This window comes from Ictalurus punctatus, chromosome 24, assembly GCF_001660625.3.
Source record: "Ictalurus punctatus breed USDA103 chromosome 24, Coco_2.0, whole genome shotgun sequence".
In the NCBI taxonomy this organism is placed as follows: domain Eukaryota; kingdom Metazoa; phylum Chordata; class Actinopteri; order Siluriformes; family Ictaluridae; genus Ictalurus; species Ictalurus punctatus.
In genome coordinates this window covers 2,216,149-2,360,327 of record NC_030439.2, presented here as the reverse complement: position 1 = coordinate 2,360,327, position 144,179 = coordinate 2,216,149, and the positions used below count along the sequence as shown (strand labels likewise).

The 144,179-nt window shown below is 40.7% G+C and overlaps 6 protein-coding genes, 4 long non-coding RNA genes, 1 other non-coding gene and 1 pseudogene across 32 annotated transcripts; 5 read left to right on the top strand and 7 right to left on the bottom strand.

Moving 5' to 3' along the window:
- Positions 1–5,061: 5,061 nt before the first annotated feature.
- LOC108256809 (uncharacterized) lies at positions 5,062–8,137 on the top strand (annotated as a pseudogene).
- Positions 8,138–9,195: 1,058 nt separating this feature from the next.
- Positions 9,196–18,697, bottom strand: LOC108257459 (putative C-type lectin domain family 20 member A). The gene is made up of 7 exons (XM_017455258.3): positions 18,588–18,697; positions 11,877–11,938; positions 11,035–11,400; positions 10,439–10,771; positions 10,255–10,335; positions 10,052–10,143; positions 9,196–9,840 (listed from the first exon to the last, which is right to left on the bottom strand). The coding sequence occupies exons 1-7, from the start codon at positions 18,653–18,655 to the stop codon at positions 9,730–9,732; spliced, it is 1,113 nt and encodes a 370-aa protein (XP_017310747.2). The 5' UTR covers positions 18,656–18,697; the 3' UTR covers positions 9,196–9,729.
- A 9,127-nt stretch (positions 18,698–27,824) lies between these two features.
- Positions 27,825–37,348, top strand: LOC128629049 (uncharacterized). Its single transcript, XR_008393368.1, has 4 exons — positions 27,825–27,986; positions 34,685–34,772; positions 35,117–35,278; positions 35,418–37,348. It is a non-coding gene; the product is annotated as an uncharacterized LOC128629049 (long non-coding RNA).
- Positions 34,771–37,481, bottom strand: LOC128629053 (uncharacterized). The gene is made up of 4 exons (XR_008393372.1): positions 37,360–37,481; positions 35,439–35,554; positions 35,123–35,264; positions 34,771–34,844 (listed from the first exon to the last, which is right to left on the bottom strand). It is a non-coding gene; the product is annotated as an uncharacterized LOC128629053 (long non-coding RNA).
- A 1,341-nt stretch (positions 37,482–38,822) lies between these two features.
- Positions 38,823–51,329, top strand: LOC108256810 (histone-lysine N-methyltransferase PRDM9). Its single transcript, XM_053675465.1, has 8 exons — positions 38,823–39,032; positions 39,616–39,694; positions 39,939–40,104; positions 40,938–41,209; positions 42,270–42,337; positions 42,455–42,537; positions 43,995–46,361; positions 46,472–51,329. Exons 2-7 carry the CDS (start codon positions 39,626–39,628, stop codon positions 44,711–44,713), a joined length of 1,377 nt encoding a protein of 458 aa, XP_053531440.1. The 5' UTR covers positions 38,823–39,032; positions 39,616–39,625; the 3' UTR covers positions 44,714–46,361; positions 46,472–51,329.
- Positions 51,330–61,200: 9,871 nt separating this feature from the next.
- Positions 61,201–68,499, bottom strand: LOC108257448 (histone-lysine N-methyltransferase PRDM9). Its single transcript, XM_053675096.1, has 7 exons — positions 68,479–68,499; positions 67,679–67,757; positions 67,268–67,433; positions 66,159–66,430; positions 65,032–65,099; positions 64,724–64,914; positions 61,201–63,270 (listed from the first exon to the last, which is right to left on the bottom strand). The coding sequence occupies exons 2-7, from the start codon at positions 67,745–67,747 to the stop codon at positions 62,459–62,461; spliced, it is 1,578 nt and encodes a 525-aa protein (XP_053531071.1). The 5' UTR covers positions 67,748–67,757; positions 68,479–68,499; the 3' UTR covers positions 61,201–62,458.
- Positions 68,500–84,316: 15,817 nt separating this feature from the next.
- LOC108257473 (zinc finger protein 431) lies at positions 84,317–101,043 on the top strand. 9 transcript variants are annotated; one of them, XR_008393357.1, is made up of 5 exons: positions 84,321–84,527; positions 86,608–86,702; positions 87,315–87,410; positions 87,723–88,136; positions 88,432–88,719. XR_008393357.1 is itself a non-coding variant. In XM_053675098.1 (3 exons), the coding sequence occupies exons 2-3, from the start codon at positions 86,634–86,636 to the stop codon at positions 100,364–100,366; spliced, it is 1,422 nt and encodes a 473-aa protein (XP_053531073.1). In that variant the 5' UTR covers positions 84,317–84,523; positions 86,608–86,633; the 3' UTR covers positions 100,367–101,043. The 9 variants fall into 9 exon arrangements, 2 of the variants coding, with proteins under 2 accessions (XP_053531073.1, XP_053531072.1); XR_008393354.1 differs by having other exon boundaries at positions 87,723–88,199; XR_008393356.1 differs by lacking the exon at positions 88,432–88,719 and having other exon boundaries at positions 84,320–84,527; positions 87,262–87,410; positions 87,723–88,137.
- On the bottom strand, positions 87,920–93,803 carry LOC128629055 (uncharacterized). Its single transcript, XR_008393375.1, has 2 exons — positions 93,607–93,803; positions 87,920–90,440 (listed from the first exon to the last, which is right to left on the bottom strand). It is a non-coding gene; the product is annotated as an uncharacterized LOC128629055 (long non-coding RNA).
- A 54-nt stretch (positions 101,044–101,097) lies between the features above and the next one.
- Positions 101,098–105,567, bottom strand: LOC108257482 (uncharacterized). The gene is made up of 3 exons (XR_001810472.3): positions 104,385–105,567; positions 104,143–104,260; positions 101,098–102,548 (listed from the first exon to the last, which is right to left on the bottom strand). It is a non-coding gene; the product is annotated as an uncharacterized LOC108257482 (long non-coding RNA).
- A 433-nt stretch (positions 105,568–106,000) lies between these two features.
- Positions 106,001–113,601, bottom strand: LOC108256811 (zinc finger protein 501). 14 transcript variants are annotated; one of them, XM_053675117.1, is made up of 5 exons: positions 112,980–113,599; positions 112,094–112,363; positions 111,110–111,139; positions 110,404–110,446; positions 106,001–107,966 (listed from the first exon to the last, which is right to left on the bottom strand). In XM_053675117.1, the coding sequence occupies exons 4-5, from the start codon at positions 110,407–110,409 to the stop codon at positions 107,028–107,030; spliced, it is 945 nt and encodes a 314-aa protein (XP_053531092.1). In that variant the 5' UTR covers positions 110,410–110,446; positions 111,110–111,139; positions 112,094–112,363; positions 112,980–113,599; the 3' UTR covers positions 106,001–107,027. The 14 variants fall into 14 exon arrangements, with proteins under 14 accessions (XP_053531092.1, XP_053531094.1, XP_053531096.1 ...); XM_053675119.1 differs by having other exon boundaries at positions 113,105–113,599; XM_053675121.1 differs by having other exon boundaries at positions 113,126–113,599.
- Positions 113,602–117,327: 3,726 nt separating this feature from the next.
- On the top strand, positions 117,328–117,441 carry trnal-caa (transfer RNA leucine (anticodon CAA)). The gene is made up of 2 exons: positions 117,328–117,365; positions 117,396–117,441. It is a non-coding gene; the product is annotated as a tRNA-Leu (tRNA).
- A 698-nt stretch (positions 117,442–118,139) lies between these two features.
- On the bottom strand, positions 118,140–122,087 carry LOC128629031 (E3 ubiquitin-protein ligase TRIM35). The gene is made up of 6 exons (XM_053675104.1): positions 120,803–122,087; positions 120,318–120,413; positions 119,995–120,225; positions 119,844–119,866; positions 119,639–119,757; positions 118,140–119,147 (listed from the first exon to the last, which is right to left on the bottom strand). Exons 1-6 carry the CDS (start codon positions 121,199–121,201, stop codon positions 118,603–118,605), a joined length of 1,413 nt encoding a protein of 470 aa, XP_053531079.1. The 5' UTR covers positions 121,202–122,087; the 3' UTR covers positions 118,140–118,602.
- Between the last annotated feature and the right edge of the window lie 22,092 nt (positions 122,088–144,179).

Sequence of the window (144,179 nt, the reverse complement as noted above, 5' to 3'; positions counted from 1 at the left end):
CTGCTCGGCTGAGGACGTCGCTCTGCCTTCCTGCTCGGCTGAGGTCGTCGCTCTACCAGTATACTGATTAACATTTGGTTATACTCTTTAAGCATAAGTTATTATAACTTGTTGATACCCTTTCACACCTTATACTTTGGTTATACTGTACATGAGTGAATTACACTTTGATTGTTTTAAAATATTCTATAATAGATGTGGGTGAAAATGGGGTCTTCTTAGGGTTTTATTCAGAAGACTTTGTTTGTTTGGGTGGAACAGAAGATTTATGCACATGTTCAAAACTGATGTTTATAGGTTTGTAGCAATTCACAAAAATATACATTGTCGTTCAAAAGTTTGGCATCACTGTTGTTTCAGATAAATTTATTAAACGAGTGTAATATGATTCTAGTATTATAGACTTAGGTTTCTGAATAATAATCCATGACAGTGTGGGGTGATAGGACAACATTTTCACTGTGTTGAGCAGAAGTTTCTCTGAAAGCTCCAGAGCCAGAGTGCTGTAAAGTTTCTTCCACTTTTGGGTAATAACCATAATTTTAGGTCTTTTCCCTTCATAAAGATGAGCCAGAAAAGAGTGCTGCTTAATGGGTGCCATTTATTCCAGTCCATTTTACCTCTACAGACAAAAACAAAATAATAATTTGTGAGCCAGCAGATTAAAAAAAGGAGAAAGTGGGAGGAAAGCAAAAAGTTTTTTTTATCAAAGCCTGTGAAGTGTTTTAAATTAACAGTTTTTGGCATGAAGGCAAGCTGCAGTTCTGCATGCACTGACGGCTCTAGCATTAGAACAGCGACAAAGAACTGTGAGGCTGGGACAGGCAGCAGGGTTCATTCTCTCTCTCTCTCTCTCTCTCTCTTTCTCTCTCTCTCTCTCTCTCTCTCTCTAATACACATAGACATGCGCTTTCAAATATACATTTTCCACATATATACACATACACACATACTCACATATGTACACACCCCTCTTCTTCTCCTCCTTATTCCCTCTTAAAGCTCTGCTGACCTGCTTCCAAATGAAACCCTGAGCTCTGCAGACATGAAAATAGGTGAGTTTAATGTCACATGATAGTGTGCTATGCAGATGTGGATTCCTGTTAGTGCTACTTCAAATAAAAATGTTTAAATATTACCACAATTGAGAAAAAAGAATATTTTAATAAGCTGTTATCTAGCTTGTTATAGCTGGTCCTACTGTACCATACAGCTACTTATTCTTTGCTCTTGGTTAGTGGTCATAGTGAAATAGACTTATTTATTAATATAGGCCTAATATTAATTTCATAATATTAATATTAGAAAATAAAATGCATTTTATTATTATTATTAGTAGTAGTAGTAGCACTAGTTAGTAGTAGTCGTACTAGTGGTCTATTTATGAGAGTTCACTGTATGTGTTCACTGTGTGTGATGGCCAATAAAATGTGATTAAAGCGAACCTATTATGGATTTGAAACGTGCCTAATTTTCTTTTAGAGGTCTCATACAAAAGATTTACGTGGTCAAAAAACACTTTGTTATAAAAGTGTATAATGTGCTCATAATTTAAATTGCAGCATTACCTTTTTTTCCCAGGGTCACAAACGACTCGTTCAATGATCCATTCTAAAGGATTCATTCTAAAGTCCTCCTTTCAGAGAGCATACTCTGCTCTGATTGGTCAGATGTCCAAGTCTGTTGTGATTGGTCTACTGCTGTCAGCATGTTTCAAAAAGGAAACGCCCATTACCGTAACGAGTTTCAGCTCCGTCTGTCAGCGAGCAGCCGATGAAGACCAGAGGCGGGACTTTTTGTTACGAACCTATGTAGGTGAGTAAAGGAAATAAGTCTGGAATCACTAACGAGTCATTTCAGCTGTTCAGAATCGGTTCCTTCTTTTGGGAGTCGATAACCCCGCTTGTCGTGCGCTTTGATTTTTGAAACTTTGCAGACGTTTTACGTTCACAAACAGCTCTATGACACACTACATGAAAGGGAATATTTGAAAAAACGTTATAGGTGCACTTTAAATAAAAGGGATGTGTTTATTTGATGTGGAGTTATAGTACAGGTTTATTAATATGTTATTCATCAATGTGCAGTAAAAAGATTGATAATAAATGTAAAACCTCTGCTTCAGTCTCACTATTAGTGGATGTGTCTTACCGAGGAGCAGGTCATGTGACTCTCAGAGAGACGATCTTACCTCAGTGTCTCCCCTTTACAGTGAGGATTCTCCAGTACAGCAGAAAAACATTTCACTCCTGAGTCTCCGAGATTATTCCCAGTGAGATCCAGTGTATTCACAGTCAGATTCAGTTCTCTCAGTCTGGATGCCAGAGCAGTCCAACTTCTCCCTTTAATTGAACCATATCTGATACTGAAGGAAATAAAATAATACATAACACTAATGCAAATTATCAAACAGCTCCTCAAAGCTTTCACTCACTGTACCTTCTTATTTTTATAAAATGCCAAAAAAAAGAGAGGAAATAACACAGGATAAAATTTGTGAAAAGGTTAACACAACTAAAAAATTATAATAATATAATTAATATTGAAAATTTAATTATCATATAATTAGATATAATGGATATTTTATTATATTGTAAATAATGAACTGAGTTTGTGCCACCACTGGAACTAAACATTTTACCAATTCATAAGTATTTTGTATTTTTAATACACCATGTGTCTGCTTAACTGCACTTTAAGTGTAACAGAAATGTAGTGTGTAGTGATGCAAAGAAAAGCAACTGCTCAAAATCCAAAGGGAAAATAAAGGATTGTACATACAGTTGTGGTCAGAAGTTTACATACACTCATCATGAACATGAATGTAATGGCAATATTGGGCTTTCAGTAATTTTTTCTGGGGCAGAAAAAATTCTGGGCAAGAATTTGGTTCACAAGTTTTAATGTATTTGGGGTTTTCTGTAGTCAACACGAGGTCAAAAATATACATACAGCACATCTAATTATTCAGTTTTATTTCAAGTCGTTTTTCAGTGTTGTTTTTTGTCCCTATTGTACAATCTCTCTCTCGCTTGCTGTGAGTGAAGTGAGTGAAGTGACTGAAGTGAGGCATGTGTGCGTGCGTCAAGCATGCGCTTTTGATCCTTAGGGGACATATTCCAGCCAAATGGAGTAGGATAATGAACACAAAGCAAGGTAAAGAGTCATTTGAGGAATAATTTTTGGGTATAGCTGAGCCCACTAAAGATGATCAAATCCTCTTAGAATATCTTAAAAATAATGCAGGCACTTTGTGTCGGTGCTAACCCACCTGAACACACATTTAACTCTATAGTGAGCTGGGCATCTGAAATAGAAAGGTGGATCAGGAAAGATAAAAAGCAAATTGTGCCAGTTAAATGGATAGCTGCAGGGAAGCCAGAAACTACTGGCTTCAGACCTGAGAAAAGGTGTAAGTACTGTGGTTAAACCAGGCCTGCCGTGATCAGGTGACATGGCAATTAAGCATGTTGCATGATAAAAATGGCACCTATGAACAGCGCCGTCAGCCTCTATTATCTGAAGCGAAGACATAATTCACTCAATGTTGCGTGAGCTCCACTCTGTGGTGGCGTGAGCTCCACTCTGAAGGTATGGCCTGCACAAAAAGATCCGAGCGAGACCACACACCTCATAAGCAATAAAGATTATGAATTAAAATCATAAACAATAAGAGTAATTTTAGGTGAATATATATATATATATATATATATATATATATATATATATATATATATATATATATATATATATATAAAATATAATGTATGTATGTAGTTTGGTCTCATCAGACCATAACACATTATTCAACATGGTTTTTGGAGATTGGACGTATTTATTTTTTTTTTTAGTCTTGCCACCCTACCTCATAGCCCAGAGATATGAAGAATGTTAAAAAGATTCATGCATGCACTCTCCATTTATTTACATTTTTGCATTGTTTCAGGAATATTTGCAATCGTGTCTTTAGGATGTTCCATAATTCACCAAGTATTTTTTAGAACTTTTTTTTAGAATTCTTTTTATTTCATCTTTTATCTCTAAAATGACATCTTTGTTTTTAAGGCATTGTCTATTTAGTTTCCAAAACCCTCTTATCTCATTTATTCCCAAGTTTAGTTTAATATTTACAAGATCTGAGTCTACTAAATATTCAGTATTGTAAGCTATTGTTTTAAAGCCTTTAGATACATATATTCTGTGGATACATATATTCTGTCAATTCTAGTGAAACCACATTTGTTAGGATATCATTCTCTAAAAGTAGCTTTCAGTTCACTCATTTCACATATTCTCTTTATATTATCTTATCCACAAATTATGATTTCAAAACCAACATTTAGCAATTCTTGTAATTTATAAAAACATTTTCATTTTCGGACTCACGGTGGCTTAGTTCGCTTCACACCTCCAGGGTCGGGGGTTCGATTCCCACCGTGGCCCTGTGTGTGCGGAGTCTGCATGTTCTCCCCGTGCTGCGGGGGTTTCCTCCGGGTACTCCGGTTTCCTCCCCCAGTCCAAAGACATGCACGGTAAGCTGATTGACGCGTCCAAAGTGTCCATAGTGTATCAATGGGTCTGTGAATGTGTATGTGATTGTGCCCTGTGATGGACTGGCACCCTGTCCAGGGTGTACCCCGCCTTGTGCCCCATGGTCCCTGGGATAGACTCCAGGTTCCCCGTGACCCTGACAAGGATTAAGCTGTATAGAACATGGATGGATGGATGGATGGATGGATTTTCATTTCTCCAGCTCTTTCATGGGGTGTGTATATATATGAATAATTTGTACTTTGTGTCTTCTAAAGAAAATATCAACCATTAATATTCTAACAGCATGATTTATCTTGTTTTCATTATTTCAACATGTTCTTTAAAAATATACCCATTCCATCTGCTCTGTCTTCTCCTATGGACAGTGTGTAATTCTTCTGACAGTGATGTGCACACTCTGCTGTAAGTTGTAGGAATTAAGGCCATTTGACCCTGTTTCTCCCTTGATGACGGTTCTGGAGCAAAGCCGAAAGGTCGTCCAGCGCCCGATGCAAAACGGGATACTCGATGCCAACACGAATTGGAACCTGGAACGTGCGAACATTGTACCAGTGTGGGAGACTGGAGCAGCTTCTGCACGAATTCGACAATTACCGGCTTGACATTCTTGGTGTCAGCGAAATGAGGTGGACGGGTAATGGAAAAATGACAAGCGACGGGAAGATCGTCCTGTATTCGGGAGCCAAAGAACATCACGTGCACGGCGTCGGGATGGTCCTGAGCAAAACCGCGGCACAGGCACTCGTTGGATGGAAACCGATCAGTGATCGCATCCTTACCGCCCGATTTCAGTCTCGCCATGCTAAAATTACTGTTATTCAAGTGTACGCGCCGACAAATGAGGCAGATGATGAATAGAAGGACGCCTTCTACGAGCAGCTGCAAGACACAATCGCGGTTGTCCCCAACCATGACAAAGATCCTCCTTGGCGACATGAATGCGCAACTCAGCAGCGACCATCAGGGCTGGGAAAACGTGATCGGACCTCATGGATCGGCAGCAGTAACGAGTGATAATGGATAGCGTCTCCTATCCCTATGCAATCTTAACAACCTTTGCATCGGGAATACATATTTCATTCACAAACGGATTCACAAAAAGACGTGGCGGTCACCAGATGGGGCCACTCACAATGAAATCGACTATGTATGCATCCATCGACGGTGGTGCTCGGCTTCACGTGACGTACGGGTTTTTCGCGGCGCCGACGTAGGGTCTGATCGCCACTTGCTTGTGACCTCAATCTGACTAAAATTGAAAAGAGTGGCCGGACACAACACCGTTCGGTCATTTGCCTCCGAGAAATTGAAGGACCGCGTGAACGCCGAGCACTTCCACATTGAACTCGCTAACCGATTCCAGATTCTTGACAACTCGGCCAGCATCGAAGAACAATGGGCACAGATCAAGGATGCTGCCATCGAGACGGCAGAGAGAACGATTGGTCGATGGCGTGGAACGCAGCGAGAACGGTGGATTCAGGACCGGACATGGTCGTTGATCGATGAAAGACGGGTCAAGAAACGTCAGCGCGATCAAGCAAAGACCGAAGAGGAGCGAAATGAAGCATCGCAGGCGTACCGAGAACTTGAAGGGTCAAGAGGAGTTGCCGAGCAGACAAGAAGGACTGGCTGGACCGGAAGGGCACTGAAGCACAAGTGGCTGCGGACCAGGGTGACAGCAGGACTCTGTTTCGTGTGGTCAGAGACCTCACTCGGGCCCGAAGCGGCTCCACTGGGCCGATAACGGATACAACCGGCAGGATGCTAGTTAGCAAAGAAGAGCAGGACGCGCGTTGGGTGGAACATTTCAAAAACACCCTAAACCAGCCGGCTCCCGTAGCCACGCACGCATTTACAGTCTTTCCTCCCCCCTATGAGCTGGAAGTGGACATGAGCGACATCATGGATGCTGAGGTCGCTGCAGCGATTCGTCATCTGAAAAACAACAAAGTACCTGGTCTTGACCAAATCTCGGCAGAAATGCTGAAAGCGGGTGGTGATGAAGTTGTACGGGTGCTCACTACGCTGCTCAATGACTGCTGGCACATGGAACGTGTCCCAAATGACTGGAGACAGGGTGTCATCGTCAAATTACCTAAGAAAGGTAATCTCGCAGACTGTAACAATTGGAGAGGCATCACCCTTCTGTCTGTCCCAGGCAAGGTATTTTGTCTCGTCCTCCTCAAACGGATACTGCGAGCAGTCGATCAGGCTCTACGGGACGAACAGGCCGGGTTTAGAAGCGGTCGGTCGTGCACTGAACAAATCTTTGCTCTTCGAAACATCATTGAACAAAGCTCCGAATATCAGAAACCGCTCTTGGTCAACTTTATAGACTTTAAGAAGGCGTTTGACAGCGTCCACCGGAAATCGCTTTGGAACATCGCACGGCTATATGGCATTCCACAGCGGTTTATCGCCATTTTCCAGAACTTATATCAGGATTCTAGCTGTTGCATCCGGACAGACACAGGTCATACTGCCTTTTTCACCATCGAGACCGGAGTCAGACAGGGCTGCATTCTTTCACCATTCTTTTTCCTCATGATGATGGACTTCGTCATGCGACGAGCACTAACACAGCCAGCGTCTGGAATTCCGTGGACAGGCCAGGTACGCCTGACCGACCTGGAATTCGCCGACGATATTGTGCTATTGGCGAAGAGTGGGAAAGTCTTACAGGAGATGACCACTAGCCTGGAGCACGAAGCAGCCAAAGTTGGGTTACGGATCAGCACTGACAAGACCAACGTCATGGCGGTCGGCCGGATGACGCCGGTGCGGATCACGGAGAGCAACCAGCTGATCGAAGAAGTCAAACAGTTCACCTACCTTGGCAGCATTGTGGCTGCTGATGGTGGGACTAACGCGGATGTCAATCGCAGAATCGGCAGAGCATTTACAGTCTTCCAACAGCTACAGCCGATTTGGGCTAGGCGAACTAGTCACATCCACAGCAAACTTCGCCTGTTTAATAGCATCATCATCCCAACCGCCATCTATGCATCTGAAACTTGGAAGAGCTCGAGGGCAGTCATCCACAAGCTGAATGTGTTTCAGCAACGATGCCTGAGAAGAATACTCGGTGTATCATACCGTGATCGTATTTCAAATGAAGAAATTCTAAGAAGAACAAACTCCCGCAGCCTGGCAGAAATGGTCGTAGAGCGAAGAATGCGCTTTGCAGGACACATTCTACGGATGTCTGACCACCGCCATGCAAAGATCGCGCTGCGCTGGACGCCGCCACGGGGGAAGAGAAGAGTAGGGCGGCCGCATAATACATGGCGACGAACATTCATGGAAGATCTAGGAGCGCTTGATGTCAAGTGGGAAGATGTGGAAATCGACGCTGCCGACCGAGCCCGCTGGCGAATGCTTGTTGCCCGATGCGCCTCGCTGCGCGGACGGAACTAGCTAACTAACTAACTTCTCTGAGTCACATAAAGAGCAGTATTATAAAATGGATTATATGCAGTTTAAAATAGGTAATAAGAAAAATTTAACATATATTTACTTATTACTTTCCACACCACTAGTTGAGAAGACAAGCTGCTTCATGACATATTTCACAGATTAAGGATTCTTCCAGCATATTAAAGCTCCAGGACCAGGTGGCTTCCTGGTTAAATTTTATAAAGAAATTTCCAAATAAACTGTCTCCATTACTTTTGGGTGTCTATAATGAGTCATTACAATGTGGGTCTCCTCCAGAGACATTCAGCAAGTCCTCTGTTATGTTGCTGTTAAAGAAGGACATGGTTCTAATGCTTTGTAGTTATTATAGACCCCTATCACTACAAAATGTGGATGCAAAGATACTGGCCAAAGCACTAGCCTGTCGAATTGTAATAATACTAACAAACATTACATCTATGGAGCAAACAGGCTGTTTCCAATATTCACACACTTTTAAATATAATATACATTTGACAGTCTATTATAACCCCTGAAGTGGCGGTTGCACTTGATGCACTTGAGGGGTTTCACTTGAGGGATTTGATCAGGTAGGGTGGGGCTATCTTTCCAATATCACTTTGGGAATGGGTTTATTTCTTGGATCCAGCTTTTATATGTATCCTCCCAGGCCAGTATCCATAGTAATAATATTCAACCAAATTATTTTAACTTGCAGTGTGGTACTTGCCAAGGGTGCCCTCTCTCTCCTCTATTATTTGCTCTTGCAACTGAACCGCTATTAATCGCATTAAGATCCTTCCCTCTTTGGCAGTGAGTTTCATGTGCCGATTCTATTTTCAAAGTGCCACTCTACGCAGACTCTTATACATATCAGATTGGTTCTGGTTCAGATTCTGGTATCCATGTGATTATCTTAATGTTGGAACAGTAGTTTGTGTATGTAGTTAATATTCTTAAAAGCAAGTGTTATCCTGTAAATAAACTTGCATTATGGCTTAAATAACAGAATATTTCACTTATACTCAGTAAATCTGGATTTAAATATCTAAAATGCAGTCTATTATTGAGCAGTGTGATGTTAGTCAACATGTGATTGCGTGGACAGAGTGTGTCATGATTAATGCAGAAGCTGTGAAAAGAATTGTATTTTTATAGAACTTTTTACAGTAGAGATTTTTTCAGCGCAACTTTACAATCATCACCAGATGAGAGTTAGAGAGCTGAGAGTGAAACAAGGAACACAGTGGAACTCCTGCAGATGGAGCTCAGGAAGAAGCAGAATATACTCTGAACATATCCTGAACATTATTCACTTATTCTCACATCACATAGTATATGGATTCTACTTCATCAGGAATAGAATAGTTAGTTCATGCTTATGATAAGAAAAGCAATAAGAGCGTCTATATATTGTATGACTCATACACTATTATGAATCTTAGAAAATATATAAATGTATATTTACACAGAATATATTGCATAAGATCGCATTTCGTTACAATACCTAATGTTGTACATCGTACACCCAATAACATCAGCTGATTGACTACATTTGGTATAAAGAGACACCATAGACACTAAAATCAAAATTATGTTAGACATGAACTGAAAGAGAAATTGTATAAATTAGTCCCTTCACCCTCCCTTTAATTGTGAACTACATCTCATTATGTTTCCCAGACTTAACACATTACTCATTCTATAAATGGCAATAGCACTACAGAATTACATAATTTTTATACAGCTAAAGATTTAGAATTCTTCTTTCTCTTTCTCCTTGTGAAACACCTTTCCATCTGGTTGTTCTCTCCATTTCACAGTGATGGTCTCTGCCATCCCATGACTCTCCAGTTTCTGTGTAATCTGAAGAACAGAAAAATACTTTTATTACTAGATAAGGCAGGATAGAGACACTGATTGCCTGTGAGCACTGTACAATTTCTACATAAACTATAAGACTGTTATTACAACAACAATTTATGTGTCAGAGCTTGATGAAGACTCAGGTTATGGCTGCAGTAATGAGGAGGGGAATGTACATTGTAAGTGGAGTCTTGTGGAGGATAAGACCCACCTCCTCCAAGATGGCCGCCTTTACTGCAGGATCGTTCACATCCTGATTGGACTGGACCTTCACCCTCATGATTTGTTGTTTTTTGTTGTTTACTAAATGTAGACATGTAAAGACACTTACCAATACAAGCACACAATGAAAAGGACATTCTTAAAGCAGTTTAAATTCATCTAAATATGTGACTGAATGAAACATTAACTCACCTGCCATTACTGTCGGATCGGTCACAGCCTGAGTGGACGGGACAGTCACCGCAGTGGTTTGTTGTGTTGGGATTACTAAATCTAGATATGTAAAGACACTTATCAATACAAGCACACAATGAAAAGGACATTCTCAAAGCAGTTTAAATTGATCTACATATGTGACTGAATGAAACTAACTTACCTGAGTAACAGAAGAAAGGCAATATGTCTGAGCACTGTGCGTCAGCAGCCTCACCATTATCTATATAACCACAATTTTCATCCCCCAGGTAATTATCAGGTTCTCCATACACCCAGCTGATGGTAGAGAAGTTGGTTTGGTCTGTCCACTTCCAGGAGTCTCTGAACAGACCAAACCAAGTGTAGTCGAAGGTCAGTCCTTGTATAATTGAGTTTTCTGTTGCATCTCTTGCACTGGCCAGATCTGTATAAGTTGCTCTGCAGTAACTCTGAGCATCAGACCATGTCATTTCAGTAGAGATGTAAATGTACCTGTCAGCGCCAGTTTTAGTCTCTTTGAGAATAAAATAAACACGATTGAAGAGAAAGTTAAGCAGCTAAGAAGAAAGTTAAAAATTAAGAGTGCACTTAATGTCAGAGTTCATAAAGTTCAGGTGTTTTTGTCTGTTGTCCCTTTTTAAGATTCAGTTTTTAGCATTTTTCTTCTTTAGAGCACAGTTAAGGTTAATGGAAACACTGAGAGCACACAGTCTACATTATTTTAAGGAGAGAACAATTTTCTTTACTGACTAAGTGTTAATCAGTGCTGTTCCTTACCATCAAAGCACACAAAGGGCCATTGTTCTGTACAGTCTCTATCATTCCAACTGTACATATCTATTATAGCACACTCCTGAACTCCGCCATTGTTGTTAGGATCATCTGAAGCCCACTGTGTCATACTTCCCAGTATCTCATCTCCAAACGACCAGCGCCAGCTGTTGATGTTAAGGTACAGTCCAATCCAAGCACTGGAACTGAATAGTTGTGCCTGTGCTTCATTCTGAAACTGAGTCATATCCTCAGTACTTCTAATGATAGCCAGGTCAGTGTATGTGGTTCGGCAGTAAGCCTGAGCATCGCTCCATGTTTTCCCCTCCTGGATCAGATAGTATGTACGAGACAGGACAAGATGCAGGACTCCTGTGGAGGAGAGGTTTAAAAGTTTTATGCATTGTTAGGACTGTGTCAGAAATTTTTATTTTTATTTGAAATTGATAACTTTTAACTATGAAAGATATTTTTCTCATTTTGTTGGATGCACACTTGAAATGCTGAATTTTATTTTGTGTGATAATTGATTAAGTTAGCAATTCTGTGCTAATGTAGCAGTCAATTAACTCATGTCCCAGCATATTTTGTCATTTTATCGTCAATCTACTCATTATAGTTCCTGCTGTGTCATTTATATTTGAAATTCAAATTCGTATATATATTTTTCTTTGTAGTTTCACACTTTGCGTGATAAACTTCATAAACTGCATCTTTGTCTCTGTGGTATTTATTGTGGAAGTGTTTAGCGGCTAGATATCGGAATCAGTGCAAAACACACACACACACACACACACACACACACACACACACACACACACACACACACACACACACACTTCTCTCACCTGTGAAAAACAGGAATAGGAACAGATGCTGCTCCATCACTGATGAGGTGTTGGTAAACTCACTAAGAAATAAGAAATGTGATTAAAGTTCACTAAAAGTGACTCCAGTAAAACTGATAAATGAAACATGAAAACAAATCAGCAGAATGAACACACAAATAAAAACAGGGAAAATAACAGTATGCCACAGTTCCCGCATCAAACCACAACTCATGTTACGTCTCAAGACATAACACTGTCATTGCTGGTAGTAACTGTAAAAGGACATTCATTTTTGTAAGTGGAAATTGTGGAATAAGGGCCCGAGAAGAAAGAACAAGTCACATTTGGATGTTTGTTGTTTATAAATCTAGCTAGCTGGACTTCCTTATTGAGCTAGGAGCTTAGCTGCATTCCGGTATAAAATGGGCGACACTGCTAATTTTGACGTGATATCAGAAAAGTATTTTGATGCTCATACTTCTGAAGAGAAACTGAAAATTAAACAAAAGGGCAGACCAATGCGAAATATTTTCATTCCAAAGGCAGGGAGCAAATAGTCAAAAGGCCATTTAGCCTGTATTGTTAAAAACTCTATTAGCTGTGTTTATTATTTGTCTTAGGTTATGTGGAGCATTCCCTGCACAAGATCCTGAATATTGCTGTAGAAATAATAACGTGTTAGGACGAGTGCATTAATAGAACCCTCTTGTTCATGTTAAATGTGTGATAGGTAATGTATGTACAGTGTGTCTGTAGTGTGTGAATGGGTGTGTGTGTGTGTGTGCGCGCGATTGTGTACCCGTCTAGGGTGTCCCCCGCTTTGTGCCCTGAGTCCCCTGGGATAGGCTCCAAGCTCCACACATCCCTGTGTGGGATAAACGGTACAGAAAATGGATGGATGGATGGATGGATGGATGGATAAAATACTACTATTGACTAATAAAGCATTGAATGGTCTCATGCCACAGTACCTGAGTAAACGTTTGGTCTTTTATGACCTGCCACACCTACTTTGATCAAAAAATGCAGTCTGTTTGTTGGTACCCCAAATAGTGAAGGCTACAGCAGGGGGTAGACCGTTCTCTTATAAAGCCCCACAGCTTTGGAACTGCCCCCCCCCCCCCCACACACACTTAAAAACCATGAAAATGGCTTAGGACTACAATCGCTATGATAGCTTTAGGACTGCAATTACCATGAACAGTTTTGCACTCCATCAAGTCTCCATCAGTGAACTTCTGCATATGAGGCTAATGGCTGGCCATTAGTAAAGCCTGAAGATGTTAAGGCTCTTCAAGGTTATGCACTCTTTCTACATTAATGTTGTAATACAATGTGTGATTTGTAATACTTGATATGCCAGGAAACATGAGAACAATGATCCTGAAGCTTCCATTGTGGGAAGACAAAGGTGAAAGGTACAACTCTGTGGTGTTGCTTTTAATGAACTCCATGTTAAAATACTGTGTGACCCAGTCTTTGGTAATATTCAAAATTCACAACCTGGATCAGTCAGTAAAACTGAACAAATGGAGACAGTTTTACCACCACTGTTGCTACCATGTATGGACTCTGCTTTGGAAAATCCAGGAAAACATAAGTTCAACAAAACTTGCCTAGGAACAGCTTGCTTGTTTCGTTCCCAAGATCACACACTGGTGCAATGTGCACAACTAGAAAGGAAATGTGACTTGCAAAGTGAGACCAAAGACACGTTCTTCATATAAATTTCAAAGGCAAAGAAGAACAGGCTGTCAATACGTGCATGTTCCAAGTATGTACTGCACTTGTTTTAACACAAACACCAGGAATAATAATTTTATCCATTCTCCCAGTACAAGCAATATCACAAAAAGGAAACCAATTTAAGTGAAATTTGAATGGAAGAAACAGAAAGATTAGTTTACTAACTATGAGCCAGAGGTATCAGTCTACAGCTATATTGCGAATGGTTTTGTGATTTCACATCTAAATGGCAAACAGTTTTATGAGCTTCCAGAGGTCTATTCTAGAAGATGATGACTGTGAGCATAGCCATCACTGTCCAAGAAGAGGCTTTGGCTAAAAGGCCTTACTTGGATGGTATTCACATTTCTTAAATTCAAGCTGATGTAGAGTTACTGAGTGGTACCAGTGCCTCTAAATTGCTTGAAGTATGAGAAATAGTTAACAGCTATGGAGAGGAATCATATGCCATAAGAACCTGAATAGGAATGGTTTTTAATGCATCACTTGGGAATTGCTATAAAAGGCAGCACAAGTTTGGTTATAAAGCTGGTATTGTGAACAGGATCTCTATAGAACCATTGGAACAATTGCTGAGAAATAAATATGAACATGAAAAGTCCTAGGTAGACAAAGAAGAAATGATATAAAATTAGCCAAAATCATGAAAGGTGCAGAATATACAGTTCTGTGTAAAAGTATTTGCCCCATCCTGATATATATTTTTTTCTGATTTCTGGTTGTGTGTATATCTCATACTAAATAGTTGTAGATCTTCAAACACAAAACAACATAAAGCAACAGTAAGCTGAGTAAACACATAATATAATTTAAAAAAATTATTGAAGCAAAAAAAAAAAAAGTTATCCAACACCTATGACCCATGTGAAAAACTAACTGCCCCCTTAAAATCTAGTTGTGCCACCTTTAGCAGCAATAACTGCAATGTAATGTGTCAATCATAATTACCACAGACATAAAAGAAACATTACAAAACAGGACATGGCTCAGCAATTTACTGCAGAACAAGTTTCTAATCAAATATTAGCCTAATTTGATGGTGGATCTGATGTTGAAGCTGTCAGCGAACAAAATAATGATTTTGATGATTATGAATATGATAGTAGCCTATTGAGTGTAACGTATCGAATGATCCGGATCCCGAATGTGAGCCAGGTGCTGAATTTACCGGCCGAAGCGCAGAAGGTACCACATTTATTATATAAAAATATTATGATATATAATAGCATAATATTACTTGATAATATTGTTTTTAGCCATGAAAATTATACATGATAAAATGACTTTAATTACACAAATATTTTAAAAATTGTAATGATTCTAATTTTGTTGTGGTGACTGAAATGACTCAATAAAAATGCTACAATACTTTCACTATTTCAGCATGTGAATTATTAGTGTGTAATTTTAATGATGTATATATCATTTTTTTGCATCTGTTTGATAAATAAAATTTCAAAATATTCCGAAATATGCTGTATTTTATTATTTTGCAATTGTTAATAAAATATTAGTACAGTTTTATACAATTGGGGCAGTTTAGAGTTCCATCCATGTTAGATATATTCCAGCTTAATATGGTCAGCTTAATATATGTCCCTTTGGGTTATTTACAGTCATGGGAAAAATAGAGTACACCCTTTTTCAATTCTGTGTTTTTCTTTTATTAGGGCCTAAATGTCAATTGTGTGGTCCTCACTAACTTCTATAAACAAACAGACAATCTCAGGTGATAAAAAAACTGACAGATTTCAATATGTAGTATTTGTTTCCCAAAAGGTAAACCAATATTCAGAAAGCAGGTGGGAAAAGATAATTATACGCTATAAATTCAGTACCATGTAGAACCACCTCAGTCTCTCACAACATTTTGGAAAAAATGATGAGCTTGTTCCTCTGCAGCTAAATCCTTTTCTGCATGTTGTAAAACTGTAAAATCATTATAAATAAATGAACAAACTAGTGCAGCAGTGTTTTCATTGTTCTATTCCTCAGCATGTAGTGATTTAATGGGAGTTTTATTTCATAATCTTTTACCTCACTACAAAGTGATACCTCGTAAGCATGCAAGGTATCACTTTGTATTAGTCCTGGTGGATTATGCAATATCTGGAAACACAACATCTCAGCATGCAGTGTTGCACAACATCTCAGCATGCAGTGTTGAGGAGACATTCTTCTGTGTTATCTCCTGAGTCAGGATTCCCCAAAAGAGAGCCTAACTGACCAGGGCACTACATTCATCTCACAGACACAGGCAAGGACCTTTTGAGGTCACACACCGAGTTGGAGAAGTCGACTATGCGGTCAGGTAAATGGATAGATGCACTTCACTTCAAATATACCACCTCAATCTCCTGAAACTGTGGAGAGAGGCGGTTCCTGCGCCCATGACTAATGGGTCAGGCTGTTTTTGTGTGGACTTTAGAAAAGTGAATGCCGTGTTTCATTTGACACATATACATGACTCGCATTGATGAACTGCTCAATCAGGTAGGTGTGGCTGTTTGGGTTACACCAATTTGTTACCCTTCAGTTTTGGTTGTTTGGAACCCCAGCGATGTTTCAACATCTCAACTTAAAATTTTTTATTTGTTACACACAACCATACACAGTACAACTGCAGGTCAGGTAGCTCAGTGCAGATGGTACGCTCAGCTGATCGCACCAACGTCTGGAGTCCTGCACCACATCTCATGGACAGAATGCTCCACCCCCACAATGCATATGCTGCTGCTTTTTTAGACGACATACTTATTTCTAGTAATAATTGGCAGCGGGTTCGGGTTCAGGTTCAGGTTAGAATTCCCTAGAGTAAACGGAACTCTTTGCTTTGGCAAGTTAAACTTTTACCGATTTTAATTAATTGTTATAAGACAAACACGTTGTGCACAATATTATGTGCCATTTCTGGGAAATACTACAGCGCTCTTAAAACCAAAACAAAAACATGTGATCAGCTGTAATCTTAAATGCATGGTTTAAATATGTCAGTATTGGTTTCATATGGAAACAGGAAGTTTCCATATGAAAAATAGTTACAATTGACTATTGCACAATAAAAACATATTGCCTTAAAGCAATCACACTGTGCTGAATTACACTATATGTCCAAATGTATGTGAACATCTCACCATCTTTCACCCATATGTGTCTGCTGAACATGCCATTCCAGACCCCCCCCCCCCCCCCCCCTTTTTTGTTGAAATAAGCTGCAGTCTTCTGGGAAGGCTTTCAAATATATTTTGGAGCGTGGCTGTGGGGATGTGTGTTCATTCAGCTACAAGAGCACTAGTGAGGAGGTCTGGAGTGCAGTCGGTGTTGCAGTTCATCCCAAAGGTGTTCAGTGGGGTTGAGGTCAGAGTTCTGTGCAGGACACTCGAGTTCCTTCACCTTCTACCAAACTTAACACACCATGTCTTCATAGAGCTCGCTTTGTGCACAGGGGCATTGTCATGCTGGAACAGGTTTGGGCCTCTTAGTTCCAGTGAAGGGAAACTGTAATGCTACAGCATACAGAGACATTCTACACAATTGAGTGCTTCTAACCTTTTGATGACATTTTGGACAAGAACCTCATATGGGTGAGATGGTCAAAGGTCTGTGTACTTTTGTGTCATATACAGTAGTGTATTTTTTTTTTAATGAAAATGTAATTAGAGTTCAATTATATCTACATTTGCCAACCAAACAGGTAATGAATAAAGGTGATATCTTGATGACAAGATATAATAGCAACCACTGTCTAATCTCTCTAATCGCTAATTCTCTTAGTGTCAATTATTAATAATTGTTATTATGTAAAAGTAAAATAAAATAAAAGAATTATAATTCATAATTCCCATGCAGTAAGATGTCCCACTTTTCACACCTTTCTATTTTACCGACGGTCCCTACACGCATGAGATCAGAACTCAGTATATTTGAAGAAAATGTTCCAGTTGTTCCGAATCAGAACGTTCTCGCCTAGATTAAATTGTATTTGGCTCTCCTGTTTTTAGTGTTTACATTTGAATTTAAATTTGTATTTGTCAAATCATCACTGAGGTTCAGGATTGGATACAAATTTTCCTAATAGTCACATAAATAGGAGAACAACATAAACCTGTTTTTAACATGAGGTGTACAACAGATAATCTTAAATGCTACACTAATATTGAACTACTTATTAAACAAATCACTGGAGGTGAAGGCAAGACCGAGATGAAATCAACACCACACATGGACGAGTCCATGTCAAGACTGAGACTAGATGCTCAGATGTGTTACTTTGCTGATTGTAATATAAAATTTCTACTGAATTAACTGAAATAACCCATGTTTTTTTTTTTTTTTTGTATTATCGTTCTGTAGAAATAAATACAGAGGACATACATAGGACATGTTAAGCATAGCCCATTGTTCTGCAGCAAGTGCTATATTATCATCAGTATAATCAGTATAATTATATTTTATATCAGTGCTATGGGTGTGGATGTGAGGGGCGGGGTAGGGGGGTGTGTGTGAATGGGTGTTAGGGAGCATATGTGAGCTAAATGAAATCACAGTTGCTAATTATAATTATTAAAATGCTAGTTATACAAAATATTCTTTTTTTAAGAAATGCAACAGGAAGCAGCACAGCACATGTAAAGATTGTCGAATTAAAGCACATTTCCCTTGATTTAAGCACACAGTAGGTAAATAAAATACATTAAATACTAGACACGTACAACTTAAATTATTTTGAACATAAGATGATTAAGTATTTTGAAATACTCGTGTACCACAATACTAGTTCGCAGCAGATAACGTATTATTATTAAGATTATTTAAAACTCACAACTCAGTCGGTGGAAAATATATTACATACATTGTCCATTGTTTCAAGCTCTATAAAATGTTACCACTTATTAAGTGTTAAGAAGTAATTGAAGCATTTCAGTTCTACTAGTAATAGTATTTCAGTAAAGTACTGAAATGTGAGAATACTGAAAACCATACCTGAAATGTGAAGGAGGTAAAGTATCAGTGTTGTAGCTTTCACAGATCACAGTGTCTTTCAGAGGCATTCTGTAGTATCTGAATAAGTTACTATTTATCTTCTTTTTGACCTTATGACTTAATGCAAACCACCACCTCCTTCTTTTTCTACTTTACAAAACAGATTGGATGGAAATTTGATATGGGAGGGGCACAACTGAAAAAACAGTCACTGGAGATATTTATCAAGGTATCTCAAGAGTGTAATTTGATAAATAAAGATTATTAGACTTAAACAGCACAAAGACAAGCTCATCATACTGAACTGTAACCATGTCATGCAGCCTAATCAGGACAGGTTTGAGAATGTACACTTTTGATAGTTTTATTTACCAGGGTCAGGACTGACACAAATCTAATACAGTGTAGGGTTAAAGGCTTCATGACATGAATCTACAATAATTATCCCATTATATTTAAGTAGGGAGAAAAATCAATATAGTTTGAAAAATTATTTACAAACAAAAAAGCATCAAAATTTGTGATTGCATTAGTATTCACCTCACTGGTGAGAAACCTCTAAATTAGTTCAGAAGAGGTGAACCAGAGAAGACATTGAACACCAGGAACTAAAATGATTTTTATGCTATTTTGACATGAATATGAAGTTCTCCTTATTAAGTGTGAGGTAATAACTGAATAACTGAAATGTGAGACTACTGAAAAACATACTGTACCTGAAATGTGAAGCATGTAAACTATTAGTGTTGTACCTTTTACCGATCTCAGAATTTCAGAGACGTTCTGCAGTATCTGAATGCACATGTCAAAAATTGTGGTGGATCAGCTACAACAGCAGAACTCTGTCACATTGCTCATGTGGTCTGTCACATTCCTCACATTCTGACACACACTGTCACATTCAGATTCCTGTCAACCAAGAACAGGAATCTGAGGCTATAATTCCCATGACCCCCAGTGACAATTCCATCGTTGGCCACGAGAGGGCACCCTGATTGCCGTTGCAGACCTTCTGTTGTCTTCCTCTTTTTAGTGTTTTAACCATTCCCATGTGTATCATTTTCCTGATTGATTAGTGATCCTATTTAAGTTTCCTGGTTTTTCTCCGGCATTGATGGAGCATTGCATCAATTCAGGCTATGTTTGGGGTTTGGAGTGCTCATTTTTGTTATTGTTCAGTTTATGCATGATTTGTTTTTATTTAGTGTTTTCTTAAGGTTTCTTTCCTAGTTTTACTAAGTTTCTGATAGTCCGATACCTTGTGTGTTTATTCCTCATGTTTGTTTTCCTGAGCCTGTTTCCCAAATCTGTTCCTTGCGTTCTGTCTTCAATACAAAGTTCTGCCTTTGTATCCGCCTCCTGAACTCCCTCATGACAATGGGCACAGGCTCATCGAAACTGAACAGTTTAAGACTGGAAAAAGAATATTTATTTTTATTTCCTCCTGCACCCCCAGCCTCCCCCTCCCCAAAATTTGACTGGTCCAGTTTAGGTGAGTCTGTGCCCTTAATATTCTTGTTATTAACTGACGGGAGTAAGGAAGTACAGGGTCCAATTACAGAGGGGATGCTGATGCCAAGGTTGGTAAGCTTGGAGATCAGCTTGGAAGGGTTAAAGGATAGTGTTAAAGATTGAGCTTAAGTTGATAAATAACATCCTACTGTAGGAGTTGCTGTTGTCCAGGTGGGTCAGAGCAGAGTGCAGTGCCTTGGTGATTGCATCCTCTGTTGGAGTGGTTTGCAAACTGATACGGGTGCACTGTTGAGGGAAGGCAGGTAGTGTTAAACTGTCTGAGGTCAGTGAGTGTTTGGATGTCATGCTGCATGTGTAGAGGTTCAGAGTTGTTGAGGTTCAAGTCGTTCTCCATCTGCAGTTTGTGTGTTTGCTCTGGATGAGCTGTAGGCTTCTGTGGCTTCAGACCAGAAAGCAGCATCTTGTGCCTGATTGGCATCTCTAAATTGTCCGTGGTGCGTGAGTGTGTGATTGTGCCCTGCAGTGGGTTGGAACCCTGTCCAGGGTGTCCCCAGCTCATGCCCCGAGTCCGCTGGGATAGGCTCCCATGACCCTGTGTAGGATAAACAATACAGAAAATGGATGGATGGATACTTTGACAGGAGAAAATGTCCTTCAGATGTTTTTGTCCTGTATCAGACACGTTGAGCCGCTGATTATAAACAGAAATGGTTCACCTGGCTTTACTGTGGGTCATTTCATTAAATGAAATAGAGGTGTTATGGTTTGAAGTGTTCCCATTATTATAATCTAGTTCATGGTTAGTATAAAAGTTCATGGTTATCACAGTATCATGATATTGACTATTTCTGTAATGTACAAAAAAATTAAACCAAGATTAATATGGTAAAATTTAAAATCTTTTCCCACCCTGAATGCGACATAGCAACCAACAAAATTTAACTGAAAAGCTAAAACACTTTAGACATTGTTTACACCAACATTCATGGTGCTTACAAGACTGCACCCCGCCCCCACCTTGGCTGCTGGGACCATATCTCTGTTTTGCTAATCCCAGCACACAGACCAGTTCTGAAACGCCAAACTGGTTCTGAAACAGGTGAGAACCTGGTCTGAGGGAGCTATCTCAGCACTTCAGGATTGTTTTGAGCAAATAATTGGAATATGTTCAGAGAGCCTGCTACATATCACAACAACACAGAATTGGAGGAATACAGAGCATCAGTGACTGGGTACATAAGCAAGTGCATGGATGATGTGACTTACTTTAAGATCATCACCACAAGCACAAACCAGAAACAGTGGATGACTGCTGAAGTGTGCTCACTGCTGAAAACCCAAGAAACGGTTTTCAGGTCTGATGACAAGACAGCTCTCACAAGGGCCAATCTGTCCCGGGCTATCAGAGAGGCAAAGCACAATTACATAATAAGGATCCACAGTCACTTCCTAACCACTAAGGACACAAGGCATATGTGGCAAGGCATTCAGGCCATCACAGACTACAAAGCTACACCACTTGTCTGTGAAGGTGAATGCTGTACTGAGCAACAGTTCATACAGTAGCTAACTCACAGACAGAGAAGTCCTGAAGATAAGTTAGTAAGGTAGGTCCAAGTGGTCTGACAAGATTAAGTGAGTAAAAGGAGAAGAGAGACATGATGAGAAGGTATTTATAACAAATACTGCATCACTTTAACTTTGGTGACTTTGACATTAACAACCCTAATGTGAAATATTATAAATCTTTTATCGTCTAAACTGCAGCTTTTACAGGAAAATTTCTCCTTAGTGAGTGTTAATAGCTCGAGTATTGGAGTAGTGTATTAGAAAAGAGCTTAAATCTGGAGGTAAACCATCAATGTTAGGTTTTTATTTTGTCTCTGTGACCTTCAGAGACCTTTTTTCCATTTGGTGATGAACTCAGCAGCTTATTTGTCGTCTTTCAGGCAAAAAGGCTTATGCAAACCACTGTCCCTTTTGTCCTACTTTACATAAACTTTGAATAAACTAAATCACAGTGACCAACAGACAGACTGGTGTAAATGCAAAAATTTGCACACCCTTTGGGCCTAACATTTAGTGTGTTTTGATTATGTAGGTGTTTCTTCATTATACTGTCATCTCCGTTAGAATTCAGCAGATGACTAGTGAACTAAATTAGATGAAAGTTGAACTATAAAACAGAACTAAATTTTCCTTTTTCACTCAGAGCACAGGGAGATGCAGACAGACACATGGACTGTGTGAAAGTTCTATGTGAAACTTTCTGTTGCATCATCTGCAAATAACAAGTTCATCAAAAATAATCAATTAAATCCAGAAATAAATATAAAACAGAGTTCCAATGGCTCCAAAAATATAAGAGTTCACCAATCACATCATCAAGTTTGCTGGTAACATTATTGCTGTGGGCCTCATCAGCAACAATGATGAGTCAGCATACAGGGATGAACCAAGCTCGCAAAAAGGTCTCTGAAAGTCACAGAGACAAAATAAAAACCTAACATTGATGGTTTACCTCCAGATTTAAGCTCTTTTCTAATACACTACTCCAATACTCGAGCTATTAACACTCACTAAGGAGAAATTTTCCTGTAAAAGCTGCAGTTTAGACGATAAAAGATTTATAATATTTCACATTAGGGTTGTTAATGTCAAAGTCACCAAAGTTAAAGTGATGCAGTATTTGTTATAAATACCTTCTCATCATGTCTCTCTGCTCCTTTTACGCACTTCATCTTGTCAGACCACTTGGACCTACCTTACTAACTTATCTTCACTACTTCTCTGTCTGTGAGTTAGCTACTGTATGAACTGTTGCTCAGTACAGCGTTCACCTTCACAGACAAGTGGTGTAGCTTTGTAGTCTGTGATGGCCTGAATGCCTTGCCACATATGCCTTGTGTCCTTAGTGGTCAGGAAGTGACTGTGGATCCTTATTGTGTAGTTGTGCTTTGCCTCTCCAGGACAGATTGGCCCTTGTGGAGGGCTGACTTGTCATCAGACCTGAAAGCAGTTTCTTGGGTTTTCAGCAGTCATCCACAGTTTCTGGTTTGTGCTTGTGGTGATGGTCTTGAAGTAAGTCACATCATCCATGCACTTGCTTATGTACCCAGTCACTGATGCTCTTTACAAGGTGAACCAGCTTGCAAAATGGTGTAGAGACAATAATCTCTTAATGTTGATAAGACTAAAGAGATGATTGTCAACTTCAGGAGGATCCAAGTAGACTATTCACCACTGCACATCAATGGAACAACTGTGGAGAGAGTCACAAGCTCCAAGACTCTTGGTGTGTCTCCCCTAGACACTCAACACCACCTGCTAGGGCTGCACAATTAATTGAATATCGATCGCGATTACGATTTTGACTGCCCACGATTAAATGAACATGATCAACTTCGATATTAACGTTTAAAGTTTGTCCTCCGCTCATAGAAAACTCCACTGCAGATCAAATCAAGCGCTTCCTACACTACAGCCAATTACTATAGAGCGGCGCAGGGATGACGTCATTTTGTAGTGCCAAACGGAGTTAGGATTTTAGCCCTCTAGCGGCCAGCTTCGCGTCGAGCTCCAGCGCTTTGCGCGAGGAGAAATCATGACGTTAACATGATGCTAAATGGCACTACAGAGGCTGTCGGGGACATTAAACGTCATCACGCCGAACGGGGGAAAAAACTTTGCAGATAAACTCAGGGCTCTACAGTGCGACCATTTCACTCACATTTGTGACTGAAAAGTATTTTGTGCGACTGTGAATAAATATTTATTCGCACCGGTGCGAGTGACCTGTTCGGAGTTGTATAATACAATCAGAATAAAAACTACAGGAAGTCCAAAATGCATCTACAGTTACTTTCACACTGCTTTTCATCACCTCAGTCACCCGAACAAGTGTTTAAATACTGCAGAGAAGCCTTTATGACGACGAGTAACTCTGTACATCTCTGCTTCAACTTCCCGATCTCACAACCGCCATCTTTTATTGATCTCACAAAATGACCTGAACCTGCTCCTGTGAGCTGCTCGTGTAGAAACAGCGGCTTCGCGCGGAGTAAATAAATAATAATGCTAATGCTACAAGGTGGGTTTAATTCAAACTTCTTTATTCAATAATTCCTCACCAATCATAATCAAGAGTAGCAACTGTTCGGTCTGTAAACATACAGTACACCGCCGCGCTCCTTCACTAACTCTAATTCACTTCATTTAAACTCACGGTTGCCAGATATCATTAGAAAAGTCAACCTCAGTTGCCATGTGTTGAAATATCCCTTCCCCAAAACACACCATTATCAGCAGACATGGAACACTGTACTGGGGAAACCCATCTAAAACTGATAAACAAAAAAAATAGAACTACTAAAATGTAAAGACAGAAATTGTGCTTGGTTATAAATAAATCACTTAATATAAAAAAAAGATATAATTTCATAAAATATAAATAAAATGAGAAATGAAATAATGTTTAATTACTATGGGTTGCATTTAATATCAATTTGACATTAAGCTTAGTTCGCCATTTCCTTATAAAGCTATTGGCCTTTTTCCTAATATGGATCATTTTTGTATTAGTCTGCTCTTAATTAGGATTCTTTATTGTTTTTAAGATATTTAAAATAAATATTTTATGCTTGTTTATTTATCAATTGACCAACAGTATCTCATTGCTATTATTTTAACTCAATTAACAGTGACCAAGAGCAGAGAGCTTACATTTAACTGTTTATGACCTCCTGATTAATGTTTAAACAGAAAAAGATTGGTATCTGGATCGGTATCGTCTGTAAAAATCCTGATCGGAGCATCAGTAATGAACACCATTAAACTAAAGCACTTTGCATCTGATGGGTAACTGAACTCACCCAATCACATCCTATATGAGATTATTCAGATATATACACAATATACACAGAGCGGTTCGAGAACTGACTCCAGCCCAGAACCACGACAGTGGAAATGTCTAATAGTGTAGCTTTAAATATATTTAAGAGGGGCAGACTTCAAACACTGAACATTGATGTTTATTGTATTTGTTTACAAGGTGGAACAGGTTAATGGTTGTTTTTTGCATACAGTCTGTAAAATGAGCTGAAAATATTAAATTTAGTTTATCAGAAGGTAAGTTAATGTGTCATGGCTCACACTATGTTCCTAAATTCTGTCATAATTCACCATAATGTCACCAGCTCAAGTTTTCTCATGCCTACTTGTGTGTTATATTGTGGCATGAGAAAATTTAATAAATGTGAAAGTGCAATAAAAATATGTTGCCACTAAAATCAAGTAATAATCGTGATAAATAATCGAGATCTCAATATTGATCAAAATAATCGGGTTTATCATTTTGGCCATAATCGTGCAGCCCTACCACCTGCCTAGATAAGACCCAGCAGCACCTCCACTTCCTGTGGAGGCTGAAGAGAGCCAACCTTTAAAACCTTGCTGACATTTCTAAAAGTGGTCTGGATAGGGGGTGTGAGATGCTCTTTCTTTGTGGATTGATCAACAGTTATCAGAAATGTTTAGTTGCAAATATTGCTGCACAAGGGGTTCACATCAAGTACAATATTTTTGGCTCATATGTTTAATTGAGTTCTCTATATCTACTTTTAGGACTTGTGTGAAAATCTGATGATGTTTAGGTTATGGTGGGGGTACGGTGAGGAGAAACAATAGACCATGATAACTGCACATGTTGATAAGTCTGTAGGTCACCAGATGGTGGGAGAACCCCCTCGTTAACATACTGAGGGGTGAGCGCTGTACTGAGCAACAGTTCATACAGTAGCTAACTCACAGACAGAGAAGTAGTGAAGATAAGTTAGTAAGGTAGGTCCAAGTGGTCTGACAAGATGAAGTGAGTAAAAGGAGCAGAGAGACATGATGAGAAGGTATTTATAACAAATACTGCATCACTTTAACTTTGGTGACTTTGACATTAACAACCCTAATGTGAAATATTATAAATCTTTTATCGTCTAAACTGCAGCTTTTACAGGAAAATTTCTCCTTCATGAGTGTTAATAGCTCGAGTATTGGAGTAGTGTATTAGAAAAGAGCTTAAATCTGGAGGTAAACCATCAATGTTAGGTTTTTATTTTGTCTCTGTGACCTTCAGAGACCTTTTTTCCATTTGGTGATGAACTCAGCAGCTTATTTGTCGTCTTTCAGGCAAAAAGGCTTATGCAAACCATACTGTCCCTTTTGTCCTACTTTACATAAACTTTGAATAAACTAAATCACAGTGACCAACAGACAGACTGGTCTAAATGCAAAAATTTGCACACCCTTTGGGCCTAACATTTAGTGTGTTTTGATTATGTAGGTGTTTCTTCATTATACTGTCATCTCCGTTAGAATTCAGCAGATGACTAGTGAACTAAATTAGATGAAATTTGAACTATAAAACAGAACTAAATTTTCCTTTTTCACTCAGAGCACAGGGAGATGCAGACAGACACATGGACTGTGTGAAAGTTCTATGTGAAACTTTCTGTTGCATCATCTGCAAATAACAAGTCCATCAAAAATAATCAATTAAATCCAGAAATAAATATAAAACAGAGTTCCAATGGCTCCAAAAGTATAACTCACTGCAGCCATGAAAAGATGATAGGAGTCGGTCACCAGCTTTAGAAGACAGGTCACATAGGTGAGTCAAGTAAAAGGGTCAGAGAGTCATGATGAGAAGGTATTAATAACAAATTCTGTGTCACGGTCACTGTGACATTCTTGATGGTCTCAGGATGCTTCTCTCTCACATACACACACACGTTAATGAATGCTACTACCACTACTACTACTACTACTACTACTAATAATAATAACAACTTTATTTATATAGCACCTTTCATACATAAAATGCAGCTCAAAGTGCTTCAAATTAGAAAAGATTTAATAAAATTATACAATAAATCTAAAACAATAATAATGCAACACAACATTAAAGATACAAATACAATATTTAAAATGTAAAAGTAATTAAGAAATAAATATAAAAGTATTCAAATAGAAAATGACAATAATTAGATCATTAAGCCTCAAGAGGACTAATTGAAAGCCAAGGAAAATAAATGTGTTGAAGCTGCTTTTTTAAATATATTTAGTGAATGTTAGGAGTTCAGCTCATGCAAAACGGGAGAGCATGAATCGTGCTCTGAAGCCCGAAGTGCGACGGCACACTTTCCGGTTTGCATTTGACATTGACAATGGCAGTGTGACCTTCAACGTAAACATAAACACAAAAATCTTAAACAAATCCTGTTTAACCAAAGTTTAATACTTACAAAGAGCAGACACTGTCTTCTGCGATTTTTTTTCTGAGCTCGTCAGAACCAGTCCCGTTGCATTATGGGATTGTTTGACTTCCGTAGCATACTGCAAAATCTCGCCGGAAGCGGTACGCCAACCAGGTATTTCTCGCCTACTGTTTCTCGCCTACATAGAATTGGGACATATTACCCCTCTGGCGTACTGCTTTTCACCTACTACATAGTAGGTAAGTATGTGGGTTCAGACGTAACCTTTGTTTACCTGACACACGTGTATTTGTTATGGTTTATGTCTTGTCTCCACCCCTGTGTTATTATTGGATGTCTCCCGCATGTGTTATCATTGTCCTCAGCTGTTCTGAGTTTTCCCCTTTATTATGTTTGGTATTTAAACCCCTCGTGTGTCACTGTCCAGAGACGGAGTATTGAGTGTTTTCACCATAGCAAGGTTTTGCCCTTGTTTCTTTTTATCCTTGTCCTTGCCTGCTTTATGCCCCTTTGACTGCCTGACCTTTGCCTGTCTTTGTTTATATTTTTTGCCTTGCCCTCTGGATTACACAGTCTTAATAAAACTCTAAACTGCACTTGTGTCTGCCTCAAGACTTGATTCGTTACAGTGAAGGTACCTGATGGATCTACGCTGGGAGTGAGTTCCACATCCTGGAAGCAGGGGCACTATAAGCAGTTTCACCAAGCTTCTTATTAAAATTAATCTACAGGAATCCAGCATTTGTTAATGTTATAAAAGATTTGGAGTGTAAACCACCAGGCATTCTGCTAAATACACAGGCACAATGCACAAAGTTTTAAAAACAAATAAGGGCACTTTAAAAGCAATTCTGAATGTTATAGGAATAATATGGTTTCTTTGTGTTAGAAGCCAAGTAGCTGCATTTTCTATTAAGTGTACTGGATATTTTTTGGGGAAGCCCATTAAAGAGATCATTACAACAAACTAATCTACTTGGAATAACTGCATGGATGAGTTTTTCTTCTTTGGATAAAAATCAGTGAACTTCTGCAAAGTTCCTTAAATGATAAAATGTGACCTTAGAGATATTATTGATGTGAGGAACAAAGCTGAGATCAGAGTCGACTATTACACCAAGATTTCTAACCTGTAACCTTGCTCATTTTTTAAATAACTTTTTTATTGTTTATCTCCTACAAATAATCTCAATTTTATCTTGGTTTAACTATAGAAATTTCTGTAACATCCAGTCAGATATTTCATTCAAGCATGCAATCAGTTTGTTAATTGGCTCTTGATTACCCAGTGACACTGATATATAAAAGCTGTGTGTCATCTGCATAACTATGAAAAACATAAGGGTTACTCATGTAACCCTGTTCCCTGAGAAGGGAATTTCATGCTGTGGGAAGCACACTCGTTCGCAACAAGTATCTGAAGTCTGTGCAAAATCACGCCTATTTATAGGTCTGCTGTGGACAGGTGATGTGGCATTTCACACATCACGTGACTATAAAACGGCACCAGTAAAGCACGTCATCAGCTTCTCTTTGTCTGAAGCGCAGATGCAATTCACAGGCCTACCCCAGTATGACAAATATGTGCAATCCAGATGTTCCCTTTCAAAGGGAACTCAACATTGTGTGAGCTCCACACTGTGGGAATGAGTATACTCACCCAGTCATACTGAGGGTATGGTTCGTCCCAGAGGCTCCATCAATCGGGGTATGGCTGACTGAAATGGTGGCCATGTAGATCCTAATTGTGGAAGGAGCCAACCTGAGAAATGTTCCTGTAAGTACTCCAGGACTGTAGCCTTTGCATAGTTTACTGGGTCTCAGTGACATTCCTAGCATTTAACATGGTCTCTACAACCTTGGTTGAGAGACTGGAATCTATGAGCTGGTGCCGCTCAGGAGCAAGACTCAGTTTCCAAAGTTCCAACCAAGGGTGATAAATCAGCCCTCTGGCTTCAGACAATAGATCCGTGAACCTGACAAGGAACGTGAACCTCACAAGGAGTGCCATCTATCAGAAATACTATCTCCGAGAACCATTGGAGCTGGTCAATCCACACCGACTAGTAGCAGATGTAGCACAATCTTGGGGTACCCTCACTAGAGCCTGTGGGAGCAGAGCGACTACTTTTGCCTATGTAACAAGTGGCTCGTTTGTAACAATTACGCCACCCCGAGGGAACGTGGAAAACAACCCAAACAAAGGCACACAACTACAATCCACTTAGAACAGGCAAGAGGCATGGGTTTCCATACAAAAATTTTATTTGAAGTTAAAAAGACTTTCCAAGAATTATTAAAAAAAAAAAAAAAACCTATGCAATTGGTCAAATAAAACACAAGAAGAAATTAACAATAATCATAAGAGGACTGAGGCTTCCTGTATGAAGGGCAGGCTAGTACGATAGCACCAGCTGTACAAAAGGGAAAAGAATCCCACCAATCAGAATCCCCCCAGCCTCAGGAAGCACTCAGCTCCTACAAGGAGAAAACAAAAACAAAAAGATACATTATGAAAGAACACGATCAAAGAAGCACCAAAGCTCCTAGACAAAGAAAAACTTAAATTAAAGTGGAAAAAAAAAACCCTCCACACATTCCAGATCAATTTACTAAACCAAAAAAAAAAAAAAAAAAAAATTACAATATGCTCAAAACAGGCAAAAAATAAAAAACAAAACAAGACAAACGTACTGTCACAAAAACAGAAAACCCCGAGCTCAAACTGATTACAGGTAGCAAGTTTACCAAGAACTGACCAAAACCACTGCTACCGGATAGCGGTATCAGCACAACTGATAAAGACTGTTACATCATAGTTGAGTTCAAGAAAACTGATTTTAATGACAGTAACCAATACAAATAAAGCAAAACAACAACAACAACAACAACAACAACAACAACAAAGAATGGACTTTCCCACCCACTTGGGTATTAGACGGAGACCTGACTGGACACCAAAAACGAAAGCGAAGCAGAGTAATGCAAAACCAGACAGAGCAAAGCAAACCAAAGCAGCAACGTGGCTCCGCGAGTGAGGGGAGAGCGGTACTGAAACGACCGCACTCACTCAGCCTACCTTAACGCATGCTAAATCAAGGACACTGAGAACAACAAACAGGTGTTGCAACCTCAATTTGGAAAGCATGTAAGATCATTTAGCTCGAATTATAGAACTAAACAATTTAGCTACCGTGATCAAATGACATAATACTCACGATGGTACATAAGAGAATCATGTGATAGCTTCTTTAATAGTTGTGACCGCAACAGCTGGTGCTCCGACCGGGGCTACGTTAAACTACCATGTTAAATAGATGGGGGTCCTGAGAGTGGACACCGCACTGAGAGTGAGCAGCACACCGCACATGCACACAGTCTCGGGAGCCAAACGTCACACTAAACAAGTAAGTCGCATGATAAGTGGACAATGCTTGCATCAAACAGCTAAGCGACCAAGCTAAAACCGCACACCTCTGTAGTCCATAGCAACGAAATGAAGGGGCGTGTTTTCACCACGACGCATTCCCTGAGGCATAAACAACAGCTTATATACTGTGGTAGGAAGATAGCTCATTGGCCACATCTTTAATAAGGGTGACGTTTTAATCACAGCACACACCTCACTATACCTATTTTCATGAGACTGTTCTTACTAGATTCCTTGGTTCATGCCGATAACTGTCCTAATTGTCATAACTGTCCTAATTTGGCTATGATCGAGCAAACTTCCTGTCTGCCATTTTGACATATTTTGAAAATCTACTTTTTCAAAAAGTTGTGGAATGCAAGTTGATGAGTCAAACTGTTCTCAAATAACGTGGAAACAAATTTGATCAAGAGCACGCCAAAATGGACACGAGGCTATATCTTTGCAAGGCTTTAATGGATTTAGACCAAACTTAGTATGTCATAGCCATCATGACTTGAGTGTAATTACACAGTTTCAGAACAGCGCCACCTAGAGTTCACTAGATATAAAAAAGCAAATTTTTGCTTATAACTTCTGATTGCTTTGTCATACAGTCTTGATTCTGGTCTCATTAGATTCTCTGCGGCATACTGAGTCGAATGTTTAGACATTTTTTTAGGTCAGCCATTTTGTGTTGGCAATTTTGAATTAGATGTAAAATGCTGTATTCTACAAACACCTTGGTGTATTGTTACGAAAATGGGTGACACCATATCCTGAAGGTAGTCATAAAGTTTCAGGACAACCCCACCTTGTGGTCAAAGATTATAACGCAAAATCAATAAATGCTAATAGCTTTTGATTACTTTTGCCTATTGTCATGCTACTGGTCTTTATAGAATCCTTGGGTAATGCCAAGAACAATGTTACCAATAATGCTATGGTCAGCCAAAATTACTGCCCACCGTTTTGAAATATCTAAAAAAAAAAAAAAAAAAAAAAAAAAAAAATTCTTTCTCAAACTCCTTCTAGATAATTTTCAGATTTTCACCAACATCGAATGAGATCATCGCCAGTCCATCCCAACCAAAACCTATGGAAATTAAGTTGATTAAACCGTTCTTGAATAATGCAGAAGCGAATTAGGTGGCAAGCATGCCAAAATGGACAGGAGGCTATATCTGTGCAATGCTTGGGAGTATTAAGACAAAACATGGTACTTATCATCAAAATCATGACCTGAGGGTACTTGCACATTTACAGGTACTAGGCATCACCTACTGGTCAAGAAATACATTTTTTGGCTTACAACTTCTGACTAGCTTTGCCAAAAATCATGAGACTGGTCTTATTTGATTCAGTACTGTATACCGGGTCGACTGATACCCAGTATTACCATGTCGGCTATTTTTGGCTATAAAATACTGTATTTTTCGACTGCATTGGCATAACATTATGAAACTTGGTATGTGTCATTAGCACCATATTCTGAGGGAACCCTAAAAGTTCGGGGCCAGTGCCACCTAATGTTCAAAAGATAACAAAACGTTCAAATATGCTTAAAGTTTTTGGCAACTTTTCCGGTGGCCATGAATCTTACCTCTACAAAAGTAGAGTCCTACAGAATCCAGTGATTTACACTTTTCCACAGTCAGCGATTTATTCTGTTCACCATTTTTAATCATGTTAAAAACCTACTTTTTCAAACAGTTGCTAGAACATTCCTCTGATTTTCACTACATTTGGCTTAGTTCATCATTACACCATGCTGGCAAAAATGTATGGAATTCATGATGATGAACCAATTCTCATTTAACACTTCAAGAAATTTGACTGCGAGAACACAATAGTAGACTAGAGGCTATATATTTGCAATGCTTTGGCATACTGAGACCATACTTGACACTTGTCATAGCCATCATGCTATGAGCCTCACAGCCGGGAACAACAGTTGCAGTAAAGTGCAATCTAAAAAAAGGTGGAAGACCGTTTCTTGTATACCAGAGAAGGGGCATCCCTCCCTCACCTGTGGATCAAAACGTACTCTGTGTCTGTTGATGGCTATTATTCCATGCACTAACCTCCACTGAAGATCCCCAGTTCTTTTTCTAATGGGAAGTTTGTACAAGGTCCTCCAGTTTTCTTTGGGGGAAGCGCCAAGTTAAACACCTCCTGCCATTTGGACTGCTTCACATCTTTGAGAGCATGGACACGCAACACACAGGGAATACAGTGGGTTTCTCTCTGTATTACTGAGACCTTTCAGTTGAAGAGTTGAGAGATAATAATCCACCCTCGGTTTCTTCCCAACTTCCAGTCCTAGCTCCAATTTCCAGTTCTGGAAAAACAGGTATATCCCCCTCACCATTATGAGTTTCTAAGGAAAGCCTGTAGCTCTGTGGTAAGTACTCAGCAATCTGGGTCAAGATTTCCTTCTCTACCCGAATTGAGCTCATGTTCAGATTTCTGGCAAGCGTTTCAGCTGGTATCCATTTGCCATGAGGTATTAAGTGTGCTGTGTTGAAAAGCCATGGTTCTTCTCTCTGCCACATGCTTTGAGCATTGTCTGACTTCTGAGAGAGCGTTAAAAGTGTCCATGCTTTCATTAACCATCTATAAAATGGCGTTAGTCCTGTAAGATCCATCTTGTTTACGTCCATCAAGAGCAAGTGGCAATCTAGACCCATATTACCAGATTTCCTCAGTAAGGTGCACGCTATCCCAGCCCAGCTCACATCCTGCCTGTAGAGAAGTCTCTGAGCCACTTGGAGTTTGAATGTCTTCACTCTGGACCCAACATCTACTAGGCCTTGTCCTCCTTCTTGTCTGGGTAGATACAGCACTGGTGCCTTTAGCCAATCTCTGTATTTGCCTCACGAGATCTGGAGGCTCCAGGATCTTTGCTCTGTGCCAAAGGGAAGAGGCTATGAGGCCCCCGACTGCGATTCAAAGATGTCCGCAAGAAGGACATGAGATTATGCGGCATCTCCCCTAGTTCGTGGGAATCCTGTGCTGAAGACAGTACAGCCTGGCGTTTTGCCATTAGACTTAGAGAACTGTTTCCACATTCTCCGCTTCCTTTTCCAAATGTTGTAGTTCGAGTTTCATGTAAATCAGGGCGGGCTTTAGCGTCACCATTGGTCCACTACAGCTCCTCCTCTAGCCAATCAATCGAAGACGGGAGTTGACGTCACGCCACTGTGACTCATGGCTGTTGTGTTCATAGACGCAGCATTGGCCGCTGGATTGTAGGTCAACATCACCGCCATATTGATCTGGGCAACAGTAATAGGTCTCAGCTTATATTATAAACTAAATTGCCAGTAATCGAGATTTTCATCTATACTGCCGTTCTTCTGCAAACCGACTTTTATGACAAGCTCCTCGTTTTGGCTGAGCGACTGATATATTGTGAATCTTACTGTAGTTAGTTTTCTAGTTAACTTTACACATTAAAAAGTTTCTGTGTAAATGCTCCTACACACACTTGAATAAATATCATTCGTATCCAGTGTGATAAATGAGACCCAGTGTTTTATATGAGTAAAACATTAAAGTGTGTATTTTATATGGTGTGTATTAACATTGTTTCTTATGTTGAGCTTTGTTTTTCTGTGTGTCTGTGAATGAAACATGAACTCCAACAGTTTTAGCGTCTCTGTGAAACTCAGCTTTGTGTTAATGCTGAAATATCTACATCACTCCTCACATCAGAACAAAGTACATGTATTTCTACAGCGTGTAGATTAGTGTACATTACACACACATTTACTTTAATAACATGACAATCCTAGTTTACTGTTTATACACAGGCTGTTCATCTTATATTTTTATCCTGACATTAGAACCTTGTGTTCAGGTAAACACTTTATTTCCCACCGGATGGAAACTCCTCATTTCACAATCAGATAAATAAATCTAACACTTCATCATTTCTCTTCCAGGCTGTGTTGGAGTAATCTGACAGAGGAAAGCTGTAGAGTTCTGTCCTCGGTTCTCAGATCAAACTCCTCCAGACTGAGAGAACTGGATGTGAGTAATAATAATCTGCAGGATTCAGGAGTGAAGCTGCTCTCTGTTGGGCTGGAGAATCCACACTGTCCACTGGAGATATTGAGGCACACACACACACACACACACACACACACACACACACACACACACACACACACACACACACACACACACAGACAGAGCAGAGTTTTAATAGCTACATCCAGTTTCCATCTGTGGTGATTGTAATTGTAGTGATGTGATATTGTCATTGTTGTGTGTGAGATGAGAGTAAATGTTGTGTATATAAAGATTTTGTGCAGTTGATGTTTTCAGAGCTAAAACTGAGTGTGTTTTGTGTGAGAAGGTTTTCTTTCTTGCAGTATTACAGATGAAGGCTGTGCTGCTCTGGCTTCTGCTCTGAGGTCAAACTCCTCATCACACCTGAGAGAACTGAATCTGAAGGGTAAAAATCCAGGAGAATCAGGAGTGAAGCTGCTCTCTGATCTACTGAAGGATCCACACTGTGAACTGGAGACATTATAGTGAGTTACTGACTTACTGTCTCTTTACTGTACTGTATCGTACTGAATAATTGTGTGTGTGTGTGTGTGTGTGTGTGTGTGTGTGTGTGTGTGTGTGTGTCTGTGTGTGTTTACACTGATGCTCTTCTCTGTCTTACAGCATTAACTGTAATAAACTCACCAGGACTGATGTCTGACAGGAGTCTCACCTCACACCTCGTCTCCAGGATAAAGCAGTTTTGGTGAAGCAAAGAACCCGTCCCACATTTCCAGCAGTTTGAGAGCTGAATCATTAAACTTAGAGGCAGAGCAGAAACAAAATCAAGAACAGGCAGAAGGTCATACACAGGAGAAATCAACACACGTAACCAAATATCTGCTGTACAAAGCAACAGCAACAATCTGCCCCGGGGATGGAGACTGGTCGTAGTGGTGATGCAGTAAATCTACACTTTACTGGAGAAGCACAAACACAGTCCTGTGGTTTTAAATGACTCTTGCGCGTTGTTATGAAGTACTCCCGCGCATGTCTATACACTGAACACGTAATACGCGTGCGCATGACGTCATCGTTTTCACAGATTCTCGTTTTTGTCCATTTACATGGAGACGATAACGGCATCGATTTCAAAAACTTGCACTTTGAAACCCGTTTTCCAAAGTTTGCGTTTTCAGGCCCCGAAACGCCGTCGTGTAAACGGTTCTAGTAACTACAGCAAAATGCTGTTTTTATTGCTAAAGTTTTTCTGTAAACAAATAGAAATGAAACTCAATTTTTATGATTCACACTATATTACACTCCATTCTTCTTCTCACAGAGGACTCTATTTTGAAAATAATCAAGGTTTTTTTTTTTTTTTTTTTTTTTTTTAAATAATTACATTTCATGATACAGCTTATTATTGCTTTCAAGTTCAGCAAATAGAATTTGAAATCTCAGTTTTTAATAATTTATTACTGGGAACTACAGAGTTTTAAAAACTGTTAAATTTTTGTATTTTTTTTAAAGAAAAACAATCAACGTTCAATAACATTTTGACTGTATGAGTTATACATGTAAAACCAAATGCACTATGATACAGTCTATCATTGCTACCAACTACAGCAAATAGATTTTTAACAACTCAGCTTTTATATTTATTATTTTTTTAAGAAAAATAATTAAAATTCAATAAGCTTTTGACTGTATGAGGTAACAATAAATGAGCAAAAACATAGTACTAATTTCATAAAATGTCATGAGCAGCTTGATGCTAATTATAGGAATGCAGAGTAATTCTGAGTCTTGAACAGTAAACTCTCAAGTGTCAGTGTCATGTCACAGCAAACCAGCGACCCCGTTTCCCAGAATGCACCTCAGACTACAAACATGGCCGACACAAATTACAACTCTAAACCGACGCACAGACATGTTCACCTTCTCCAGAATACTAATCAGACACACCTGGTACATTTATTCATTTAGTGGACGCTTTCATCCAAAGCGACTTACAAGTGAGAAAATACAAGCAAAGCGATATCAAGCAGAGAACAATACACGTAGTGCTACTGTACAAGATCCATTAATTGAGTTCCAGAAGAAGCAAAGTGTGCAGAGTAAATATTATTTATTTATTTGTTTTTTTGAGCGGTTGGTTAGGTGTTCATGGAAGAGGTGGGTCTTTAGCTGTTTGTTGAAGATGGTGACAGGTTCTGCGGTCCAGATTGAGATTCCTATCTCTCTCACACACACACTTAAATTGGAGCAGTGAACCATAAGATCTTTGATTACGTCATGTACAGGTCAGAGGTCTAGAAATCTCTCTCTCTCTCTCTCTCTCTCCTTTTCCTATTTAATAATTGTTGTTTTACTGGAATAATGTACACATTACATATCTCTGTAATCTTCCCTATTTGTGGTTGTTCTCGAGTGAAATAATCAAGGCCTCCTACAGAACATATTAAGTTACACAGGAGCAGTGATGACAATAAACATGACTTTTGGTGCTCATGATTAAATATGGCAGATTTATTATGAACCCACTACATTAGAGAAAGAAATATTAAAGGTGAAGTGTAGTAGTGCTAGTGCGTGTGAATAGACTATCAGTTTAGATACTGACCCTGAACACAATTAACATGTAGTGCTTTCTTGGGGTGGTGATGAAGTTGGAGTTGAACCGGTAAGAAAGATATTAGAGACTCCCGAGGATGTTCAATTAGAACCTGCACCAAACTCACCTGATTCAAGTCATCAGCTAATTAAGCGGCCTGCACGAGCTGAGGTGGGCGCTGTAGAGCAGATAAAACAACCAAATGTGTTAGATAAGACTTCAGAGCCTGTGTTCTAGACACATGATTTAGAGTAGAGGCCTAGGCCTGAGCTTTTGGAGATATTCTGATTATAGGTTTCAGTCAGGAAGTTACTGAAATTAAGGAGAGGAACTGAAAATAAAGTTATCGTCTTGCTGAGTAAACAGAGAAAAAGGCTATATTAGTGTTAGGGATAAAATAGAAATAAGCTCATAGCAGTGCTGCTGAAATACATATACATGTTAAAAACTGCTAGGGAATAAACCAACAACTCAGAACATTTGCTTATCCTAATACTTTTTCTTTCATCTGCACATAATTATTGTTTTATCAAGTGCTTTTGCAAAAAAAAAAAAAAAAAAAAGACTTAAAATCGAGGGTCCTTATAAGTATCTATGGAGAGAGAGAGGAGCAGTGAACCATTGACATCATGTACAGAGTTAGCATGAAGGTGTGATTAACAGTTTTCAGAAATCATTTCCTAATCCTATGGTAATATGAATACTACTGAACTACTAGTACTACTACTACTATTAATAATTAGAAGAAAGAATAAAGGGTGATATATAAAATGTGTTTTAGGCAGCGCTGTGGGTTGTTCTGGATGGATCTTGACTCCCATCGTGTGGTCAGGTTTAGGAAGTGCACCTTCCACCACCATTGTTGTTTAAAGCCGCAGATTATAAATCTATATTTGATATGTATAATAATAATAATAATAATAATAATAAACAATAAACAATTATGATTGACATGCTGTAATATCACACAACAAATATAGCACTGAGAAACATTTCTTAAATCCCCCTTCTTTTTTGTAGCTATTTACTCCATATATAGATATAGAATCTGCAGCTTTAAACAAATTTAGCAAAGCGCTTTACAGTAAATTAAAATATAATATTAAACTAATGAAATGATGTTAATGTTTTTTTTACATTAAATGTTCATAAAATAAATAAATAAATCCTCCCAAAATCACCAGAATTGAATGCTTTGGTGCTGTTTTTGCGCACACAAAAAATCTTTTAACTATTAAAGATTCAGATTGAGGTTGTGGTGACTCAGTAGTTCACTCGGTATATCTGGGTAAGACATGGTGAACGACTCACTGCTGACATTCATGAAGAAGTCATGAACTCCACTGGAATAATAAATAGGATCTAATAAAACCATGAGTGGAAATTATTGGTGCAAATTTGTTAGCATAGGCTTCCTCCAACCTGGAACTATATCCTCCAGTCCACGCGGTGGCGGTAACGCGCCAAACAGCTGCGTCTCCGACCAGTAGAAATCACAGAGGAAGAAAAAGCTGCTTTGGGTATCTCCTGAGCAGTTGAGTTATTACACCGAACTAATCACCTCCAGATTAAATTATTCCTGACAAAGTTTTACAGTTAGATTTGATCGAGTTTAAAAATAAAAGCTGGTTATTTTGTCTGTGTTTTAGGAATTAAAACTCCGTTCTGTTTTTAAACCCGAGGTAAGTTAAACGGAAGCTGTGTGGCCGAATCCCAAATTGATGTGTAATTTCCGGTTTAAGTGCACTACATTAGGGATGAAATAATGACGGGTTACACCCTATGTAGTGCACTATTTAACTTATGAGGAGAGATTTGTCATTCTGTTTTAGCGGCACTATTTAATTATAACCTTACTTTATCCTAAAATCCATTGTTTGCTCCCTGCTTATAGCAACTAAAATAAAATAAAATAAAATAAAAAAAAAACAAGGAGTGTAAACGTAGCTAAGTAATTTAGCAGCTAAAATATCTTTATATTTCTGAAAGGTTTTCACTATATGAACTGCAAAACCCGAGGTAAAGTTGGGTTTATATTGGACATTCTTGGCACTTGGTTCTCTGTCCACTCCAGAGTAGGAAAATGCACATTTTGTCCTGTTTGTGTGTTTATTTCTTGAGAAATAGAAGAGAGAAGCTCGAATGTGCAGCGATTGTCCAATATGAACCCAACTTTACCTCTGTGACAGCAAAGTAAACCCGTGTTGAGTTTAGAAGGTGTGAAAAGAGCTTGAACATTTCTCTTCTTTTCTTTTGTTTTTATAGAAATGTTGTCATGAGTTCAGCAGGAGACAGACAGCACTCTTTCAGAAAGTCTCGGGCTCCCGATCCAGCTCACTCACAGGTGAAGATTACTGATCCTTTCTGTCAATACATGATGTTAAAGTTTCACCAGTCTTTAATATTTTACTGCCTTGTTTCCCTGTGAGTCTACAAGCTGTTCTTCTAATCACTCAGAACCTCATCATTATGAGGAGGAGAAGTAAAAGAAGCTATCTTTCAGATCAGACAACAGAGCCTACACCATTAGAATCAGACTTACAGTGTTGATGTGGTTTTTATTTCTGAATAAATGTTCTGATCTTTAGCTGTCTGAGGATGTGAAAAGAGAGTGTTTAGATGAAGGGACAGAAGTGTGTGTGAAGAAGGAGGAGATGCTGCAGCTGAACATCTACAACCATGGACACGCCTTCAACACCATGCCTGAAGTTCTCCCCATTAAAGAGGAAGAATCTGACACCGAAGACTTCCTCTGTAAGTCCCCAAACCTCTCTGGAGCTCAGTACCACTCCCACTCATTATCACTACACGCTATCTACTGCACTAAGTGTCGTTTGGGACGCAGCCCCTGCATCTGTATTTTTCATCATCACTTCAGTTATTGCTCAGAGTCAGAGAAACTCAGTAATACTCCATTTTATTTTATTTTTTATTATTATAACTCTAGATTAGCGCTGCCCAATCAGTTTACAGCAGATTGCCCATTTACTGCTTTTGTTGTAAAACAAACAACTTTTTTTTCTTCATCCAAAGACGTGTAGTTCGGTAAAACAGCTGCTGGATCGATGTGATGTGTGTCACCATTTAATCAGTTTCTTCTGGTATGTAGGTGAATTTGATCAAAGAAATTCCCTATATTATTGTGTGTTTCTGTTTGTGTGGACGTTGAGCAGATTGTAGACCCGACTACACCCTCATGTTTATTTTGTAGTAATTCTATAGAGATCTAGCTAGTTGTTTAAATCTGAACATTTCAGCTGAGTTAAATGTCAGTTTAAACAACACACACTTTATCATTCATGCTGTTCAGACAAAGCTGTCCCATCCACCAACATACACTAAAATAGTGTTTTTCTCTCTGCCTGATGGGATTTTGCACCTCTGTTTCTGTTCTCACATGACACTCCTGAAACATCTGGATCATGTTGGGAAAACACCCAAAACACATGTGATTGCAGACTAAAGCTTAAAGTAGATCTGCAGGCATCCGGTATTTCATTCGCAACTCCTGTTGTATTTTAATAGTATTTCAGTGCAAATTAATTTTAGTCATCATTTCTTCTTCTTGTTGTGTTCTCTCCATCCAGACTGTGAGGTCTGCAAATCGTTCTTCTTCAACAAGTGTGAGGTTCACGGTCCTGCACTCTTCATCCCTGATAGCCCTGTTCCCATGGGGGGCGTTGACCGAGCCAGACAGACTCTTCCTCCTGGACTAGAGGTTCGGAAGTCCGGTATTCCTGATGCGGGTCTGGGAGTGTTTAATATGGGGGAGACTGTTCCAATTGGTGCACACTTTGGACCGTACCAGGGAGAGCTGGTAGACCGAGAGGATGCCATGAACAGCAGCTACTCTTGGGTGGTGAGTTATTATAAATGTATTATAACTATTAAATGTCCTCTGTGTTCGATATAATGCAGTATGCTACTGAAGACTTGGTGGGGGTTGAGATTATTTTCTCTCTCCAGTTTAGTTTCAGTAAAGTCACAGTAAGCGTTTTTTACGCAGCAGAACGCCACCAGTAGAGAAATGTTATTGAAATTATCAGTTTCTTCATGCCAATATTGTGAGGAGACATGTTGTTGTTGTTGTTGTTGTTGTTGTTGTCGTTGTTGTCACTTTCAGCTGCTGTAATTCCTACGTTCTGTTTGGATGTAAATAACCTGTAGGTTAAAGCTGAAAGTCTGCACGTTGAGGTCATATTCATTATTTAATTTGAACTTTAATATACTGTAGTAGACTGCAAAATAACAATGCTGTAAAACAACGTTTATCATTTTCATAACAATAGCTGTATATCCAGATTTCTATGAAACTGCCTTGTGACAATGTCCGTTATTAAAAGCACTATGTAAACTGAGTTTAACAGAAAACTTGTGTGGATAATGTTCTCATATCACCCTGAAACTCTGAAACTGGGATCCAGATGGAGTCGGGAATGTCGTTTTTATTTAGATTACTCACTTAGATTACAACGAGACATGAGTGTTTAGACTAAACACAGAAACAGTGCTGGTAAAAAAAAAAAAAAAAAAATTAATTTAAAAAAAGGCAGTTTATTTAAAGGAAAGGATCCTGATTGGTCAAAAAAGAAAAATTTCCCCACACTTTCACCATTTTTAAACTTTAATCCTAACTGCAAAAGCATAGAGAATGCCATAGATGGGGAAAACCCCCATTTTATTTCAAACCAACACTTCTGCCCCTTCTGTTCTCCTGCAACACGCATGCTTTTGGTCATGTACTGTACTGTGTTTTATAAATGTTGTAGCTGTCGAGCTAAATATTAGATTTGCCTCTATAATGTTCAGTAGAATAATATTTGGGTGGGATATTCTTCTTCCTGTATGGGTTGTGTAATTTGATGAATAATATATACATTTCTAAATAGATAAAATACATGTAAAAAATGTTTATGCAGATATACAGGAGCAGGCAGCGTGAAGAATACATAGATGCTAAGAGAGAGACGTATGCTAACTGGATGAGGTGAGGATTAATTTTATATTTATACACACACAATATTTTACAGTTCCTTATTTGTTGGAGAACTTTTTTTCTTTCTTTTTCTATTTAACACTTTCTGCCACTTTGCCTCGTTCTTAGGTATGTGAATTGTGCTCATAATGACGAAGAGCAGAATCTTGTGGCGTTTCAGTATCGAGGGGAAATTGGTAAAGTCCAAACTAGTGATTTTATAATAAATTATTTGGTTTTAAAATGTAATAATTTTAAAATGTAGAATTATTGGGTCAAAATCACTGAGATGGGAGGAGATCAAAAGAGGTTTCTCTCAGCAGGAACATAGAAATACTGAGGTAGAACTTGGTTCCTTTTAAATTCCTACTAACTGCCAGAGCTGCTGCAGTGTGATGCACACCCGATACGTCTCTAAACCTTACACTGACCTGATGGAATGACTCACTATAAAATAATACAAATACCCTCCTAACAGAGGATGGGCCTGCTGATGTTTTTTAATTATTTTTTTGTGTGTTAGTGACACTGCTTAGCAATCTTTTACTCATCTTCAACCTGGTGACATTGTCTGACCTTTCAGACCTTTTCCTGTCTTCTATAGAGCTTTACACTGAGGTTATGGGAGTTAAACTTAAATTCAGTTCAGTTTTATTTGTATAGCGCTTTTAACAGTGGACATTGTCCCAAAGCAGCTTTACAGAAACATATACATTCAGGATATAGATATTACATGTATTAATGTATCCCTAGAGGCAACGGTGGTGAGGAAAAACCTCGAGACGATATGAGGAAGATACCTTGAGAGGAACCAGACTCAAAAGAGAACCCGTCCTCATCTGGGTGACACCGGATAGTGCGATTATAAATAAATACACCCCTTCTATAAATGTGCTAATACTACATTCTCAAATAGTGCAGTTGTGTAACCAGGAAAAGTCTGTTTTGTTGAACTTCTCCACTGTTCCCTGAAGGAGACTTGAGTGCAGATCTGTTTGTGCTAGTTGTAGTCCTAAAGCAATTATAGCAATTGTAGTCCTGGCCATCACAGCATAACTGTTCATATGAATTGAGATCCAAAGCCATCTTTATGGTTTTTAAGTGGTACCATCCTCAACAATCTCAATGATCTTTAGGCTGCACCATGTGACTTCCAACTGATGAGAACTCCAACCAGAAGTAGGACATCAGGATGGATCAGGCAGGTCAGGATCACTGGTATCTCAGGAGTAATGTGTGTAGCTTGACAGAAAGAGAGAGGGGAAGGGAGGGAGAGATTATTAGGTATGTATATTGCCCCGTAATGGTTAAGGACAGTGTACTTTGCGTGCGTACAAGCAGGGACTCCAGCAAGACTAGCTATGACAGCATAACTAAAAGAGAGAGCCAGAAGCTAACACAGACCTAAAAATTAAGTTAATAAGCATCCAGTGTAAAGGACCTTGAGTGCAGGCTCTATATTAGTAACTAGAATGTGTCCCATTCTCATTTCACCAGCAGTGTTGCCAAAATAGGCTCCGGATCCACCGCCAAGATAAAGCAGTTAATGTAAAATAATTTTAAATCAAACTTAAAATAACCTTTGTGCTCTTTATATTGGGATATTTCCTAACGATAGTTTTATTTAGCTGCATTTTATATTAATTTTTTTTTTCTTTCACTGTTCCAGAAGTGGATAACTCTCCGGTACAAGTTGTCTCCTGCTCCTTGTGTCCACGTTCCTATACTTCTCAACTTTACTTCGACAAACACATGCGGAGACGCCACCACGAGGAGTATGTGAGACTTCAGAAATCAGGAGAGATTCAGATGTCCACAAAAGGCACCAGTAATCAGCAAGCATCATCTGCTACTCTGAGTCCTAACACATTTCCGAAAGATATTCACCACTGCTCAGAGTGTGGAAAGAGTTTTACTCATCCGAGTTCTCTACAACGACACCAGCGTATTCACACAGGAGAGAAGCCTTATCACTGCTCAGAGTGTGGAAAGAGTTTTACTGAACACAGTGCACTACAGCTACACAAGCGCATTCACACAGGAGAGAAGCCATATCACTGCTCAGAGTGTGGAAAGAGTTTTATTCACCCGAGTAATCTCCGAAAACATCAGCGTATTCACACAGGAGAGAAACCGTATTATTGTTTACAGTGTGGGAAGAGTTTTACACAACAGAGTAATCTTCAACAACACCAGCATATTCACACAGGAAAGAAGCCGTATCCCTGCTTACGTTGTGAGAGGAGTTTTAATCGCCTGGATATTCTCAGAACACATCAGAGTATTCACACAGGAGAGAAGCCCTATCGATGCTCACAATGTGGGAAGGGTTTTGATCGCCAGAGTCGTCTCAAACTCCACCAGAGCATTCACACTGAAAAGAAGTAATATCACTAGCCATCTGCATTATAAGATGTTGGTTGTGTACTGCCTACACTGGTGCACTGTGACTAAAATTATGTGGACACCTGACCATGAAACTCAAAACTGTTGCCACAATGATGGAAAATTTCCATCGCAGGAATGGAGGGGCCCAAAAGAAGGAGTCAGGATCACTGTTATTACTGTGATGTGGTCATATCTTCTGGTTCTAGGAAGGAGTCTTGTAGCTGCATTCTGGACTAACTGGAGCACCTACTGGAACATCCAGACAGTAAGGGATTACAATAATCCAACCTAGAGGTGACAAAAGCATGAACTAATTTTTCTACGTCATGTATTGACATTAAATATCTTGGCAATATTTCTGAGGTGAAAGAAGGCTATCCTAGTAATATTATCTATATGAGCTTCAAATGAAAGACTGGAATCAATAATCACACCAAGGTCTTTTACTGCTGCACAACAGAAAGGCCATCCAGAGTTGCACAATTGTATCTTTCAGTAAAGCTTTCTGATTACATCATTGAAAAAGACCAGGTGATTTTTCCTCTAATATTCAACTGTCCAGTGTAGGTGAGTCTGCCCATGATCGCCTCAAACCCCTGTTCTTGGCTGACGGGAATGGAACCTCTGCTGTTGTAGCCCATCCACTTCAAGGTTTGATGTTTTGTGTATGCTGAGATGCTTCTCTGCTCCCCACGGTTGTAGAGTGGTTTGGGCTGCTATATCCTTCCTGGTAGGAAGGATATTTTGTGTTTTAGATTTGTGCTAGATACTGTTGTATGTAATGATAGGTAAAAAAAGATAATCACCAATGCACTGTCATCTAATTATTACAGCCTAATACTGTAGTGGGACTGATGCCTGATGTTGTCCCTACAATAGGTATCCTTTATGTTTAAAAGTAGGGTCAGTTACGCAGAAGTCTCTAAGATCGCGGCTGTGTATCAGAGCGCTGTGTAATTTTGGCGAATCGTCGATTCTCGTTTTAACCCACCGCTAAAGCTTTATATTTTATTTTGGAGAATACTTCAAAGAGGAGATGGCTGTCTGTCATAACAGTAAGTGTTTTGTTTTATTTTTATTATTATTATTATTATTATTATTATTACACATAGTTAAGAATTTTTTATTTATAAACGAATTTATGGGTTTATTGTGGTGAATAAAACAAGTATCTAACGCTACAGGTGATGCTGACATTGTGTCTATCCCGGACATCGTAGACGAAATCAAGTTTCTGAACAAGGCAAGCGGTACGTACGTTGTTATTCTTTATAAGTGTTCGATCCTATGTATGATGTGTATGTGTTTAATGATTTTACACAAAGGGTCGAACACAGAAGTCCCGCGAGTCAGGTTGGGAAAACCCCGTGTTGGGTAAGATCTGTAATAATGAGATATTTAGCTGGTATGTTTAAAAGCGGTTTAAGATGTTCTCTTGTGTATTGTGTTCGTTTGTTTACTGTTCAAGGCTTGTCAAATCTTGTAAACAAGATCACTGCACCCAAGTTCAAAAATAGTGCTGCGGTTTCTACTGAACGCGGTATACCAACGAGCTCTGGAAAGGCCAAGCGCAAAACAGTCGCTCAGGTCCACAGCGCGGGTGTCGCTACATCTAAACGATCAAGATCTCCCCCATGATCGACAGATGGTGTGTAGCATGTATTTTTATTTATTTATTTATTTATTTTAAGAGTGTTTCATCATCCTAAGTAGTGCCGGTATCCTAAGCAATGTTTTGTGTGTTTTTTTTCCCAACAGAGTCAGCTGTGAATGAATGAACCGCGCGCTATAGACTCTTGTTTGAACTGGAATCAGGAGCTGTTTGATTCGTGGGACGCATGTGTGTTTACCCCGGTTCCTGGAGACGATCCGCTTTCAAACCAAGAAGCATTTGGTCGCGAGGCTACTGTTATAGACAATAACAGAGACTCGGTGGAGGTGATACGAACCGGGTTCAAGGCCATCGAGGATCGTATTGCTGGATTTGAAAAGACTTTTGCTAGCGTCACCGAGCGTCTGGACATTATAGAGAAGAATCAGCGTCTTTATAATCAAAGTGTTGTGGAAACATTACAAAACCATACCATCACACATAAACAAATCATAGCAACCCAGAATCTTCTTGTTGGGGAGATTCGTCGCGTTGATCACAATCAACACCTGACGACGGAATTGTTAAAACAGCTTGTACATCTGGTTAAAAACTCGGGTGAGTTGTACAATAAGTATTTTATACCCCTTTCTCTCTGTGTGTGCGTGTGCGTGTGCGTGTGTGTGTGTGTGTGTGTGTGTGTGTGTTTATTTGCTGGTTCGTATCGGGTTTACTGTGATATTTTTTATTTTAAAAAATTTTTTTTTTTTAACTAGTTTCTGTTTCCATTCAAAAAAAAAAAATCTGTAAAAATGTCAAAACGGTGTAGTGAAAACTCGTGTAATCTGGGAACTGCAATTAAATTTAGAAGATGCGACGATGATGGTCTGTATACTTTTGAACAGCGTGGTAACACAGACGTTACAGGGTTTAATTCGGACAATGGAGGATCTGAATAGACAGCAGTCTACCACTGATACTTTTGTTGGACTTATTAAACAGTGTTAGATCAATGGCTGAGGTTCAAACAGAACCAATGCTTAATTCGTTGTTGGACATCGGTTCAAATTCGTTGTTAGACAGCGATTCAAATTCACAGCAGGTGGGGTCAGACAGTCAATCGTTTAATCCTTCGGAGCCAAATTTTGGGTTATCCGAAGCCGCTATTGAGTCTATCGTAAGACAGGGTGGGTCTGTTGGTGGTTATACAGTGGTACCGAGACACAGATTTAATGGTTTGGAGATACGGCGTCGTATAAACATGCGTGTGATAACCGCTCCAGACCTGGCAGCATACGCTATATTTCTGCATGATATCATGTCTGAAATAGTGTCGTTTTCCAGACTGCTGGCCGGCGATGGGGGCTTAATCAACATTACCTTGAGAGGCCCTAGTCTACCCTCTGACGTTAACGCTGTCATGTCACCTGATAACGATTGCGATTTGCACATATTCACACAACAACTAGAGAACATTATGCAAAGTAATTCTGACATACGGGCTGATGAATGTCTAGATCTGAACATGTCTATAGCTCGCGGTAAACACGGTGGTGCTTATCGAAAGATACGTGATTTAGCTCATAACGAGGTGATTGCCAGAAACAGAATGAATCTGTTCTGTCCCAACAACATATCTAACAATCTGTGTTTTGCGATCTGTCTGTCCCATTTTCTACAACCGCATACACCATGTAGTGAACTTGAGTCGTTAGCCGCGTCTCTACAGAAAACTGCAGGGTATTCGGTACAACAAAAGATGGGGTTTAATGACATCAAACGGTTTGAACAGTGGTTACATGTTAAAATAGTGATGTTCCATAGGACATGTTCTGGTCTGTTGGAACACTTTATGAACAATGACGAGCCTCATAATAAGACCGTGTTCTTGTATCTACGCGACGAATATTATTTCTTGATTAAGAACCTTAAAGCATTCGTTGGTACACCATACGTGTGCGAATACTGCTATCATGATTTTACTAGCCGTAGAGACCACAGGTGTAAATACGTTTGCGATGTATGTAATGCACCTGATTGTCATAAATACGTTGGCAAAACGAGGCAATGTCACGATTGTTTGCGGTACTGCAGATCAACCTACTGTTACAACGCGCATAAACAAACACAAACAGGACAACAGTACGCTCAGTGTAATGTCACTAAATACTGTCAGAAATGTAATAGGCGATATCACGTCAACGGAGCCGCACTGAAAAAACATGTGTGCCCTGTAGAACACTGTATCCATTGTAAAGCTGAATTGGTTAATGACGGAGTACACCAATGCTTCATACAACCGATAAAAATGGAACCACCTAGCGACAAATACATTTATTATGATTTTGAGACACAGCACACGGACGATAAACACGTAGCAAATTTCGTATGCGCCATTACATTTAAAGGGGAAGAGTTCACAGCCGCTGGTACAGACTGTATAGATCAACTTGTTAAAAAGTTTAGACAGCCTCATTATCAGAATTACACATGGGTTGCACACAACGCTTCAGGGTTTGACAATTTTATACTATTGGAATATTTTGCAAAAGCAGGGCTAACACGCCAATTTACAATGCAAGCTGTCGGATCATTTTAATGTATGATAAGACATTCAAGCAACGTTTCATCGATTAGCTACTCTTTCATCCCTATGCGTCTGTCCATGACATCCGTCGCGTTAAATCTAACCTGTGCTGAGAAAGGTCATTTTCAACATCTGTTCAATAGAACAGAAAATGAAGACTACGTAGGCCCATACCCTGATAAGCATTTCTACGGCTATGAGACAATGTCTGACAAAGAGAGGGCTCTTTTTGATGAGAGGTATGTTACGGTGTCGGTAAGGTTTTTGATTTAAAAAAAAGAGCTCGCCATGTACGGCAAGAACGATGTCGTTTTGCTTCGTGAGGCATACATGAAGTACCGTGACGAGTTCATACAATGTACCAAACTCGACCCATTCAGATACACCACTTTAGCAGCGTGCTGCATGGCCGTGTACAAAACCCACTACCTACCAAAAGACACCCTAGCTCTGACCCATAAGAATGCATACACAAATCAGAACAAGACATACTCAGCCATTTCCATTGAATGGCTTGAATATGTCAAAACAACACGTGGGTAAATATTCAGCATGCTTTAAATCATGGAGAGATGGTGGTTGGAAAATATCATCTCGACGGTTATTATGAAAAGGATGGTTTCAAATTCAACAGATGCATGTTTCACGGGCATGAATGTCGTTATAACCCAAACCATTTACATCTGTTATCAAAAGTGCCCTACGGTTTGCTCGGAAGACAGTTTGATGATAAGGTCGAAATTTTGGAAAATGCGTATGGTCTCGATGTTGAGGTGATGTGGGAATGTGATTGGAATAACGCTAAACAGAATGATGTCGCTGTAATGGCATTTATGTCCACTTACACACATCCTGAACGATTGAAACTGCGCAATGCACTATTTGGTGGTCGTACTAACGCGTACAAATTGTATCACAAAGCCGACAATAGTGAAAAAATACAATATGTCAACTTTACAAATTTGTACCCCTTTTGCCAGGCCAAAAAATGTTACCCCATAGGACATCCACAAATAATTTTCAAGGATTTTGAACCTCTTGAAAATTATTATGGGTTTCTCAAGGCTACAGTACTGCCACCACGAAAACTGCTTCACCCCGTCCTTCCCTATAGGACCGGTGGTAAGCTTATGTTTCCACTTTGTCGTACATGCGCCGAACATCAGAATCAGACAGACCCGTGTGGTCATCCTGATGAGGAAAGAGCTATTTCAGGGTGTTGGGTCAGCATAGAGCTGTTGAAAGGTGTGGAAAAGGGTTATATTGTAACGGACGTGGACGAGGTGTGGCATTTTCCACAACGGTCAGAAACTTTGTTTTGTTATTGTTAAAACATTTTTACAATATAAACAAGAGGCCAGCGGTTTCCCCGCACATGTTATGACAGACGCAGACAAGGAATCCTACATCTCAGACTACTTTGAGAAAGAGGGGATTAAGATGGACGTCGGTAAAATAAGTTGCAACCCAGCACGGCGTTCTATTAACAAACTTCTGCTGAACTCACTTTGGGGTCGTTTCTCCATGCATGAAATCTTGCCATGTACAGGGTTAATTTTGGACCCGGAACAATTTACACAGCACATATTCGGCGACGGGTATGATGTTAAACACTTTTCCTTCGTTTCAGACAGCGTGGCTCTAATTCAGTGGTGTTATGCGGATGGGAAAGGGGGGCAGACTCGCGACATCGACATCTTTCTTGGGGCTTTCACAACAACTCATGCCCGTCTAGAACTTTACGAATTAATGGACAAATTGGGTGACAGGCTGTTGTACAGTGACACAGACAGTGTAATCTTTACATCTAGAGAGAACCTCCGTCGGGGCCCTATCTCGGTAATTTAACTGACGAGGTTGGAGCTGGTGATCATATTGTAGAATTTTGTTCAGGCGGCCCGAAAACATACGGCTACCGCACTGCGAAGGGTAAGGTATGCATGAAAGCCAAAGGTGTCATGCTCAACGCAGTAAATTCAAAAGCCATTAGATTAGACACCCTGATTGGACTTGTCGATCACTACGTCGTGGGGGAGGATAATAGTCGTCATATACTGGCATACACAGATACCATTGTACGTAATAAAAAACAATTCACACTACACAACAGGTCAGTTGTTAAAAAGTTTAAGGTTGTGTACAACAAACGCGTACTGCTCCCAGATTTCACAACGATCCCATATGGCTTCTGACAATCTTTTTGGACATAGGGGTGTGCGAGACACAGAGGGGTTTGATTTCTGATTACATCACCCTTTTTCATGTGTGATAAGCGGACCTTCAAACTCGGAAGTCATATTTTGTAAAAAATGTTGTTGCAAAATGCTGTACATTTGATTTCTAAAAAAAATGAAAATATTGTGTATATTTATGATTGTTGGCAACCGTTGTATGATAAATTGTTGAAAATGTACAAAATAAAATTTGTTGAAGGATTACCACAGACTCTGAATGATGATGCTCTGTTTCCGGCCAACACGGTTAATTTGTTAATCCTCGATGATCTGATGAAAGAGGCAAGCGGGAGCAACGAAGTGGAGAAGGTCTTTACCCAATATGTACATCATAGAAATCTTAGCGCTATTTATATTGTACAGAATTTATTTTGCCAAGGGAAAGCCAGTAGGACCATTTTTTGTTAAAAAACCCCCGAGATGCTAATCAAGTCAGTGTTCTAGGAAGGCAAATGTATCCCGGCAACACAATTTTTTTTATGGAATTTTATCAAGACGCAACCAGCAAGCCTTTCGGGTATCTACTGATTGATTATAAAACAAAAACACCTGAACACTATCGGCTAAGATGATAGCGAAATGTCTGCCAGACTTTGTAGAAACCTGCCGCTTTTAAAAATATTATTAAAAGCGTCACCCAAACAAAGACGGATTATTTTACAGACTGCCAAAGACGAGCTCATTGCGACATTGTGTGAAGTAGCTCTTAATGTTCTCTACAGCAATATACCCCTCACATCTCAACAATACCAGAAGCTCAGAAAAAGGAAAAGCGTGATCAAATTTGTAGTGGATAAGACTGCTGGTGTTAAAAGAGAGACGTGTAATAAATCAACAGGGGGGCTTTCTTCTACCGCTCTTAAGCATGGCTATTCCTTTCAGCTCCAGCCTGATTGCTTCTAGATAACAGAGGGAATGGAGTACGCAGAGAAAATGTTTTTAGTCCCGCAGCACCAGTTGGACAAACTAAAGACCGGGACAGCACGCGAATCTATTCAACAAATCGTGGAGAATGATTTGGACATGGCTATAAGAAATATCTTGCACCGCTCTGACTTGTACAGTTCTGAAAAAGTGAAGCTGTACACAAACGATTTACAGCGCTTTTTAACAGTCGCTAGACAAGGGGACCGTGAAAACAGCACATGAACACTGACACCTATGCAGACTGAGCATCCTGAAAAAGAAAAGCCGTCTGCGCCGCCCGGCGTAAACAACCACGACGGTTTAGATAACGTAGCGGCGGATATTTTGAAGAATATTCCGCAGAGGAGTGTAAAAAACGCTCGCTACATTTTAGATAAAATGTCTAAAATGAAAGATGTCACATCTTGGGACGATTCAGGAGAGTTTGTGTTTAACGGTAGAACTATTCCCGGCTCACATATGCTCGATTTAGTTAAAGGCATCACGGTTCCGCAAAAGATTTCTGATGCCTGAAGACCTGTCGGCTGGCTCGAATTTCTGGAGGCTTTTGCTACTTTAAACATACCATACTCAACGGTGCCAAACCATTCTACAAGACACGCAATTAACACTTTCAAAACCAAATCGACTTCGCCTATAACCAACTCATCTAAGAGGCGTAAAAAACAGAAAATACTTCCGAGCACACCATCAGCACAATCAAATTATTCAGATGGCCCTGTATTCAAATCACCCAGTCTTGACACGAGTCAGTGGCTACGTTTTTAATCCACGAGTTTTCTATTGTTTATGATCTTGTTATTATCTGTATTGCTGTATGTGGTGTATGTATAATAATAATAATAATAATAATAATAATAATAATGTTAATAATAATAAAGAGTCAAAAAAAGAAGAAATCTCTTTTCTTTGTTTTTCTTGAAAAAATCTAGTGTTAGACTTAAACATTTCACCTGTCTGAACACAACGAATACATCTGAAAACATTTTCATTACAAAGACCTTTTTTTAGTTTTAGTTTTTTCATAAATGCTGACACCATCTTGTCATTTTTAATAAAATCGCCGGTATACATCTTCAACACTCGGTCATAATCATGTCCCTTCACCATATGATAGAGAAAAAACACACAATGCTGCCCGCAGGTCTCTGATGAAAAATCTTGAACTTGTACTGCTGAATGTTGAATCACTCTAGAATTGGGTTTAGAAAGTTTTTGATATTCTGTGGAAAACGATTGTCATCTGGTTTATTACCAAAGCTGTCAAAAAAACAACCCACGCCGACCGCGTTTATGTAGCTGGCTAACCAATGTTCACCCGGGAGTCCTGAAGGATGCGTGTTGATTATCACCATGGATGGTCATTTTCTTAAGGGGGCTTTTGGTAGGTGGTCACACGGGAGTACGCCGAGAAAATGGGTGTTACACGAGATCTTATCCATTATAGCCATAAGCTGGATGGTGTCCATTTTACCTATTAATAGTAATCAACCAGGATCTGTCTGCGATTTGACACTTCGATGATGCTGTCAAATATGGCATAAACAATTAAGTTGATCGTTCGGGGTAGAGGTTGTCTAAAACGTGCTTCTAGCCTAATGTTCCCAGACTTGATTAGCGACACGTGTTGACTGCAGTCTTCGTCCGGCGTAAGATTAAACGCATAAAGGGTATACCCATGCAGAAAATCCTCCCTATCAATAGCTAGAGGTTGATTTTTAAGATGCTTTCCAGAAGCCAGCGCTAACTGGTAAAATTCGCGTACCGCAGAGCCACTTCCATATTCAGGCTGCAGAGGTTTAGCGGGGTGCTGCTGGCCGTCCAGATAAACTGCCAAAAATTCTAGGTCATAGTTTTTAAAGGCGAACGGATTTTTATTATTCGAGCCAGTAAACACGTCATTATCTACCATAGCCAGAACAACTGATTTTGGTAGAGTTCCTAAGAACAAGTTTTCTTGATTACAAACACGCGAGCCTACAGGGATTGAGAAGTTTTTCACACACACCCTGTCGATGGGGTATTTGGCCGGCGTCCAGAGCAATGCTTGCGCGTGCCCCAATCTCACACCTGGTGACACTTTTTTCACAAACAGTGAAGCTGACACGATGTTTAGTTTATAGGCCACAGCGCCGCTCCTCATCAAACAGAATTCATCTTTCGCCCTCGTCATGCGAATTTTAACGTCCACGCCGTTAAGCATTAGTTTTTCTTGAAAGAATATGTCACTGTGAATGGGGGCCAGTAGTTCAACAACGTTGTTGGCGTCGGTAAATGCAGCTCGTTTGGTCAAAACTCTATTACCACCTGCGGGGTCCGTTACATCCATGTGACCGGCAGTGTCTTTGTAAAAGAGCCCCGCTGAGAACAGCGTTTCAAGAGCGTCTTTACCATAATTGGTGAGACACTCTATTATGCATCGATAAGGATATGTGTTGGAACTTTGTGATATGAGACGGTCTCCAAGTGACACGTCCACTTGTGAAAATATCGTAGATCCGCCATAGTTAATAAGTCCCACTGGGGCTCCTCTGCTATGTCTGTGCTGTCTGCGTTAGTGATTTTGAGACGCAAAAAAAGGGTGTTGTTTAGGTGCACATAATCCTCTCCAGTCCCCGCTATAAAAACTCCAGAGGCGATGTTTCTGATATTGCTGACAACGGTGGTACTTCTATATATGTATTTTTTTCAATAACGGTCTGTGTTAATGGTACTGTGAATAGGTCCAGCTCGGTTTTTAAACATTCCTCTGACATATTGTGTAGTAAAGACATGGTCTAAAATATTGTTTTAACGCAGGTCTTTGGTCTTTTTGCTGTAGAGCTGGTTGGTGTCTTCTTGTGCTTGCGTTTTACAACTGACGATTTCTTGGTGTTATGTTTTCTTTTCTTCGTCGTTTGGCCACTCCTCCGAGTCCCTGGCGGTTTAGATGCTCTTCTGCGAGCCATCACCATTAGTCCGGATCCATCTTGAGTGTTATTATTGTTGTTATTATTATTATTAAACGTATGCGATAATGAATTGCTAACAACATCGCTTAGTATGTTTTTTGCTGCTGATTTAAGATGTGGTTTGGCTATGCTAAAACCGCGTTTTAGCAAAGGAATGGCCATTCTAAAGAGACCTCTAAACACACCCCCTAACCCGGATCCATACATAACTCCGCCCCCTGCATAACCGGGGAGCCCATTCCCCGCTTGATTCTGGTAATATTGGACGTAACGCAGAGGGTCTGTGTGGTGATTGTTGAAATATGACATTATTATTATTATTATTATTATTATTATTATTATTTTAAACAAATTGTTTCACAGGTCTAAAGTGCAGCTTGGCACACACCTTCCCGTAACTGAAGCGCACGTCTCGATTTTGATCGTCTTTCACCTGTATGGTTATCTCACTGACAGACGATTTATTAACCGATACGTAGTGTGGGGTGTCGTATCTAACACTAACTTTCTTGTGGTTCTCCCCCTCTATATGTACACATCTCAGTAGCGGCACGTAGAAATCCCCCACGGTCTGGTATTCTATGATATCGGTATAAATATACATACTGTAAAACCGATATATATATATATATATATATATATATATATATATATATATATATATATATATATATATATATATATATATATATATACACACACACACACACACACACACACACACACACACACACATACATACACACCCTCCTGTACTGATACCCACTATACAGTTGGCACCCATGGAATACATGTATACGGGAGGGCCCCAAGCTCCCCAGAATTACTGATTTCATTGACAGGGGCCGGGGCAGAGGTTTCTTACGTGGAGGCCCAGTGCAAGGACCCACCAGACAAAGCATGTTTGCTGAGGGATGTTGGACATGTGGAAACCCAAGTCACCTCAGGAAAAATTGTCCACAGGCAATGGCCAGGTACACTTGGGGAGACCATGTGGATATGTGGATAGGGCTGAGAGGAGAGGCCAGGCCCCAGGGTCATTGGGCATGGGACAGCGACAAGGACACCAATGGATGGAGCAACAATGGCAGCCCCAGTGCCTCCTGGAGGGCCAATGTTTGGCCCTAATGGGGTGTCGAAACCCACACCAGAGTTGAAGAGGCCCAAAGAAGTCAGAGGGGGGAGCTGATGCAGTACATCACCACACTGAACCTGGAACAAGAACCAACAGTCCCAGTGTCAGTCGGGAATGGAATTACAGGTACCCTTCATGATTGATACTGGGATACTTACTCAAGTATCAGCAAAGAAGGTTCACAGCTTCTCCTCACCCGTAAAGTTATTCAAACTATGGGCTTCTCGGGGAAAAATAGACTTTATGCTTTACAGATCCTCAGGAAATTATGCTTGATGGTGTTACTATACAGACACCCCTGTTATATTCTCCAGGGGCACCAGTGAACTTTCTAGGCTGAGATGCCCTGTGTAACCTAGGGGCAAAGATACAATGTGACCCGACTGGGCGGTGGATTACCTTTCCAAAAACCTATAGCTACACAATACTTGCTCCTCCAAGAACAAGATGTGACTCCTCCATTAATCGGCGAAGTGTATTGGTTGGAAGTGGTGGACATGGAGAAATCGGAATTATGGGAGAAGTTTGAAGAATGGAACTGTGGTTGAAGTTCAACTCTGGTTGAAGTATATGCGTCCGGACTGCCATGAAACACAAACTCCGTTACACTTTACAGTCAAGTATGACAAAGAGGACAGGACGAGGAGTTTGCCCAGTTGTGGAAAGAAGTAGAAGAAGGCTGTAAAGTGGCAGTGAAAACTTTGGATCTAATAATTGGCCCCTAAGGGATAGCAGCCATGTCACAACTGCCAGAAAGACTGAAGAATTGGAACCCGGTGGATGATGCAGTCCCCCATGTCTCTCTTACGGTTTAATGGTTAAGCAAGCGAGGGAAGTGAGCGAGTGGACACCAACTGAGAAACAATACTTACACAGGATAACTGATGGGCAGTTCATATGTATCTCTGTAACAGCAGTAGACCCAATGGTAGCAACGTGCATTTTGATTCATGATAGGACAAAGGTAACCAGAGGGGAAAGATCCAGATGAGGAAGCATGAACAGACGTAGGGTTTTTTGAATCGGCAGGGCTAGCAAAAATAAAGGTCAAAGAAAGAGAACATTCGCTTGCTGCATCAAACACAATACCCCCTGTCCCCACAAGCCAGGGAAGGTATAAGACCAACCATACAAGGGCTAATCGAAGCAGGTGTATTGATCCCCACCAGGAGCCCTTGCAACCCTCAAATCTTTCCTGTCAAGAGGCCCGATTCAGATAAATGGAGTATGGTACATGATTTGAAAGCTATAAATCAAATAGTGGTACCCGAACCACTAATTGTTCCAGACCCGTATATGTTGTTATCAGACATACCTGAGGGGAACAAAGTGGTATAAGGTAATTGATCTGTGCTCTGCATTTTTTTTACAGTACATCTCAGATGTACAGCATCTATTTGTATTCACTTATGCTGGACAACAATACACATACACGTGAGTTCCTCAGGGATATTGTGAAAGCCCCTCTATATTAATCAGGTTCTAGCTTATGACTTTGCTACTCTGAATTATCGTAGCACCCTGTTGAAGTATGTAGATGACCGGGTTTGTTGCCCAACTAAAGAACAATGTCAGGAAGACTTAGTAAAGGTGTTAACTATGCTAACTGAAAACAGCCACAATGTGAGTAGAGAAAAACTTCAGTTTTGTAAGCCTAAAGTAGAGTACTTGGGACGTGTGCTAGAAGGGGCAAGCCACACAATTTCGCCTAAACATGTGGAAGCCATTAAGAAAGCGCCCCAACTGCAAACCGTACGACAAATGTTGGCGTTCTTAGGAATGGCAGGTTTTAGCAGACCATGGGTGACCTTGCGCTAATAGTTCAACCTAATAGTTCAACCTAACCTAATAGTTTAATCAAAAGCGCAGACCAAACGCAACTAAATGCTCCTCTTACCTGCACCCCTGGGCGTTAGCTGCATTTGAATCACTGAAAGCCACATTGACATCAGCACATGCATTGGAAAACCCTGATTATGGTAAACCCTTTCATTTGTATGTTTCAGAAAAACGGGGCTTTGCTTTTGATGTATCGACACAACAACAATAAGGTGTAGGTAAACAACCTATAGAGTACTGCCACCGTGTTATCGGGCCTTGGCAGCTGCTGCATTCACATACCAAAAGGCATCCTCAATTACGATGGGACATCCAGTCACGCTATACACAACACACTCATTGCATGCATTATTTAGCAGTCAGTCTCTCATTATTACCAACTCATGACGCACGGGGTACGGTGTCATTCTTTTAGCCCCAGAGTTAACCATAGAAAGGTGTAACACAGTCAACCCCACTGACAAAATAGTTACTCCACAAGACGGGTTGCCCCTATGAATGCATGTCTGAATCAGAGAAGTTCCTTAGACTTAGAGAATCAGCCTTGTCAAACGGACAATTGTTCTTGGTAGATGGGTCGTATTTTCGAGCAGATACAGGGAATAAAGCTGGATTTGCTGTCAAAGAGGCTAGGTTGGATCCGCTTTCATTTAAATGCAGTAATGGAGTTCTCTTTACCCCAACCCTGCTCAGCACAATTGGCAGAAATCAGGGCTCTGACTGCTGTGTGTGAACTAGGGTGAGTGGTAAAAGCTGTACAATTTATTTATTATTATTATTAATTAATTTACTCAGCATACACATATGGAGTGTGTCATGTTTTTGGGCCTATATGGGCACAGAAGATTTCAGAGGGCAGATGTCCACTATTACTCATGGAGCAGCTATATCAGACTTCTTGTATGCTATGACTTTACCAGCCAAACTAGCGATTGTGAAATGTCACGCTCACAAGACTGATGGTACTTTTGTTACTAGGGGTAACACGACAGCAGACAAAGCAGCAAAAGAAAGCTGCTTTAGGAACAACATTAATGATGGCCTTGATAAACCCGGGAGAGTAAAGGGTCCGGCACCCACAAGATAATGTGGAATGAATTGCGGAAATACAAAATGAGGCCAGTGAGGCAGAAATTGTTAAATGGATAGCTAGAGGGGCAAAGAAAGAACGGGGCACCGGGTAGTGACAGAGTATAAATGGCTTGTGTGTGGCCCTACTGAGTCTCCTACCACTGATCATAAAAGATGCACATGTAGACCATGCTAATAGAGGCGAAACCTTGAAAAATATCAGGGACGTTTGGCATCAGGCACTAAACCAATGTGAGACATACATATGATACAATGTCCGCAAGAGCTTTACAGCCCCTTAGGACACATTCCAGAACCGAGGTGCTCATTCAGACACATAATAATGGACTTTGTGGATATGGGCAGCGACCATTAGAAGGAGGGTAAGAGATACACATTGATGGTAGAAGATCACTTCAGTCGTTGGGTAGAGGCTGTTGCAGCGGCCAATCAGGAGGCATTAGCAATAGCTAAGTTTCTGTGTAGGGAAGTTATTCCATGGTTTGGAGTCCCGGATTTCATCAGCTCAGACAACACTCTACATTTTGTCAATCAGGTTATAGATGCTGTAGCTAAAGCCTTGTGCATGGAGCATAAACTGGGGTGTGTGTACCATCCACAATCACAGAGAATGGTAGAAAGGGCAAACAGAATAATAAAAAACAAGGTTACAAAAATCTGTGAAAACTCTCGGCTTAACTGGGTTCAAGCATTGCCACTAGCCCTAATGAAAATGCATTCCCAACCCAACTCATCTAATCCCACACAAAATGATGGGCCGTCCTATGCCTATATGCCTTACTCAGGGTTCCTACAAGGGCCCGCATCTTGAAAAGTTAGAGGGCGAAATTCAGAAATATGCACGCCACCTAACCCAAATCCACAGGCATTTGTATTCGTAGCTTCAGGCAATCCATGGTGAGGACTTCACCACACCAGAGAGACTGGTGGAACCAGGGGACTATGTGTACATACACACGTTCAAAAGGAAGCACTTCAACTACCCTCGAAGAGAAGGACCATTTAAGGTGGTTGCAGCAACTTCAACTGCGGTAAAGGTCAAAGGTTGCAATTCTTCCGGACCTGATGGGGGCAGCAAATACGCGCAAGTATTTTAGTCGGTCCACAAGTGTAGAAGAAGAGGAACGCCTACAAGCACAAAAAAACAAACAAAAAAACTACAGAAGATTAGCTTAGTTTAACAAGTTTAGCTCCGCCCCCACTCGTTGAGAGGAAAGCTGGTATCGGTTTCCGGTGTGCAGCCGCTGCTATCGTTCATTTCGAACAAAGCGAGGAAACACCTGGAATTCGGCGACGCTCCTGAAAGACGCTCCTATATTATGTGTGTTTGAGGCAGCTGCATTGTGGGCGTGAAACCAGCTAACGTTACGCTCCATGTAATGTTAGCGATAGACAGTTATTTGTTAACGACGCTAACACACTGCAGTGTTATAAACTACCTCCTAATGGACACCATGCATCGCCATCCAGCCCGGGTCCTGTCGGATACACGCAGCCTCATGTCACTAATAATATATTAATAATAATATTCACACGTTCATGCTTTTAATAAATCTTTCTGGCCTGCCACCATATCAGTGAATTTAAACTAATGCTTGCATTCAGAGTATAAGGTGCGCGCGCATGTTTAAGAGTGCACGTCCACTCATTATCAGAGTGTTTGATAACTAAAACACCCCCCTCCCTCTCTTTGCCAGTATCAGCCAGAGGAGGATGTCCTCCAGGAGAGTTTATCATCATGCTTTTATTGCCATGAAATGTATATTGCTGTGCGTATCATAACTTAATGTGTTTTATGGCATGGAATAAAGATGTCATACCCTTATTAATGTGAACACTGGAGGATAATTTGGACTTCTTTGTCATGTCTATCAATTTCTTGTATTTATTTAACATATCCTGTAAATTGTCCTGACCTGCACACATGCTTTTAGTACTTTCTTAAAGTATTTTAACTCCGAGCACATGCTTACCATTTTCCACAGCTATAGATGTTATTTCCTGTGTTGTTTTCCCACTATGCAGTGCTTGGGGTAAAGAAAGATTTCTTAAAAGGGCAGAAAGATCTTTTAAAGACTTTAAAGATCTATTAGTTGTTAAAAGTATTCAGAGAACTTAAGACACCATCAAATTATGTTTCTTCTTTCATTTTTTAATCGGACAAAATCAGGCATCAGTCCCACTACAGTAGGCTATTAGTACAGCTAGAGTAGTTACAGTACATTATTATTAGGCTACAGGTAAGATCACAGTGTATTGGCGATTATCTTTTTTTTTTTTTTTTTTTTTTTTTAAACCATCATTACATATAACAATATATAGCACAAATCTAAAACACAAAATATCCTGTCTTAAAAAAAAAAACCCAACACCCCCAATTACTATTCCCTGTGGTAAAGTGATGCTACTACTTGCTTTGAATAAAGTCCAAAAAACATAATGATAACAAAGGAGATTAAATACTTACTACAGCAACAAAGAAGAACACAAACAAAAAAAAAAGGGGTAATATTAAGTCGCAATAAGGTATGTTCCGACATGCTAGAAAGTTTTCAAAAAATGTGGATTTTAAAACAAATGATACACTTCAACAAATACAGGCCATGACAGCGACGATAACAAACCAGCACCGCGCTAGCACAAACAAACGGCAGGTATTTGGAAGAGATGGATGGAGAGCGGCTCGTGTAAATTCACTGCTCTGCCCAGAGATTTTGTACTGTCTATAAGTAAATAAAATACATAAGTTACGATGTTACTTTCTACGGCACAAACAAACTGCACCGGCTTGGAGCGATTTGGGGTTCAGAGTGACGTCACTGCTCCCGAAAACATTCGTTATATCTAAGGAATGGAAATTGTTACAGTGTTTGTTTTAACAGCACATATGAACGGCAGCGTTTTGGAGCGATTTGAGAAACATGGGGTGGAGAGTGACGTCACCGACCCAACACAAACGTTTGTTTTTGTGGCACAAATCAGCACAAACGAATGGCATAGTTTTGGTGATTACTTAATTTCATTTAGTGCCAACTTCATGTTGGTTTGAGTATTTCAGAAACGGCTGATCTACTGGAATTTTCACACACAACAGTCTCTAGAGTTTATACAGAATGGTGCAAAAAACAAAAAAACACTGCGTGAGTGACAGTTCTGTGGGTGGAAACGCCTTGTTGATAAGGTCAGAGGAAAATGGCCAGACTGGTTCAAGCTGCCAGGAAGGATATAGTAACTCAATCAGTCTTTACAACCATAGGGAGCAGAAAAGCATCTCAGCATGCACAAAACATTAAACTTTGAGGTGGATGGGCTACTACAGCAGAGGACCACATCAGGTTCCACTCCTGTCAGCCAAGAACAGGAGTCTGAGGTACAGATGGGTAATGATATTACTTTTTTTCAGTGTGAATGCACTGATGTTTTGGCAGACAATCCAGGTGATCAAAACCCTTCCCACATTGTGAGCATTGATGGGGCTTCTCTCCTTGCTCTCCTGTGTGAATGCTCTGGTGGCGTTTGAGATTACTCTGGCGATCAAAACCCTTCCCACATTGTGAGCATCGATAGGGCTTCTCTCCTGTGTGAATGCTCTGATGTGTTCTGAGAATATCCAGGCGATTAAAACTCCTCTCACAATGTAAGCAGGGATACGGCTTCTTTCCTGTGTGAATATGCTGGTGTTGTTGAAGATTACTCTGTTGTGTAAAACTCTTCCCACACTGTAAACAATAATACGGTTTCTCTCCTGTGTGAATACGCTGATGTTTTCGGAGATTACTCGGGTGAATAAAACTCTTTCCACACTCTGAGCAGTGATATGGCTTCTCTCCTGTGTGAATGCGCTTGTGTAGCTGTAGTGCACTGTGTTCAGTAAAACTCTTTCCACACTCTGAGCAGTGATAAGGCTTCTCTCCTGTGTGAATACGCTGGTGTCGTTGTAGAGAACTCGGATGAGTAAAACTCTTTCCACACTCTGAGCAGTGGTGAATATCTTTCGGAAATGTGTTAGGACTCAGAGTAGCAGATGATGCTTGCTGATTACTGGTGCCTTTTGTGGACATCTGAATCTCTCCTGATTTCTGAAGTCTCACATACTCCTCGTGGTGGCGTCTCCGCATGTGTTTGTCGAAGTAAAGTTGAGAAGTATAGGAACGTGGACACAAGGAGCAGGAGACAACTTGTACCGGAGAGTTATCCACTTCTGGAACAGTGAAAGAAAAAAAAATTAATATAAAATGCAGCTAAATAAAACTATCGTTAGGAAATATCCCAATATAAAGAGCACAAAGGTTATTTTAAGTTTGATTTAAAATTATTTTACATTAACTGCTTTATCTTGGCGGTGGATCCGGAGCCTATTTTGGCAACACTGCTGGTGAAATGAGAATGGGACACATTCTAGTTACTAATATAGAGCCTGCACTCAAGGTCCTTTACACTGGATGCTTATTAACTTAATTTTTAGGTCTGTGTTAGCTTCTGGCTCTCTCTTTTAGTTATGCTGTCATAGCTAGTCTTGCTGGAGTCCCTGCTTGTACGCACGCAAAGTACACTGTCCTTAACCATTACGGGGCAATATACATACCTAATAATCTCTCCCTCCCTTTCCCTCTCTCTTTCTGTCGAGCTACACACATTACTCCTGAGATACCAGTGATCCTGACCTGCCTGATCCATCCTGATGTCCTACTTCTGGTTGGAGTTCTCATCAGTTGGAAGTCACATGGTGCAGCCTAAAGATCATTGAGATTGTTGAGGATGGTACCACTTAAAAACCATAAAGATGGCTTTGGATCTCAATTCATATGAACAGTTATGCTGTGATGGCCAGGACTACAATTGCTATAATAGCTTTAGGACTACAACTAGCACAAACAGATCTGCACTCAAGTCTCCTTCAGGGAACAGTGGAGAAGTTCAACAAAACAGACTTTTCCTGGTTACACAACTGCACTATTTGAGAATGTAGTATTAGCACATTTATAGAAGGGGTGTATTTATTTATAATCGCACTATCCGGTGTCACCCAGATGAGGACTAGTTCTCTTTTGAGTCTGGTTCCTCTCAAGGTATCTTCCTCATATCGTCTCGGGGTTTTTCCTCACCACTGTTGCCTCTAGGGATACATTCATACATGTAAAATCTATATCCTGAATGTATATGTTTCTGTAAAGCTGCTTTGGGACAATGTCCACTGTTAAAAGCGCTATACAAATAAAACTGACCTGAATTTAAGTTTAACTCCCATAACCTCAGTGTAAAGCTCTATAGAAGACAGGAAAAGGTCTGAAAGGTCAGACAATGTCACCAGGTTGAAGATGAGTAAAAGATTGCTAAGCAGTGTCACCAACACAAAAAAATAATTAAAAAACATCAGCAGGCCCATCCTCTGTTAGGAGGGTATTTGTATTATTTTATAGTGAGTCATTCCATCAGGTCAGTGTAAGGTTTAGAGACGTATCCGGTGTGCATCACACTGCAGCAGCTCTGGCAGTTAGTAGGAATTTAAAAGGAACCAAGTTCTACCTCAGTATTTCTATGTTCCTGCTGAGAGAAACCTCTTTTGATCTCCTCCCATCTCAGTCATTTTGACCCAATAATTCTACATTTTAAAACCAAATAATTTATTATAAAATCACTAGTTTGGACTTTACCATTTGCAGAGCACTTTTGGTTCCAGAGGTACGCGAATGTAGGGCCCTGATCTTTGGGATATTCCTCTTCATACCACATCAAGAGCTCCTGTCCTGGGTCGATGGGCCGACAACAACGGTACAGAATTTCCCCTCGATACTGAAACGCCACAAGATTCTGCTCTTCATCATTATGAGCACAATTCACATACCTAAGAACGAGGCAAAGTGGCAGAAAGTGTTAAATAGAAAAAGAAAGAAAAAAAGTTCTCCAACAAATAAGGAACCGTAAAATATTGTGTGTGTATAAATATAAAATTAATCCTCACCTCATCCAGTTAGCATACGTCTCTCTCTTAGCATCTATGTATTCTTCACGCTGCCTGCTCCTGTATATCTGCATAAACATTTTTTACATGTATTTTATCTATTTAGAAATGTATATATTATTCATCAAATTACACAACCCATACAGGAAGAAGAATATCCCACCCAAATATTATTCTACTGAACATTATAGAGGCAAATCTAATATTTAGCTCGACAGCTACAACATTTATAAAACACAGTACAGTACATGACCAAAAGCATGCGTGTTGCAGGAGAACAGAAGGGGCAGAAGTGTTGGTTTGAAATAAAATGGGGGTTTTCCCCATCTATGGCATTCTCTATGCTTTTGCAGTTAGGATTAAAGTTTAAAAATGGTGAAAGTGTGGGGAAATTTTTCTTTTTTGACCAATCAGGATCCTTTCCTTTAAATAAACTGCCTTTTTTTAAATTAATTTTTTTTTTTTTTTTTTACCAGCACTGTTTCTGTGTTTAGTCTAAACACTCATGTCTCGTTGTAATCTAAGTGAGTAATCTAAATAAAAACGACATTCCCGACTCCATCTGGATCCCAGTTTCAGAGTTTCAGGGTGATATGAGAACATTATCCACACAAGTTTTCTGTTAAACTCAGTTTACATAGTGCTTTTAATAACGGACATTGTCACAAGGCAGTTTCATAGAAATCTGGATATACAGCTATTGTTATGAAAATGATAAACGTTGTTTTACAGCATTGTTATTTTGCAGTCTACTACAGTATATTAAAGTTCAAATTAAATAATGAATATGACCTCAACGTGCAGACTTTCAGCTTTAACCTACAGGTTATTTACATCCAAACAGAACGTAGGAATTACAGCAGCTGAAAGTGACAACAACGACAACAACAACAACAACAACAACAACAACATGTCTCCTCACAATATTGGCATGAAGAAACTGATAATTTCAATAACATTTCTCTACTGGTGGCGTTCTGCTGCGTAAAAAACGCTTACTGTGACTTTACTGAAACTAAACTGGAGAGAGAAAATAATCTCAACCCCCACCAAGTCTTCAGTAGCATACTGCATTATATCGAACACAGAGGACATTTAATAGTTATAATACATTTATAATAACTCACCACCCAAGAGTAGCTGCTGTTCATGGCATCCTCTCGGTCTACCAGCTCTCCCTGGTACGGTCCAAAGTGTGCACCAATTGGAACAGTCTCCCCCATATTAAACACTCCCAGACCCGCATCAGGAATACCGGACTTCCGAACCTCTAGTCCAGGAGGAAGAGTCTGTCTGGCTCGGTCAACGACCCCCATGGGAACAGGGCTATCAGGGATGAAGAGTGCAGGACCGTGAACCTCACACTTGTTGAAGAAGAACGATTTGCAGACCTCACAGTCTGGATGGAGAGAACACAACAAGAAGAAGAAATGATGACTAAAATTAATTTGCACTGAAATACTATTAAAATACAACAGGAGTTGCAAATGAAACACCGGATGCCTGCAGATCTACTTTAAGCTTTAGTCTGCAATCACATGTGTTTTGGGTGTTTTCCCAACATGATCCAGATGTTTCAGGAGTGTCATGTGAGAACAGAAACAGAGGTGCAAAATCCCATCAGGCAGAGAGAAAAACACTATTTTAGTGTATGTTGGTGGATGGGACAGCTTTGTCTGAACAGCATGAATGATAAAGTGTGTGTTGTTTAAACTGACATTTAACTCAGCTGAAATGTTCAGATTTAAACAACTAGCTAGATCTCTATAGAATTACTACAAAATAAACATGAGGGTGTAGTCGGGTCTACAATCTGCTCAACGTCCACACAAACAGAAACACACAATAATATAGGGAATTTCTTTGATCAAATTCACCTACATACCGGAAGAAACTGATTAAATGGTGACACACATCACATCGATCCAGCAGCTGTTTTACCGAACTACACGTCTTTGGATGAAGAAAAAAAAAGAAGTTGTTTGTTTTACAACAAAAGCAGTAAATGGGCAATCTGCTGTAAACTGATTGGGCAGCGCTAATCTAGAGTTATAATAATAAAAAATAAAATAAAATGGAGTATTACTGAGTTTCTCTGACTCTGAGCAATAACTGAAGTGATGATGAAAAATACAGATGCAGGGGCTGCGTCCCAAACGACACTTAGTGCAGTAGATAGCGTGTAGTGATAATGAGTGGGAGTGGTACTGAGCTCCAGAGAGGTTTGGGGACTTACAGAGGAAGTCTTCGGTGTCAGATTCTTCCTCTTTAATGGGGAGAACTTCAGGCATGGTGTTGAAGGCGTGTCCATGGTTGTAGATGTTCAGCTGCAGCATCTCCTCCTTCTTCACACACACTTCTGTCCCTTCATCTAAACACTCTCTTTTCACATCCTCAGACAGCTAAAGATCAGAACATTTATTCAGAAATAAAAACCACATCAACACTGTAAGTCTGATTCTAATGGTGTAGGCTCTGGTGTCTGATCTGAAAGATAGCTTCTTTTACTTCTCCTCCTCATAATGATGAGGTTCTGAGTGATTAGAAGAACAGCTTGTAGACTCACAGGGAAACAAGGCAGTAAAATATTAAAGACTGGTGAAACTTTAACATCATGTATTGACAGTAAAGGATCAGTAATCTTCACCTGTGAGTGAGCTGGATCGGGAGCCCGAGACTTTCTGAAAGAGTGCTGTCTGTCTCCTGCTGAACTCATGACAACATTTCTATAAAAACAAAAGAAAAGAAGAGAAATGTTCAAGCTCTTTTCACACCTTCTAAACTCAACACGGGTTTACTTTGCTGTCACAGAGGTAAAGTTGGGTTTATATTGGACATTCGCTGCACATTCGAGCTTCTCTCTTCTATTTCTCAAGAAATAAACACACAAACAGGACAAAATGTGCATTTTCCTACTCTGGAGTGGACAGAGAACCAAGTGCCAAGAATGTCCAATATAAACCCAACTTTACCTCGGGTTTTGCAGTTCATATATTTCTGAAAACCTTTCAGAAATATAAAGATATTTTAGCTGCTAAATTACTTAGCTACGTTTACTCTCCTTGGTTTTTTTTTTTATTTTAGTTGCTATAAGCAGGGAGCAAACAATGGATTTTAGGATAAAGTAAGGTTATAATTAAATAGTGCCGCTAAAACAGAATAACAAATCTCTCCTCCTGAGTTAAATAGTGCACTACATAGGGTGTAGCCCGTCATTATTTCATCCCTAATGTAGTGCACTTAAACCGGAAATTACACATCAATTTGGGATTCGGCCACACAGCTTCCGTTTAACTTACCTCGGGTTTAAAAACAGAACGGAGTTTTAATTCCTCAAACACAGACAAAATAACCAGCTTTTATTTTTAAACTCGATCAAATCTAACTGTAAAACTTTGTCAGGAATAATTTAGTCTGGAGGTGATTAGTTCGGTGTAATAACTCAACTGCTCAGGAGATACCCAAAGCAGCTTTTTCTTCCTCTGTGATTTCTACTGGTCGGAGACGCAGCTGTTTGGCGCGTTACCGCCACCGCGTGGACTGGAGGATATAGTTCCAGGTTGGAGGAAGCCTATGCTAACAAATTTGCACCAATAATTTCCACTCATGGTTTTATTAGATCCTATTTATTATTCCAGTGGAGTTCATGACTTCTTCATGAATATCAGCAGTGAGTCGTTCACCATGTCTTACCCAGATATACCGAGTGAACTACTGAGTCACCACAACCTCAATCTTTAATAATTAAAAGATTTTTTGTGTGCGCAAAAAAAGCACCAAAGCATTCAATTCTGGTGATTTTGGGAGGATTTATTTATTTATTTTTTATGAACATTTAATGTAAAAAACATTAACATAAGAATGTGCTGCACATCATTTCATTAGTTTAATATTATATTTTAATTTACTGTAAAGCGCTTTGCTAAATTTGTATAAAGTTGCAGATTCTATATCTATATATGGAGTAAATAGCTACAAAAAAGAAAGGGGGATTTAAGAAATGTTTCTCAATGCTATATTTGTTGTGTGATATTACAGCATGTCAATCATTATTATTATTATTATTATTATTATTATTATACATATCAAATATAGATTTATAATCTGCGGCTTTAAACAACAATGGTGGTGGAAGGTGCACTTCCTAAACCTGACCACACGATGACAGTCAAGATCCATCCAGAACAACCCACAGTGCTGCCTAAAACACATTTTATATATCACCCTTTATTCTTTCTTCTAATTATTAATAGTAGTAGTAGCAATAGTACTAGTAGTACAGTAGTATTCATATTACCATAGGATTAGATTTCTGAAAACTGTCAATCACACCTTCATGCTAACTCTGTACATGATGTCAATGGTTCACTGCTTCTCTCTCTCCATAGATACTTACAAGGACCCTCGATTTTAAGTCTTTTTATTGCAGAAGCACTTGATAAAACAATAATTATGTGCAGATGAAAGAAAAAGTATTAGGCTAAGCAAATGTTCTGAGTTGTTGTTTTTTTTCTCCTAGCAGCTTTTAACATGTATATGTATTTAATCAGCACTGCTATGAGCTTATTTCTATTTTTCCTCCTAACACTAATATAGCCTTATTTGCTGTTTACTATAAAGGGCTATAACTTTATTTTCAGTTCCTCTCCTTAATTTCAGTAACTTCCTGACTGAAACCTATAATCAGAATATCTCCAAAAGCTCAGGCCTAGGCCTCTACTCTAAATCATGTGTCTAGAACACAGGCTCTGAAGTCTTATCTAACACATTTGGTTGTTTTATCTGCTCTACAGCGCCCACCTCAGCTCGTGCAGGCCGCTTAATTAGCTGATGACTTGAATCAGGTGAGTTGGTGCAGGTTCTAATAGAACATCCTCGGGAGTCTCTAATATCTTTCTTACCGGTTCAACTCCAACTTCATCACCACCCCAAGAAAGCACTACATGTTAGTAGTGTTCAGGGTCAGTATCTAAACTGATAGTCTATTCACACGCACTAGCACTACTACACTTCACCTTTAATATTTCCTTCTCTAATGTAGTGGGTTCATAATAAATCTGCCATATTTAATCATGAGCACCAAAAGTCATGTTTATTGTCATCACTGCTCCTGTGTAACTTAATATGTTCTGTAGGAGGCCTCGATTATTTCACTCGAGAACAACCACAAATAGGGAAGATTACAGAGATATGTAATGTGTACATTATTCCAGTAAAACAATTATCAAATAGGAAAAAGAGAGAGAGAGAGAGAGAGAGAGAGAGATTTCTAGACCTCTGACCTGTACATGACGTAATCAAAGATCTTATGGTTCACTGCTCCAATTTAAGTGTGTGTGTGTGTGTGTGAGAGAGAGAGATAGGAATCTCAATCTGGACGGCAGAACCTGTCACCATCTTCAACAAACAGCTAAAGACCCACCTCTTCCATGAACACCTAACCAACCCCTTAAAAAACAAACAAACAAATAAATAAATAATATTTACTCTGCACTTACACCTCTACTCTGCGCACTTTGCTTCTTCTGGAACTCAATTAATGGATCTTGTACAGTAGCACTACGTGTATTGTTCTCTGCTTGATATCGCTTTGCTTGTATTTTCTCACTTGTAAGTCGCTTTGGATGAAAGCGTCCACTAAATGAATAAATGTACCAGGTGTGTCTGATTAGTATTCTGGAGAAGGTGAACATGTCTGTGCGTCGGTTTAGAGTTGTAGTTTGTGTCGGCCATGTTTGTAGTCTGAGGTGCATTCTGGGAAACGGGGTCGCTGGTTTGCTGTGACATGACACTGACACTTGAGAGTTTACTGTTCAAGACTCAGAATTACTCTGCATTCCTATAATTAGCATCAAGCTGCTCATGACATTTTATGAAATTAGTACTATGTTTTTGCTCATTTATTGCCATTTATTGTTACCTCATACAGTCAAAAGCTTATTGAATTTTAATTATTTTTCTTAAAAAAATAATAAATATAAAAGCTGAGTTGTTAAAAATCTATTTGCTGTAGTTGGTAGCAATGATAGACTGTATCATAGTGCATTTGGTTTTACATGTATAACTCATACAGTCAAAATGTTATTGAACGTTGATTGTTTTTCTTTAAAAAAAATACAAAAATGTAACAGTTTTTAAAACTCTGTAGTTCCCAGTAATAAATTATTAAAAACTGAGATTTCAAATTCTATTTGCTGAACTTGAAAGCAATAATAAGCTGTATCATGAAATGTAATTATTAAAAAAAACAAAAAAAAACCAACCTTGATTATTTTCAAAATAGAGTCCTCTGTGAGGAGAAGAATGGAGTGTAATATAGTGTGAATCATAAAAATTGAGTTTCATTTCTATTTGTTTACAGAAAAACTTTAGCAATAAAAACAGCATTTTGCTGCAGTTGCTAAGGGACCGTTTACACGACGGAGTTTCGGGGCCTGAAAACGCAAACTTTGGAAAACGGGTTTCAAAGTGCAAGTTTTTGAAAACGATGCCGTTATCGTCTCCGTGTAAATGGACAAAAACGAGAATCTGTGAAAACGATGACGTCACGCGCACGCGTATTACGTGTTCAGTGTATAGACATGCGCGGGAGTACTTCATAACAACGCGCAAGAGTCATTTAAAACCACAGGACTGTGTTTGTGCTTCTCCAGTGAAGTGTAGATTTACTGCATCACCACTACGACCAGCAGAGACGTGTTTATTACATACTCCACTTTATTAAGCCACATCTACACCGACAAAGGGTCTTCAAAACCTCCGAAAATAAAGGTCTCCAAAAATCTTTTTGGAGTAAATCTGTATCCTTCTATTGCTAATAAAATATAGAAAGCAGACTGTCTGCCGGTGTCTCACTATTTAGATTTTTTTTCAGTTTTTAAAAATGAACGAGTTTTGTTAACAGAATTCTGACCTTGAGCACAAGAAAAGCTAAAAGATGGGGTTGAAGACAAAAATCTATTTCTACAATGAAAAAAAAAATGCACATTTCATGTACATTACATTACATTAGGGACGTCTCAGCATTTATTAACCAAGAAAAATAAGCCGAGTGTATGCTTGACAAGCGTGAGTTTTCACAATTCCTTATGAATGAATAATTTTCCATAGAAAAAAGTTCCATAGAACTTTGGTTCTACGTTTAACCTCATTAATCTTGTCCAGTATAGATCGTGTTTCCTGTGTTTTGTCTGCTGTGTGAAAACAAAGACGTTGATCTGCACCTGCTTCTGCCTTACCTCCCGATTCGTAACAGTATCAAGGAGATTACATTAGAAGCGGAACTACTATTAGTATACTTGAGTATGTTATGCTTGTTTTTGTGTTAGAACCTGTAGTAATTTTGGGAGGGTGAATTACACTACAGCGCTGATATTACTGAGACTGTTAGTAGACAGTGTCAATGCATTGGGGAAAATAGTGACCATAAATGTCAAAAAACAAAGTCCCTTGTCAGATTTTCCTAACAAGCAACATATTTTTTAAAACAAGCCCAAAAAAACAGTGATTTTTAAAAAGCAACTTCAGAAAAAAGAAGCCTAAAGTCATGTATTATAAGTGGACTTGGCAACTCTGATAAGTTTACCTCAAACCATCAGATTCATCCACGCAGAGGAGCAGTGCTGAAGCACAACCCTCGTAAAAAAAAAAAAAAACTCCGTAAGTAACTTGCAATTTTATGCTTCAAACAGAGATGGCGATAGAGAGGCAAAAGTTCCGTGCTGCAGCTTTAAGGTGAATTTTAATAAGAAGTAGCTCCATCAGGTACCTTCACTAAATATTACAGTTGGGGTACTCGATCCTGTTATGGATCCAATTATGAACGAACTCGGACATGTCACGCACTCGGGTAAATTTGTACTCAAACTTGACATGGATTCGGACATTTTGGAATGTTTCAGAGTACAGTCGAGTCAGCGTCATGAGTAACATGAAAAGAAAAAATAAATATTGGGAAATATAAAAAATAAACATAAACAGACATCCCACCTCTCCTGGAAGTTCCAGGAGTCTCCCGTATTTTAATAGCAGCTCCCTGACGGCCACAAATTATATACAATATCCCAGAAACGGATTATTTTTTTAGAGTGATCGAGAGACCAGTAGGAGCAGAGACCGAGTGACAAGAGCAAGAGAGTGACAGAGAGCGTATCCTGATTGGTCTCTCTTTCTGCTAGCTAGACCTATCAGTTTCCTCTGTGGGCGGGCTTTAAAGTCGACCTCTTTCTCTCTCTTCAGTTCATCCATCAGTTTGGTATCACTGTAGCGTCTTGGCAGAATGTCCCCCCAAAAAAGAAAATACAAAACACACTTCACCCCATACTACACTAAAGTGTACCCCTGCTTCATAGCGGTCAAAAATAACACTTTTGCATGTTTTCAGCACCGACTTTTCGATTGCCCGTGGTGGGTTAAATGTTTGTAAAAGACATGTTGAGTTTAACAGATGTCATTTGTTCATTAGCATAGCTAAAGTTATTCAAACTAGCTGGCTAGCTGCTAAGGTGCTACTCTGTTGATGTCCTATGTGATGAGGCCAAAGTTGTAATAGAATAAAAACATGACCAAATGAATATAATATAATAGTACATTTTTTAAATGTAGCATTCAGCTTCTACCATTGAGACTTCCAACAAAATACTTTAAAATTACTGTATGTACAGTGTGTGTGTGTGTGTGTGTGTGTGAGATGGGGTTGCAGGGGTGGTGGTGCTACCTCCCTGAAATGAGTTTTTGCATGGTATGATGTCAGCATAAAATGAAGATAAGAAATGAATGAATGTCACCCTGACACACCTGAAACATGCACAGAAAGCCGCCTCATCGTGTGAGTACCGAATTGAGTTCTCTTTAGCAGTTTATTACACTTGGACAGTGAAGTCAATATACACACATATCAAAATGGAGGTCTGGTCAAGTATGCATGTAATGTCTTATGTGTGGTGTTACGAAACGGGACTGGAGGCGGGTGCAGGTGCAGGTCACAGTCTTTATTACACACAAAACTCAGGATTCAAGTAAACGCGGTCTTCACCGGGAAACGAGAACATTCGAGGCATGGACAACAAACGCAACTACTGATCCAAACAATACTAACAAGGATCAACCAAAGGCACGGTATAATACTGAGTGAAGTGGTCAGTCACCCAGGCATTTAAATAAAGAACATCATTAACTCAAAGCATGGACACCTGGGCAAATTAAAGTCACTTAACACAAAATGCTCAATCGGGAAGCGAGCAAACAAAAACAATGTCACGTGACTCGTCAGGAGCCGAGCCAGTGCCCTCTGCTGGCCGTGGTGGAACATGTGGAATGTAAACAGTGGGGGAAAATCGTAGGTGTGTCAGTACAGTAAATTGGATCTGTGCATTAGGTCTTAAAGTGACAGCAGTCTAATAAACCTGCTGCTGTGTCTGTCATTAATGTTCCTCACACAACTAAACACAAAGAGAAAATCACTCACTCACTCATTAGACTGAATAACTTCAGTAAATTGAATAAGAATCGCTGTATATGACACACAGTGAAGTCTATTTTATTTTACATTTAATTGCTTTATTCAGTCTCTGTAGTGTTTCTCACTTGAACACTACTGATAGACCTACCTGAGAAAGCGTATTGTTATGGTGAAATAAGATTGTAGTCGTATCGCGTGCCCCTAAACATTAGCATTTGGTCATTCTAGTCTTGAATTTCCTGTAAAATGTGAAATATACTTCTTAATGTAGTAAATATCATAAACAGTGCTGATAGGGATTTTTATTTATTTTAGGAATTAAGAAATGAGTTGTGATTGATGGACAGATTAAATTGCAATTTCAAATCTTTTTTCAAACCTCAGTCTCCTCTGAAGACGGCCCTGGGTAACGCTCGGTCCGTGTGCAACAAAACTTTCATTTTAAATGACTTTTCTACCAGACATAAGCTGGATATCTTATTCCTGACGGATACCTGGGTTAGTCCTGGTGAGTCAACCGTCTTCGAGGAACTCTGTCCACCAAACTGTTGTTTTATTATTACTCCAAGGCCTTCTGGTAAGGGCGGTGGGTTTGCTATGGTTTTTAAACAGTCACTGAACATTCGGAGAGTTTCTGTTGGGAGTTACTCGTCGTTTGAGGTGCAGTGTGTTGTGTTAGAGTCGACCTCTTCCACGCTATTCTGTGCTTTGATCTATAGGCCACCTAACCCAGACAATGCCTTTTTAAGTGATTTTTGTGATTTTTTAACTTCTATTGTTCCGTTGTATGATCGTTTGTTATTATTGGGTGATTTTAATGTGCATGTCTGCTGCCCTGGTCGACCCTTGGTTACTGAATTTTGTAATATCTTGGATTCCTTTGGTTTTATTCAACACATGTCCTTGGTCATACACTAGACCTTATATTGTCATATGGAACCACTGTTGATGATGTTAATATTGAAGATGCTTCTTTCTCTGATCACAAGCCCATTGTTTTTAAAGTCCCTGCTGCCAGCTCTGCCGTTATGACTAGGCCTTCAGGATATTATTCTCGTTGTATTAATTCACTCACTGCCTCTCAGTTTAGTGAAAGTTTTCTAGCTAATGCTGTTGAAACATCTATCTTGAGTGCTGCAGAGTCTTCTTCTGGCCCTGATGATTTGATTGCCTTATTATACTCATTTTGCTCCAATATTTTATACTCCATTGCCCCTTTTAAACTGAAACAACCAAATCGTAAATGTTATTACTGTCCTTCCAGATTTTTAAAGATTGTTTGTTTAAGTTTCAGAGTGTAGCAAAGTCAGCTAGGTCTAGGTATTTTTCTGACTTAATTGCTACACACTGTCATAGACCAAAGATCTTATTCACCACGATAAATTCAATTATTAATCCGAGTTGCCAATTCCATGGGGAACCTTCAGCTAAACTTTGTGAGAAGTTTTTAAAGTTTTTTGCTGATAAAGTAATTACCATTCATTCTTCTTCACTTTGCATTTATCAGACCTGTCCCTGAATTCACTGGCTTTACCGCGTTCATTTGATCAATTTGAACACGTTTCTCTAAAGGAACTGTGTGATCTGGTTAACCAGATGAAAATATCATCCATGCCACTTGATGTTGTTCCCGCTGTGTTTATGAAAGCAACCTTTTCTGAAATTGGCCCCAGTATCCAAGTGTTGATAAATTCTTCTTTGGATGCAGGGGTGCTCCGAAATTGTTTTAAGCATGCTATTGTTCAATCTTTGCTTAAGAAACAGGGTTTGGATGAATGTTGCCTTAATAATTATCGGCCTGTCTCTAAGCTACCGTTTCTGTCAAAGCTGCTAGAGAAAGTGGTACAATCTCAATTGCTCCTGTTTTAAACTCAGCTATGTTATTTGAACCTTTACAATCTGGTTTCACTGCTTTTCATAGCACAGAGTCTGCTTTGTTAAAGGTGTCCAATGACATTTTACTCACAGTGGATGCTGGAAAAAATACTGTGTTGATGCTACTAGATCTTACAGCTGCCTTTGATACTGTAGACCATTACATACTTCTCTGGCGCTTAGAGCATCTGTTTGGTATCAAGGGCACTGCCCTACAATGGCTTAGCTCATATCTTGAGGACAGGTATTTCTCGAGCGTTGGGTAATTTCTGCTCTTCTTCTAGTCCTATTATTAGTGGTGTTCCTCAAGGCTCCATTCTGGGCCCACTTCTTTTTAATTTATATATGCGGCCGTTGGGGAATATTATTAGGGCTCACAATGTCTCTTTTCATTTATATGCTGATGATACCCAGTTGTACATTCCTTTGAAAGCTGGTGACTCCATTCAGCCATTGCAGGACTGTCTGGATGACATTAAAAAATGGTTGACAAATAATTTCCTCCGACTTAAAGAAGACAAAACTGAAATAATTGTTTTTGGCCCCCTGAGATTGAGAGATGGTCTCATTAACGAGCTCCATAATCACTTTCCCTCAATTTCTTCCCAGGTTGGGAACCTTGGCTTCATTCTGGACTCAGAATTATGCTTAACCAAGCAGATAAATTCGGTCGTTAAGACTAGTTTTTATCAACTACGGATTATTTCGAAACTCAAAACATTTTTGTCTTTCCAAGATTTGGAGACGGTTATTCATGCTTTTATTACTTCTCGCTTAGATTACTGTAATTCATTATACTTGGGTCTTCCTCAGTCATCTCTGGCTCGTCTTCAGATGGTTCAGAATGCAGCTGCGAGGCTGTTGACCAGGGCAAAGAAGTTTGATCGTGTCACCCCAATTTTAGCATCACTTCACTGGCTCCCAGTCCGTTTTAGGATTCAGTTTAAGATTCTGATGTTTGTTTTTAAAACTCTTAATAATCAAGCTCCTTCCTATCTCGAGGACCTTCTTAAACCACATTCATCAAACAGATGTCTAAGATCTTCTGATGGGTTTCTTTTGCATGTCCCTCGTTCCCGGTTAAAAACAAAGGGGGATAGAGCTTTTGCTGTTGCTGCCCCCCGTCTATGGAATCAACTGCCACTGGACATCCGCCTTGCACCTTCTATTACCACTTTTAAAAATAGGCTTAAAACTTATCTCTTCTGCCAGCCTTTTTGATCAAATTTTTAAATTGTTTAAACAGATTTTTATCATTTTTTAAATATTGTCTATGGTCTGTTTTTATTTGGTCTAATTCTGTTTCTATGTTATTTTCCTTACTCTGTGCAGCATTTTGGTCAGCTTTGCTGTGTGAAACGTGCTATACAAATAAATTTTACTTACTTACTTACAATGTAATTACTTTCTGGAATCGGCCGGATTTGACTCAGACTTGGCCATTAAGGACTCAAACCAACTCAGTCCCTTTTGTATGGGATTCATTTTCCGTCAAAAGTTTTGCGGTCACTGATTGAAAAATAATAAGCGTGAATCAAACATTTAAAAACACATAAAATTATACCACACAAAACTGAAACATAAATTCAAAGTCTTCTGAATCGCACACAAAATCATGTTTCCTTGGTTATATTACTGTGTTTTTGTGCTCTCTGACATTTTCTGCTCATGTTCTCTTTTTCTGAACGCTTATACTGGTTTTCCCTTCACGCTTGTTTCCACATTCTCCGCTTGCTTTTCCAAATGTTGTAGTTCGAGTTTCATGTAAATCAGGGCGGGCTTTAGCATCACCATTGGTCCACTACAGCTCCTCCTCTAGCCAGTCAATCGAAGGGGGGAGCTGACATCACTCCACTGCGACTCATGACTGTTGTGGTCATAGACATACATAGACACCGCATGTACCGCTGGATCATCGCCGCCATATTGATCTGGGCAACAGTAATAAGTCTCAGCTTATATTATAGTTTATATTATAAACTAAATTGCCAGTAATCGAGATTTTCATCTATACTGCCATTTTTCTGCAAACTGACTTTTCCTTGTTTCGGCTGAGATAATGAGACTTTATTGGTCACAAATACATTACAGCACAGTGAAATTATTTTCTTCACATACCCCAGCATGTCAGGAAGCTGGGGTCAGAGCACAGGGTCAGCCATGATACAGCATTCCCTGGAGCAGAGAGGGTTAAGGGCATTGCTCAAGGGCCCAACAGTGGCAGCTTTGCAGTGTTGGGGCTTGAACCCCCAACGTTCCAATCAGTAACCCAAGGCCTTAATCACCAAGCCACCATGATTATGTTATGAATCTTACTGTAGTTAGTTGGCTGGTTAACTTTTCTCACACTGAAAGTTTCCCAAAGAGAAACAGTTACTTTTGGACTTGGACTCATGCCCCCAAAATACCTTCAATTATTTCACACCAGACTGCTTTGTGAACGCGGGTCAATACAAAGCAGGATTTACTAAAAACTTGATTCGCAAGAATGGATCAGTACCAACTGTTCATGATCCAGCTTCATACCCAGAAGACGCAAGTATCGCACTTTATATTTTGAGAATGTTTGCAGATTCCACGGCTAATGTAGTACCCGAAACAGGAGCTGTTCTCTTCCAGGAAGGGGGTGAGGCGCAGCAGCTCATTTGCAAAAGAGAAGAAATAAAAAGGAATGAGCGAGAGAGAAAAATATGAGTGTGAGACAGTTCAGTAAGTGTGTTACACCTTGCTCCCATTTCATCACGTGGAGTAGTGCACACTTTCTGTGTGAAGTGTCTAGGGTTGGATGCAACAACATCCCTCGAGAGGCCTGATCATGCATTGTAATGCCTACATTAGGCAGCTCCGCTCACGGCTCGCTCTCTTCTCGGAAGCCGAAGCGAGTTGGGTTTCAGAGCCTCGCGGATCTGGGCCAGCCGCTGCCGAGGCAGCTAGCTGTCTCAGGTCCAGGGGATCTCTTATGGATCCAAAAGAGGAGCCAGAGATGAGCGCTGCTCTATCTCTTGTTCTGTCTTCCGGGTCCGACTCGCCGCTGGATTTTGGAGCTCGCGTCGCAGCGAATCCTTCCGCTATGGAAATCCAAAAAAAAATAAAAAATCAGACACACAAAAATAATAGTAATAATTCCTCTCTGACTCCGAGGAGCCAGAAGGATGTGCTAAAAACTGAGAGCAGCATATAAAGAGCGCTTGAAGTGATTACTAAGGCTGGATGAGCTTTTTTCTCCCCAGTGAAAGTAAATCCCTCACACTGCAGAAAACTCCCCTTTCTACCAGAAGTGCATGACAAAATATCAGGCTTCTGGGGGAAAACCATGCATAAACTGTATTTATAATACATGGCATTGGTGGGCAAGGTCTATGTAGTAGTAGTCTTGCTTGTGGGTCACTGCAGACAATGGCAGTGTTGCAGGCCTACCAAGCAGACCTGCTGAGTGAGCTCGACATATGGCGTCATTCAGCCAGTTCCTTCCCTGTTGTGTTGAGTTCACCTGGGCATCCACAAGTGGAGCCCAGGCCAGCACTAGTGCGAGGGAGACATAGAAGGCCAGTATGGTAGCTTGCCAAACCCTGCAGAGAGCCAGGGGAACCGGGCGGCCGCAGTCGCGGCCTGATCTGAGAATGGTCATAAAGGCCAAGCAGACAAAGAGGAACAGTCCTGAGGGGCTGTGGAGGGACGTATCAGGGGACATGAGCTGGTTAGGGCAGTTAGCCCCCAGTGCTGCTGTAGGGCCTCCCCTAGCCAAGGCTGTCCCAAGTTTTCAGTGTTCTCTGGTCTGCGAGCTGTCACAGGGCTCTTGGCATCCCCTCCAGTCTACATGGGAGACTATTGGAGCTTATGGGCAACCAACATCATACCATTGGGCCTATTGCACAGGAGACCGTTTCAGTGGTGGCTGAGAAGTTTGGGGTTTCGTCCAAGGATGAAATCTCTGAGAGTAATCAGTGTCACATGTGCTCTGAGAATTTGAGTGTTCCCAGTTTCTAGCCTTGGGTCACACTCTAGGGGTGTCTCCTTAGCGCAAGACGGTAATGACAGACACCTCCCTCACGAGCTGGAGCACGGTCTTAGACAGCTGTCCAGCTCACGGTCTCTGGAGCGACCCTCATCTGGAGCAGCATATAAATTGCCTAGAAATGTGGGCCATATTTCTACCACTGAAATTCCTTCTTCCTCAATTGAGAAGTCACCATGTGTTTACAGACAACACAGCGGTGGTCTCATATATTGACTACCAGGGAGGATTATGTCTGCGCCCCCTGTTCAGGCAGGCACAACTAATTCTTCTCTGGGCAGAGGGAAAGTGTTGTCAGTGAGTGCAATGTACATTCTGGGCAATTGGAATGTGGGGGCAGACATCCTGTTGAGGCAGATGCTGAGGCCCAGGGATTGGTGGCTCCATCCACAAGTGGTGGTGTCCATATGGTGGAGGTTTGGCCAAGCGGGACTGCATGTGTTCGCCACCGAAGAGCCAACACTCTGCCCACATTGCCCTCACTCCTCCCGCACAATTAGGGCTGGAAGCCATGATGCACATGTGGCCGAGGTCACATCTGTACGCTTTTCCCTCGATCGCTCTGCTCCCACAAGTTCTAGCGAGAGTTCGCCAAGACAGTCTATGTCTGCTGCTAGTAGCACCCTATTGGCCAGCTCGAATATGGTTCTCAGAGATAATATCCCTGCTAGATGGCACTCCTTGGGAGATTCCCATCCGCAGGGATCCACTGTAGACCCAATGAACTGCGAAATAGCTACAGTCCTGGAGTTCTTTCAAGGACGTTTCTCAGCAGGGGGGGCTCCTTCTACAATCAGGGTTTTTATGGCCGCCATTTCGGCCAGCCACGCCCCTGTTGATGGAGCCTCTGTGGGGCAATATCCTCTAACTTCGAGGTTTATGTGTGGTGTCAGGTGGCTGAGGCCCTTCCTGGGACTGTCTGTAGTCCTGGAAGGTCTGTCAGGTGCCCCATTTGAGCCCTTAGAGTCAGCCTCTGAGAAGCTTCTGACTCTAAAGGTAGCTCTTCTGCTGACACTGACATCTCCCAAGCGAGTAAGAGAGCTACGAGCTCTCTCTGTGGCCCCTTCCTGCCTTGCCTTTACCCCTAGATTAGCCATGGGCTTCCTGTATCCCAGGCCAGATTATATTCCTAAAGTGCCTACATCTGCTGCCCACCCTGTGGTGTTGCAGGCTTTCTGCCTTCCTCTGTTCCTCACACTGGAACAAGAGAGAATGCACCTGCTGTGTCCAGTAAGGGCTCTCTGTACTTACATCCACCAATCCGGCCAGGGGCGTAAGTCAGAGCAGCTGCTTGTCTGCTTGGCAGCGACAGTAGAGGTGATGCTGTGTAAAAGCAGCACATCTCTCATTGGATAGTTGAAGCAATCTCTATCGCTTATGAGGCACACTGTCTTGCTACGCCTCTGGGCATAAGGGCTCATTCCACTAGGGGGGGGGGTCACCTCCTCGAAGGCTTTGTCCAACAGGGTATCCTTACAGGATGTGTGTGCTGCTGCAGGGTGGTCTATGCCACACATTCATTCGATATTACAGCCTGGATATTCATTCCACCCTGGGCTCAAGTGTCTTGCAGTGACCCTCGGGCTTGGGTCTTTTTGAACAGGTCGTACCCTCGATATGACGGAGTGGGTATTCTTGCTTCCATAGTGTTATGTTAAACACAATGTGGAGTTGAAAGAGAACGTCTGGGTTCTAACCCTGTTCCCTGAGAAGGGAACGAGACGTTGCGTAGCTTTGTCATACCGGGGTAGGCCTGAGAATTGCATCTTCGCTTCAGATAATAGAGGCTGACGGCGCGGTTCACAGGTGCCATATATATATCACGCGACACACTTAATCACCACCTCACCTGATCATGGCAGGCCTATGAATAGGCATGATTTTACACAAGCTTCAGATGCCAGTCGCACCCGAGGGGCGCTCCCATAGTGTTATGCTAAACGCAACATGGAGTTCCCTTTGAAAGGGAACAGGGTTACATGAGTAACCCAGATGTTTTTGCTTCCACCCAAAAAGGGGCATTTTCAGCAGGGTAGGATAAATGATCTGTGGGGTATTTTGAGCTGAAATTTCACAGACACATTCTGGGGACACCTGAAACTTATTTTACACCTTATAAAAAGGATTAAAATAGGTCTCCTTTAATATTATATTTATCATTTTATTATATCTTTTCCATTGTGAAGCACGCTGAGCTGCATTTTATGTATGAAATGTGCTATATAAGTAAAGTTGTTGTTGTTATTATTATATATCATTATTTATTCATAAAAACATTATTATTTATTTATTATTCATCCTGCAAGAAAGAAAACCTTCTCACACTTAAAACACTCAGTTTTAACTCTGAAAACATCAGCTGCACAAAATCTTTATATACAGAACATTTACTCTCATCTCACACACAACAATGACAAAATATCACATCACTACAATTACAATCACCACAGATGGAAACTGGATGTGTGTGTGTGTGTGTGTGTGTGTATGTGTGTGTGTGTGTACCTCAGTGTCTCCAGTGTACAGTGTGGATTCTCCAGTCCAGCAGAGAGCAGCTTCACTCTTGAATCCTGCAGATTATTGTTCCACAGGTCCAGTTCTCTCAGTCTGGAGGAGTTTGAGCTAACTGAGGACAGAACTCTACAGCTTTCCTCTCTCAGATCACACACACACACACACACACACACACACACACACACACACACACACACACACACACACACACACACACACACACACACACAGACTGGAGGAGAAATGATGAAGTGTTAGATTTATTTATCTGATTGTGAAATGAGGAGTTTCCATCCGGTGGGAAATAAAGTGTTTACCTGAACACAAGGTTCTAATGTCAGGATAAAAATATAAGATGAACAGCCTGTGTATAAACAATAAACTAGGATTGTCATGTTATTAAAGTAAATGTGTGTGTAATGTACACTAATCTACACGCTGTAGAAATACATGTACTTTGTTCTGATGTGAGGAGTGATGTAGATATTTCAGCATTAACACAAAGCTGAGTTTCACAGAGACGCTAAAACTCTTGGAGTTCATAGTTCTTTGGATCTTAATCTAATAACTTTCACTCAGAGAAAGAGAACTGATGAAATATCAGAACACTGATCTCAAACACACACGCAGACACACATCCATAATACAGCTAAAGTTGACCATGTAACAGAAATGTGAGTGTGTTTCTCTCACATACAGAAATCAGAGGATAGGACACCACATCAGCACTATTATTATTATTATTATTATTATTATTATTATTATTATTATTATTATTATTATTATCACTTACAATGATCCTTAAAGAAATTAAAGCAGAAGGGTTTTTTGTTTGAACAAATGCTTTATTATAATTGAAACTTGAAACCATTTTAATTAAAGTATGTGTTAAAAAGTTTCCCATTTAAAGATAAATAAAATAAACAGAGGAGAAAAGGGTAATTCCAGTTGATCATCAAAAGCAACCAGAGACAATTGTTTCAGGAAAACCTTTCATTGCGAGTATGACTTTAATCGGATTAAGGTAATTAAAAATTTCTGTTTACATGGTAGTTTCTTAATCAGAGTATCGTCTTAATTGGGTTAATATTGAATTGTTATTGTCCATGTAAACGTACTGAGTGATGGAACAGAGTCTGATCACACTCCTGTTTTTCACAGGTGAGAGAGAAAGTGTGTGTGTGTGTGAGAGAGAGAAATAGATAGATTTAGATACTATATATATATATATATATATATATATATATATATATATATATATATATATATATATATATATATATATAATCTATTTACATTCATTTAGATTGAAAAGGATTCAAACTGGTTAGTTATTATTTATTAACTATTTGGCAACCCTATAACTCACATTCTGGAGGCGGTGCGAAGAGCTGACGTCATATGTAAGCGGTGAACTGAAGGTAGCGGCATTGGTTTAAAGCGCACTGCGCATGCGCCTCCTTCCTTACACTGCTCTGTGTGTGTGAATGGGTCGCGGTGGTAGATAAAGAACCAAAACACACACTCTGACTCTTTAAATCCGGTTCCGTTAAAACCGAGATCACTTCACGAACCCTTTAAACATCCTGAAATCACCAGACCGGAAGTGAGGGACTCTGTGGAAACCGGTAGGTGAGTAAATACAATAATAACAATAATAATCCAAATCAACTCACCTGTGCTGGTTTATTTAGCTCATAGCTCATAGCGCGTAGTGATAATAAACCCTGGTTTATAAATCTATATAAATGATGTATCATGTTCTAACCTCTAGTTTGAGTTAGTGGAGAGTAATAAAAGTGTGAGTGTTGATGGAATTGAATATCCACCACAAGACAGGAGCACAATTACACCGCAAAACACAACAACCAGAATAAAATAAAAATAGAACAAGAAACAAAAACCGAGTCCACAAGGAGGAAGAAGAAAGACGAAAAACAAACGTTTACATACAGGGACCAAAGAAACATATGTTACAGTAGCAGATGTTTTGAGATAGAGAGTTTTTTTTTTCTCCATATTTCTATTTTGTTTTCTGAGACATTTAAAACTCAGTTTCACCACCTCACAGAGAAAAATATTAAAGCAGGACTTACATTTTTTCCATTTACAAAAATAAAACAAAATATGATATACATCACGTCTGTACTGACATCCTGGAGTATTAAGACACTTCAGGAACACGGTCTGTCGTCTCCTGCAGGAACCAAACTGAGGCGAGGTTAAAACACAGAACAATAAACCTAATTGTTAATCAAATAATTTTTTAAAATAAAATCCATCCACAACATACAAATACAACCTTTAGTGCAGCATTTAAAGATCAGATTGAGGTATAAGAGTGGTCAGTGGTTTAGGGTTTGGGTTAGTTATCCTGGTCTGGGGTCGGATCAGGGCACCAAATGTTCTATGTGAAATAGTCCAGTTTAATTTTAAAAATGGGTTATATTTGTATGGACTTCCATCATCCAGTCTCGCTGTGAATAATGCTGGGCCTGAGCCAAAACCTACCGAAGTATTCAGCACACAAGGGATGTTATCCTGGTCTGGAGTCAATGGGCAGTACGGAATTATCCATTGATCTGTGGAATAGTCTGAGTTGATTTAAAATTTATTTGTGAAAAATGTCAGTTGTGGCTCAGGCCCATGATTATGGGATATCTATCTTTTGTACAAATTTAGTAAATCATATAATGTAAATCTCATTGTGTAACGGCAAGGCTGGAAACCACTGTTGAATGTGCGTGACCTTCGAGGCCTCAGGTGGCATTGCCTGAGAAATCATCATGCTGCCATGATGAGTATAATCTCATGGGCTCAGGAGTACTTCAGAAAACCGTTGTCACTTAACGCAGTCCGCCGCTGAATCCAGAAATGAGCAGTTCCATGCAAATTTCAACCTTACCTTTAAAAAAAAAAAAAAAGAAGTTTTTAACAAAAGAACAAAACCCTTTTGAAAAATGAAAAACAAATATGGTAGACAGGAAGATTGGAGGCAGCAACTTTTACAAATGTAAGTATAGCTTTTTATTAAATAAAATACATCTGTATCGAGAGAATTCCAAGTGAAATGACACAGATTGCTGGTTGGCACAGTATTTATTTTCAGCCGCTTAGTAGTGTGCGATGTAAATTTAAAATATTGAACTGTACACATCAAATGATAATTTGCTGGCTTGTTCACATATACTAGTTAACACACGTATGTACAGTGTTCACATACATATTAGAAAATAACGTATTGACGACGTTTTAATTAATCTGGGGACTAATGGGGGAGATATGAGTTGTATTTGTTTCTTACAGGAGTTGAAAGGATCTAGTCATAATTTATGTCGTTAACAGCTGGATGTATTTTGTCTAATGTCGTCTTACCGGATGGCATCTTCGAGCTAACAAAGTACACCTTAAAGCTGTTGCTCTTTCTGAAATCCGCCTCTTTCTTCTCAGGAGAAAGAAGTTTTGCCAAAACCAAAACTAGCCAGACTGAGTACAAAATTAAACCCAGCAAAAATAGTTCTTCACTACTTTTTTTTTTTTTAAATAAACATACATAAAATAAATGTGACCGATTTAATAGTGTTTTATTCTCCTTTTTTTTTTTTTTTTAAATATAATAAAAAATATTTTTTTAAATAAATAAGCATAATAGTAAGTAAACATGACTGTTAACAAGTTAGTGGAGTCATGAATCTCTGTATTTTTATTCCAGTGTCCTGATTCTTTACACCTCTTATAATGAAGCCGGAGTTCAGACGGCGCTCTTTAGGAAAATCTCCACAGACTCCTGCTGCTACTGGCTCAAAGGTAAAGTTTGGTCATGTGTCTGATTTCTCTTTTCATTTTTAAACTCTGAGAATATATTTATAATTAAATAACCATTACAACACTATATACAACAAGCAGAAAACTTCCCAGCAAACACAGTACGTTCTGATGACCTCGCCAGTTAGTCATCAGCATGATATTACTCTATGACAATGTTACCATGTCTTGGTAAAGTTCCTTTTTTAATATAATCTTGGCTAATGGTCCAGAAATATCGTGGCCATGTCCTCAATACATTTCACTAACTAGTCCCATTGAGAATGATGTGAAGACATGGTATGCTGGTATACAGATAATTTTGTCATTTTATCTTTGTTGAGAGATATGCCATTTGGATATAATATGGGAAATTTACTAAATGTATCAAACAATTTTATTTAACTAAATTAATTGACATCTGAATTTTATTATCTTTTGATAGTATTTGTCATACTCAATGGCAAATATCTGTCAGCAAAAGGGCAATTTATAACAACTACCCAACATTCTGTGTAGTAGATGGTGATTATTCATAATATTATATCTTTGTGAATGAAAGAGATTCATTAATGAAGGAACAAGACTTCTCTTTGATTTTAAAACTGTTGGCAGCGTGCCGAATCGGATTTTTGGAGTACTGCACATGCGCCTAATTTGAACTATTTCTAACTGCCGATTTCCAACGGACAGACGAATTCTGAGGAAAAGGTAAGCACTGTAAATCGATCTTTATTCATACGTTTTGTCCATGTAAGTTTGTCACTCAAGGTGTTGAATGTGTTGTATTTTGATGTCTTTTAAAACTTAATTTTGTAATTAAATGCCCTGTTTTATTAATTTGAGACTTAAGTGTTGTGCAGAGGAGCACAAGGCGATGCAGGTTTTTTCTAACTCGGTACACACTTATAGCAATATGTAGACTATATCGTAATTAGAATATACTCTATAGTTTTTAAGTTTGGTTTTGTAATATAATCTGTATATTTCCTCCCTTTGGGTCTTGGTCCCACCTGTCTCAAGTGAGTAATCTCACAACTCATTCCCTTCATTACACTAGCTAGTGATCTCTATATGATCGCTTCAGTCAGCTAGGTAAGATATTTATGAAGTTTGCATTTATTATTAACTAATTAATGAATCTTTTTATTGAATGGTATTATAGTAGTATGTGATTTTTGTAAGTATGTTTCTTGTGGTAGGATTTTACATAAAATACCCCCTTTTTATTAACTATTACTGTTCATCAGATATAATTATTGTAGTAATTAAGCTTCATTATTTTCACCTACTTGAAAGGCCAGATTGTGTCAGAGTCTGTTATGTTAAAATGAAAAGATGCATGCCGGTCTTATCAGTTAAATATTTTTGTCTGTTTTAATTGGAAACACTACAATTATTTTTTTAGAATGAGCTCTGAAAAGAGACACACAGGAGGTATGTGCATGCTTGGACAACCATGAGGTATTGTCCAGATCTCACCTGGAAATTAATCCACAGGTGTATGCTTGTAAAACAGCTTTGAACACGGCTCATCAGAATCAAGGACCGGAACTATCCGCTTTATTTTGTTAAAAACCCTGAACTTCAACTGTGCTCCTAAAATTTAGATTTTGCACTTACAGTTTTTTTTAAGGGCCACTTGTGCTCCTAATTACAAAAACCTAAGGGTAGTATCTACCCTAATATGTAGTTAAATTCTGTAAAACTAAAATAGACTTTTCATTTTCAGCAGCAGGACCAGAGACGGGCTCCACAGCAGCAACACTGACGAAGATAATGCTGAGACTCTTGTACTTTTTAAAGAATAAGGCTTTTTTTTTCTTTGGTTACATTATTTTATTCATTTCTATAATTAATTAAACATTTACGACTTATAGTATTTATGTATAAGTTTTTCGTTCTGCATGTGAATTTTTTGGTAAGACTATAACATAGTTATTTAGCTTAATGGTTATGTATTTGTCTAGTATGTTGGGGGGGGGGGTGACAATGCTGATGAATAAATGCTATAAATGTGTTGCTGATTGTCGCTTGATGTTACTTGAAGCACAGTTGTCTTATGTGTACATTTTGAGGTGATGGATCAAATAGAAATTGCACAACAAATACCATTTATAATTACATACATTGATTTAATTGCTTCCATCAAACCCAATACAATTTCCATTAAAAACATTTTAATTTGAAGGCAGGGAATGAAAGTCAGTCCTATATGGGTTTCAAAATAATTAAATTAGTTTACTGTCCATATTTTATGATTGAGAGGCAGAGATTGATGCAATGTCCAGCAAACAATTCCAATATGAGAGGCAGAATGAAGGCAGGCAAAAAGGGTCAGGCAATCAGCAAACAGGACGTCAGAGGAGAACCACAGTACAAAAACCAGGATACATCCGAGATGGTGCCAGTGGGGTCCGCTTCCGTCATGACCGTTCGATCACTTTTTGTATACTTGTTTCATTTCTGCACCTTTCTTACTTTCTACTTCTTTTTATTTTCACCATGGCTATTATTAGCTACAACAGAAGTACTCTTTTATTTCTATTGGTGTACAAAACACTTACAAGTCGTCACTTTTACTACCCGATCCCATCCTGGCCACACTGCAGTCCCGTGCTAGCCAACGTCCAATCTCTGGAGAACATGCTGGGGGCAAACTCAGACCTAGGATCAAGTTCCAGCTCTTGACCATAAAATAATGATAATGAGTCTTTATTAATCACGTATACATTATAGCACAATGAAATTCTTTTCTTCGCATACCCCAGCATGTCAGGAAGCTGGGGTCAGAGCGTAGGGTCAGCCATGATACAGCGCCCTTGGAGCAGAGAGGGTTAAGGGCCTCGCTCAAGTGCCCAACAGTGACAGCTTGGCAGTGCAGGGGCTTGAACCCCCGACCTTCTGATCAGTAACCCCGAGCCTTAACTGCCAAGCCACCACTGAAATATTGCCCTTTCTACCTTCCATGGGAATTTACCTCTGTCATAGTCAGCACCGTTTATATTCTACCTCAGGCGAACACTGCTTTATGTGAACTTTATGATGCTCTCACCATTCAGACAAATCCCCAGGACGCTGCGCTTATTATAGCGGGGGACTTGAACAGAGCCAACCTCAAACGTGCAGTGTCAAACCTCCACCAGCACATCGTCTGCCCCACCAGGGGCGAGAGAACACGACCATTGCTACACCCCATTTAAGGACAGTTACAAGGCATAGGCTTATCCACCGTTTGGAAAATATCACCACGCTGCCATCTTCCTCATGCCTAAATAGAAACAAAGGGTTAAACAGGAAGCTCTGATTCAGAGGGAGGTTGGAGGCTGGATGGGCCAATCAGTAGTGGCTCTGCAGGATGCACTAGATGACTATATTCTGCAGCACTTGTTAATAGCCAATAACTTAAACCATGATCTAGTTTTCTTAATACGTGGTCCTACATTATCATGTTTTCCCGCAGGTGATTCAGTGGCTGTATTATGAGTGAGACATTGTTTCCTGCAAGCAAGTCATTCGTTGACATATTCATCAAAGCACTGAATATGTTAATTTTGGAGTCCAAAGCCTCTGTCGTGCTCATAATAGTCACTAGTATAATCCAATAGTGCATGTTAAATTCAGGCCAGAATTTTCTTGATTGCCAGATGGTCTTCCACAGATGTCTTGGCCAAGGGTTTTCGTCTTGGTAATGACGAGGATGTTGCAGCAATGTGTCTGGCAATGCTGCTGTACTGATATCTGTAATACACAAAGAACAAAGTAAAAGAACCAGCAGAGGAGCAGCATTTGCATCTTAAATTTGATGTGTAAAATCTTTGAGATAGTATAGTTTTTTTTTCCCCTCATGTCCTAATTTGTAGTTTTATGACACCTGGGGACCAACTAGGCGGGGATAAACTACTGAAAGGGAAAACCTATGAGGGAGTCTTCACCTAAGGATTGGCCTCCAAGGCCTATTGCACTTCTAGGATTTGTCCCTGGGCTCCTTACTGGTTCTTGTGTCCTACACTGTCCCTGTGGGTGGTAGAATTACTTTGCAATGAGAGACATGAATCCAAGTTTTCTTTCCTTGGCACAATGCTGCAGCATCTGTTACTAACAACATCTGGTATGGTCCCTGCCACTTAGTTTCTAAGGGTTTACTCTTAAAGGACCTTATCATTACCCAATGTCCTGGAATGTTAGCATGTCCCCCTTCAGGTGGAGGTTGCAAACAAGCAATTACCCGGACTTCTGGACTGCCTGAGTGAGATTTTTACTGTAAGCTATCAAGACATCTGAAGTAATGTGTATGTTGTGTACGTTCATGTGGACTGAGTCCAACTGACTGATTTGAGGATGCTCTAATGCTACATAATACTGCTGACAGAGCTTCAACCCTTGGACCCATGGACCTTCCTGATGCATTTTAGCCTTGTCTTAATTGTCTTGTTTGCCCGCTCTACGTGACCTGAGGCTTGTGGCCTATACAGACAGTGAAGTTCCCACTTGATCCATCCTAACTAGTTCCTTTACAACTTCCCCTGTAAATCGTGTACCCTGATCTGAGTCTATTGAATCGGGCAAACCCCATTTAGCGATGAGGTCATTGATCAGACATTTAGCTTTTTGTGTGGTAGTGGCTCACCCTGTGGGATAGGTCCATCTTGAGAATTTATCCAGAACTACCAAGACATCAGTCTTTCCTTTACATGGAGGCATTGAGATGTAGTCTAGGGCTGGGGCTGGGGTGTGTGCTGCTACTGTTGATGTTGCTGGAAAATCATTATTCTGTTGACATGCAACACATCGTTTGGCTGTTTCTGCCACTATTGCTCTGAATGCACGGTTCCACTACTGATGTGAGAAATAATTAGTCATTGCTGCTGGGTTAATGTGACCCAAATTATGAAGCTGCTGGGCCAGTTATGGTAGTAGTGACTCAGGTGCAACATACTTTCCCCCTTTGGCCCAGCAGCCAGACGAGTCAGCAACTGCTCCTTTATCTAACCATGTCTAAGCCTCATAAAGGGGAACATCTTTGTGGAGATCAATAAGAGAGTCTGGAGAGTGTTGTATAAACAATTGCACTTGGAGATAAATCCATAAGCGTAACACAGTCACGGGTCACTTCATCTCCATCCTCTAAAGAAACCTCATTCATTGCAGACATCATACAAGAGGATGGGTTAGTGACTGGAGCATGTTGCAAAACAACATCTGGGGATGTGAGTGTAGTTAAGCAATTTCCCAAACGTGATCTACTTAACAATCCATTCATATATAACACAAACATACCAGTTCAAGATATAGCCTATATGTACAATGAAATGCAGCAAAATTCAAGATATATCTTGATATATGAAATACAATTTCATCTCCTGATGAGGAAAATCAATTTCCCAAATACTATTAGGATACATTGTGCTGAAGCTTTCTAATTGGGCTTAAACCTCCACTACCAAATGAGTAGGAAGAGGAAACCTAATCCCATCATACTAGTGTATTTACATAGATTTGAAGTCATTCAAGAGCTAGGAATTAATTAATATTTGCAAAAATTGTAGTTCAAATTTGGAACAAGAAAAATAAGATGGTTGACAATGATCCTGCAGGGGGACACACACTACATGAGGATAACTGCAACATGTACATGACGTTCCAGTTTTTGATTCCAGCGTTGCAAGATATTAATCAAATTTTGTAATAATTCATATACAAATATATGCTCAATGATACACATGCATATAGTATTTTGTAATTGGCTGCATATACCTCATAATGTGGTGTAAATACACTACACAAATATTTATACACAAAGCTGCACACATTACAGTGCTATTTTTTCTAATCAAATATGTGTAATCATTTTTTTGTACCTATAATTTCTTGAAAAGTACACAAATTATGTGGCAAGATACAATTAAAGCATATGACATACTGCATACTTTAAAAAAATCCGTAAATAAACAATGCTTCAATAATGTGGATGTTAGATTCTGGTCTATGGAATTCCCATGACGAATCTTATGAATGACAGAAAACAATTATATAGTTTAACAAACTCTGTGAATATTTTTAATAAGCATGCATGAATTTTAGTAAATACAGACAGTGAATAGCTGAAAAATGACATTCAATATTGTAACACATAAAACAGCCAGATATACCTGTGTATCGGTAATCAAATAAAACAATTTATTAATCAAACAAATCCCAGTGGAATTCTCAGTATATACAAGTTCATTAGAATTGTACTATTTAAAACCTATAAGTAAGAGAATGTTATGTGACTACACACATTAACATTGATAATTTATATGAAGTTCTGACCATGACTGACACAAGTATTTAAATTACCACCATGTAAATCAATCAGCATACCTTTCATTTTTACTCATTAGAAGGGAAAAAATTGGGGCCATCTTCAAAAATATCGACGAGGTCCTGAGATGGAGCATCAGGGAGGCTGCTACGGAATGAGAGGAATGAGATTCCAAAATTGAATCTGAACTGGACTCAGACCCAATTCTCATAGGACGCACTGGAGATATATCCCAGTGGATATATCTGAATATATGGCATTTCATTTCATCGGTATATACATGTACTATATGATGCAGTCTGAACCAACAATTTCGGAATCAGTAAACATTAGCTACACATTCCCGAACGCAAGAAAGTGAACCACAATTTACTCATAATTTTAAACCTCCAAATCAATCATCAATGTCCACAATAGGTTTGGAGTATGTGTGCACTTTCAGTTATATGCATAGTGGAAAGGTTTTTGCTTTTCAAATGGATATAAAAACTAATGAATCAGTTAACAATGTTACACAATGGCACATTTGTATGAATGAGAAAAGAACAAGAATCACAGAAGTTGTAGATTTAAATTCTAGACTGAATCATAAACACTCACATTATGTTTCTTGACACCTTTCCTGGCCGGGGCATTTTTTAGGTAGCTGCCGATGGCCTCTCTGCAACTGGCTATTCACGTCCATGGGCTCGTACGGCAATATCTGTAACATAAATATCAACAATAACATTCAGCCGTGGAATGCAATAACAGAGAACATGTCCAATTTCTGAACGCAAAACTTCCTTTCAGGAGTTTGCAAAAGGAGGCATATACTGTCATACATTTTTTATTGTTCATACTGACAGTGTTCAAGGCGATACACTTCATCATGATCAATCAAAGCCAGCTTCCCACCTTTTGACCCTTTCAACGAAAACATACACCACAGGCTGTTCTCCTCGATTCTTTGGAAAATGGAGCCAACTGTCTCTCATTCCAACTACAATCGATGGCACATTTTTGACGGAGTTTCGACTGTAGATTTAGTAGCATTTTCACATGCACGTGAAAAGTGTTAGTGAGATTTGCGAATCTGAATCTGTTGGGGAAACGTAGAAAAAATTACTGATGCTCTAGATCTACTGCATGCGGAGAAAAGGGACAAATAATTCTAGGATTTCTGTCATGCATCATTTATAGATTACCTTTCATTATGGGGAGGGGATCATGCCTAATGGCCAAAAGCCAAGAAATATATTAATGAAATAATCATGTAAAATGTTATTACACAAACTGAAAATGACATGCAAATAACCTTGATATATTATATTACCTTTCAGTGCAAATTGGAAACTTTCTGCAGCTGAGTTACCAATGAATCTCGAAGATAATATTGCTTATTTCACACATCGCAGAGAATCAATAAAATCCAGCGTGGTTTAGGGATGATATCTGCGTATGCGCGTGCTTAGCTTCGTATGTTTGGCTTCGTATGTTCAGTTTCGTACGCTATCAAAAAATGAAATAAAAATAAATCTTAGTTATTACAATTTTATCTACAGAATTCACAGCATTTATGAAAATTCTGCACTTTCGGCTAGCCCTCAGCCCAGTAGCCTGGTTTCCTTGCTCAGTGGAGCGGGCCCAGGAGCCGTACAGATCTAGCCGCTTTGATTGGCTGCTTTGATTATCCAATATATATGTGAATAACTAAAAATGAACAATCACTTCTAGATATATTTGTTTAAAATTACACAGCAGTAACTTCATTAATCAGTTTTTTTCACATAATTTCAAAGTAATATAGCGTTTCAAGAATGTTAACATTGTTCCAGCTTCTTTCTACGTGTATTCGACGTTGATGATTTTTTTTCGTCGTGATCAAGCGTCTTTTTGACGAACTGTAGCTTTCATTTCAACGGCGGGGGTTTGCTTGACTTCATCGAAAGCGCGTTTGTGTTTGCTGGGTAGTTAACTGTGAGTCACCATGTTCCATTAGCTTTCTTCATGGGCCACATCGGAGAGTTACATGGGCTACTAGTTTTTAACTATAACTCCCTGTGCCGACAATTTTTCTATGATAGGCCTGACTCTTTGCACAGCCTCTTTGCTTAATGGATATTGTTTGGTACCAAGCAGTGGGGATCCTGTTAGCTTAACAGGTTTTACTGATGTCAGGAGCCCACAATTATCCTTATCTGTATCCCAAATAGAATGGTCCTGTAAATGTGCATAGCCAGGGGTCAATACACTGTCTCTAGAAATCTGTGCTGTGGCTATTTTGATTGTGGCAGACTCTGAGGACGTGTCTAACGTTAGATGTACTTGCCTTCGCAGATTTATTCCCAATATAGCGCCGTCGTTCAAAGGAGCACACAACAGAGGTGTAGTTTAAACTTTTTGGCCAAACTGAATTTCAATGGAGGAAGACTAATACAAAACTGAATATTTCCCACTATGCCAGTGAAAAAAAGCTTGATTTTCTGTTAGGGAATACTTACGCTTCTGGCTAATGCAGTCAGAATCACCATAATTTCTGCACCTGTGTCTAACAAAAAAAAAATCAACCTCCTTTTGCTGTACCTTTCACAAAAATTCTTTGATCATTATGGTATATTACAGGGGAACGAAAGGCACTTCAAAAATTAGCTTTTTGTCTGTTCTTTCGATTCCTGTTGTGATCTTAAGTGTGCCTGTGCAGTCTGCCCTAGGGTTTCAGTAGAAAGATTAGGGGCAACTCCGGGGTTGTAAGAAGGCTGGGCAGGGGAATAATTATGCTGTGCATTTTTCCTGATATCTTGTTACTTCTTTCTACACTCTTTCACCCAGTGCCCTGATTTTCCACAGTAGTTTCATTTTCCCTGTCTACTAGGAAATCTGTTTTCTTTGACTACTTTTTGAATTACTCATTGATTCTGCTGCAACTTTCTTTTTTGCCCTGACATCAGAGTCTCTTTCCTAAGTAGATAACCTGCCCAAGTTGTTTTCAGGGTTTCATTAGACTGTGTATTCTAAAGAAAGACCACCAAACCAGATGCAGACCAGTGGTCCCTTATAATCTACCACCATCTCAGGATTATTGGCTATTCCACTGTTTGCTACAACTGACTGACGGACTCTTTCTGTGTATTCACTTAAGGTTATTTCCTTATTTGCACACAACTGCGGAGTTTAGACCAGTCAACCTTTGGTTTAATAATGTTCTTTAGTACTCTTAGAACTCCCTCTTGCAAATCATCTTTGCTGGCATGCATGACCGCAGGAGTCTCAACAGCAGTTTCAAAACTTAAACTCTGATTCGGTCAAAATCTTTGACATAACCTGGGTGATTTCAATTAGAGACTGGTCATAGAGGCGCATTTTCTTAGCTAAAGCTCTCCTAAACTCTCCTAGAAAAGTTTGCACATGCTGATGGCAAATTCTGAGCTAGTCTCTCTACTGCCTCAGAGGGAGCATTTTCAGTCTCCTCTGGTCTGGTCTGGTCTTCTGGTGTAAACACCTTGAGCATTTGCTCCACACACTTCAACAACACTAACTGTTTTATCAATTAGTCAAACAGTGTCATTGATTGACACATCACATCCCTCAGTTCCAGACTGTAGATCCTGTAGTTCATGATAAATCTTATCAGGCTGCACAGTTTGTCTCTCAATAACTTTATTTGATTTGTTATGGCCCAGCTTCTTTGTTAAAGAAGATACTTTAGCTCACAATTCTTTATTTTGCTCTTCTAGTTTGGCAGTATGCTGAGTTAGCTTTAGCTAAGCTGACTTCTCTGTGGTAACAGGCAACACCTTTTGTGGTTTTCTTCCTAATACATGCACCCAACACCCACCGTCTTGCCTTCTTCCAGTGACCATGTTTTCTCTGGATGAATACTATATTTTTAATTTAGATTCTGTCTGACTGACTCCGTTACTATTGAGTCCATGTTTCCTCCTAACAAGACTTTGAACTCATTTTCTGACCATAGAGGTAGCTAGTCCACTAAGTACAGCATTCCTTTTAAACACTTTTGCAGTGTTTCTCTGAAAAAAGTGGACACACTAACACCTCCCTGACAAAGGAGAGGATAACTAATTTGTTAACACAAATGACTATTCTTAACCTTCCCTGAATGATCAGAGGATAAACCAAAAAAGTCCCTTATAAAACAAAGGATAAACAGTTGGTTAACCAACGCTGCAGCTGACTTCTCTGGCTTCGCAGAGGACAACCACATGTACTGGTCTGTACTGGTTCTTTGGATAGAGTGACTCTCACCAAATCGTAGTTGAGCTTGAGTAACTACATTCTGGATTGATGTCAGGTGTCAAACTCTCTCCGGGTCATGGCACCAAAACTGATGGAAACTTGGAAGTGAAGACCAGGAGACTCGGGTAAAGCTTCAGCAGGATTCTTTATTGTAGAACATCAGGAGCATCAGGCTACAGGTCAGAACATGCTGGCTTGCGCTGCAGTCATCAAGTCTAAAACAATGAGCTATACATTGTACTTTTTAAAATATTTACGGGGCTGTCCTTCCATGAAAAGCCAAAGCACTCAGTTGATGACTGTAAACAAAGTATACAAAGGAAGTAAGCCGTTGTAGGAACCCTCCCCAGACCATGGAGTTTCACCAGCCCTTAATCCAATCAACATAACTATATCATTCACACTTCGTTATCATAGAGATAAAGGAATGATTAAATCAAGAATAATGGTCGTCAATTCAGTGACTGGGACGGAGGCACCAAGAGCCAACACATACCCAAGGTGATAGTTTCAGTATTCTTGTTTGACTCACACTCGACTCTGTTTAACAGTGTAATACAGCTGATGCTGTTGCTTCTCTAAACTACCAAGTCTGATACACACATCATAAAGAAAACTTATTCTTAAATATATATTGTATATATTCAGAGTGCATGTATATATTCCCACATTATGCATGAGTGAACTTTGATTCATACTTTGATTAAAATATTCCATAACAGATGTGGGTGAAAATGGGCTCTTATTATGGTTTTATTCAGGAGACTTTGTTTGGGTGGAACAGAAGATTTATGCACATGTTCAATACTAATGTTTATGGTTTCCAACCAGTTCACAAAAATATACATTATCATTTAAAAGTTTGGTGTGTTCAAAAGTGTTGTTTCAGGTACATCTATAAAACGAGTGTAATACGATTCTAGTGTTTTAGACTTAGGTTTCCGAGTAATAATCTACAAGAGTGGGGTGATATGACATTTTCACCCCCAAAATTACAATATCATGTAGGGATGATGATAATCATTATGCAGTGCCTCCAAACAATGAAAATTAACACAAAATCAAGCAAATGCTGCAATATTCTGAGAAGCTTGCAATTTATTATTATTATTATTATTACAGCAGACTTTCTGCAGATTTGGGCCAAAATCCATCATGTGATGTCATCACAATGTTCTCTCTTCAATTCACACACGTCAAACATCCCTGAAAACCCAGGGATGTGGCGTTACTGGAATTTTAAGAAACATGCATGTGGCACGAGCTAAAACTTCACACCTGAATGATAGTCAGATCATTTTTTCTAACAGAGAATGTGAGTTGATTACAATAATGCTGTAATCACATAACATTCCATGTAGATTTTCCAGAGTCTAAACACCTTCAGTGCTTCAGCTTGAAAAAACATCGACGCCCAGAGCAAGGTCATCTTTGTATGGCTAGTATCTGAATTTCTAAACATATAAAGTTCTACATGAACTATTTCTGTGAGATTAGTGATGAGAAATCATGTGTAAGTTAGGTCAACTGTCTTGTTCATCTTGGCTCTGAAGAATGATCAGTCACAGTGGTTTTGGTATTGCTGCAATCAATAGAATTACATTACAAATCTAAAATTACAAAACTGTTACAGCTATTAAAGGCGGGTGATTGGGTGGTCGAGTCGTATTACTGTATTGTGGGAGATGTTTCCAAAAACAACTCCATAAAAACATGGGGATAAAATCTAAAATTATTTAAGCCTCTTGAATCATTTTATTGTGTTTTCCAGATGTACCACTGTTCAGACTGTGGGGAGAGTTTTACTAAAAGTCATCATCTCAAAGATCACAAGCAGATCCACACGGGAGGGAAGCCGTATTACTGTGGACAGTGTGGGAAGAGTTTTACTCGTCAGAGTAATCTCCAAATACACGAGCGCATTCACACGGGAGAGAAGCCGTACTACTGTGGACAGTGTGGGAAGAGTTTTACTTATCAGAGTAATCTCCAACAGCACAAACGCATTCACACGGGAGAGAAGCCGTATCACTGTGGACAGTGTGGGAAGAGATTTACTTGTCAGAGTCATCTCCAAATACACGAGCGCATCCACACGGGAGAGAAGCCGTATCACTGCTCACAGTGTGGGAAGAGTTTTACTTGTCAGACCAATCTGCAAATACATGAGCCCATTCACACAGGACAGAAGCCGTATTACTGTGGACAGTGTGGGAAGAGTTTCACTTATCAGAGTAATCTCCAACAACACGAGCTCATTCACACAGGACAGAAACCGTATCACTGTGGACAGTGTGGGAAGAGTTTTACTCAGCAGAGTCATCTCCATCGACACCAGCGCATTCACACAGGAGAGAAGCCGTATCACTGCTCGCAGTGTGGGAAATATTTCACTCGTCAGAGTTCTCTCCAAAGACACCAGCGCATTCACACAGGAGAGAAGCCGTATCATTGTGGACAGTGTGGGAAAAGTTTCACTTGTCAGAGTGCTCTCCAACGACACCAGCGCATCCACACAGGACAGAAGCCGTATCACTGTGAACAGTGTAGTAAGAGTTTTACGTGTCAGAGTCATCTCCAAATACACCAGCGCATTCACACGGGAGAGAAGCTGTATCAATGCGGACAGTGTGGGAAGAATTTTACTTGTCAGAGTGCTCTCCAAATACACGAGCGGATCCATACAGGACAGAAACCGTATCACTGTGGCCAGTGTGGGAAGAGTTTTGCTCGTCAGAGTACTCTCCAACAGCACGAGCGCATTCACACAGGACAGAAGCCGTATCACTGTGGACAATGTGGGAAGAGTTTTACCCAACTGTGTACTCTCCAACAACATGAGCGCATTCACACAGGAGAAAAACCATATGAATGCTCCCAGTGTGGGAAGAGTTTTATTCGTCAGAGTCATCTCCAACAGCATGAGCGCATCCACACAGGAGAGAAGCCGTATCACTGTGGACAGTGTGGAAAGAGTTTTACTCGTCAGAGTGCTCTCCAACGACACCACCGCATTCACCAACGTTTTCGTGACCAGAGGGCCCTCCACAGCCACCAGCAGAGTGAGGACACTCTTACCCCTGCAGACAATGTGGGTGGAGCTATACTTGTTCAAGTTCGTTAAGTCCTCGAACATAATGCCATCAGATCTTGACTGTGATCTGTGAATTTGTCCAATTAAGATACATGTTTTTCATTTTCATTTTTTAAAGGGAGGTAAGGAGACATTCAGGCAAAAAAAAAACAAAAAACTGTATTATATATAATAGACACCTTTCCAAGCCAGCAGAACATAGTTGTGTTTGCAGGAAATTTGAAGAGATAATTCTTGTCCAAGTTGCTCCGTTTTTGCAGCGCCCATTTAACTACACTTTATGGCCAAAAGTAATGGGATGCCTGATCACCCCACCCATATATGCCTCTTGAACATCCTCTGATGGAACGGAATCCAATCCATGGTCCCTTGAGCCCAATGTTCCTGGTGTAGTTTTCAGATTTACTGCAACTCTGACCCGGATAAAACAGTTACACAGTAAGATCAATGAATGGTGGATATACAGTGAATGGAGCTGTGAGAGATCACACTACCACTTGAGAGAGTGCATTACATTATATTATTACTTTAGTAAATCACATGTTTAATAATGCATGCTTAATAAGTTTATACTTTCCTTATTACTCAATAAAAACTCTCCATAATGCAAATCATAAATGGAGTTTCTCATAGTTGTGTAATTTCCTTTTACAAATGTGAAATATTACATTCATAAATCTTCAGATGCTTTGCTTTCACACACAGATAGACTCATGCATATTAATCATAATTCATGTTTCTTCAACTTGAATAAAGTTTACCTGTGGGATATTTTATGAGTTTATTAATCAAATTACATTACTACCAGTGTATTCATCAATAGATTTTGAATGATGATATTATGGACCAGGCAAAAGTCCACCAATAGGATTCTAGTATAATGGGCTAAATATTTCAGATATCACAGAATAAATCAGATGTGCTGCCTCACAGCATTGCCATATTCTTAGGTTTAATCCAGACCAGAAGATTCTAATAGTATTTAAAGATGGAGACAGAGATAAGCAACAGCAAAACACTGATGCTGTGTTGCCATGTTAGACATTCAGCAAAGATGATCAGGAGACTGGATTGATCTTCACGTCATGTCTTTATCGTTCAGTTTGAGTGTCTTTAGATCACCAGCAGAAATATAAAAATGTCTACAGCAGTCTATTCTACAGAGTGGAAAGGCCTTGCTTATGTAGAGAGGACAGAAAAGAATAGGGAGGGGAAATAGATAAGAAGGAATTCCGGGGATGGGAATGTTATCATCTCTGACTTTGGTGTGTTCGGTCACAAAGATCCACTGTACCAAAAAAACATACTCAGAGTCATATACAGAGACGGCTCTAGATATAAACCAAAATATTAAAGTGTGTGTGCGAGAGAGAGAGTGCACCTGTTGAGTCGTAAGTCCTGCAACCTTAAACTTCAGCTCTAAATGAGCTTCACTCACCAACAGTCATCACACATGATGTGTGACACATCAGGGTGTTCCAGAAAGCAAGGTTAACTTTCCATCACATAATCCGTGAACTCTAGGTTGATTAACCTAAACCTTGCTTACGAAGAGTTTTCTGGTTCCAGAACACCTGTGAGGAGTAAGTTCAATCAACCTATAACCAGGCATCATATCTCTCCCCTTGATCAATTTATCGCTCTCTATCTCAATCTACTTTGAGTACTTTTCTCTTATGATGTTTGTCTGAATGATGAGGAAGTGTGTGAATATTTGAGCCAGAGTCTTGGGGATCTCTCCACCCTCTGCTTCCCCAACATTCTCTCTAGAAGAGTGGCTGAGATCCAGCAGAAGACTGGGATGTAGAGGCTTCTTAATGACTTCGGGTGTGTGATGATGTTATTGGCCAGGCTTGGATCACTGATCCTCTTCCTGAAGTACTCCACCTTCCGTGGGTCAATGAACCCTCGTACATCTGTCACTCGATTGACAGACTCAGAGGGGATTTGATCAGCTGCTGCTGGTCAGGAGGTGATCCAGATGAGAGCATAGGGAAGCAGACTCCTCGTGATCAGGTTTGTCAGCGACACTCTGTCACATCACACACTCTCACTGAGTTCTGGAAATCAGGAGAGAAACAGCACTCATCCAAGCCATCAAAGATAAATAAAACCTTTTTCAAGCTGGAAAAGTCTGTTTCTTATATCTCCTTAAAACAGACATGAAGGAGCTCCATCAGACTCAGTTTTTGGTCCGTCATCAAATTCAGCTCTGTGAAAGGAAGTGTAATACACCTTTACTCTGCACACTTTGCTTCTCTAGAACTCAATTATAAATCTTGCATGGCAACACTACTTGTATTGTTCTCCGCTTGATGTATCGCTTTGCTTGTATTTCCTCATTTGTAAGTCGCTTTGGATAAAAGTGTCTCCTAAATGAATAAATGTAAATGTAAATATAAATAGTTATTTGACGCCGGCCGCTATATTGTTTTACTTTTTTTTCCTGTGTTCCTCTTACTGTTTGAACATACTTTACCACCGCGCTGCACCTTCCCGCTGTCTTTGTTGTGTCTTAATTGTTCTGTGTGTAAATCATTAGACATGGGTGGAAGTGGTCAGTCGAAATCAGTGATCACTCCTAATGAGTGCATGTATAATCGGGGATTTGGTATCTTTATTCAACCTTTGGTTGACAATTTGGCAGGATGGACTACAGGTTCTGTTCAATGGCGTCCTTATCCTAGAGAGGGATCCTTTAATCAGGATTGTTTAAATACAGCTACATATAATAACAGTATGGGGACTCTCAGTGGGATTATGATTACATGACGCGTGCGCTACATAAATGGCTGGACCAGAAACCTAATTGGGACAAGCAGTTCGGTTGTAAAAACGAAGGCAAATCGAACGTTAAAAACTTCACATGACCCACGGTGAGAAATTCTAAAAATGACATCATATTGGCATGTCCCTCCACTCCTACACCAACAGCACCACCGTCCTATAACTCGTCAACACAACGACCGTCAGCCACAACCTCAATAGTTAAACCACAACCGGAAGTGCAACATCTGCTCGATAGCGCTCATACTAATTCTTCTTCAGGAAACACAGCTGACTCCACTACCGTCACAGCTTCTAAATGTCATAACTCTTGACTTTTCATCCAGGCTATTAAGTGCTTCACAATGAAGCCACCGAGTGTTACTGAAATAAAGGCCATTTGTGACGCTCTACCTTCAACAAATAAACCTGGTCACTTTGTCGACTCTCTTAAACATCAAACTAGATACGCTCAGTTAACTAGTCCCGATTTTCGCTGTATTTTATTGAAGGTCCTTGGTCACTACACTACAAATGAACTTCTAATAGCAGACGTTCCCACACTTGGTTCTGATGCCCTACCTCTGGATGGAGCTCTCATCTACTCCAATTCCACATGGACATTCTCACTGCGGTTGCTGGGACTATGGTTGCTTCTAAGGCCCCAGGACTGCAATTACTACATACAGTTTTACACTCAGGGCTCCTTTGAACAGTGGACTAGTTCAACAAACAGACTTCATATAAAAACCATAATGAACTTTCTTTTACTTTCACACTATCCGTTGTTACCGAGATAAGGACGGGTTCCCTTCTGAGTCTAGTTCCTCTCCAGATTTCTTCCTCTTAACATCTTAGGGAGCTTTTCCTCACCACCGTCACCACCAGCATGCTCAATTGGGATAAATTCACACATTTAAAATCTGTATCCCGTGTTTATAGATTTCTGTCAAGCTGCTTTGAGACAATGATCGTTGTAAAAAGCGATATACAATTAAAATTGAATTGAATTGCAACAGATAGAAATTGGGCAGACTTACTCAGTGCTGTTCTGTGAGATTCGAATGACGCCACATCCAAAGTCTCAATTATTTCCTTTTGAAATCATAATGGGCAGACCATTTCAAACCTCGTGGACTAAAGGTAACCCTGGTGTTTCTTTTACAGGAGACATGGACATGATTATCGGCGATTATACGCAAGCCTTAATTGAAAAATTATTCAGTGTAATCATGGTAATGTCTCTTCTTCTCTCCCTTTACCTACAGAGAAACCTACTCACCCCTTTCTCCCAGGTGATGCAGTACTGGGAAAAGCCTCAACCCCAGGAAAGTTGGAGAAGCTGCCTTTGGACTTCCCACAACGGTGATAAGTGTCACTCGCACGACCATATTCACTGACTCTCAACCCTAGTGGATCCACACAAGTAGACTGAAAGGTGCCCAACTAGAACAAACTCACCCTAGACAGAAGAAAATTCACAGTCAACCAGCCCCTAGGAGGCCTCTTCTCGTCTTAACTTAACACATACACATTTTATTGTATTAGACTTGGAAACAAATACAAATTGATCCTCCTAATGAAACCACTCCTCTATTATCTAGTCTTGATAGTACCTATGGCTCTGTATCTCCTGGCACCAACACTAACCACAGGACTTCACCTGTACTCCCATAACACCTTTTGGCAATATGCTAATCTTACTGCTCACCAGCATAACATCTCAACTCACTTTGTTCTGCCATCTTCAGTAGACAACCCCTTTTCCCTGCATTCCCTTAGTTCTATGATTAATGTTACTCTCATCAAAAGGATGTGTTAATCTCTATCGATGGTGAATGGGGCATTTTCTCAACAATCGTTCTTTGAATGCCACTCATTCCTCATTTTTTCAGATGGCATTGTCATATACTAACGGTTCTCTTTCACGTAATGTTGGACCACCCCTAGATCATATCACTGTGAACAAGCCTCATAAGCCTTACCCAGTCTGTGTTCATCATATAGGGGAGGAGGATTTAGGTGCCCTACCAGTCTCTTCATGCTTAGTTATCACCCTGGCAGGATAGGGTCACTGTTTATGCCAGATTGGTATTGGATATGAGATTCACAGGCCTATTTCTACTGCCCCACTAATTGGAATGGCATTTGTGCTCTCGCAATTTAAGTAATCCCATTACTATTATTCTGTCCACGCCGCTTGTCAGGAACATTCAGTTACTAAATTTTAACAACGTTCATGTTGTTTGCATATAGAAAGGTACCCCAAGCATCAACAGGGTTTTCACTTTATAATTGTTTTACAGATGCTCTGTCCAGATTCCACTAGATCTGCTGAGGAAGAGCTGGGAAGCCCCTACAACATCTGCAGCAGGTGAGCAAGGCATTCTTCAGTACGTGTTGCAGATGAGAGACCGCTTAGACAAGTACCGAGAACAAGCTATCGAGAACTAGGACATTTTTTATATATATATATATATATATATATATATATATATATATATATATATATATATATAAATATATAAATAGACCATCAATTTACTACACCAGCTGATATGAATTTGCACTGAATGGGGGTATAATTACTTATGGATTTCAGCTGGTTCCTTGCCTTGGAGAACTGCTTTTTCTTGTTCAATACTTTTTTCCTGTCTCATTCCACTTTATTACACATAACTTTATTTATGGAGTTAATGTTGTGAATTCTTTATATTTCTGGATATCTTGAGTTAATACTGATGTCTGGTGAAAATTTCATGTGAACAACCTCAATGAAAATATATTTACTGAAAAAAAGAAAATGTTGACGCCTCCCATACTTATTTCCCCCGCTGTAATTCACAATCTACTGATGAATGAACTGGTAGTAATTTAATTTGACTAATAAGCTCAAAATATTCCAAAGGTAAACTTTATTCAAGTTGGAAAAACATGAAGGATGATTAATATGCATTAGTTTATCTGTGAGTGTCAAACCAAAGCATCTGAAGATTTATAAATGTAACATTTCACATTTTTAAAAGGAAATTACATAACTATGAGAAAACCCATTTATGATTTGCATTATGGAGAGTTTGTTGATTAATAAGGAAAGTATAAACTTGGTGAATTATTAAACATGTGATTTATTAAAGTGAAGGTGGTCATCAAACCCAGACCCCAGTAATGTACTCTCTCAATGCTCCAGTCACTGCATATCCACGATTGTGATAGTGATCCTGCATAAAATCCTAAGACTTGCAGGTCATACAAACATTTTCTTATTTCTTAATAGAACATATATACACAACAAATATCCATTCAATGATCTTACTGTGTAAGTGTGTTATCCTAGTCTGGGTTGCAGTAAATCTGAAAACTACAACAGACCATGCATTGGATGCGATTCCATCAGAGGATGTTCAAAAGGCATATATGGGTGTGGTGTCAAGCATCCACATACTTTTGGCCATAAAGTGTAGTTAGCAATAGTTAAATGGACGCTGCAAAGACGGAGCAACTTGGACAAGAATTCTCTCTTCACATTGCCTGCAAACACAACCATCTTCTATTGGCTTGGAAAGGTGTCCAGTTAGATAGTATGCACAGCATGACATTTTAAAAAGCAAATTCTAGCTCGCATTTAAAAATCATTTAAAATAAAAAGTCTTATTTTAGAGGGAGATGTCAGAGTCACGTGTCTCATTCAGAGATCTGGATTGGTCGATTAAAATGGGCATTCCCACTGGTTAAAGGTGTGTATTCTATGTTTGGTATTGTAGCATTTGGGGGACAAAAAGTAAAACACCATAAAATCATGAAGTCCCATGCAACAGAATACTGCAGAATAGTTTTACGCCTGAAATGTCTCCTTGCCTCCCTTTATAAAAAAACAAAAAAAACAAAAAAACAAACAAACAAAAAAAACACATGTTTGACAAATTCACATGTCAAGATCTGATGGCTTTAAGTCAGAGCACTTGTGTGTCCTTAATGAACTCGAATGAGTATAGCCCCGCCCACATTGTCCGCAGAGGTATGGTTTCTGTCCTGTATGACTCTGCTGGTGGCTGTGGAGGGCCCTCTGGTGACGAAAACTTTTCCCACACTGCGAGCATTGATAAGGCTTTTCTCCTGTGTGGATGCGCTCATGCTGTTGGAGATGACTCTGACAAGTGAAACTCTTCTCACACTGTCCACAGTGATACGGCTTCTGTCCGGTATGAATGCGCTCATGTATTTGGAGAGTACTTTGACAAGTAAAACTCTTCCCACACTGTTCACAGTGATATGGTTTCTCTCCTGTGTGAATGCGCTCGTGTATATGGAGAGTACTTTGACAAGTAAAACTCTTCCCACACTGTGAGCAGTGATGCGGCTTCTCTCCCGTGTGAATACGCTCGTGTATTTGGAGAGTACTTTGACAAGTAAAACTCTTCCCACACTGTCCACAGTGATACGGCTTCTCTCCTGTGTGAATGCGCTGGTGACGTTGGAGACTACTCTGTTGAGTAAAACTCTTCCCACACTGTCCACAGTTAAACGGCTTCTCGCCTGTGTGAATGCGCTGGTGTTGTAGGAGATTACTCTGACAAGTAAAGCTCTTCCCACACTGGGAGCAGTGATACGGCTTCTCTCCTGTGTGAATGCGCTCGTGTCGTTGGAGATTACTCCGACAAATAAATCTCTTCCCACACTCTGAGCAGTGATACGACTTCTCTCCTGTGTGAATGCACTCGTGCTGTTGGAGAGCACGTAGTCGGGTAAAACTCTTCCCACACTGGGAGCAGTCAAGCGGCTTCTCTCTCGTGTGGATCCGCTCGTGATCTTCGAGATGATGACTTTTAGTAAACCTCTCCCCACAATCTGGGCAGTGGTACATCTGGAAAACACAATAAAATTATTCGACATTAGAGCTGCAAGAACTAATCGATAGTAATTGAGTATGAAAATCGTTGTCAACGAATCTCATTGTCGATTAGTTGGTCTGCGCGCGGCACGGGGCATGTTTACTCATTACGTTACTTCTCTTCCGAAAACACGCCTCGGAGAGTAAATACTAAAGTTGTGTCCCAAATGAAACACTGTACACTTACACTATGCACGCTGCACTACCGTCTAGTGTGTGGATTATAATATCATCTCAAATATAACACTAGCGTATTTTTTTTTTTACTAACTGCAAGTATAAGCCACTTCCTAGGTGACTGCGCATGATGTCATACGCACGCTAGCATTAGCAGACACCCAGAATCACAATGACTTTCTTCAGTTTACTTTCTGTCAGCGTTACCTTTTATTCCCAACATGACCTCAGTCACCATCAGACGGAGGCGAAATCATCAGGCGACTGAGGAAGAAAGTGTGGAACCTCCAAGTCCTCTAAGGCAGCATTTTAAACACCGTGGAAATCAAACTGATGCACGAGGACAAACTTGTTTATATCCAAAGTGTTCCACAGTGTGTTGGTCTATAAAAAGGCTTTTCGTTAAAATTGTCACACAAGAAAGATCTCATGATCGGTTAAAGCAAAGCTCTCCCAAGACCTTCGCAACCTTCTTGTTGCTAAGCATATTGATGGAATTGGATACAGATGTATTTCTTTTTTTTTTTTTTTTTAATTATTTATTCATTTTCATAAGATTCATTTACTTGTGATTCATTTACTGATTTGCTTCTCTTTAAATCCAGTTTTAGACTGTGATATTACAAAAGGTCTTTCCAGTTTATTCCTTGCCACATCGTACGAGATAACCCCAATAAAATGGCCTGAATTCTATAATATAGTTTGTTCACCATGTTAGGTTTAAATGCTCTAAAAACAGATTCGCAATTGATGCACAGGATCTCCTCGCAAGATTTCTGACCAGGGAGTCAGAAGAATAGTCAGAAGAGTAGCCCAAGAGCCAAGAATCACTCAGAAAGAGCTCCAGAAACACTTGGAGGAAGCAGGAGCCATCGTCACAGAGAAAACAATGCGCAATGCACTCCACTGCTCACGCTCACCCGCAAGACTCCATTACTAAAGAAAAGGCATGTCGACGCTCGTTTAAAGTTTGCTACAACTCATTTGGACAGCAGTAGTCTGTTCAGTCTACACTACCATGTTTGGAGAAGAAATGTCACTGCACATCACCCTAAAAACACTACACCAACAGTGAAGTGTGGAGGTGAAGCATCATGGTGTGGGGCTGTTTTTCATCGCATGGTACTGGCAGACTTCATATAATTGAAGGAACGATGAATGGAGCCCTTTACCGGGAGATTCTTGAGAAGAATCTGCTGCCATCCACCAGGATGGCAAATTTCAGTATTCAGTTTGTTTTAAAGGACTATGTATTATGCACAAATATGAATTATTAATTAACAGTGGTGTATGTGTACAAATTAACATTAATTTAAATAAATAAATGCTGTATTTGCTTGATTTGCCATAACATGTTTGCATCATGACAGCTTTATGTGAAAAAAAGGCCACAATGTTGAAGTGGTTTTAAATAATCAAAAGCACTAGAAATTGCATTGTTTTGTTTGTTTGTTTGTTGTAGTGTTAGAAGATAAGTTTTCATTATGCTTGGTCTTTCTCAAATTTCTCTGGCTGGGGATTAATTAAGTATCTTATCTTTCTTTGATGCTGTGCAAACCAACACAACAACCCTGTAGCTCTTTTTTTTTTTTTTTTTTTTTTTTAAAATAGTAAATCGCAATTTGTTTTTTCCCCCCTTCTCCAAATCGTGCAGGCCTAATATAATTCGAGCGGTTGCTTACCCGTCTACCGTGACCATTCTTTAGCCTCAACTCCACCTTTATTTCTAAAATCTCTCACTCCTTGAGTCAGGGGTGGATATGCGATTCTGGAGCCATTCCTTTATGAACAGCATATCCTTATAGGATCCTGAAATCCTTACAGGACTGACTTTCATTCCCCGCCTTCAAATTCAGATGTCTTTAATGGAAATTGTATTGGGTTTGATGGAAGCAATTAAACCAATGATAATGGTATATGTTGTGGAATTTCTATTCGATTCATCATCTCAAAAATGTACTCATAAGACACACCTGTGCTTCGAGTAAAATCAAGCGACAAACAGCAACATATTTATAGCATTTATTCATCAGCATTGTCATTTTATTTCCAAACATACCAAGCTAATACATAACCATTAAGCTAAATAATTATTTTGTAGTCTTACCAACAAATTCATATGCAGAACTTCATAAATATTATCTATTCATAATTGATTAATTAACCATATAAATTGATTAATGTAACCAAAGGGAAAAAAATCCTTATTCTTCAAAAAGTACAAGTGCCTCACCATCATGTTGTTGCTGCTGTGGAGCCTGTCTCCAGTCCTGCTGCTGAAAATGAAAAGTATATTTTAGCTTTACAGAAATTAACTACACATTAAGGTAGACACTACTCTTACAATTTAAAGAGCACTTGTGCTCCTAATCACAAAAACCTGAGAAAAATCTCAATTTTAGGAGCACAGTTGAAGTTCAGGTGTTTTTTTTTTTTTATTTAAAAAAAAATAAAATAAAACAGGTAGTTCTGGTCCTTGATTCTGATTGGTTGAACCGCGTTCAAAGCCGCTGTAAATGACTCTACAAACATACACCTGTGGATTAATCTCCAGGTGAGCTGGAGATCTGGCCAACACCTGCCTCGTGGATCTCCAAGCATACACATACCGGTGTCTCTCCCTTTTCAAAGCTCATTATAAACAATAATTCTTGTGTTTCCAATTAACAGACAAAAATATTTAACCGATAAAGACAGCATGCATCTTTTCATTTTAAAGTAACAGACTCTTTTTGAGCCAATCTGGCATTTCAAGTGGGTGAAAGTAATAAAGCTTAACTTACTAAAATCATTATGAACATCTGATTAATAGTTAATTAAAAAAGGGGGTATTTTATGTAAAATCCTGCCATAAGAAACATACCTTATGTACTACTATAATACTATTCAATAAGTATATTCATTAATTAGTTAATAATAAACTTCATAAAAGATCTTACCTAGAGTGGAGTAGACGGTCTGTGAAAGAACTGCAGTGGACACAAACAGCAACAAATCAACATGTGAACACAAACAGCAACAAATCAACATGTGAATGACTTGCTACTCTTAAGTAGCTACTTACAATTGATACGAATTGGTAAAATATTGCTATATGTATTCTACATTAAATTAAATTGCAAAGATAAAATCACATTTGCCTCAATTTTGAACTTTCAATTGTGTAATTGTGCTCCTGTCTTGTGGTGGATATTCAATTCCATCAACACTCACTTTTATTACTCTCCACTAACTCAAACTAGAGGTTAGAACATGATACATCATTTATATAGATTTATAAACCAGGGTTTATCATCACTAAGCGCTATGAGCTAAATAAACCAGCACAGGTGAGTTGATTTGGATTATTATTGTTATTATTGTATTTACTCACCTACCGGTTTCCACAGAATCCCTCACTTCCGGTCTAGTGATTTCAGGATGTTTAAAGGGTTCGTGAAGTGATCTCGGTTTTAACGGAACCGGATTTAAAGAGTCAGAGTGTGTGTTTTGGTTCTTTATCTACCACCGCGACCCATTCACACACACAGAGCAGTGTAAGGAAGGAGGCGCATGCGCAGTGCCCTTTAAACCTGCCTTCGGTTCACCCCTTTCAGATGACGTCATCTCTTCGCGCCGCCTCCCGAACGTGAGAGTTGTAGTGTTGCCAGATAGTAAATAAATGTGACTAACTAGTTTTAACCTCTTAAATTTAAATGGAAATAAATAGTTTAAATATACATAATATCTTATCTAAATCTATTCCCCCCCTTGCTCACACACACTTTCATGATGTTAAAATACGTTGCTCTTTGAATTAGAAAGCATCTTTCATTTATTGATATACAGGGTCAGTGAAATAAGGGTGCCCAAAAGAAAAAGATATAATTTAAGAAGAACTAGTTTTATGTGGCACACGGTGGTTTAGTGGTTAGCACATTCACCTCCAGGGTCAAGGGTTCGATTCCCACCGTGGCCCTGTGTGTGCGGAGTTTACATGTTCTCCCCGTGCTGCGGGGGTTTCCTCTGGGTACTCTGGTTTTCTCCCCCAGTCCAAAGACATGCATGGTAGGCTGATTGGCGTGTCTGAAGTATATGAACGGGTGTGTCAATGTGTATGTGATTGTGCCCTGCGATGGACTGGCACCCTGTCCAGGGTGTACCCCACATTGTGCCCCATGCTTCCTGGGATAGGCTCCAGGTTCCCCGTGACCCTGAAAAGGATAAGCGGTATAGAAGATGGATGGATAGTTTTATATACTCATAAATGTATTACAATAAATTTCCATAAGGCTACTCGACCTGAACAAAACACATGCATTTTCATAAGATCAAATGTTGTATTAAAAAACTGGCTCTAGATCCGTGGCTCCTTCATGAGAGAAGTGCACAAACAAATGGGATGACAAATGGGATGACATGTTGGAACTGTCAATCCCTTGTGTTTTATTCAGGATGTAGCAAGAATAATAAAGTTTTGAAATTCTGTTTCTCATGTGCCCGTATTTGAGACATAAAAGCCCTGTCGTTAATTTTAATATCCTGTTCTTCAAGTGGCACCAGCACATCAATGAGAGCATGTTTCCTGTGACAAATTAATTGAAAGGTAGTTTATAGTCAGATGAAGAGAGAAAAAATGTGTGTGAGAGAGAAAAATGTGAGAGAGAGAGAGATACACCTTTCAGTGGCAACAGAATATGGCAGTTCTCCAACAGAATAAAGTACCATTTTTTGTGAGGGGAAAATGAGACTTGCATATGGAGAAAAAGCGATGTTAATAGTTCAACAAATAGAATCAAGTCCTAATTATATTTTAAAACAAAGACTCACAGCTGTGAAATCAAAGGGTGCCTCAAAGACCATGTACAGAGCATACTGAAATCCCCCCAGCCCTTCCAAAACATTCAGTCAAGTTCAGTTCAAAATCCAGACAAAAGTCAAAGGGAAGCACTGACCCAGAACTTGTGTTCCCTTACCCAGTCATGACCGGGGAAGCACTTCACGTGACCGGTATCTGAAGTTTGTGCTAAATCACGTGACGTGGCAATTACGTGCGTCCCGTGACCATAAAGACTGCACCTGTGAATCATGCTATCAGCCTCGGTGTCTTCAGTGAAAGACCGCGTGTCGGACTGTTCATGTGAGCGCTCCGAAAAACGCTTCACTTCCGCCCAATTCTACTACTACTACTACTACTACTACTACTACTACTACTACTACAACAACAACAACTCTGTTCCTTTAAATAAAAAGAAAAGTATGAGTCAGAGAGAGTTCAGAAATTGTTACTTCTTTCTCTTCGAGGGGAACCAGTGCATCATTTTTATGAGAGTGGAGCATGCTGCCCATCGCTAGCTAGCTCTCTGCGCATGCTAGTTATCTAGCTAACTATATCTGCGCATGCGCGGTGTTGGAGTGGGCGTGGTGTATAGAGCGCGTGAGAGCCGTTTGGCGTCTTGTCAAAGTTTTTTGCGAGTTTGTTGTTTTTTTTTTTATTTTCTTTCATTAATTTATTGAAGCTCTAGTTATTGAGTTATCGGTGGTTAGTGAAAGTTAAGAGTGGGTGAAGGTGAGCGGGACGCCATGGCCTCCGAGGCCGGAGAGGAGACGCTGTCTCTCCGCCATGGCGTCAGGTGTGTACCGGGGAATGGAGAACAGGTGGAGGAGGTTCTGCTGGCGGTGGGAGAGCAGGGATAACACCGACACCCGCGCCCGTACCAGCAGTAACACCGACACCCGCGCCCGTACCAGCAGTAACACCGACACCCGCGCCCGTACCAGCAGTAACACCGACACCACAGACAGTTTTCACTTCAAGCCCTACACCGCTATCACCGGTGGAGACAGTGACCCCACACAACCGCAGCAGAAGAACTATCTCTCTATCCAGCTCTCTCTCTCTCTCTCTATACTGATCTGACTTTTTTTTTTTTTTTTTTTTGGGTGGGGGTTATTTTTCTTTTTTCTTTGCTTCTTCTTTCTCCTTCTATCTATCTATCTCTAGCTCTCTATCTAGCTCTCTCTCTCTAGCTCTCTATCTATCTATCTAGCTCTCTCTATCTAGCTGTCTCTATCTCTCTCTGTCTATCTCTCTCTGTCTAGCTCTCTCTCTCTAGCTCTCTCTATATCTAGCTCTCTCTCTCTATCTAGCTCTCTATCTATCTATCTATCTAGCTCTATCTGTCTCTCTCTATCTAGCTTTCTCTCTCTATCTAGCTCTCTCTCTCTCTATTGAGCTCTCTATCTATCTAGCTCGCTCTCTCTCCCTCTCTATCTCTCTCTAGCTCTCTCTGACTCTCTTGCTCTAGCTCTCTCTGTCTAGCTCTCTATCTACCTCTCTATCTATCTATCTAGCTCTATCTATCTAGCTCTCTCTCTATCTAGCTCTCTAGCTCGCTCTCTATCTATCTGTCTCTGTCTAGCTCTCTCTGTCTAGCTCTCTCTGTCTAGCTCTCTCTGTCTAGCTCTCTCTGTCTAGCTCTCTCTGTCTAGCTCTCTCTGTCTAGCTCTCTCTCTATCTAGCTCTCTATCTAGCTCTCTAGCTCGCTCTCTATCTATCTGTCTCTGTCTAGCTCTCTCTGTCTAGCTCTCTCTGTCTAGCTCTCTCTAGCTCTCTCTCTATATCTAGCTCTCTCTCTATCTATCTAGCTCTATCTGTCTCTCTCTATCTAGCTCTCTATCGAGCTCTCTATCTATCTAGCTCTCTCTCTCTCCCTCTCTATCTCTCTCTCTAGCTCTCTGACTCTCTCGCTCTAGCTCTATCTCTCTGTCTAGCTCTCTATCTATCTATCTATCTAGCTCTCTATCTATCTATCTAGCTCTCTATCTATCTGTCTCTCTCTCTCTCTCTACCTAGCTCTCTCTGTCTAGCTCTCTCTCTAGCTCTCTCTCTATCTAGCTAGCTCTCTCTCTAGCTCTCTATCTAGCTTTCTATCTATCTATCTAGCTCTCTCTCTATCGAGCTCTCTATCTATCTAGCTCTCCCTCTCTCTATCTATCTCTCTCTAGCTCTCTCTCGCTCTAGCTCTCTCTATCTAGCTAGCTCTCTCTCTAGCTCTCTATCTAGCTTTCTATCTATCTATCTAGCTCTCTCTCTATCGAGCTCTCTATCTATCTAGCTCTCCCTCTCTCTATCTATCTCTCTCTAGCTCTCTCTCGCTCTAGCTCTCTCTCTCTATCTAGCGTTCTATCTATCTATCTATCTAGCTCTGTCTATCTATCTAGCTCTCTATCTAGCTCTCTATCTATCTATCTATCTATCTATCTATCAAGCTCTCTTTCTCTCTATCTATCTATCTAGCTCTCTATCTATCTTAATATTTAAATAAGAATGTATATCGATATGAATAAAATTGTGTTGAAACCGTGTGTGTGTGTGCGCGCGCTACAGGAGATCAATAAAGGTACATCTTATCTGAATCGTGCTCTTTATAACTTTATTCAACTTCTGAGCTCCTGCGGTTTCTCTGCCTCAGTTACTTCACTCGAGTTTATAATCGCTTTCAACCAAACGCTCTGTTGAACTTTCTGCCATGTTTTCTCTGTAAGGTGGAAGCTATAGGGTCCTGTCTTTCAAAAAAAACAAAAAACTGTCTTTCCCAAATCAGGGCACTGTTGTTTATAATTAACAACGATAGCCACCTAATAATGTTTTATCAGATTTCCTTCAGTCTTTGTGTCTTTGACAAACCCAGGCCTACAACCTTTCTCATTAGAGATCTGCAGTGTCCCGTACACATTCTGTGCACCAGCCATGTTGTTGAAGATCATTGCTGTCAGTGAAATTGCTAACATAAAGTTCTCTGGGATCACAGTGTTGCAGCAAAGTGACTACAGTATTCCGCCATATTACACAAACCATGCCGTGTATTTTGGGGTGTGGGAGATGTTCCATACTGTTTATCTGCTGAGCAAACCCTATTTCTATTGGAGAGACCCTTCTGCTATTTGAGCAGAAATACCCCATGAGCCACACTGACTGCGTCTGCTCTTCCCCTGTCTCTTAGCCTGGGAACACAACTCTCATAGCACTGCTATACTAACAAGATTTAATGGATTATTGTCAGATCAAATAATACGACGGGCTCAGATTTAGTATATGAACAGTCTGGGAGCTCCTCTACTATACTGTGCTTATGGGATCTATAACTTCTGGAACATTTCACAACTGTGTCTGGTCCAAGCTGCACTGCAATCATCTGGCAGTTCCTTCACTTGGTGAACATTTTATACAGAATTGTTAGTGTCAGGTTCTTCCTGCACAGATGAAATGTTTTCTTCAGAAGTGTGCATCTGTGGTACGCACAGCTGAGAGAGATCAGCGGTTGTAGGCAAAATTTTTCTGTAGATGTTGAACTGAGCTGCTAAACTGACCCAAAGGACAGAGCTGTAGTGCTGCATGAATGTGATGTGCTCTGGATGTTCCGGACAAACAAAAAGAGAAAAGAAAGGATTATATTTTCCAGCTGCAGTATTTCCAGAGGTGGGAAGTAACACTCTATATACAAAAACAATGTGATCTTAAGAGTAGGTTTAACTGGCCGTACTTATACTCTTACTCAAGTTCATTTTTAATTACAGAAATGTACCTTTACTTCTCTACACTCGGTGGCGTTCCTGCGTTATTGTTAAATAGTAATGAATGTATGTAGTTTTAATAATTAGTTTATATCTCGTATATTGAGGTCGCGGTTCTCGCCCTACGCTGCAGTGTCTGAATGCGAACGCAACAACCCTCACTTTTATAACGGCTCAGTCCTGGAAGATAATGACCGACGAAGCGAGCGCGTCCATACACACGTATATTTATTCTTATTTGCTTCATTTATAATGTTAAATTACTTTAGTATACTTCTACCTCTCTGTGCTGCTGTAATATGTGGATTTCCCTCTGGGATTAATAAAGTGATCTATCTATCTATCTATAATCACGTGAAAAAACAAGTACACCCCATGGAAATGGTTTAAAAAAAATTTAAAAACACAAGCAGTGATAACCCTCTTCTCTAAACATTTAAAAAGCTGACATGGTAGTTATTGAAGATCTTATTAAAAACTGGGACAGAATCCTTTTCTCCAAAGGTCAGAGTATTGTGCACTGTGATGTATTCACTCTGTTTCAGGTCAGCAAGTCCAATGAGTGTGTTTGTAAACAGGTGGAAAAAAGGAAGGGTGTAGTGTCAGGGTGGCCGAGCGGTCTAAGGCGCCAGACTCAAGGTTCAGACCTTCTCCCTAGTTAAAGGAGGGTTCTGGTCTCTAAATGGAGGCGTGGGTTCGAATCCCACTTCTGACAGGATTTTATTCCCTCTAAAAACCCCCATGTGTGAATATTAAATGAATGAAGTTAGGATTCTAAAATGTATTTTGTACGTATGCAGTAAATTAAAGATGAAGACACTCAACACTGGAGAAGTTTAAATGAGAGGGAACTTATTTATATGTGAGGTTCTGTGCTGAGTGTAGTAGTAGTTCAGAATGTAGCTTTCAGATAAATGCTGATAAATACACACATTAAGAGGAGTTGTGGATCTCCTCAGGATGTCATTTGTGTTTTTGAGGGTTGGAGATGATTTAATTCTTGGATGATCTCTGTGGAAATATGGATGAATAACATGACACTTGAACAGAACGTGTGGTTAAATGACTCTAGAGAACGGTATTATTATAAAATTGTTGTTTTTAGCCCCTTTAATGTCTGACTCTCTCCCCACCACTCTCTCTTCCACATCCGCCCCACATTCTCACTGTGAACAAAGTGATTTCATTTCATTCTGAATCGCATTTTAAATTGTGAATCGGCACCTAATGCAGGATTAACGTACAGATCCATCTGATCTTTACACAAGCACAAACTGCTGGTGGAGGGAAACTTAGAGCTCGATTTGAATTCTCCTCCACTGCACAGTTTCACACAACACACACATCCAGCTAAACATTTCACCCAGGATTAACAGCATAGCGCTAACAATACAAATACAGTAAAGACACCAGTCTTCAAAGCCTCAGTTTATTTACAGTGATTTAAATTCAGGAATAAAATGTAATAATCTAACTCATAGAGATCTACATTTACACATCATTCTGTGGTCTATTTGTTTCTGGAAGCCCTGAACTGAACATTGTGGGGAAAATGTACTATGGAGTTATTTGAACTTCATCACATTATTTTTATTTAATAATTCATTATTTCAACACAGTAGGTCGTTATTTTCACTTTAAAAATTTCATTTAATAACTTGGAATTTCGAGATATATTAATATTCCAGACATTATCTTATTATTTTGAGTTTTCACATTATTTTGATGTAAATGTTAAGGTGAGTCGAAATAATAATATAACACTTCAAAATAAATTCCACAATGAAGTGTTCAGTAAAAACAGACTTTCACAGAGAACATGAATCTTTTCATCAGCAATATTTCATTAATGAATTGGAATAAAACAATATCAGCTCTAACTGATCTGATTCACTCTTACAGAGCACTGAAGTGGGAGGATCTTTACAGGAGATTTATTACAACCAACATTTATAAATGGCAGTAATTTATCAGTAAATGTGTGTGTGAAAGTGTGTATGTGTGTGTTAGTGAGAGGGTCAGAGAACGACAGCTTTCCTCTGTTCCAGTCCAGCTGCACTCTGATCCTCTGGAGATTCTGTGTTACTGAGAGGAGAGCGTCTGGCTGTGGTGTAGAACATGTTCTATATTTACCACCAAAATACCACACACACCAGATTCCACTTCTGGAGAATATATTTCCCTTCCTCTGAGCAGATTCTGTCATCACACCCACATACCACACTGTACAGTCTCCTACTTCAACGTCCCAGCAGTGTGTCCCTGAGTTAAAGACCTCAGAGCCCAGGATACACCAACAAACATCAAATCTCTCTGGATTATCAGGAAGCTTCTGTTTCTCACCACTGCGTCTCACACTGGTCAGATCAGCAGATACAATGAGTTTAGGGTGAGCAGTGTTGGGGTCCAGAGTTACAGGTGCTGAAAACACACACACACACAAACACACACACACACACACACACACAGGAGCTAAGCTAACTTAAGCATTACGTTAGTATGGAACTAGCTAACATTAGCCTAATCCAAAGAAATGATAACTGTGATTACAATATTAATGAATAAACATATATAATGGGGTGTTTTTAAATTACAAATGTAAACAATCTTTATAATAATTGTAAATCTAAAACTTTTGTAATCCATTTTTACACTCGCGCTTCAACCACTGAACAGTCTGATGCATCAGAAGCCTTTCAAAATAAAAGTTCCCTTATATTACATTACATCAGTTCAAAAGGTGACCACATATGTGTGTAATAATAATAATAATAATAATAATAATAACAACAACAACAATTCCAAAATATTACACAAAAGAAACATCACTATAAAGACCACTTTAATGTAATTAACAAAGGCAGAGAAACAGAAATAAAGAAAGAAAGAAAGGAAGGAAGGAAGATTCTTACTGTATTGGACCGCGTCCTGCATCTTCTCCCAGACTCTGAACTTCAGGTTGTCCAGATGTTTTGCCACATGGATCAGTGTTCCTGAAAGCTCCTCTGGATGCTGCAGTGTGCACTGAGCTCTGCAAAAACATTCAGGAGTCAGTGCTGCTGTGGGTTTGGAGTCAGAAACACAGAGAACGAGAGAGACAGGAAGCACATCACTCACCTTCTCACTGTGGCCTCGTAGTTCTGTAAAACAACAAAGCAAATATCAGTGGATCTGATTGACATTTTTACACCACTGAAATGTGACGTTTCTGATGATGGAAAGAAGTTTTACTTTCTCACAGTATAAACACTGACTAAATGATCCTCACTTGTAAGAACGAGACGTCTTCGGCTCTCATCTCCTCTTCTACGCCTCTGATTGTGTCTGAAAGAGATGATATGTCTCTGCTCAGCTTCTCAATCTTCTCCTTCATCGTCTGACTCTTCTGCTCCTCTTCCTCTCTCAGTGCAGCTATCCTGGCTGCCTCTTCATCTCGTAGAACCTGGTGAAGCTTCTCAAACTCCTCCTTAATCTGCCGCTCTGTGTGTTGGGCCTGAATCTGCAGTGAAGAGGAAATCAAATGAAATGGAACTGATTTTGCAGTGATGCAAAATATCATTCTAATATCAAACCCATCTTATTGATTCTAACCTTTATATGTTCTGCAGTCTGACTCCAGTTCAGTTTACAGTCTTTAAAGATCTTCAGTTTCTCCTGTAGGGGCTTCAGAGCAGTTTTCAGCTCCTCCTGGAACAAATCAACACACTGCATGGAGACTCTGTGTTTAGTAATAGCTGAATTCTCTCTTACAAGCACTCATTAGAGCTTTTCAAATGCACCAAGTACAGAAGAAACAATGAAAAGTGTAGACTTATAGGACGTGGGTTTATTGGTGTATACTGCTTTAGTCTAACATGGAAGATCTGCTCCTGTTTATACAGGAGACACTTCAGATGCTGAAAATCTGAAGATGATGGAATAGCAGACTCACATTTGTTATTATTTACTAAATTTATCACAAGGCAATTATCATTTATTATTGAATTATTACACTGTGTTTATATTGAACCTGTAGATATTGATATGTAGAATAAACTCTTTTTTACATGTACCTTTTACAGGAAAGTTTTATTTACCTTACAGTCTGTTAATGCCTCATCAATGGGGCAGAATTTATGGTTGGTGTGTATTTTTGAATCCCGACACACCACACAAACCGGCTGTTGATCATCCAGACAGAAGAGTTTGAGTTTCTCACTGTGCAGACTGCAGACTGTTTCAGTCTCTGATGAAGATCTCTGACTTCTCTCCTGTAAGAAAGTCTCACACAGGTTCTTTAAGGCCAGATTCGTGGGAGGATCCTCCATAGACGACTTCCTCCTACAAACAGGACATTCTCTGGATCCTTTAGTCTCCCAGAACTTCTGCAAACACACTTTACACACACTGTGACTGCAGCACAGGAGAACAGGATCCGTGAAGATTTCACAGCACACAGGACAAGAGAAATCCTCCTCTGAAAACTTAGAAGCCATTTTATTCTGCTGCTGCTGTTGTTCTCTCCGGTCCGAATGTTCAGATTCACTTTCACTTTGATCAAAAGTAATCACACCCTGATTTCAGGTTTGTTTAAAGTTAATATACGACTTTGCAGGTCCAGTTAGTAATCACTTCCTTTCACAGAGCTGAAAATGAGACTCAGAATTCTCCATAAACCGAGAATAAAACTAAACTCACCAGAGCAGAACACTGCAAAAGGACTGCAGTCGTCTCAGACTCTGTACTTCCTTAATGGGAGGAGTTTTAGAGAGACAGGTATGACCTGTTCCACTCAACACTGACAGCAGAAACAGCAGATAAAGATCACTTCTGATAATTCATCGTGTCGACCCAGTCAATGTTTATATGAAGAAATTTAGAAGAGATATTAATACAGAATGTTAACTGTGTAAACAGCCAGAGAGCATTTATTTAGGTTCTGAGCTCGTATGGAAAAGTCTGTTCAAATTAATAACAATATATTGAAGTTTATTTCTGTTTACACTGGAAAGAAGTTTTGTTTGTAGTCTATACATGTAGTCTATGTTTGATGTTTTTCTTACTGAGATTCGACAATATCTTAAAACCATCTTTATGACACAAAACAAAACAACTAACATATGCAAGACTTTTGATAGCACGTTCACCTCACACCTCCAGGGTTGAACATTTCACAGAATGTTCCCTATGGACTTGGCGATGCACTAGAAATCCATTAGGGTCTCCCCACACAGGTTCAAATCCTGCCGACTACGACTGAAATTTGACAAACTGTGAAGCATTTCCTAATCCGGGTATGTTTCTTTAAACAACAGGAGTCCCGTTACATCTGGCGTAAACCAAACACAGAATTCCACAAAAAGAACATCATACCTACAGTCAAGCATGGAGGTGGCACTTGTGGGAATGCTCTGCTGTTTCAGGGCCTCGTGAATAGTCAAGGAAAACATGAATTCTGCTCTCTATCAGAAAATCCTAAAGGAGAATCTCCAGTCTTCAATCCCTAAGTTGAAATACAAGCAGAACTGGATGATGCAGCAAGACAATGATCCAAAGCACAGGAGTAAGTCCACCTCTGAGATTAAAGTTTTGGAGTGGTCTAGTCAAAGTCCTGACTTGAACCAACTGAGATGCTGAGGCAGGACCTTAAACAGGCAGTTCATGCTCCAAAACCCTCCAATGTGTCTGAACCAAAGCACTTTTGCAAAGGAGAGTGGGCCAAAATTCCACCCGCTCCATATCTGACAACCTATTCATAAGAATTAAAAGCCATTATCTTAATGGTGTTTTCATTTAAAAAATTAATGTCAGAAGAGGGATTTGAACTCACACTTCCATTTAGAGACCAGAATCCTCCTTTTACCAGGGAAAAGGTCTAAACCTTGAGTGTGGAGCCTTAGACCGCTCGGCCATCCTGACACTACAGATGTGTTTTTTGCCCTTATACCCACCTGTTTACAAGCACAATAAATACACACGCAGACCTGAAACAGAGGTAAATACATCACCGTGCACAGTGCTCTGATCTTTGGAGGAAAGGATTCTGTCTCAGTTTACTCTGGGGGACCCCAGGTATTTTCAGACACTGATGATTTTGGCACGCTCTGATATTGTTGTCAATTTGAACAAATGTAAGCACTATTTTCAAAGTCACATGACTTTTTAGTCTTCAGCACAAGTTCCCCTACAAAAATATCTAAGTAGTATGTGTTTCATGATGTACATTAAATATAAATACGTTGATTTATGTGACGAACCACTTCGGTCATTTGAGGTGATTCTGTTAAGTCTTGAGTATACATCTACCACAAACACTTTCATGTGCTCCGTTGATATGGACGATTAAATAGACATCTAAAAGTGCATGTGCCTATTGTTTTGGATCAAGAGTGGGCAGTGGGAGGGCTAATGGCTTTCTACACCGAATATGCAAAAGAAGTTGTTCACAGGTCAGCCCAGGTAACCTCATCAGGGTCATGGTCCCAACAGAAGCCTAGAACTTCTGAACTGATTCCCAGTGAAACATGTTCAGAAACGGAAAAAAAATCCTTTCAGGTTTCCCAGCAGAGGTTCGAATGCTGAAGAGTAGGTCTGAATTTCTGTTTGCCAGATGATGGGTGAAAACTAGTCATTGTAGACAATTCTGAACAGACGCACAGTGAAGCAGGTTTAGACATTGGCCCACGCAGAGACAGGTATTTTCAGTAGCTGTGGATGAGTGGTTAAGGGAAGGACTAGAAATCAATTGGGGTCTCCCCGCTGAACTTGAAGCACGTGTTAATTGCAGTGAACTCAAATTTATTTCACAGAAATGTTGAGGGAGAATGCACACACTGTATAAGACTGTATTATCTCTTTGTCAGAGTAAATGAAGAGTCGGCCCAATTGCCTTCCGCCTTTTTATTTGGTTAAAAGTAAACACACAATGCAGACAACAACATTTCTTAGGGAGTTTTTCCGTCACCACCGGCTCGCTCAATTCGGATAAATTCACACATTTAAAATCCGTATCCCGTGGCTTATGTTTCTGTAAAGCTGCTTTGAGACAATGTCCATTCTAAAAAGCGCTATACAAATAAAATTGAATTGAACTGAACTGAACAACCAATTACCCTCATATCAGGGTGTGTTGGTCAGGTGTCCACATACTTTTGGCTACACAGTGCCCTTTTCACATTATCTCAGGGGTTCCCAAATTAGGGGTCATGACCCCATGTGGGGGTAATTGGTTTACATGGTTTAGTTTGGGAAGCCCTAAGATCATGTGTAAGGGGCATCTATGTTGGATGTAACTATGTAGCTAGAAATAAGTATGAATTAATTTGATAATCAACCAGTACCACATCTGTTCCCAAAGGTATTGTCTCATAAACAAACATGATTGTTTTCATGAAATTGAAAGACATTATATGTTTTGACTAACTTCATCTTGCATCTGTTCAGGTGTTAAGGTGGTAAAGAAAAAGAAATGGGAGACCAGTGAAGTGAAAGCAGTTGAAAAACATCTGTACAGGTTCATCAAAACTTGCACAGTGCCAGGAAAAAAACATGGTGAGGCCTGTATTAAAGCTGAGCTGTTGCACTGAAAGGCAGGGATCGGTTGTCCGGTAAGTTCTTTGTAAAAAATCGAATCACTGCTCTTAAAAGGAAAATGTAACCCAGAAAAAGTCTGCATGGTTTCATTTGGTTTTATTTGCACAGATCATTGGTAGTTTTAGTTTATTATTATTATTATTATTATTATTATTATTATTATTATTATTATTATTATTATTATTGTTATTATTATTATTATTATTGTTAAGTTTATGGCTGGAATTTTGTATTGTACAATTTTATTTTTTTCTACTTTTTTACATTTCATTCGTGAGAAATATTTGAGTGTTAATTAGTAACTGCCTGAAAATACTATCTGTGTGAAAATACTATCTGTGTGAAAATACTGCATTGCAAATGGCAAGATGTTTCAGATTAAAATAAAAGGCATGTTGTTATTCATGTGACTTAATCAATTATCTTGGAAATATGCATTATAGCACCTTCCCAATTGTTTGTAAATTGTATCCCCAGATTGTTCACAAGTACCTACAATTTAGAAATACCAGAATAATAGTGTGTGTGTGTCCGCTCGTCCTCAAACGTTTGGTCTACCAGAAATTGTCCCCAGAATGTGGAAAAATGTCACATTGCTTTATTGACGTTTTTTCTTTAATTTGAAGTGACAGACGGTTTTACAGCTTCAACAGAAACATGAATCTGTCTTTGGTTTGCTCCTAAACCTTTTAGAAATACGGGTCCCCGCATTGGAGGATCCAGCATGTAGTCCCCAATATAGACTTGCACAAGTATGTGTGTGTGAACGAGTGTGAAAGCGAGTGTGTGCGTGCGTGTGTGTGTGTGTGTGTGTGAACGAGTGTGAAAGCGAGTAAGTGCGTGCGTGTGTGTGCGTGTCGCAGTGGAGGAGCGTGGCGGCTCCGAACACGCGGCTGTGTGAGAGTTTGACTCGCCGGCACGGTGTGAGGGTGGCGTGCAGGGCGAGTGTGGAGGAGTGTGTGTTAGCGGGAGGAGAAGTGGTGGGACATGAGAACATTGTGTCTGCCTCCCGCATGAACAATGCAGTTGTAGTCTTTGTGAATGACGTTGATAGGGCAAACAAGCTAGTGCAGAAAGGAATTGTACTCAATAATGAGCTTACGATGGTCTCTTCCCTACGTTCCCCATCCAAAAAGGTTATACTGTCTAACGTCCCTCCCTTCATCTCCGATGAGATCATATCCAAAGAACTGTCTAGATCCGGGCGGTTGGTCTCCCCATAAAGAAAATCCCCCTTGGCTGTAAGTCCCCACTAGTTAAGCACTTGGTGTCTTTTAGAAGAATGGTTTTTATGATTCTGAAAGATGGTGTAGAGGAACTGAACCTAGTGTTTAAATTCAGTGTAGAAGGCTATGGCTCCAGCATTTTTGTATCTACAGAAAAGCGAGAAGTCGTATACCGTGTCGAGAGCATTAAGGAGTTCTTACGGAATACCAAATGGCAAAAGAACGTTGTAGTAGAAGAGCACTTCGCAGATCTGAAGCAGTTTATCCATGATGTCAAACATTTTAGAAGGGAAGGAGCTTTTACTGACACTGAGATCTATCGTCTGAAGAAATTCATGACTAAAGTCAGCAGAGAAACTCCTGATGATGACCAGTAGAGTGTTTGGTGTGTTTTATATTAGAATGGGTTTTATCATCTGCTTGTTTTATCTACACCTTGTTCTTATGACTGGGATTCGTATTGCAAGTGTAAACGTTAACGGGGCAAGAGAACATGAAAAACGTGTAAAACTATGAGTTACTAAAGCAGAAGCGTATTGATGTAGCGATGTTGCAGGAAACACATAGTAATGTTAACAATGCTACTATCTGGATGAAGGAGTGGGGTGCGCTGGCAATTTTAAGTCACAATACATCAGTTAGGGTGGGGTTGCCCTACTGTTTGCTCGCAATTTTACTCCCAGTTCTTATACAGTAGATGAGGTTTTAAATGGGAGGCTTTTAAAAGTAAGAGCTATCTATGAGAATGAGAGCTTTGTTTTTATTTGTGTGTACGCTCCCACCAGTGCAGGGGAGAGAATGGTTTTCTTAAATAAACTAGACAAGGTCATTGCTGACTGCAACACTGCCGATACTTTAATTCTGGGTGGGGATTTTAACTGCACAACAGATGACTTGGACAGGAACCACACAGAATCTCATGTAGCCTCCCGTAAGCGCCTGTGGGAGACGATGGAGGCTCACGAACTGATTGATATTTGGAGAAATTTAAATAGAAACCAGAGGCAGTACACGTGGGCAGACTCCATAGACAACACACTCTCCCTGGCAAGACTAGATCGCTTTTATGGTTTTAAACATCAGCTGACACTTTTTATTAAATGTTTTATTGTTCCAGTGGGCCTCTCTGATCACAGCATGGTGCAGTGTATCGTCAGTAAAGAAAATGTAAAACCAAAAAGTGCTTACTGGCATTTTAATACTGCACTTTTAGAGGATACTAATTTTAGAGAATCTTTTATTTATTTCTGGAATGTTTTTAAATATGAAAAGATGGCTTTTAGTTCTATACAACAGTGGTGGGATGTGGCCAAAGCTCAAATTAAGGCATTTTGTCAACAGTACACTCTTAATGTCACGAGAGACATTGTCAGATCTCTGAAAGCTTTGGAGACTGGAATAGTGGAACTCCAGTGTTTGGAGACCACAGGAGATCGAGGGCAGGTTGAAGCCCTCAAAAGTAAAAAAGCTATAATGAATGACCTGTTGGGCATCACAGCACAGGGGGCACTGGTCCGCTCACGCTTTAAAAGCATGAATGAGATGGATGCTCCTTCTAAGTTCTTTTTTGGTCTAGAGCAGAAGAATGGACAGAAAAGATTCATACATGCTGTGTGAACAGAATGAGGGGATCTTCTGTCAGATCCTGCTGAAATTCGCAAGCAGACAGTTAGCTTCTACTCGAAGCTGTACAGCAGTGAGCAGTCAGGGGTACAGACAGTGGAAGAGAGCTTCCTTAAAGACCTGCCGAAACTCCCAGAGCATGTGGCCAGCGATCTGGACATAGAGCTAACTCTAGCAGAGCTCTATGAAGCTCTCCAACGGATGGAGGAATGGAAGGGTGCCAGGCATAGACGGTCTCCGTGTAGAGTTCCACAAAGCCTTCTGGGCAGTTGTAGGGCAGGATGTGCTAGAAGTGTTGCTAGGCAGTGTGAAGGGAGGTGAACTCCCATTGAGCTGCAGGAGAGCCGTCCTGACCCTCCTGCCCAAAAAGGGAGACCTGACGCATTTGAAGAACTGGCGCCCGGTCTTACTGTTGTGCACTGACTACAAACTGCTCTCAAAAGCGCTAGCTTCAAGACTGACTAAGGTAATGGAGCAAATCACTCACCATGACCAGACGTACTGTGTACCCGGCAGGTCTATACTTGATAATATACATTTAATTCGTGACATTTTGGACGTCTCCAGGCTATTGGGATTAAAGACTGGCCTTATTTTTCTAGACCAGGAAAAGGCTTTTGACCGGGTTGAACATGAATACTTGTGGAAGGTGCTGGAAACCTTTGGTTTCAACCCAGGTTTTATAGCCATGATCAAGACTTTGTAGAGTGAAATTGCGAGTGTACTGAAGGTTAATGGTGGTTTGTGTGCCCCTTTTAGAGTCTACAGAGGTATTAGACAAGGCTGTTCTCTGCCAGGCATGCTGTATACCCTAGCGTTTGAACCTCTTTTATGTAAACTGAGAGATCAACTTTCTGGTTTTAAGATATCTCACTCCAGCGCTTCTCTGTGTCTCTCAGCATATGCAGATGACCGAGTCGTAATGCTGGGAGCACAGACTGATGTGAATATTTTAACTGATGTTTTAAAAGATTTTGAGATTTTATCTTCTGCCAAGGTCAACTGGGCCAAGAGTGAAGCCATTTTAGTTGGAGAGTGGGGTGGTGGGCAGCCCACATTACCAGCTGGTTTGGTGTGGAAAAAGGGTGGTTTTAAGTACTTGGGTGTTTATCTAGGCAGCACTGAGTTTTTAAATAAAAATTGGGAAGGTGTCTTTGAGAAGGTAAAGGGCAGGTTGAAAAGGTGGAAGTGGTTGGTCCCAAAAATGTCTTACAGGGGACGCACGCTGGTCATCAACAACCTGGCAGCATCAACCCTGTGGCACAAGCTGGCATGTGTGGATCCGCCACCAAACCTGCTCTCGAACATCCAGGCCCTGCTAGTGGACTTCTTCTGGGACAAACTACACTGGAGCCCTCAAAGTGTCCTTCACCTGCCCAAGGAAGAGGGGGGGCAGGGGCTGGTCCATATAGCCAGCAGAACTGCGACTTTCCGACTCCAGTTCATCCAGAGACTCCTCACTGGACCTGAGAGGTTGGTATGGAGAGCAGCAGCTTATAGGCTGTTACACACAGTAGGAGGACTGGGATTAGACAGAACTTTGTTTTTAATGGACACAAAAACGCTAGACCTTGCTGGATTACCAGTTTTTTATCGTGGGCTTTTTAAAATATGGACTTTTTTAAAAAAACAAATCAAGGGGTGCAGAACACCATACTGGCTGCTGAAGGAACCTCTGGTGAATGGTGGGAGATTAGATATCTCTGGTGTGACCACCCCATCATTATCCAGAGTTCTGGTCTCATCGGGGATTGTGACACTCCGGCAGCTGGTGAACATCACAGGAACGGACCTGTCACGGGCTGAGGACTTAGCAGCGAGCCTGGGACTACGGTCGCTACGTATTGTGAACAAGCTCCATAAACATGCAATTAATTCTGAGGCTCCTTTTGTCTAGACACTCAAAACACAAAAGGCTCTTTGGCCAGTTGTCCATCATCCATTTTTGCCTGTGAAATTTGAAGGGCTTTTCTCTTGTCTTCCTCTTTCAATTTCAGAAACCACAGCGCTTCCACCAAACCACTGAAGACATGCAGCTGCAGTGCAGAGGTCTTCCGTTATCCGTGGCTCCTTCAGGAGAGAAGTGCACAAACAAATGGGATGACATGTTGGAACGGTCAACAATCCCTTGTGTTTTATTCAGGATGTAGCAAAAATAATAAAGTTTTGAAATTCTGTTTCTCATGTGCCCGTATTTGAGACATAAAAGCCCTGTCGTTAATTTTAATATCCTGTTCTTCAAGTGGCACCGGCACATCAATGAGGGCATGTTTCCTGTGACAAAGTAATTGAAAGGTAGTTTATAGTCAGATGAACAGAGAAAAGTGTGTGTGAGAGTGTGTGTGTGTGTGTGTGTGTGTGAGTGAGAGAGAGAAAAATGTGTGAGAGAGAGATACACCTTTCAATGGCAACAGAATATGGCAGTTCTCCAACAGAATAAAGCACCATTTTTTGTGTGAGGGGAAAATGAGACTTGCATATGGAGAAAAAGCGATGTTAATAGTTCAACAAATAGAATCAAGTCCTAATTATATTTTAAAACAAAGAATCACAGCTGTGAAGTCAAAGGGTGCCTCAAAGACCATGTACAGAGCATAGGGAAGCACTGACCCAGAACTTGTGTTCCCTTACCCAGTCACGACCGGGGAAGCACTTCACGTGACCGGTATCTGACGTCAAAAAATCTCAACTTTTCTGTCCCTTTAAATAAAAAGAAAAGTATGAGTCAGAGAGAGTTCAGGAATTGTTACTTCTTTCTCTTCGAGGGGAACCAGTGCATCATTTTTATGAGAGTGGAACATGCTGCCCATCGCTAGCTAGCTCTCTGCGCATGCTAGTTATCTAGCTAACTATATATGCGCATGCGCGGTGTTGGAGTGGGCGTGGTGTGTAGAGCGCGTGAGAGCCGTTTGGCGTCTTGTCAAAGTTTTTTGCGAGTTTGTTGTTTTTTTTATTTTCTTTCATTAATTTATTGAAGGTCTAGTTATTGAGTTATCGGTGGTTAGTGAAAGTTAAGAGTGGGTGAAGGTGAGCGGGACGCCATGGCCTCCGAGGCCGGAGGGGAGACGCTGTCTCTCCGCCATGGCGTCAGGTGTGTACCGGGGAATGGAGAACAGGTGGAGGAGGTTCTGCTGGCGGTGGGAGAGCAGGGATAACACCCTAAGAACTATCTCTCTATCCAGCTCTCTCTCTCTCTATCAATCCAGCTCTCTCTCTCTATCTATCTCTAGCTCTCTCTCTGTCTATTGTTGTGGATAAAAAATGTCATAAAATAAACATAAGGGAGACCTAGCATCCAGCAAAAGGGAGAAGAAGAAAAAACGGGCACCTAGACACATAGAAGCGGGATTAGGCGGACATTGACAAATTGGAATTACACTTTAAAGATCTTTAAGAGCAGTAATAGTCAAAAAAGTCAAAAAGAGGTATACGAGCTGAGCTGAGGAGGGCTAAAAACACACATATTAAGAAGTTGGAAGTACAGTAAACCGCTTTTCAAGTAGTATAAATATATATAAAATAAGAAATATAGTGCAAATATGAAAATAAATTATAAACTAGAAATACAGGAAAATATAACTTACTCATGATTCAGATGGTGAAGATTCTCGTCTCGCAAGGAAAGCCTTAATTTTTAGAGAACCATGAAGAGAGCCAGTTATAAGGGTGGCTGGGTCAAACTGCCCCCCGCCCCCCCCCCCCCCCCTCAAGATAACGATAAGACCAAGGTCCCTCCCGGTTGTTTAGTTTTGTCTAAGTCATCTTCTATCCTCTAGGTAATTGAAAAGTGAAGTTTCTGAGGCCCTAAGGTAACTGAGAATTATGGGTTCTGATGCCCTAAGGTAACTGAAAATTATGGTTTCTGATCCTCTAAGTAACTAGAAACTCAGGGTTTTTATTTTCTGGGTTATTAGAAATGCCTGGGTTCTGATTTTATGTGTAAATTAAAACCCCTGGTTTCAATTCTATGTGTAAGTGAAATAGCCCTTTTCTGGAAAATAAGAGTAAGGTAAATAAGCTCTTTTTTAACCCTATTGGTAGTGAGATCATAGTCTTCTTGAAACATATGGGTTATTTAGTGTGTAAATACAGTATAAATACTGGAGCTTAAGCTCAGGGTATTGGGATCACTTTTGAGAATTCTCATCGGTGTGGATCTCGTGTGGTGGAATGGAACAATAAAGCTGGACCCTTGCTCCTTCTCACTCACGGCTGGTGTATTTTTTCTATCTCCAACTGGTCTCAGAGGTAGATGTGAGTATTGGCTTCTAAGTTGAATTTTAAATGTTTTTGGGTAATAGGCTAAATTTGAGCCAACATTTGGCACCCCAGATGGGACTGGGCTAAGATCTACATGTCTGGAATCTCTCCTGTGGGACTTCGCTCTCTAAGCAACAGACAGGCCGTATAGGAAAAGGCATTGCAGACGCCTGTTATTTCGAAGCTCTGTTTTAGTGGTCTGTTGTTACGATTGGGAAGCCCCGGGGTGGGAAGAAAGACTAAGTGGGTCTCCAAAAGAACCTTGAGTGAGTGAGAAGAGGTAAGAGAAGTGTAGATTGTAGAAGAATGTACTTATTGTAATTGTATAAGGTTCATAAGACTGTGTAAGGATATGGTATATGTGTTGTGTGAGTGAAAGTCCTGCAATACCGCTGGAGGAAGGGAAAAAAGGTAGAAAAAAGGTAGAAAAAAGAGAAGAGAAATAGAGAAATACTCCAGGGCGGGGATAGAAAGCAGGTGGAAAATGAGGCCTCAGACCCCAGATACCGGCTACTAGACTAGACTAGCAGACTAGTGGCGGCTGCATTGGTGGGGACCCGTAATACCGCTGGAAAAAGATTAGATAAAAGATAGATAGATTAGATTCCAGGGCTGGATAGAGAGGGGAATAAATCCTGGTCCCAGGTCCGGGTTGTGCAATACAGCATGCCCGGTGTATGAATGGAATGTGTACTAACAAATGTGTGTGCTTATAATATATGTGCTTATAATATGAGTGCGGTGTGAGAGCGAGAGCATGTAAGTTTTGGAGACAGGGGAAAAGTATTTATTAGTGCTCTGAACATGAGCTCCATATCTAAAGTATTGGATAAGTTGGATAAGATTTAGAGAAAAGAATTTTTTTGGAGAAAGTTGGATTTAATTTGTATGACTGTAAGCTTCATGCATACGGAGCTGGTATGGAGGTGCTTTATACTTTGAAAACTTCATGTAGTAACATAAATAAGTGTAATAATGTGGAATACAATGTGTGTATGGGAGCTTGCCGGCGTTGTTGATAGAAAGGGGTGTATGTGTGTGTTCCTATCTGTTCTTATCTGCGCAAGCAGGCCTGCCGTCTGTATGGAAAGAAAAAAAGGAAAAGAAGAAAAATTTGTGTGTGCACACTTCAGATTGAGCTGAGTAACAAAGAACAGTGTGAGATTTTTGTTTTTTAAATTTGTTTTAATGTTTTGAATCTGGTACATACTTTCTGTGAGTCGGGTGTGACTGTGTGTAACTTTATTGGTATCAATAACTGCTGTTTTAAAATTGGGGGAGCATGCAAGAACATTGTAAATATTTTAGGCATCTGTCAGACTGCCCATTGTGTAAATAAGAACTTCTAGACCTGTAATATATAACAAAATTGTTGAGAAATGAGTGAGTCAGTCCATTGGGACCTTCCATTTATATTCCAGAAATTATGAAGGTGTTGTTCAGTTAAATGACAAATAATAATAATATAATTTAATTTAAAATAATTTCCCCCCTGTTGCATTCCTTCCCGAAAACACTTATGATAAGTGAAAAAGTACAGGCCCCAAAATTGGGTAATATTGAATAGGGGTTGTAAATATTATGTCTAAGAACATTGTAATCATGTAAGAATTGCCGGATTGTGTGAAGCTGTGTGAATTACCTAAAGTTATACTTAAGATTCATAAGATTAATTGAATCGTCTTAATTAATTAATTAATCATCTTAATTAATTGAATGTATGTACTCTGAGTGTATGTGAGTCCCTAGGGCGGCTGGCTGGACCGAGTACCAGGGAAAAGCAGGCATAAATCGGTACGAGATAGGCTGGAACAGCAGGACAAGGTAGGAGGAAAACATTTGGCTGTGAGGGATAACTTAGGGGATTTTGGGGGGGGGCATGTACAAAAGACTCTAAGGGCTGAGAGGTGTGAGACACGACCAGAGTTATGGCTGAATGTAGGAAAGAGATGAGCCCGATAGAGAGGGTAATAAGCAAACACTGTACAGATGAGAAGGACATTAGGCATTATTGTAAAAAATGGAGTGAGAAGACTAGTGGTGAGTGGAAATGGCCCGAGGAAGGTACTTTTGATGAACAGCTATGCCAGATAATGAAAGAGAGATTAGCTGTATGGAATGAACAGAAAAAAGGCTTGAGATTGAGGGAGAAATGTGTGAAGACAGAGAAGATAGTGGACTGGTTTGTGAACGCAGGGAAGAAGGAGAAGGATAGATGGCAGAGAGAACGAGCAGAGGCAGTGATACGGAAGAAAGAAGAAAGGGAAGCAAGCCTAGGAAAAAAGATAAAAGAGGCCATTCAGAAGGAATGGGCCGAGGCCCCGCCCCATATAACCTTCAGTACGCCCTCCAGTGAGACCTGTCGGAAGTGCCCCATCTGCCGGGCTCTACATGATGCAAGACCTGGAGGACAGAGAAGATGAATGGAAGGAAACCGAGGTGGACATACAGGGAACATCCACTGGATACCAAAGAATGAGGCATCGCATGCGGGAGGATGGAGAACCTACCAAAATGGAAGAAGGAGCTGCCGGATACGAGGATAGAACCCCGGTCGAGAGCAAAAGCCCACGGCTGGACCTTTCACAGGTAGGCAACAAAGAAAGGGACAGGGAACTACAGGAGTATATGAAAAACTGGACCCACACTCCGGGGTGGCCGGAGCATGGGGAGATTCCCACCAGCACTAGCACCCCGAGGCCAGGGTCACGGCCGATGGTGCACAAGCAAAGAGACAAGAAACTGGAGGAAATACAGGAGCAGGAGGAGCATAGGACCAATGACAATCAAGAAGGTCGTAGGAGTGAGAGAGGGCACGAGGGTGAAAACGGAGCACGAGGGGCTCCACATACCAGAGGAGGAGAAAAAGCTGAGCCGAGAGACAATGTGGGGCGGGTGGTCCATATAGAGGGGGATGTGGTGCTCTCCCCATATGCTATCGAGAAGGATAAGGAATTGGAGGGCAGGATTCGACGGCTGGAGGACGGGATATCATACGGCGTGGGTAAAATGGATGAATTGAAAAATCTCGCAGGTCAAGCATTCCAAATGGCGATGGCTGTGAAAAATAAATATGCGCACAAGCCCCGTTTGGGAGAATCAAAATCACAGAGGTCGAGAAGAGCACTGAACCAGTCAGCAGGAAAACATGTGAAGAGCCTGAGTAAGGTCTCAAAGGTCCTAATGTACCACCAGCAGAAGAAGAAGCAAGTGAGTTCAGACATGGATCTGGACGAACAAGGGGGGACTGAGAGCGAGGGGACTGAAACAGACAACGAAGGAAAAGTTGAACAAGACATCAGTGAGGAGGAGGAATCAAGGGCCACGAAGACGAAGCCTAGAGAAGCTAGATCTCTACGGAGCAGGGCAAGCCTGAGGCCCCCAGTGAGATTCCAACCTGGTATCACAGCGTACTTAGCGCATTCCCACTCCCACTCGGAGCCCAGCCTTAATCAAGTTGGGTGGTCACCCCCAGGTCAGATGCCCCTCATGGTTAAAGGAAAAGCCCTACATTATGCAACCTGGAGTTTCATGGACCTAACGGGCCTGATCCAACGACTACCCAACATGTGTGAAGGGGGGCAGAAATGGATTACACAGTTTGAGGAAAAAACATCAGGACAGCACCTGGCGATAGGCGATATCAAAGCCATTCTCTGCCAAACAGTGGGCAAGGGACGGGCTGAAGAAATTTTCGATGGGGCAGAACACAGGGATTTGATAGACGATCCCAAGGCTGATGCCATCCCGTTTGGCCTGTACCGACAAGAAATATGGGATTCAGTGAGGAGTATGTTTCCGGCTAAGATGGACCCTGGGAAGCTTGAAAATATAAAACTGAAAGACGAAGAAAACGTGATAACCTTCATACAAAAGTTTCAAGATAAATGGAGGGATGAAACGGGTGCCAAATGGGACGATTCAGTGGCAAGTGTGGGACTGTTCAAACTGCTATTGAAGAAGGCTCTCCCTGGGGAGGTACAGAAGAAGTTAGAGGAAGTGGTGGGGCTCAACGCAATGGAATGGGCTTCATTTCTGGCACATGTGACCCATCACGTGGAGCAACACAGAAAGCTGGAAAAAGAAGCTAAAGATGCCACTGAAACCCTAATGAGCCAACTCTGTAAGGCACAGATCGGCAAACTGACCAGGACTAAGCAGGAAGAGAAGGAACGGAGGAGGGAGCACATTAAACAAGCGGCAGTAATGGTGCCCCATCCACAAGCGTCAGCCCCAGCACAGGCTGACCCTATGCTGTTGGCCAGTGGATACCAGGCCCACCCACAACAGCAAGTCCCACACATAACTACCATGCTGCACCCCGCCCAGGTGGATTACATATATCATATGAGGGCGCCCATGCACCCGGGAATGCCACCTGCCTGGGGGAGGGGACGAGGATACGGACGGGGTCGAGTTTTGCCAAGACCAGATATGGCAACTGAAGGGTGTTGGGGATGCGGTGATCCTAGCCACTTCAGGAGAAATTGTCCACGTGTCCCACGACCAACTTGGGGAGACCGCGTGGATAGGGCTGAAAGAAGAGGTCAGGTGCTTGGACCGAGAGCGCCGGAGAGCTATGGAATGCCACCTCGGTGTCAACCGCTACCCCCAGTACCCCAAGGTGGCCCCATGTATGGCCCCTATGGGGAGCCGGGACCCAGCCAGAGTTGAGGAGGCCTAGAGAAGCCCGGGGGGGAGCTCATGCAGTCCGTCACCACACTGCACCCAGAACAAGAGCCAACTGTTACAGTGACGATCGGAAGCACCTTGCAAGCGCCTTTTATGATCGACACTGGAGCTACATATTCAAGTATAGGGAAAGAAGGTTCACAGCTCCCCCTCACGTGTAAGGCTATTCAAACTATGGGCTTCTCAGGAAAAATACAGACCTTACGATTCACCGAGCCTCAAGAACTAACTCTGGATGGCGTGACAATACAAGCACCCCTGTTATATTCGCCAGGAGCGCCTGTTAACCTACTGGGACATGATGCCCTGTGTAAGTTGGGAGCTCAGATACAGTGCGAGGCGACTGGGATTTGGGTGACGTTCCCCAAATCAATATCCACACAATTCCTACTGTTGCATGAGCCACCTAGCACCGCCCGTAATGTGAGGATGGTATACTGGCTAGAGATGTCCGATCCAGCTAACTCGGAACACTGGCACAGATACGCAGAATGGAAACCATGGTTACAGTACATGCGGCCCGATTGCACAGAAGTGGAGGCCCCTTTATATTGCACTATTAAAAATGATGACGGTGGACGAGACCAGGAATATGCTCAGCTTTGCGAGGACATGGTACAGGGACAAGTAATGGACACTAAAACCATGGAAATAATAAGCGGCCCACAGCGAGTGGCGGCTATTATAAAGCTCCCAGATAGAATCACTAACTGGTATCAGCTAGAAGGGACAGAGGCCCATGTCACACTCATGGTCACCAAAGGCCTGGAACGGGAAGATGTAGAGCCAATGATAGGGCAGGCAAAAGAAGTAAAAGAGTGGAAGCCAATCCATCGTTGCACAAGTCGCCTGATGGAAAGTTTGTGCGAATCTCAGTAACAGCAGTTGATACCGCCGTGGCCACTAGTGTCTGCATATGCACGAGCACGGACCGGCGTGGTTTACAAATGGCAGTTAAGGCAGCAAAAGATCAGGACAATGAGGAAATACTGAAAACTGTTCCAGAACAGCTATGGACAAAACATCCAACCGACGTAGGGTTGGTTAAATCCGCCGACCTAGCTCAGATTAAGGTAAAAGAGAATGCAAGGTTGCCCTACCAGAAACAGTATCCGTTGTCAGTGCAAGCTAGAGAAGGCATACGGCCCACAATACACGGATTGGTAGAGGCCGGAGTACTAATCTCCACGCGAAGTCAGTGCAATACCCCCATTTTTCCAGTTAGAAAACCTGACTCAGAGAAGTGGAGGTTAGTACATGATTTGCGTGCTATTAACTAAATTATGATACCGGAAACACCAGTAGTGCCAGACCCACACACCCTATTGTCGAACATTCCAGAAGGGACCAAATGGTATACTGTCATAGATTTATGCTCAGCATTTTTTAGCGTGCCACTGCACCCAGACTCACAGCATTTGTTTGCTTTCACATACGAAGGGCAGCAGTACACATACACTAGACTTCCGCAGGGATACTGTGAAAGCCCATCCATATTTAATCAGGTACTGGCTCAAGACCTCTCAGCCCTGGAGTGCCGTAGCACCATCTTGCAATATGTCGACGAACTTTTGATTTGTAGTGCGTCCAAAGAGCAATGCCAGCACGACTCTCTAAAGGTTCTAAGAATGTTAGCCGAAAATGGCCACAAAGTAAGTAAAGAAAAGTTGCAATTTTGTAGACAAAAAGTGGAATACCTAGGTCGTGTGTTAGAGGGAGAAAGCCATACTATAGCGCCAAAGCATGTAGAGGCCATACGCAAGGCCCCACAGCCAACCACCGTGCGACAGATGTTGGCGTTTCTAGGAATGGCGGGGTTCAGTCGCCCTTGGATATGTGAGTTCGCGCTAAGGGTCCAACCATTACGGGATATGATTAAGGCAGCAGACCAATCACAGCCAAATGCCCCCCTCGTCTGGACTCCTGAAGCTCTAGCTGCACTCGCAGATATTAAAATGGCCTTAATGACCGCTCCTGCATTGGCTAACCCAGATTATAGCAAACCGTTTCACCTCTATGTATCTGAAAGAAAGGGGTACGCATCGGCCGTCCTAACTCAGCAGCAACAAGGGATGGGGAAACAGGCCATCTCCTATTACAGCACGTCTCTCGATAACGTGGAAAAAGGGATGCCCCCCTGTTATCGGTCTTTGGCAGCGGCCGCATTTGCATATCAGAAAGCATCCTCAATCACCATGGGGCACCCAGTTACATTATATATGACCCATGCAACGCATGCGCTCCTAACGAGTCAGACCTTTGTGATAACGAACTCCCGTCGAACAGGATATGACTCCATTCTGTCATCCCCGGAGCTCACCATAGAACGGTGCACCATGGTAAATCTGGCCGATAAACTGGTAACCCCGATAGATGGTGTACCCCATGAGTGCGTAGCGGTATCAGAGATATTTTTGAAAGCGCGTTCAGATTTGGAAAACTGCCCTATTGATAATGCTAAGCATACGTATTTTGTGGACGGTTCCTGTTATCGTACTGATACGGGCAATAAGGCTGGGTTGGCAGTAGTAGAAGCACGACGAAACCCGGCGACGTTTGAGGTAGTGATGAGTGTTCTGCTCCCCCAACCCTGCTCGGCCCAGCTAGCTGAACTACGGGCGTTGACAGCTGCATGTAATTTGGGCCGTAATGCGAGTTGCACTATATATACGGACTCAGCCTATGCTCATGGAGTCTGCCATGTGTTTGGACCAATCTGGGCTCAAAGGGGATTCCAGCGGGCAGATGGGTCCGCCGTGACCCACGGGGACGCGATTTCAGATTTACTACATGCTATGACATTGCCCGCAAAATTAGCTGTAGTGAAATGCAGGGCACATAGGACCGATGACTCCTTTATCACTAAAGGGAACTCACTGGCGGATGAGGCAGCTAAGAAAGCTGCCGTAGGGCCGGGGAAGATGATGGCCCTAACTCAGCCTGGGGAAAGTCCGATGTGGCATCCGCAGGTAGACAATGTGGCCCATTTGGTGGAGCTGCAGAACACCGCAGGTGTGGCTGAAGTATCGGCGTGGATAAAACGGGGGGTGAGAAAAGAGGCGGGTACTGGATTGTGGCGCAGCATAGAAGGATTGTGTATAGCCCCAGCCTGTTACCTCCCGCTCTTGATCAAAGAAGCCCATGGCTTGGATCATGCCCATAGGACCGAAACTATCCGAAAAATCCGTCAGGAATGGTGGTCCCCATTTCTGGCCAGTATGGTGGACTATGCGTTGAAAAGATGTGAAGTGTGTATCAAGAACAATGTGCGAAAGAACTTCACTGCTCCTTTAGGACATATTCCCCCGCCGACGGGGCCATTCCGGCATATAATGATGGATTATGTAGACATGGGAGCAGACAACCGGAAAGAAGGGAAGCGCTACATTCTAGTAATAGTAGACCGCTTCAGCAGGTGGGTGGAGGCAGCTGCAACTTCCAAGGAAGATGCGAGGACCGCGGCTAAATTTTTATGTTGCGAAGTCATTCCCCGGTTCGGTATTCCAGATTTTCTGAGTTCGGACAACGGTACCCACTTTGTGAATAACGTCATTGACAATGTGGCATCTGCCTTGGGGATAGATCATAAGCTAGGCTGTGTATATCATCCTCAATCCCAGGGCATGCTAGAACGAGTGAACGGTACCCTAGTTAATAAACTGGCAAAAATATGCGAGAGCTCTCGCCTGAACTGGGTACAGGCCTTACCACTGGCATTGATGAAGACCAGATTGTTCTCAGACCAATCGTATGACGCACTTGACTCCTCATGAAATGCTTACTGGGCGCCCAATGCCTATGGCATTCACCCGAGGTCCATACACAGGGCCGTCTTTGGCACAATTGGAGGACGAAATGCAGGATTATGTGCGAACCCTCACCAAAATCCATAGACATTTGTATTCACAGGTTCGTGAGGCAGTCCATGGAGAGAGCGAGGTACGGGAGGACGTGCGCCTAGTGGCACCGGGGGACCAGGTATACATTCGTGTTTTCAAGAGAAAGAGCCCCCTTGCGGGACGTCGGGAAGGACCATTCACCGTGGTCGCTGCAACCCCCACGGCTGTGAAAGTAGAGGGGAGGAATTACTGGTATCACTTGAACCACTGCAGCAGCGCCGAACCAGGTAAGGGACCGCTACTGCAAGACACTACCGACGAACAACCATCGACCTCAAGACTAGTCACTACAAGGAAGCCCACTGGGGCAGTGGTGTTCACTGATAGTGACAGTGATTCGGGTGCATCCCTGAGCCCTGCCTACGGCACTCGAGCCCAGACTAAGCGGCGAGCTGTGGAAAAACTAGATAAGCTGTCTCAGTCTGATGCCAGTAGCCTTACCGTTCTCACGTCCCGAGTAGAAGTGACGGGTGTAGTTACCTGCCCACAGGAAGTTGTAACCCCAGCAACGGAGGATTTTCTGTCTACGTTTGCCACTCTCTGTCAGGACCTTGACGACCCCGCTTTGCCTCTGAGCCTAATCAACTCAGATACGCTACAGTCTCTAGCAGCACAGTTGAACTTACCTGAGCTTACTCCTGAACTTCAGTCTCCACATGAATCCTTGCTCACTCCCCTACCCCCGGTTCCGGAGGGGACCGGTGGGATGAGCTCCACAGAATAGTAGCACGTATGTGGGTAAAGTGATTTTTACAGCAGGGCTAATAGCACTCTTTTTCTTTTTCTATGACCCAATGTTTAAAAGGAATGCCCTGGATTGCTATCATACGTTACGCCCACTAGTGGCTGCTACTTCCCGCACAGCCCCCTATCCTCGTATTAGGCATGTTCGATCCTGGACGGCCCCTGGCTCAACTATAGGTTCCCATAGCTCGATGTGCGCGTTAGCTCTCCTTAGACTCGCCCATGAAGAGTCCCTGATTGGGAGAAGTCCCTATTTGGCCTCATTCACTTTCTCCCCAGCTCGGTCTGTGGAGATTCGCATAGGACGTCTTAGAATTACTGGTAGGGCACAGACGAGTAGGTGCTCCTTCGAGCTGCCCACGATTGGCCCCCTGTGGCTACCGTTCCTTTGCTCGGCTACGGCATGTTCTTACCATGATAGTACAGGGTCACCCTTCGCATCCCGGGCTCTCCACCCCCTCCTCATTGCCCCGATGTCAACTCCGATCACACATAAATTAATGAAATTACAATATTATTCAATCTCTACCGCTAACACCTCGCTCACGGAGGAGCAGAGTAACATGTATATGGCATGGCTGGTCCATACTGCTCGATCTGTGACGGATCGCTCGTGTCTCGTATGTCATGATCGTAGCCTCACCCCCCATTTTATGCTGCCTATGGGGAACCTCACAGAATGCCTCACCAACCCCTATTCTGTTGATTTTTTGTGTCCTACTCTGTGCCTCCTTGGGGCCCTTTCTGCTGATTTTGGCCCATCGTGGATGCACAATGCAAGCTCCTCATGCCTGTTTCACCCTGTAACCACCCAAGTGTCGATTTTTGTCCGCGTCCAACCGTCTCTGCCCTCGTTCTTTCCCGTCTGCCTCTGCTCCTCTGTTGGCGTATATCCTGTGGGAAATGTGTCTGCCCGATGTAATGTCTCCCTGTTCGCTAATGATTTGCAAATTGAGACCCCCTCTGTTTGTGATTCACCCCCATGCACCCCCAACGTGGCAATTCCCCTACCTGATCTTAGTGGTGGTACTGTTCCCCTTGCGGATGTTTTCTGATTTTGCGGGGGCCAACGTGTACGCCAGACCTTGCCTGTGGAATGGCAGGGATGCTGTGCCCCGGTCAGGTTGGACGGTAAGACCCGTGTTTTGTTGGTGGCTGACCGACCGTCATCCGGCCGGTCCTGTTCACGCCGCGACGTGGCCCTATGGACTCAGTATGTCCGTGACGCTGGTGCAGCGAACTATTCTGACTGGGCTGCTGATGAGACCATCCATCTTGACTTTGGGGGTACCCCCGTTGGCGTTCCTGCTCGCTACAGAGCCATGGAGGCCGTTGGCAGTGGTGTAGCGTCTATTTTGCTCCCGGCCATGCAGATCAACCGCAACGTGGCATGGATTAATTACATGTGGTACAACGAGCAACGCTTCATTAACTACTCGCTGAGTGCTCTCGGACTGGTCCATGATCAGCTCCATGCCACTTCCCTCATGGCTGCTCAGAACCGTTTTGTCCTGGACCAGATGCGGGCCCCGGAGGAAGGTGTCTGTACAATGATTGGTCCCGAGTGCTGTGCTGCAATCCCGTTGCACACTGGTTCTGAGGGAGCTCTTTCCAAGGTCCTGGGCCAACTACAGGCCCTCCAGACGGAGCAAGCGGCTAACTCCGGCTTTGGGTCTAGTCTCCGCCTCCCGCCGTGGCTCTCCTGGTTTCTTTCTGGAGATTGGACTGCTGCCCTGACCCGCTTGGGAGTGTCCCTGTTCGTCCTCCTTCTCCTTGTGGCTCTGGTGGCCTGCTGTGTGATCCCCTGCGCACGGCGGATGGTGATGTCCTCAGCCTCCTTTTCTGGCTAGTATGTTGTTAAGGGTGAGGCGTTACCGCCTCAACGGGGGGTGGTGATTGAGACCATGCGACGGGAGACAATGAGCAGCGACAGCAGCGACAGACAGGGGTCAATGAGCAGTGACAGCAGCGACACCAGCGTCTACAAGAACATGAGACGGGACATGAGCCAGGACTGATGGGAAAGGGGGCGCAAGGACCCGTTTGTACAAGGTAGTGGCAAGGTAATGGGCCTATCCGAGACAAACGGGACCTATTGGCGTTTTCTATGTGTTCATTTGTGTTGCAGATCTACTGAACCCTGAGGGGTGAGAAGAAGATGTGATGATCCATACCCTGGGTGTAAGTGCTAGCCTAACCTCTCCCCAAAGGGTGGTTCTCTACAGTACGTAAAGTGCTTGAGCCGAAGATAACTGGAATACAGAGGGATACTGCCGATAGCGACTGTTATGTCGAGTGTTATAAAATGCTGTGATATGTGACATGACATGTAATGTGATGGGCAACAAAGTATGACGCAATCAGGCACAGAAAAGTATAATGGTGCTGCCGAGCACATAGTGCTGGCAGCGTGGGAATTTTTCCTCGTAAGAGGTTTTTTCGCCCACCCCTGACTGCGTAAGACTGGGGTTTGGTTTTTGAGGGGAAGCAAGAATCTGCAGGTCCCGACAAATACAAAACTGTGGGCTGACAGGCCTAGTTGAGAAAGATAGGGACGTGTAGATCAAGTAGTTAGTTACTGTAGTGGCCACTCATACGTACGGCAGTAGTAGTAGTAATGAATGATTAGGGGAACTCAGTTAATCACACTTATAATTGATGTAGGCAAACAAACGTATAATCAAGGTAGTTAGATTCGAAATGAGATATATATACATAGTTGAAAGGAGAAGTAAGTTAAGGGTTAAGAGTTATGGCTAGGTACATCTACACATGTCCGGTGCAAAATGGATGTAGGGGGGTCCTAAGGCCCATTCTCCAGCTGCCAATCTACTATGAGACCCCGGGGCGCACAACACTAGCACGTCTCCCACCAGGTCTACAAAACCTCCTCAGCTCCTATTCGGATCAGTGTTGCGTAGAAGTGGTTAATGTAAGGGACCCATTTGAGTACGGGGACGGGCGCAGGGATTATGGCTTCGTTAGAGTAATCCTCCAACAGCTAGCGGGGGACGGCCATGGGGTGCGGCAGAATCAGTTCCTCCACGCTTAATTAAGGTATTGTATGAGGCGTCATAGCCTCAGAGGGGGAAATGTTGTGGATAAAAAATGTCATAAAATAAACATAAGGGAGACCTAGCATCCAGCAAAAGGGAGAAGAAGAAAAAACGTGCACTTAGACACATAGAAGCGGGATTAGGCGGACATTGACAGACTGGAATTACACTTTAAAGATCTTTAAGAGCAGTAATAGTCAAAAAAGTCAAAAAGAGGTATACGAGCTGAGCTGAGGAGGGCTAATACACACACACACACACACACACACACACACACACACACGTACAGTCAAGGGCGGGCAAGTAGACACAACATACACACACACTCTCTCTTTCTCATACACACACATAAATAACTTTAATAATATCTTATAGTAATAG

Excerpts from the sequence above, each read along its gene's own strand:
- LOC108257448 (XM_053675096.1), bottom strand. The coding sequence starts at position 67,747 with ATGAGTTCAGCAGGAGACAGACAGCACTCTTTCAGAAAGTCTCGGGCT. Across the intron at positions 67,434-67,678 it reads CCGATCCAGCTCACTCACAG|CTGTCTGAGGATGTGAAAAG; the intron begins GTGAAGATTACT and ends TCTGATCTTTAG. Across the intron at positions 65,100-66,158 it reads ACAGCAGCTACTCTTGGGTG|ATATACAGGAGCAGGCAGCG; the intron begins GTGAGTTATTAT and ends ATGTTTATGCAG.
- LOC108257459 (XM_017455258.3), bottom strand. The coding sequence starts at position 18,655 with ATGCCTCTGAAAGACACTGTGATCTGTGAAAGCTACAACACTGATACT. Across the intron at positions 10,772-11,034 it reads GCCCTTTGTGTGCTTTGATG|AGACTAAAACTGGCGCTGAC; the intron begins GTAAGGAACAGC and ends TTATTCTCAAAG. Across the intron at positions 10,336-10,438 it reads GCCTTTCTTCTGTTACTCAG|ATTTAGTAATCCCAACACAA; the intron begins GTAAGTTAGTTT and ends TTACATATCTAG.
- LOC128629031 (XM_053675104.1), bottom strand. The coding sequence starts at position 121,201 with ATGGCTTCTAAGTTTTCAGAGGAGGATTTCTCTTGTCCTGTGTGCTGT. Across the intron at positions 120,414-120,802 it reads AGGCATTAACAGACTGTAAG|GAGGAGCTGAAAACTGCTCT; the intron begins GTAAATAAAACT and ends GATTTGTTCCAG. Across the intron at positions 119,758-119,843 it reads TACGAGGCCACAGTGAGAAG|AGCTCAGTGCACACTGCAGC; the intron begins GTGAGTGATGTG and ends ATGTTTTTGCAG.
- LOC108257473 (XM_053675098.1), top strand. The coding sequence starts at position 86,634 with ATGAAGCCGGAGTTCAGACGGCGCTCTTTAGGAAAATCTCCACAGACT. Across the intron at positions 86,703-99,013 it reads CTGCTGCTACTGGCTCAAAG|ATGTACCACTGTTCAGACTG; the intron begins GTAAAGTTTGGT and ends TGTGTTTTCCAG.
- LOC108256811 (XM_053675113.1), bottom strand. The coding sequence starts at position 113,053 with ATGTTTTGGAAGGGCTGGGGGGATTTCAGTATGCTCTGTACATGGTCT. Across the intron at positions 111,140-112,979 it reads CACCCTTTGATTTCACAGCT|TTCTTTCACAGACCGTCTAC; the intron begins GTGAGTCTTTGT and ends TGTCCACTGCAG. Across the intron at positions 107,967-110,403 it reads ACAGCAGCAACAACATGATG|ATGTACCACTGCCCAGATTG; the intron begins GTGAGGCACTTG and ends TGTGTTTTCCAG.
- LOC108256810 (XM_053675465.1), top strand. The coding sequence starts at position 39,626 with ATGAGTTCAGCAGGAGACAGACAGCACTCTTTCAGAAAGTCTCGGGCT. Across the intron at positions 40,105-40,937 it reads TGACACCGAAGACTTCCTCT|ACTGTGAGGTCTGCAAATCG; the intron begins GTAAGTCCCCAA and ends CTCTCCATCCAG. Across the intron at positions 42,538-43,994 it reads AATTGGTAAAGTCCAAACTA|AAGTGGATAACTCTCCGGTA; the intron begins GTGATTTTATAA and ends TCACTGTTCCAG.